General features: G+C 35.3%; 3 protein-coding genes across 3 annotated transcripts; 1 reads left to right on the top strand and 2 right to left on the bottom strand.

Moving 5' to 3' along the window:
- Positions 1-22,854: 22,854 nt before the first annotated feature.
- Positions 22,855-48,403, bottom strand: Fip1 (Factor interacting with poly(A) polymerase 1). The gene is made up of 8 exons (XM_069833255.1): positions 48,022-48,403; positions 47,820-47,940; positions 41,802-41,950; positions 41,167-41,293; positions 34,936-35,240; positions 30,970-31,203; positions 26,639-27,000; positions 22,855-23,228 (listed from the first exon to the last, which is right to left on the bottom strand). Exons 1-8 carry the CDS (start codon positions 48,175-48,177, stop codon positions 23,081-23,083), a joined length of 1,602 nt encoding a protein of 533 aa, XP_069689356.1. The 5' UTR covers positions 48,178-48,403; the 3' UTR covers positions 22,855-23,080.
- On the top strand, positions 48,380-63,818 carry RpS8 (ribosomal protein S8). Its single transcript, XM_069833256.1, has 6 exons — positions 48,380-48,526; positions 48,933-49,039; positions 49,496-49,595; positions 54,273-54,448; positions 62,013-62,142; positions 63,635-63,818. Exons 1-6 carry the CDS (start codon positions 48,523-48,525, stop codon positions 63,742-63,744), a joined length of 627 nt encoding a protein of 208 aa, XP_069689357.1. The 5' UTR covers positions 48,380-48,522; the 3' UTR covers positions 63,745-63,818.
- A 15,316-nt stretch (positions 63,819-79,134) lies between these two features.
- On the bottom strand, positions 79,135-141,078 carry LOC138704879 (uncharacterized). The gene is made up of 8 exons (XM_069833254.1): positions 140,423-141,078; positions 120,849-120,997; positions 114,884-115,063; positions 110,831-112,553; positions 106,194-106,414; positions 100,962-101,147; positions 87,456-87,597; positions 79,135-82,453 (listed from the first exon to the last, which is right to left on the bottom strand). Exons 1-8 carry the CDS (start codon positions 140,430-140,432, stop codon positions 82,317-82,319), a joined length of 2,748 nt encoding a protein of 915 aa, XP_069689355.1. The 5' UTR covers positions 140,433-141,078; the 3' UTR covers positions 79,135-82,316.
- Positions 141,079-144,179: the final 3,101 nt, after the last annotated feature.

Raw genomic sequence — 144,179 nt, 5'->3', positions numbered from 1 at the left:
TTTTCTCCCGTTCACCATTCCTTTCAGTGCATCCTTCAGTACGCAGTTTCTTTTCAGCCCGTGACCCAACCAATTCCTGAAAATAATAATAAATTATTTGCAAATGAGATATAAATATTTTGTGTCTATTTATGGAAGTATCCGATTTACATCTTGAACACATTGCAACTTTATATGCAGCATTCAGAAGCCACCAGACTGAGGATCCTGATTTATGAAGGGAGAGGAAGTGTAAGTGAAGAAAAAATGGAGGTAGTACTCAAATGGTATTAATAGAAATCAAACTACTTTTGTATATTCACTAATACAATTTTTTTTTGTTTTATTTTGTTTCTTTTGTTTCAGGCCCCGCTCATATCCTGTGCCTCATCGTGGCGAGCGGGTGAAACAAAGAATGATGCATGATGCCAGTTTTATTAATGGCTGAAAGTATTTTTCCAATTTTCCGTGACTTGCCTTATTTAGGACACTCGATATTTTAATTAATTCATGTTTAGGCCTATAACAAATTTCTAAGATGTCACTTACATAAAATTTCTTAGTAAAACTTTACCTACCAACACAATAAATACTGTAAAATGGAAAGGTTAATGCGTCCTTCTTTGGCTAAACAGGATAACTACAAGTAGTGGTACATACATAAGGCCAGGTCATGGACGCTGTTGATCGGAGACTCATTAAAGTAAGTCAGAGATTACAAATTGACTTATTTTGTTTTTAAATATAAATGCATTATAATTTGTATCACACATCATTGACTTGAAGTATTTATTTTTTTCAGTAGAAATATTCAACGAAATTCACATGAAATAGTTTCATAGTGAAGTCTTCTTTGTATTTGTTTCAATTTTCTCCTTTCGTCCATTTTCCCTGTGACTCAAGGTTTCTTCATTTCCACGCCTTCTCTGTATTCTATTGTTTCTCCTGCTGGTATCTTTATACAGCTTTTTAGGCGAGTCCAGTATTCATTGCTATTCTCAGGTGTGGTTTTTAATGTAGCAGCTTTCTCTTGAAAATTTCTTCATCACCTGTTTTCCTCTTATATTCTTCAGACGAAAATCTACTTCGATTACCAACAGGACATGGTCTGAGTTAATATGGTAAAGCCTTTGCACTTTTTAAGCAATTTCGGAATATTTCCTGCACCAGTATGTAGTCTAATCTGATATCTGATTTCGTACCTTGGGCATGCCCAGATGTATCTTCTTCGTTTATGTTGTTGGAATAGTGTATTTTCAACATTCACTGCATTTCTCTTACATATATTCACCAAAGATTCTCCTCTGTCATTTCTTTTTCCCAATCCACATTTTCCATCTGTTCGTCCATCATGCCCTTCTCCTACTGCTGCGTTCCAGTCGCCCATTAGGATTACGCAGCTCCCTTCTTCTCCTTCTCAACTACCTCTTCTATCTTGTCATAGCTTTCTTCCACTTCCTAATCTGCTAATCCACTACGTGGTATGTAAGTTTGCATAATAAATCCACAAAACCAGGGTCGTCTTATATGGCAGATAAAAGAAAAAGACACATTACAATTCTACATTAAAACCATTATAAAAAACAACAGATCACATTCGTTGTCTGAGGCAAAGAGCTCGTAAAATATATCCTGACTTTCACTGTTGACAGCGCCATCATATAGGTCCCATTCTGAATGTGACGAGTCGGTTTCTATTTCGCCATAACCAGTCCTTAACAAATCGTCCTCTGTGCTATCCATCGCTTTAGAAATTCCATATTTATTTTAAGGATTTTATCACTGTTTACACTTTCACTTTTTCCCATGACAGTTGTTAGTTTGAGGGTATTTTAAAGGACAGATCTAAGCAAAACCATAATATTGTGCTTCAAATTTATACCTCGTATTATCTGAATACTATCTTATTTGCGGAAATATACAATATGAATAACATTTGTGGACAACTGAATCCCATAGATTCAAAATCCCTATATCTAATTTCACAAACTGAAGGATGAGTAGGATGAGTAGTGAAAAATTGAGGGAGTTTTCAACCTGACAGTGATTTTTAACAAACCTTTTGCTTTAAATTTAGTGGCTTTCTTAATTCAAACTATATAAATCATTATAATTCATTCTCTGCAAGCAATATGTGGGCGTAACTCAATTATGAACAAAATGGTCTTTAGGGGGTTTTGAATCTAGAGGATTCAACTCATAGTTGTCCGGGTTTTTGGTACTGCTACAGAAAAAGTTTTTATAACTGTCATGAAAAACAGTCATGCTGTCTTCTCCTGTAAAGCTTATGATATAATAAAGACAGTGTTAATTTAATTTTCTTTTTCTCAAGAAAATGCAGTTCACCAAAACTACAGTAAATAATTTAGGGACTTCAACAAAGGTTGTGCGAAACTGCATCATAAATTATAAACAAGTGTTTTGATGGACTATTGAAAGAACTTCTAGAAATTAACACCTCGGAGAGACACCATTTGTCTCGTTTCATATTTGTTATCCACTGTTTCAACAGTTTCTTTTTTTTTCAAAGGGAATCTGCAAGAAAAGAAAAATACTGTACACACCGCATGGTATGCCGGGCGTTGTTACACATTTATGCATGAAAAGGAATGCAGCTAATTAACAAAACTATGGACTTAACTTCATAAAATTTACATGAAATATGATATATCAGTTGTCTTTTTCCTTTTGACATTGCAGTTATATGCAGCACATACAACAGGCATGTTTTTTTCTTTATTTTTTCGTAGCTCTGCCTCCGTATACACAACATTGTAAGCAGACGAATTTTTACAACGGTGGGCGCTTAGTTCATATCTGCCGTGTTTCGCGGTGGCACCGCAAAGAGCGCTGTACAGGACAACATGGCCACTCTATATTCTTCTCTTTCTAACTCGTTGGTATACAGTGTGGCCATTGGAGTTGGACACGCCCACCCGCCGCCATTAAGATTCCAAACACACTGAAGGTTCTTATGGAGCTAATAAGAAAATCGTAACCTAATACTCATATATTCACAATTATTGACAAGAAACGTCTTTAAATAAGATCTGAGGTATATAAAAACAAAAATACTACCTGTCTTACCTGCTTCCTGTATGTTGTCGTGGAATAATATAGGTCTAAACTGCAAAGTAAGGTTAGGTTAACCGCTATGGGATATCAGATGTTTTATAATGTTTATTGCATCAAAACTACATCTTGTAGGATTATATATTTTCCCAAGCTAAGATCATTGTTGAACAATAATACCCTATAATCACAGTAAAAAATCCTACATAACATTTTAAAGTCATCAATCTCTATTACATACAAATGAATAACCAGGTCAGCAGAATAGCTAGGTAGGCCTAAAAACAAACTCATGAATTTGCAGAAACTAAACAATAATATTGTAAATGCTGTGTATCTGCATAGCAACAGACATATTACCATTATTCTCTTTTCTACTTAAGCATTTAATTTTTCTTTTATCGTAATATAATGCCAGTAAGTTCTTTAATGTTATCACGTGAGACTCTCACAGTGAGAGGGCATAACAATGAAAAAAGTGCTGTGATCGCATTGTGACACTAATCATTATTAAAAAACTGACTTTTTTCTGTTGATTGCATTTGAACTAATTGTTGCCAATGTTATTCATATTCTTTTCATTGTGCGTTTACGTTTATGTACTCTTTTAAAGAGTTATTAATAAAATTTAAAAAACATAAAAGAATTAACAGTGATAGCTTAAAAACCGCCTCCTCAAATCTGCCGTCCTAGGCAGTTGTCTAGTCTGCTTAGGCCTAAATTCGCCCCTGACCTAACCTGTTACATATTTGTACGTGCAAGGCATACCAAAAGTCGCGAGTAATTGGATGACACGTCCTTCACAATATCCCAAAATTTTAAGCCATAAATCACTAGGATCTGTTAAACACAAATGAACAACTAGGTCAGCAGAATGGTTATGTGGGTCTAAACAAACAATTTGCAGGAATTGAACAAGTATATTCCAAATGCTGTGCATAGCAACAACTTATTACTCTCTCTTCTGCTTAGGCCTACGCATACCAGCTATTTTAAGCCTAAGATTGAAAACCTAGGAAGAATTTATTGTCATATTATTATGTCAGGGACAAAACGAATTGTTTTAACATTCTGCATCTTATGTAGGAAAAATGTTTTCAAGTCAATATTAAGATATTTTACAATAGCTCAATATTTACTAAAAGTTTGCTCTGATATACAGAAAAATTTGAGTTAAATGATTACAATAAATAAAAAACCAAGCAGTTCTCTCTGAAGCACTTAATACCGATACTTGTAAATTCAACATTATCTGTATTGTAATAAATGATATTTGAGACAATAATGTCTAAACACACTTCACAAGTTTTTATAGTCTTCATAATACCAGAGATTATAATATATCCACAAATATTATATAATGAACTCAATTCACTGTAACTCAGTTTGAAGGCCCGCGGTCTCTTTCAATATCTCAATTGCTCATCACGCACAGTATTACCCTTCTCTTGTAAAAAATCTCGGAAACCACTTAAAATCCTCTGTCATCCTCATTATAACTACCCTGTGACACATCATTAAGAAACTGTGATAACACATATTAGTCTTATTAATGTGTTCTCAAACTGGGACGCATTAGGAGTAACTTGTTTTGATCTCACTACCGGCAAACTAAACAAATTTTCCAATCTTGTGTGAAACGTGATGTCAGTATCCTCTATCCTCTCGGGTTTTTCCCCATGTGGATTCTTCAAACTGTAGCTATACTTCGCATTAAAGCATGACGACCTTCCCTCATCCCCTTCACCAGTTAACTGCAGGCACGCTCAAGGGATAAACCCTTAGCCGAGTTGCCAAATTCTTGAAGTCATTGTGATTTGCGAACGTTTTTCAAACTCTGTTCCGTGAAACCGCGATTTTCAGCGAGACTATATTATCTTTGTAAATATACCTTCATTTATAAATTACTAAAACAAAATTGGTATAAAAATGAACACACTTATTCTAAAAATACTTTATATTTATATTTTCACTAACACGTTTAGCCTAAACAAAGAAATGCAGAATTATATAATAAGTATTAAATTCTCATGTTATTGAAGTTCCAGAATTTTATACTTAATTAAGGATGTTACGCTGGTAAAATTTTCGGAAACTGTGATCAATGAATAGCAATTTATACTACAAGAGAGTAAAATTAGATTTTATCCGCTTCGCCTTGGGTGATAATTTCCACAAGCAATTAAAATGTTTACTCTAGTGTGCTATACAATATTTTATTCATTACTGGTATATAAATTTAATTTTAAATTGTAGGTATTTTCTTTGTAATGTGTTGTTGGCAAAGAAGTTCGTATATATTCATTTTAATTAATGCTAATATGTTGGTTGTCATATAGAGAGTGATTTAAAAACATTTAATTCACTGCTGTAAGTTAGAAAACTTTTAAGCACTGCTGTGAATAATGTCATTATTTAAGTTGCTAAGGACGGTGAAATAAAGACCAGTTTAGATACCAGTCATGGTTAAATGTATTCCTTTTAGATCATTTTTTCATAACACGAAAATCATATTAAAGCACAAAAAAGAATATATTTGTTTCTCTGCCAGTTTAATTGTTGATTCGATGCAAATTTTCTGTAGGCCTAAGGAACGTTATAAGATACGAAATATGATTGAATTAATTAAGGATGCATGTACACTTCTTATACCTTAAAATTCTGTTATGTAAAATATAGGCGCAATATAAAATTTAAATTTCTACACCAACTATTGAAGTTCATTCAGGTAAAACAACCTGTATTAGTTCTTCTAGTTATTTAATGACACTGTATCAATTAATAAGTTATTTAGTGTCGATGGGATTGGTGATAGCAAAATGGTACTTGGCGAGATGAGGTCGAGGATTCGCTATAGATTACTTGACATTCGTCTTACTGTTGAGAAAAACCTCGAAAAAACCCCAATCAGATAAATCAGTCGAAGGGGGAACTGAACCCACGCCCGAGTGCAACTTCGGATCGGTAGTCAACTCAGCCAACTGAGCTACGCCAGTGGCTCTGTATTAGTTCTGAAGTTATGATTTTTAATGTAAAGTGCGGCATTGGCTATAACAGCTGTTAAGTGGAAAACGGCATGAGCTTTTTTTTCCTCTTCGCAAACTATATTCCTTAAAAATCCTTTTCCTGGTAATTCCGAAAGTGCTGGATAGAATCGAATGAAATTTTTTCTGTATTCTTAAACATAATGTACAAATCAGGCCAGAATATTTCCGTAAGTTTATTTGCTGTCGGCGATATCTTTTTCGCGTACTGTTCACATTCTGTTCGACGAAGTAAATCACGTATAAAATCGTCTATCTTACCGAATTCTGTTTTAGTTTATTTTCTCTTCAGTTGGTGAATCGTAATTCTTAATTTCTATGCCCCATATATAATTTTTTTTACCAACTCCGCCGATTGCGTCCGATGTTGAGTGATTAAGATTTGTACTTATCAAACTGCCTTAACTTTCGATTACAATATGGATAGAATTTCTAACGTTAGAATAATTTTAACACTTTGTTTTTTTAGCTACGCTCCTCTACAAATAAGATATTCTGTTTTCTTCGACGGTGTTATTTGTTCTTGTGATGGTCCTGGATCTTCAGGTGAATCAGGAGGCCTGGCTGCGGATCATCTGCTACAACACTCATTAATCATGGCCGGAATAAATAGACATATTGAAGCGCACAACGGTATATATATATAATTTATTTCAAGAAATAGTCTGCCCAGGCATCCTGGGTTGCCAAAAACACAGAATAACACACATATAAGAATAGTAATGATTACAGTAAGATAGATGAGCCAAATTTAAATGTGAACTAGGAGCTTAAGTTTAAGAAATAACACGTCGACAAATGTCTAAAAAGATACTGAAAACGGGTGAAACCCAACAGGTAGAGGCAATGACTGCTAGATTTGGCAATGCTGGGATCTATTGTATTTCTTCCACGCGGCTAGGGGTTGAGTAGAGGATGGGGGTTTATGAGGGATTACCAATTCCAAGAAGAGAGGCCGTCATGTTTTCGAGTCAAGTATACCTCACATAGGACCATAGACAAATAACAGACATAGGACAGAGCTCTCTGTAGGAATCCATCCCTCATTGTGACTTTAGGAGTCCAGGTCTTCCTACTTCCAGGATCCTTAGTGAACTTTTTCATTACAAAGCCCTTCTCGGGTCGATTTGTACATCCATAGGCGCACATCCAACTATATCTGTAATAAAAAACCGCATGTGAAATAATTAATATATTTTTTATACAAATTTTGGACCAGGTATAGAATATAGTAGTTCCACAACAGACAGAAAATACGTTCAAATATAAGCTAAAATATGATTTGATTAGTGAAACATGGCTCGTCTATTGTGTTTTACTGAAGAACATCTTAAATAAATATTTATAGGTACAGATTAAATAAATTGTGACATGTAGGCCTACTTATAATTTAATAGTAATAGAGAGTTTTCAAATACTATTACAGTCACAATCATGCCATGGTATGAAAGAAAAATTTCACAATCTCGAGCGGGAATCGAACCTGGCATGATTGTGACTATAATAGTATTTAAAGTCATTAATATGTCACATCAACGGACGTGTATACGTCACCAAACATCGTAAGATGAAGATTACATTAGAGAGTTTTCATTGTAGGAATTGTATAAAGTTCGTTAATGCTTAAAGCATTAAAAAATTTCTGATGTATTTAATAAAGCTTAAATGTACTGAATAATAGCCAACTTATATTTCTTTCACGATTTTCTGTTTCATAACTTGTTAACTATGGATGAAAATGGAAATAAACGCTGTAAATAATGGAGTAAACGTCAGTCTAATATAATTTCTGATTTTTATCCGGACGACTGCTTACATGTTTAATTACTTAAAGGAAATAATAAAATTCGTTATCATGCTAACAACTGATGTTAGTTTTCATCTTTTGCATTGTAGCACAAATATTACGTGGATTACAGTAAGAATACTTAGGCCTATATCTATATGTTAAAGAAATGTAATTATTATCTTACCTTGAAGGTATATCCATAAAATCAGCTGAAAATCAGACGCAATTCTTTATTTTTTCACGTCTTGAAGACGAATAACACGGGTTCCAACTATTTGTTTGGAATCTTAATGGCGGTATTGTACAACGTGACCGCAACATCCAATCAGAAACGATACGTCCAATGGCCACACTGTATTCATATCGTTGCTTACGTGATTACACAAGCTGGCGCATAGCACGATCGAGAGTAGGTCTCTGTGAGTCATGACAATTTCTGCCGCTAGGTTCGCCTCTCTGCCCTATGAAATGATGAATAGTACCATTACAAAGCATTGTGCATCGTGAAAATAGTTCGATTAATTGTGCATTACTCATTGAGTACGAATATTACAAATATGCCAAGCATATTACAGTGTTATTTGAAGTTTGTTCAGCTAAGTTATATTTGAAAATTGTCTGTGTTTTGCTATGTGAAGAACTCTGTACCAACAGGTCGTATATTTATAGGTTAAGGTAAATGTCAAAGTTCTCTCATATAACAAGCAATGCTATGTTAAAAGTGGCGAATTGCATTTTCCGACTCTCGAATGATGTGACCCGAAATGTAAAATAATTTCATGCATTATTTCACTTACCAAGCATTACTGATATAGGCCTAATGAAGATGTGAACGACGTGATGTAAACATTGAAGATAATGTTGTTACTGTTTTCCCTTTCTCTTTTAGAAAATACCGACAAAAGTAATGAATTACCTTCATGCTGTACTTATTAATAATTATACTTCTCAATTATTGTGACGTTCGTATTTTTTTTAAAAGAGAGAGAAAAGTTAGCCTTCTTACAAATGCTTAATTATGAATTCAAGGAAATTAAAGATAATGAAGTACCTTAATTAGTTGCAATATCTTATTTAATAGCAATATTAATAATATTAGGTGAAAAGGGTAGGCTATAGTGCGTATATGCAAGATGTCAAGTTAATTTATTTCCGGAAATGTTTGGTGTATGAACTGAAGTACAGAGCAGACAGTCCCTCAGTTTATATGTAATATGTTTTAATATCAACAATGACAGCCTTTTATTGTAATATAATTGAGGAGTAGAAGTTTACAAATTACGTCTATTGGCCATAAAATATTGTACGAAGCATTTAATAAGCAATGGTGAGTCCTTTAAATGTCCCAAATGTCAATGTCTTTTAAGTGTTCTGCTATGAATATATAGGGCAGAACAGCGCTCCGAGCGGCGGAATTGGCATTACGAGGGAACCACTTCAGACTCGTTTTTCAAGCTCAATGCGCCAGCTTGTGTAATCTCGTAAGCAACGATTCATATAGCCACTGTACTCTCGATCGTGCTATGCGCCAGCTTGTGTAATCTCGTAAGCAACGGTTCTACCACAGTCTACTATATACAGTCACGAAGCTTGGGGTGATTTTTTGCAAATCTCGCGATAGTTGCTAGCCGCTTGGAGCGCTGTGAATACTAGGAACAATAGACTGTGCCACAGCCATCGTGATCTAATACAGGCCGTAAGGCAGACCATGTACCTCGCTTAACCCGATCACGAAGGGCGGCGTTTCAACCATATAAATTAGTTGGAATGCATAAACAGTAACACATGTTTCTCTAAAATGTAGTGTAATTCAATTAATAAAATTAAAAAACAATGATTATGAGACACTTCAGACATAATTCACTTGCGAGTTAAGATGTAATATTATTTATGGTGTGTAAATTACGTTGTTCGTATGTGTAATTTCTGGGAGTTGTCTTTATTTCGATTAAATATTGTGAAATTCTTGTACATTCATTTATGCACGATTCAATAATTTTCAATTGCACCGCAGGGATATTTAGATATGTTGAAATTATAGGTTATGTTTACTGTACCAGTTGCCCCTTTCCGTCTAAATTTAGTGATCTCCAATGCCTTGCCATTCATATGAAAATTAATAGTTATGTTTACTATATTTAACTTATATTCCTAAATTCGCAATCATACAATATAATTAAGCAGAATTTCATGTATGATACCCCGGACATTCAATTTGTCTGTATTTTAATACTACAATTGACTCAATTGAATTGAGTACTGAATTATTGTATTTATCTAGTACTTAGGAGTCGAAGTAACACAACTGTACGCACATTAATTTCATAGGAGTGGTATGGTAAATGTTTTGTCTAAAATTAAGGAAGGTAGATGTGCTAAATTGAAATCACAATATAAATTCTTTTTTATTGAACCTCAAAATAGCTTCCATTCTAAACTTGAAATGTTGACGCGAATATTTTATGTTAACATGTAAAAACACAGTTTTGTAATTATTTCTGCAACATATTATGCAACAAGAAGTAAACGGAACTTATGGACATATTACACTAAATAAAGCTTAGCAATGATAAGCAATAAAGTTATAATATTTCACTGAGTTCCATACACTGAAATAGAAAACCCGAACAAACATTACGGCCTGATCGAAAAAGCATTGACTATGCCGTATTTCGCATTTTTGTGAAAAGCTATGTAAACTGTGAAATGTTCGTTATCGATTGTAATAACTGTAAATGGCTAAAATACAATAATTTGAATAATAATATGGGACAAGGAGACGTTTGTAGTACTATAAATTGTAAGAAAAATAGGTTAGAGTATCCTTCTTCCGAAAGATCCAGGAAGGTGAGTTTATAGAATATAATATATATTTTATGAAAATAATATATAAACCTTATGTATTTCATATTTCAATAAGTAGTGGAAGGAAGATGTTAATTTTTTCAAAAGAACACGATATCGAAAGTACAATACATTTTATGGTCTGCTAGGGAAAGAGTGTGTGATGAGGCGATAGTAGCGATCCTGGTGGTGAGCAACTATCTATGGATGCGTATTTCAACTGTCTATGTTTGCATATTTAGTAAGTATTAAGCTTCGTGACTGTATATACTAGACTGTGGTTGTACTACATTTGAAATCAAAGAAATCTAGACGTAGATGATGGTGGGTTCATCCACCGAATGAGAAGGATTATTCAAGGGGATTTCCATAACCTTCTACGTGAAATGAGAGACAGCGACCCAAAACAATTCCAGCATTACATGAGATTGAACCCAGCACAGTTTGATGAAATAATCAATCTGGTATCCCCATTTTTTAATCAACGAAGTAACTGTCCGTCTTTGCCAGTAGCTCTGCGACTGTCGCTTACACTAGATAAGAAAATGTTTTATTTTTTAATAGTACACATTTTCAATTTAACCTAAAATTATGCAACATTTTCATATGGATTATAAGTTGTATGCATAGGCAGAGAGAGAACAGTTTCCTTGGGGAGGGGAGAAGCAAAGCCATAAAATCCTCATATAACGGGGTTATGGGGAACATTATTTACCTCCTCCCCCCCCATTATAGCTTGACCGTGGTACAGTATATTGGAATACATACATACGTAAGTGTCCTGCCCATGGGCAAGTCTTTCACTGCAAACCCAGTATTCTCCAATCTTTCCTATTTTTTGCCTTCCTCTTAGTCTCCGCATCTGATCCACATATTTTAATGTCGTCTATCATCTCATATCTTCTTCTGCCCCTAACTCTTCTCCCGCTCACCATTCCTTCCAGTGCATCCTTCAGTAGGCAATTTCTTCTCAGCCAGTGACCCAACTGATTCCTTTTTCTCTTTCTGATCAGATATCGGAATACGATCATTTAATAACAGTATTTACGGGGAGCATGTTTCTTACAGTGTTACATCCATATCTGCGATGTTTCAGACCCAGTTGTATAGGGCTTGATTTGTAAGGTCTACTACAAATTATAGGTCTAATAGGACACAAAACATACGGAAACACATGCAATAAAACTACGTAACATTGCTAACAGAAACTTTCTTATATGAAGCGTATCTTCCTGAAGATATATGAAATGTAAGCTCTAGTTATTTTATTTAATCACATCTTTAAGTTTAAACATTATATCGGGATCACTTTTCTTTTTTCTGCATTGTTGTGCAGTAACTTATGTTATTCATAGTCTACGTCTCCAAGTGGCGGCCTGAACACCTGCAAATTTCTAACACAGGCTGTTACAAAAGAAACATTACAGTGCTTCCATTCCTCAAATGAGGTATAGAAACTCTTATACATTCAGAAATTTAAAGTAAATATTATAGTGGAGACACATGATCTGAAGACATTAATTCGTCAATTTAAGCACAGAAACTTAATCATAAACAAAAGCAAATAAGATATTTTGAATTCAATATTTTCTAACGTTAATAGAAAAAAAAAAAAAGAGTTCAGACAAGTTTGGGGGGAGGGGGTAGTGCCACCCAATAACTCCCCTATGATTGTATGTAAGGGTGCATTTTCATAACGTCCCCTATGATTGTACATAATAAATGAAGGGTGCATTTTCATAACGTTGTATGTGCCAATACCGGGAAAAGCTATTTTTTCACTTATATAGTTGTAGGTGTCCTGTTTGACAATATTACGAAAGATTATGAAGAAAGTGCTGCTCCAAGTAATAAAGCAGTGCACTTTCAAGTTGTGCAAGTCGCAACGTATGTACCGTACCAGTGCATATGCTATAAGCTCGACCTCTGTATCCTGTGTTTCATTGCGAATTGATAGTGGTTTTAGTGTATTTGTTACTGTGGTGTGACGATTACTACAACCATGAATGTAGATCCACAAAACTCCAGAAAAAGGAAATGAAATGAAGATAATTGGAAAAAAAATCAAACAAAATGCTTAAGAAATACAGGTAAAGAATACATTTCCCCAAAAAGCAAAAACCAGTTCAGGTAAGAAACAGTATACTTCTCACATTCATTTGCTTAAACAAAAATTGCATGTCGAAAATATGAATCTGGAGGTACGAATGTTTTCATAGCTTAATTTTATTTTATCCTGTATTTGAAGTTATGTACCTAATTTACTGAGTTAACAATCAGTTTGGAATTCTAAATTAAACAGTGCTTTATTAAAGATTATTATTATTATTATTATTATTATTATTATTATTATTATTATTATTATTATAAAGAATAATATGTGACACATTTATGTGCTAAAAATGTATAATCTGTTTTACTGTATTGTAGGTGAACTGTAAGTGTAAACTATCGTGCAGCAGCCTTAGACTAGAATATCGAAAAGAACAGTTTAGGCAGTTCCAAGAAATGGAAGAATACTCCAAGCACCAGGCTTATTTGTTTCGACTCATTCATCCCCAGCTAATCAAACACGGCGAAGACATGGTAAATATGAGCACCCAGATGAAAGTAGAAGGCAGCACTGTTTTCAGTACTATCTTCTTCTTCGTGGGGAAGCAAGGTAAGAGTCTGTCTTAAAACATTTTGCAATACATTTGGTATTATTGCAAGAAGAGTTCAACTAACAGGGGAAAAAATTGTAAGAGGCGAAAAGGAATGTAAAGATAAAAGTGGTGGAGCTCACGTAACTCTTAGAAATCAAGAATAGAGATAGAAGATGATGGAACATAAAGTCTTTCCCTACATGTGATAGTCACTACTCTCGAAGCACGAATCCACAGCAGATGTTCTTAACCCCAGACTTTAATGTAGGCAGGATGTATCACTCATTTTTGGAAAAGTATTGTCATGGCGACATGAAGCCTCCAGTTAGTCGTCAGTAGTACAATGAAATTTTCTTATCACAATTTAACCTTTCCTTTTTTTTTTTTTTTTTTTTTTTAAATTGGGTTATTTTACGATGCTGTATCAACATCTAGGTTATTTAGCGTCTGAATGATATGAAAGTGATAATGCCAGTGAAATGAGTCCGGGGTCCAGCACCGAAAGTTACCCAGCATTTGCTCGTATTGGGTTGAGGGTAACCTTTCCTTTGGTCGACCATGAGTAGACAATATGTTCAACTTATGATTCCCTTACAATGCAGTTGAAAACAAAAATAAGGAAGCTTCTGTTATGAGGGAGTTCCACCATAGACATGCTGAAGCAGCCTCAAATGCCATACCAGAAAATGCAAAGTCGTCGGAACATACCATTGTGATTTCATTTTATGTGCAACAGCAGATGTATCTTTCAAGTGTGCGCACTCAGAAATGTACTATTCGAGTTAGATTGCTTGTTGTAACCTTGGTATACATGGTGGAACTACAGGCATGGGAACAATGTGTCTTTGGTTGGAAATTGTAAGGGGTAGAGAATCCCTGTAAGTAGCCCACTGTCTCCAAAAGTATTTGAGTACACTTACAACATATAAGAAAAAGCTGATTTTATGGTCTGATAACAGAATAAAAATCAGGTATTGTTTGCAATGTATTTAACTCTTCTGGCAAATGGTAAATTTAAGGAAATTATTCATAAATTTCTGGTAAGAGACCACACATTCCTGAGTTGTGACTGTGACTTTGGCCAAATACAGAAGCGAAAATGCAAATGTAAGGCGGAGACACTCATAGATCTTGTGCGTATAATTATATAAGCAACAGTTAAATAATCTTTTTGTGTAATGATTCAAGAGCGCTTTGCTGATTTCAAAGAATTAGCTTATCAAACACTTGACACAAAAATATTGTAAATTTCAACAGTTTCAAAGATAATGCTGAAAGCTGAAACTTTTGGTGAAGTTGCTGTTGTCAAAAGTCTTGGTGATTTTGAGATGTGAGAAAAACCACTTTCAGTACTGAAACCAGGAGTAACCATGGGTACATTCAAAAACTTTTCATTAGTAGAATCCAAAACAAAACATGGACTTCCTGAAAATAAGGTGACAGATATAAGGAACATGCTGCCTTATGTTTCAGAAGAAGGTAAACGATTTTTGGAAGATATCCTGACGAGTGAGTAGTAAGTGAATGATGAAGACTGTTCAGAAGTGAAAGTTGTGTTATGAAAAGTTTGTACAAAAAATACAAAGTTTGATCCGAAACATGTTGAATCTATACTAATGCTTAAAAAGGAGTTGACTACAGTTCAATTAAATGATACTTCAACATTTCTAGAAACTACCTAAACTGAATTGAAGTTATTCAAGTAAAAAATACAGTGCAAGTGTGGATGGTATTTTCAACATTTTGACTTGCAATAGTGTTAGGACATACCTACAACGTTTTGGAACAAACTCAATTTCCAAACAAATATATTTCACTTATTGTTTGACCTGCAACTTTATAGGATAATTGGTTTAAAACTTTATTATACACACTGTTCATGCAGTAATTTTGAAAACATAAATACAGAATAATTTCTTATATAAAACTATTTTTTGTTTGTAAATTGGCACTTACAACATTCTGCAAATGCACACTTCAAATATAAAAATCTTCCTTCAGGTATTTAGCTACTGGAGACTCCCATACCCACCCTGGCATGGAGTTATAGGATTGGAAAATCAACTTGCTGTCTAGTTATAAATGAAACAACCAAGGCTCTTTGGATTGCTCTTTATGAAACTCACCTTCCCATTCTCACTGTAGATGAATACAGAAATATTGCAAGTGATTTCTATGAAATGTGGAATATATTACACTTCCTTGGTGCTATAGCCGGGAAACATGTTGTTATTCAAACACCAAACATTTCAGGGTCCTAGTTTTATAACTATAAAAAATCATTTTAGTATTGTGTTATTGGGTATGTAATGCAAAATATTGTTTTACCCATGTTGACATAGGAGCATATGGGTCGCAGAGTGATGGAGGGATCTTTAAGCAGTCAAGAGTTTGGTTACCAATTAAATAACAATTTACTTCCATTACCACTTCCAGACCCTCTCCCGCAAACTAAAATTATCATACCGTATTATTTCGTTGGTGATGAGACATTTCCTTTGGGGCCGAACCTGATGAGGCCTTTTTAAAAAAATACATTGAAAAATATGAAAAGAAAAATATATAATTTCCGTCATTCTAGAGGAAATAGAATAATTGAAAATACTTTCGGTATTTTGGTGGCCCAGTGGAGAATTTACCACAGAATTATAAATGCCAAACCAGAAAATGTAGACAAAATAATAAAGGCAACTGTGTGCCTACACAACTTTCTTAGAATTCAAGAAATACATACTAACTTAGTACTGATGGAGTATACTGTCCACCAAATTTTATTGACATTGAAAACAATGGACATATACAGCAAGGTGAATGGAGAAGGTATGTTCCTGAGCAAGATGCATATAGCATATTAATAATACCAATTTAAGGGTTGGTGCAAGAAATGGAAATTCAAATGCATTACAAATTAGAGGAATTGTCAATTTTTTTTTTTTATTTCACCAATGGGTACATTTGATGGTCAATTTGAATATGTTTTTCGTGGACTGATAATCTTGTAAAGAACATTCCTATTATGTGCAGTGAATCTTGTTATAGACTTTGAAAGCTATGTAAAATGTTTGAAATAGTTTTTTTTGTACTAATTTGTTTCAGAAATGGCTAAAGTAACACTTTAACCATGTGTATGTAGGGGAGACTAGCAGACCCCTGTTCACTAGAATCAAAGAACACAAGTACAACTTTAAACAATGTCTCATAGACAAATCCAGAATAGCCCAACATAGCTTTGAATCGGGTCACAGAATAAATTGGGAAAACACCTCCATCTTACACAATGAGCGTTCTCTGGTTCAGAGGAAGTACAAGGAAGCCATACATATGAGTTTTTCAGATAACGCTATTAGCCAACCCAGTCTCATTCTTTCGGACATGGCTACCTATAGTCGAACAGAACATCAAGAAAATTCAAGAAAAATGCATTAAGTAACATCACTAGATAGCAGTAGTAGTTTGTTTCCGGCACCCTAGATGGTAATAGCAGGTTAATTTGATCCCACTGAGGTATACTCTCTTCCACCACTAGATGGCCGTAGTAGTTTGTTTCCCTGCTCATTAATTTATTTCCTATTGTTTCATCATTTCACTATTTCCACTTTGATTAGTAGTGCCTATTATTCCTTGTCTTTGGTGTTTTTATTCTATATATTAGTTTAGTTACAATCACGGACTTCTTCTTTTCATTCTCTATATTTCATGTTACAACAGCTTATGACATCATGTGTTCCGTCTTTATATTTCGCACCGACCTGATGATGGTTGATCAGTCAGACAGACTAGTTGTTTATAACCCTAGATCATATATACCCAGATTGCTCGGTCTTGTAGGCTTTGACAGTAACAACTTTTGTCAGGTTTACTATGCTGCCATCTAGTTGTTACATAAGGAGTCACGTCATAACTCCCATTTGAATTGCATTAGTGACTGTACTGCCATCTCGTGTTCGTTTACGGCGGACAGGTGGCGATCCTGGCAGTTGTTCTCTTCAAAGTGCTGCCAATTTTAACATAGGGATGAGCAATCTGTTACATATAATATATTATATCATATAATGATCTAGGTTGTAATGATCCCCACCTGACGACAAAGAGAGATCCACTCTCCGAAATGCTGTGCTACAATTTTTTAAAATTAGCAATGGAAAAAGCCCAAACAACTCAATCATTACACAAATTAAACGAGTTTAAATCTCGAATTGCAAGGGAAAGATGTTGCATCTCAAGTATGATAAGTGTAGTAAATGTGTTTCAAAGGAAACCAAAACTATGGATTGCACATTTAAACAAGAATTCCCTTTCTCACTTCCCAAATTGTGCAAACTGTCAGTGGCAATGTGTGTGATCTTCCTTGTTTCGTCCAGCATCTTGAAATCCTTGTTATGGAATCTGGTAACAGATTTAGTCAGTCTTCAACCCTTGAACCTGTGATAATGTTTATGAATAATTCATTTGCTTCTGTTGATGATAGTGAACTTTGAGGTTAGATGTGTGAAATATAGGGAAATTATAATATTAAAGAATTAGAAATTTTAAGTCTACGAACATAATCAAAAATAAAAATCGATCTTGCCTCGCAACTAGTTGTGGTGTTGTGGTTGTTGAGGGAGGATTGACAAGGTCATGCAAGAATGTAATAACTGAGAATATGACATACATAAATATTATCCAGGAGATTATTGTTATAACCCGAACTGTAAAATGTGTGCATTCAAGTTAATCCACGCAGAACACAATAAAATTAACTGTAGTATAATGGATAACTAATAAGTAAGATTAAATTATAATAATACTCTTTTTAGAAATAAACTGAGACACACTTTTATTAGAGCAAATCTAAGCATGTATGCACCACTATATATAATATTATTCATAGCAATACTGAAACAATATTTTTTTTTGCAATAAACAAAAAATAAAAATAAAATCATTAGCCTCTTGGAATTAAAATGAACATTTCTTTTCTGTTTCAAGGAAGTGTGACCATTAAACACTAATAAACCAGATGAACTTTCTTATGATTTTCTGGATTTTTTAATTCTCATTATTGTCCCTGAAGACAGGCCTCTAGCAGTTTCACTGGGTTAAAATATTAGGCAATTAACATTATTTTTTTATTTTGAAAATAGATACATTTTTTAGAATATTATTGTTGTAATATATTCCACATTAAAGAATATGTGTGTGTAGCCAATGCCTACCCACTTCACTTGCATTCGGGTTCTGCATATTGAGGATAGATGGTAGGACTACGACCAATTTTTAAGTTGCACACAATTTTGGTGGCCACGCTATGCATGAGAGTAGTATCTGTGGAGAGTTATGTCATGTACTAGGATGAGTGTATGTGTAAGTGTTCGTGTATAGTCCTGGTCAGCTTACTTCATACCCTAAGGGTGAAACCTAACCATTTTTCCCCCATTACTACATATGGGCTATTCCATATGAAATCAATCAGTGAAAAACCTCGCATTTTTTTATAGGCCTACTCTAATTTTTTTCCTATTTATACAAGGTGCTGAGGAGAGTGCATTTTCAAAAATATACTATCAAAAGTCAAACTGTTTTCATATTGTTGAGCGACAAATTTAGCGTATTTTATAAAAACAACCCTCTTTCAGTGCTCAGAACTCTGGAACCATTTACTATAGAACATTGAACGGGAGCTCATTTTGAAGCTGACATTTGGTAGGTTATGTTAAGTAATCCTTATTTTTATTGTACACAGAGAGACAGATAATCTGATTTTACTTACTTTTAGGGTTTTTGCCAATTTGTAAAAATGTAAAAAAATATTGAGAAAAAACCTTGCATTATTAAGAGGGATTCGGCATTGTTTGCTTAGTGGTATGGCAATAAGTTTCGAGGGTATTAAATAGATTATTTTCACATGCCTGGACTTGAACGGCGCAGTACCGCACACACTGGCTGAGAGCTGAAGATAAGTGAGCATTGTGTTTATGAAAACCTGTGATAAAGTTAGCACAGCCATGCACTGCTAGACGACACATCACGTGTTTATGTCTCCTGGCCGTGCTTGTCTCGGCTAGCTCCTGTCTCACAGTCAGCTGGTTACTTCATGCGTGTACTATTTATTTTCTTTATTTGATATTTTCAATACTTTCTTATCAACGTGCCATCAGTAAAAAATATGTGTTTATTTGTACTTTCAGTGCTGAATCTAACTATGTATTTTAAAAATATTTTTTCCTAGGCAAAGGCGTCTTAATGAGGAAAAATCTAAATTTCTCCATTTCCATAAAAGTAAGAAAATCTGTTTATATGTCAATATAAACTTTAATTTCTCAGCATCAAAATAAACCATGATTTTGATCATTGGGTGAAAGGGTTTCGGAGCTACAACAGTTTAAAGTTGCTAATTTTATGAAAATACGATATATTTAAATATTTTTAATTTAAACACTATGAAGTTCTGATGCCTCAAACTTTGCACAAAGCACTGTATCACAGTTCTGTACGTACAAAAAAAAGTTTCATTGTATTTAGAAATTGTAAGGTCAATTTTCTCTATATTTCGGTCGATTTGAGATGGAATAGCTGATATGCTAGTGGATTGTGGTGATTTTCTAGTTTGCAGGTTGAATTTTCTTTTGCCAACTTCGTTTCGAATTTCGATACTAACAAATACTACAAATGGTAGTGATTTTGTAACTGGTAAGTTGGCAGCTGAGACAAATATCAACAATATTTGTCAGTACTGGAGTTCCATGATATTAAAACTGTACTAGATTTCTGAGTCGGTTACTAGAAGCTAGTGAAATTTGAACATACTAGTAATTAATTAATATCAGTATTAATATTAATACATAATAGTTATTTTATGTGTTGTGGTTATAATTCAAGACTACAGTCAGGTAAGTTTTCGGAGTTAGTACTAATAATTTCATGTTATCAAAATACATTTTTAGGTTAGGTCTCGTGAGTCAATTGTTTAGTCAAACCAATGAATTTCGTATTGCCAGACAAAATACTTGACATGTTCTCTTTCTCGTAAAGTTTGCCTACGAAAATATGTTACAAATTATCGAATTATTTAGAATAACCTTCCAACATAAAGTATGGTAAGTAAATAAGTCATTTAGTACGTAGGATCGTGTGTTATCTGGTAACAGTTGGCAACAGTGACAAAACGGCAATATTTGCTGTTAAGGAACTGTTCTTATGTGACCCTCACTATAAGTATGGTGTAAGGAATGGTGAGGAGGATGATGAGGAAGGGGGGAGGCTAAACCCTGTGCCAGCATGTAGCCTACTCCTGTTGAATAGCAACAAGGGGGCCGCCAGGCTTAATGCCCCTGTCCGACAGACAAATCACTATTAATAGTGACATATGCCTTCTCTTCATATGCACTGCGGAGACATTTGGTGCAGAATCTAGTGTTTAGAAGTTGTGCACTGCCACCTCTCCTACTCCCGAGGCAGAAATTTTATACGAAAAACTCTGACCCTGCCAGGGCTGGCTAGTCTAGAGGCAGACATGCTACCACAGAGCTAGCTTAGTGGACTAGTTAGTGCACTTGGCATCAGTGTGAATGTGAGATGGAGGACGATTGAAAAGTGATGATGTTGTGCAAGTATTTGTGTTTCACTGGTTTCATGGAAATAGCTGCTTATGTGAAAAGGATTATTGTATTGTTTTAATATCATTCGTTGATTGTACATCAGGACATAGTTTTTGATAATCACTCGAAAGGTCTGATTCCCAGACTTTTTGTCACAGGTAAAAGTACCACGGACTTCTTGTCACAGGGATATTATGTCACATCGGAATTAATGTCATAAGGAGAAGAATATCACATGACTGCTTTGTCATGGGAGTTTGACGTCACGGCTTTACCTCCTAACGTCCTATGTGCAGCACTGTTATATGGCGTATACGATTTTATTGAAATTTGTACAGAAATACGTAAATCTATTGCGAGTATTAGATATTTTATAAAATATTACAAATTTTACAGTATAATTCAAAATATATCACTTTATTGAAATTTGTAAAGAAACAGGTAAATCTATTGCGAATATTAGATATTTTACAAAATAATTTAAAATATAGTGAAACCTTTCCTTACAGACATCCCCAAGATATGGACACTCCTTACATACAGACAGATTTTTATGTCCCAACCTAAATGATATGGAAATAATGATAAATTTAACTCTCGTCTACAGACACTCTCAGACACGTACACAGACAGCTGTTTCACAGTCCTAAATCTTGCTTTACCTCCTGACTGAGGACAAAACTTGGATTTCAAGACCTAATGTGTTACAAAAATGGAAAATTTAGTTTTGAGAACTGTACAGAAATTCCTTAACATGAAAGAAGATAATAAGTATCTCGTAGGCTAGTACTAGCCCAGCCGCTACTCCTTCTTAGCTGGAAGCAGGTGGATAAACAAAGTCATAAAATTTAACCTGTCTGATAGATCCAAGGTTTCAGCGATCGTGAAATTGTATTCGACACGATAGGATTAGTAGGATTAAGGCCGGTTCACAATAAACCGGGAACTGAAACGAGAACGAGAACGGAAATAATGTTAAAATACGTGTATTTAAATGTGAGCGTTCACAATAGTTAATTGTGAACGCTCACATTTAAATACATTTATTTTAACAATATTTCCGTTCTCGTTGTCATTTTCATTCCTGGTTTATTGTGAATCAGCCTTTATTCTCTTCACTTCAGTTATTCTGTTTCGAGAGACATGGCACCTGAACGTAAAGGTTAAGTTGAAAACTGTAAATTATAGTACTCCATAACTGTAGACCTAGAAAAAAATTGCATGATACAGTACTATATTTTCCTTTTTCAATCTTATCTACTGTAGTTCAAAGTTGCTAAGAATTTACTGTAGTACAGTATATTGTATTTAGAATTAAACTACAGTAATACATTTCACTTAAAGCGTGACGGGATACATAATGTATATTATAAATTTATTGTTAGATTGGGGACCCTTTCTCCCAATAAAGGACACCTCCCAGATGTGGACAGATTGTTACATCCCTTCGATGTCTGTAAATGAGAGGTTTCACTGTATATGAGTTTATTGAAACTTGTAAAGAAACAGATAAATGTATTGCGAATATTATATATTTTATAAAATATTTCGTGAAATTTATTTCATCTGCCATTTCGAAATTTAACTGCACTAATTTTTAATTTTGTTAACTTGAAGTTTGCTTTTGTTACCATAAAAGCCATTTCGTTTGTTATTATCATAGAAGCCATTCACTTTGTTGCATATTATATTGACAATATACAATATATATGACAATCTAAATTAATATCGTGACATAATGTCCATATGATATAATTTTCAGTGTGATGTACTGTACCTGTAACAATATTAATATTGTGACATAAGTTAATGTTCGCATGACATTTTAATACACTGTGACGAAAAGTTCCTGGTACGTTCTTGTTGTGACAAAAAGTCCAGAAACAGAAAGGTCTCCAATATTACAAAGAAGCACTTTTATTAATGGTTACGTAACAAAATCTACTATTTTAACTCAACTTATCACTATGTTATAGATAATGCCATTTAATTTAAACTGTTAAGGGATTTGGAGTAAATTTTCAATGAATGATATAATTTTATTGAGAGAAAAAATCATACATTATTGCAATCTTGTGTGAAAGTAAGTAGCAGTGTATCTGCATTGAAAACTGATGTTTAAATGCTTTATTCACTTTCTTCCTTGCTCTTCTCACGGTCTGATCTGCGAGACTTTTTCTTGCGGTGACTCCGATGTCCAGGACTCCTGCTACGACTCTTATGGCGACGTGAACGTCTTTCTGTGCTGCGGCTCCGAGATCGATGGCGATGAGATCTGTAATCATAGAAGTGAATGTGAATGATTGGCAAAGACCTACAGAGTTAGAGCTGATATGTGCATTGTGGAAGCAGAATGCTTGTTTACTTGATTCTTGCAATAATTCCATTTCCAAGCACAGAAATGATTTTACAAGTTTTATATTTCTGTTGCTCTTGTCCAGAGACAAAAGAGAGTTCAATTTCGGTAAAGCCAGTTTGAGTGGAGTTAATCCATAATGTTCTTTGTTTCTGAGGGCATTTTCCATTGAGAATTCTAACAATGTGTGTTTTGAAGTTTTAGCTTGATATGCTTTAATATTTCTGTTATGTGATGGAATTCTGTCACCATGTGTCCCATTCTCGCTCTTGATCCAAGTTATTATCTTCTCATTGTAAGAAGTATAAAGACACAATATGTTGCTGTTGTTCCGATGCCTAGGCACTTGACAATAAAGTAATTCTTACACTACAATATTTTTATACTACGTCATCATTTGTAGCAATGCTGTGCTCTATCTTCATCTCTTCATTTGCATCACACAATATACAGGTGGATGTATGGGAAATTCCTATTCCGTGCAGGTGGCTTACCAAGCAATCAAATCTGAACATTATAACAACAAGTTTACGTGGCCCTTGGGGGATTATTTCTGCGTTAGTCAATAAAATTTCCCAGGTTTTATCTTTTGCTCCATCCGAATTTTGTTGTTTTTGGGCAAATCTAAATTTACATTTGATTAGCTGTTTTACAGATTAAAATGGAAGTCCATTATTAGATGGTTGTAAAAATTTCAGTGCCCTTTTTAGCCAAAAGTCGGTTTTAGAAATGCCTGTATACTTTTTTTTTTGTGTAATTTAGTTAGGTAATAGATCATTTTCTTACAATCCTAAATTTTAGCCCCTTTTGTAGACTGTTATGAAATTATAGCTTGTATGGCTGCCCTTAAATCTGATATTATAATAATGTTTTGTAATTTATTTAATCTATATTCTGCAGACCTCTGGAAAAAGAACTAAGAAAGAGACTAGTTAAGTGCTTTGTGTGGAGTGTGGCATTGTATGGAGGCAGAAACATGGACTTTACGGAAAAGTGAAGAGAAGCGAATAGAAGCATTTGAAATGTGGTTATGGAGAATAATGGAGCGTGTGAAATGGACATATCTGTGTTAATGCAAGTGCGTCAGGTAAGCTCACATGTAACCATGTAAAACGGTGACTTACTGATGTATTTATTCCTGATGTAAAAGACGTTCTCCTGGATTCATGGACAGGACAGGATAGGACAGGATAGGACAAATGGATCGTGACATATTTTCTAGTGAATAAGTCCAAAATGCTCTTCATGGTAAGTCATAAGTCACTTCAGACTAAAATTATCCCGCCAAAAACCACATGATTTGAAAACGTCCAAGCTAGTCATTCGGTGACTGGAGGACTGTTTTAGATATAAATGTATTATGGAACATTCAGATACTAATCTTCACGTCAGAGTTTTTACATTAAAGTTACATTCAGTTGTTTACCATCAGTTCTGCTCTCTTCTTCTACAAGACATGTTAATATATGCTTGGTAAAAATGTGGATACAATACAGGAATAAAAATAAACTCCTTCAAAAATGTACTTGAAACACTGTTGCATGTGGGAAATAGTGTCTGTTGTGTCAATTAGTGTGAAGAAGCAGCCATTATAAGATGCCTGTATTGTGAAAAGATGCTGTGTCTGAACAGTTCTTGGTGAACCTGCATTATCACTGTGTGAACATAACAGGCGAGTTTACCCTAAATATCCATTTCGTCTTAAATGCAAATGTGAACATATTCCATTTCTAGATTTATAACAGGGATGGAAGAAAGTAGTTTTCTCGCATCTAGTGCTCTCTGCAAGCTGCGTGCAAGAACGACGTGCAGCAATCCAGATTTTTTAAATTGCTGTATTTTCACAAATATGCAATTCCGAAACGAGAGATCTTCACCACATTTTCAGCAACCTTAAATCAGACTACATTAACACTTTCAACCTGACCCATCGTACTCTACTGAAAATCCTCTCTTGTTATTGAGTCGGAAATAAGTGTAATTTTTCTATACATATTTGCATGTTTTGACCTCGGTCTTTTTAGGGACAAATTCATGCATATTACATTTTTTAGGGTTGTTGCTGTTGTTTAATCAACTGTCTGAAGACAGGTCTGAACCTCATAAGTAACACCAATAAGCCATAGTGCTGATTTAGTCAGCTGTTACGACTTCAGCTGTATGAATATGAGCATGTATGCATCTTTCATGTAAAATGCAAATTTTATCTTAAATTTAGAAAAGTTCTCAACCATACCACATGAAACTTCAAACTATTTTTTGTGCTGTTTCCATTCAATTTGCTTCATGCATAGGTGAAAAAGAGAGAGTTTGTGTAGTTTGCTGTTATTAACTAACCAAAGCAAATCATGAATTATGTTCTTAGAGGCATAAGTTGTGTAGGAAGAACAATGGTTGAAACTGCACTGGGCCAATGAGTATATATAGTATATATTTTTTTTTACTTGGTTATTTAATGATGCTTATCAACTATGAGGTTATTTAGTGTCGATGGAATTGATGATAGCGAAATGATATTTGGCGAGATGAGGCCGAGGATTCGCCATAGATTACCTGACATTTGCCTTATAGTTGGGGAAAACCTCGGAAAAAATCCAACCAGGTAATCAGCCCAAGCAGGAATCGAACCTGTGCCCGAGCACAACTCCGGATCGGCAGGCAAGTGCCTTAGCTACGCCGGTGGCTCCCAATGAGTATCTGATACTTGTTTGATGATGATAATAATCGGAAGAAATTTGGTTGAATAATTTCCAATACCTAAAAAATTAGATACACTAAATAATACACATTATCAGTTACATATAAATCGGTCAGTACACTACACATAGAAGACTGTGGTCAAGAGAGGCTTATGTAGTTACAGTTTATATTTACAAATCAGTACGTATTTAAAATTTAGTAACAGAAATATTAAAAGTATTAGAGTGCTATTCATAAACATTTTGCTAGCCTGTGCTATGAATGTGCTAAACTAGTCCCGGCTATCGACTGGTTACTTGTACAGGATTCATATCATATCACTAACACTGGTTTATGAATACGAAAAACATCTGTTCGCTGATCAACCACCGGAAGTCCGCGCTAAGAATGTCTATGAATACGGCCCTTAGTGTTTATAATAAGATTCTATTTACATTATTTATCAAGCAAATCATTCATGGGGAAGAATATTTTATTATAGAATTGAGAAAATTGTTAGTTAAAGAGAAAATAAAAATAGATAACATGCTGAGAACAACTTTTAGGTATCAGAAATGGTAAAAATGTTTATTTCAGTGAAATTTCGAAGTTTAATCTAAATTTCCTTCCAGTCAGTCTGTAATACTCACCTGTCACGATGTCGCTCAGATTTCTCAGAGCGCTCACTTCGATCCTTTGTCCGTTCTCTGGACTCTTTCTCAGAGTTTGCTGCTTGTTCCTCCTTCATTCCCGACTCATCTTTGGCAGCTGCTGACGTAATGACACTAGACACAGAAGTTCCAGATGGGCCTCCTCCTCCAGCTATGTCGTCAGAATGTTCTCTGCCTGAACCTCGAGAGCTGAACTCATCCTGCGAGTCCTGGTTTGTGTTTTCTGCACCCAATGTACTGTTTGGTGGAGGAATGACAGGTGGTAATGGTGTAACCAGTGGTCCTGGGGTGATTACTTTCACATCTGCTGATGATATTGGCATGTTTGTTGGCTGCCAAGTCTGAAAACAATTTTTTCAATTACGTTTAAAAATGTTCAAAATGAAGATATTAAGAAAATTCTAAAACAATATACTGTACATCTTGATTACACAACTTACAATATACTGCTCAAAAAATTAGTGGGATATATTTTTGTTGGCCTGCATATTCCTGGCATAAGACTATAGCTATTTTGTGATGATATTACCATATGCGATACCATCTTGTCTATTCAGGAAACAAACATTTGGTTCACATCTTCATCACAGTTCAAGCAAATGGACAGTAATTCATCCATGTCGAAAATCAGTTCGATTTAGCTTCATTTTCTTCACGTGATTATGGCCATTTTCAAACATATTGGAGGCTATATTTATTGTTTTGATTTTATTCAGATGTTATTCTAAAAGAATTACAAAATGGTTATTAGCGAAGTTGGAGTTTGCAACAACTTATTCAACAGGGATGAACTTATTATCAGACTGCTGATGACCTCCATTACTCTGTATCAGTAGTGTAAAAAAACTATCAAACATTGCAGAGAGACAGGACAGCATAAGAGGAGACGTGGTCAAGGATTCAAATGCAAAACAACAAGAAATTAAGACGTATTTTTGGTTCTTTTTATTGTGTTGGGGCACTTCCACTGCCCACATTCTGTAAAACGACCCGAGGTTAGTACACTGAGTAGCAGTAAGTGACCAGACAGTCCCTCTATGTGCAGTGTTGCTAACAGCAGTGCTTTCACTCAATGCAAATGAAAACCACAAAGAAAATTTTAATTTCAATTTACAATTAACTTTCATTATCAAATCCCATTTCTTCTATTTTACTTGTCACTATATGTCAAGAAAGACTTAAATTAAATTATTCCTCACAGCATATTTCGTTGGCTGCTATAATGGGGCAGTTTCAAACTCACCACTGATATTTGGTAGAATTTGCTGTGAAATTCGATTTCTGACCTTTACAATGTTTTCAGTATTTATATTGGGAAGCTTATCGTCACTTTTATGTTTCAGCTCTTCTAACTTCATTATTTGTTTCTTTCTTACAAAAAATCATTATAATTATTCTTGTAGAATATTCATATGAGCAGTGTAAAATGCATTTAAATTTGTTATAGGTTTAATTATAGATTTGTATGCCACACATCTGATGCTATGGTGTCTTTTCTGAACGCAAAACTTATTCTAGTTCTTATGCCTTGTGACAAATGTAGCGCCAATCAGCTTTCCATGATGAGCTTGCCTTATACAATCCGTCACTGAGCAATGGTTATCTCATTTTATGTACTCTGATCGAACCAAAACAGTAGGCCTATTATCTTAGCCAGGGAAGGTAGAGTGGAGAATTAAAGGGGTAGTTGGCAGTGACTCAATTGAGGTATTAAGGCTGGTGTAGTCTAACAACAATCATGTGTCTTTTTTATAAAATAGATACAGAAATGCGTATGACTATAATTCATACATTTACTTCCCTGAATTTTTTCCCCGTTTACCATTCCTTCCATTGCATCTTTCAGCAGGCAATGAATTCTTTCTTAGCCAGTGACCCAGCCTATTTCTTTTTCTCTTCCTGATCAGTTACAGCATTATTTTTTCTTCACCCACTCTTTCTAGCACAGCTTCATTTCTGATTTTTTCTGTCCATTTCACAGACTACATTCTTCTCCATATCCATATTTCAAATGCTTCCAGTAGCTTTTCTTCACTTCGTCCTAATGTCCATGTTTCTGCCCCCATACAATGCCACACTCCACACAAAGCACTTCACTAGTCTCCCTCGGTTTTTTCAAAGGTTTGCGGAAAATGCTCCTTTTCCTATTAAAAGTTTCTTTGCCATTGCCATCCTGCTTTTGGCTTCTTGGCAGCAATTTATGTTACTAAATATAGTACACTTCAACTATCTGAAGCTGTCTGCTTGTTTCACTGTCTCATTTCGAATTCGCATGTTTACCTTTTTATTTTTCTTCCAATAACCATTGTCTTCGTCTTATTTACATTTGTCTTCGTTCCATACTGTTCACAGATGTCATTTAGTTTTAGTAGCATATATCCCTTAGTATTCTCTCTTCTTCCTTTCTACATTAATACATTATAATAATGAAAAAAAGATAATAAGTCATATCTTCACCAGATGATGATTAATGGAACAAATACTCTAGCCATTTGACTAATGGTGTGCTCATATAATAAAAACTTCAAAATAAAAAAAATTGGGAAAATGCACTCCAGTTGTAATGAATGAGAATTCAATTAGTTAGCTTATTTAGAGTACCAGATAACACCAAACTGTAATGAGATAAGAAATTAGTAGAGAATGCTCACTGTTACCAATTTTACCTACTGACACTAAGTACCATATTTACTCATGTATAAGTCCTACCCATGTCATTTTCAAAAAATGAAGTAAAGATACTGTATTCTTGAACTAGGCATTTAAAAATCTCCATGCCACATAATAGTTAATAGTGACTGTTCACCAGTACTTTGACAATCCTTGCATAATATACTCTTCTTATCTGCATCCTGAAATTATACAATTCGTGCTCAATATCAGGAAACCTGCATGCTTTACCCTAAGAAAAGGATATTTTAAACAACATCTGTTGTAAGATTTAAAAGTTCAACAAAATACCTGTGATTCCTAAAGCAGCAAAGGGTCTTCTTCATATACGGAATTCAGAATTTGTTATTCTAAAAAAAGGTATTCCCGACTATAATGATACAATATACTGGTACCGGTAATGTAGTAGTGAGATGAAATATATGTTAATTACGCAAAAGAAATAGCCACCATCTTCACTTGTACATCATTGTAGTGGATCAATCTCAGTAAGGTACCACATTGCTGGGTCCTTCTTCTAACAGTATCTCGTGTATAAGCCCCATTCCTGTTTTTATAGCAAAATTTGGCGAAATTGTGATGCTTGTACGCGAGTAAATACAGTAAATGAAGTACAGGTCTCGACAAAGTTACATGCAGTAGAGGTGAATTATTTCCATAATTCCTAGTCTATATTATATACAGGTTTACTGCAAGTCTCACATACTATTTTCTGATGATCTACAACAGTGGTTCCCAACCTTTTTTGACTGATGACACACTTTATTGAATGCCCACAATATCGCGACACACTTATTTGATTTTATTAATAGTAATAACTAGTACATTTCTTCTGGAGAAAAAGGTGGTAGAACTCTGTGTAAAATATTTTATAGCGGACGGGAGATGATTACTGTTCACTGCATGGGAATTTTGTCGTCTTTAACCTCCTTTTCGTCCAACTAAGACTTTCAAGATCTAAGCAGAATTCAAAGGAAACTTATATTAAAAACATAGTTATTCACACATATTTCGGTTCCATGATGAAAAATGCAACAAAAAAGATGCCGGAACACCGTTCCACAGTGTTTTGCCAGAAAAAAGAACAATGATAACAACTTCTATGTAGTGTTGTAGATAGGTCGATGTTAACATGCAATCGAAAATTCTAAAAGAACAAGCAGCAACTTGAGTGGCATTACAAAGAAAACAAAGGTATGTGTCAAAAATCTCAACCTATCTATGCTGGATGTCCGATAAAAACAACCGAAAACTCGTCTATTTAAATTAATGTGAAATCTGCGGTTGATGGGTTGCACAGAGTTTCTTTATACGTGGCCTTATGGTTGAAAAACTGAACTGGGCATTGTTGCAGGTGTTCATGTTTCATTGATAAAGTCTGTCTCAAAATAAAATGTACCATATCAAATACTTTGTTGCAAATAAAAAATACGTTTTGAAGAGACTTTCTGAATGGCATAAAATGTATTTTTCAAGTTCAAAATTTCGCGACATACGCCCTGGAGCTGCGCAACACACTGGTTGGGAACCCCTGATCTACAAGAACAATACTTTTAGACAGTCATTCTACTTTCTCTTGCACAGATTCACTGAAATCAACACTATTATGTAAACAATTCATCCCTCCAGTGTTTACTCACAGGGTCATTCCATTGTGAGTCCTGTGTAGGTTCGTAAGACTGATAATAAGGATCAGTCTCAGATGCGTAGAACTCTGATCCATATGAGTCTATGTGTGGAGTGAAGGTGGGTGGGATTACACCATGTGGCGGAGGGGGCAAATCAAATGGAGGAATCCCAGCAGCTGGAGGGGGCACAGACATGTCTGGGAATGCAGGCTTGCGGCTGTACTCACGGCGATCAGCTGTCATCACCTGAAAGCAATCATCAATAAAGTTCCTTATCACGACAGTTCTGTTACTATTTGGCTCTACAATAAGAGCTATGTCGGTAAGTCAAAGACTAATGCTGTGGATTTAATCAGGTCTCCAATACACAGCTAGTCTTAACATACTGAATCACACAGATGGGTCTATTGTGTTAACTAATGTTGATAATAGGCTTACTCTTATCCATTTAATAAATTTAAATAAACACTTTCACCATATCCTTTCATTAGATATTTTGTGCACAGGCCTACAAATGAAAAACAGTTTTCTCTTTAAGAGGAAGATAGGCATACCATTAGCCAAATGCCTAGAGCAACAGGCTTTGTATTGTATTGTATTTATTTACATTCCATGGTATTTGTACATCACTTCACAGCTAGAATATGGAACATGTCAAAAAAATCTTAATAGTACTACAAAGTCTTAATTATAGTCACAGTCTAGTTCAAATATATATAAAATAGTTTTACAGTATATTAGTACAACACAAGGAGTTAGTATCAATACTCAATACAAGACAGAAATATTCATGCAGTGTTGATGAATATCATAAATTCACCTACAGAATAGAAGCCGTGAGAAATTAGGTACTTCTTTAATTTGGCCCTAAATAATCTTATGTTTTGAGTTTGATTTTTATATTCATAGGGAGGCTATTACAAATTTTTATTGCCCATATAACACACTCCTTTTTAATAGCAAAATAGACTTGCCGATGGAGTATGAAAGTCATTCTTTTGACAAGTATTTATGCCATGAACTGTTGCATTAGTTACAAAGTTTTCACGATTATATATGAGGAAGTTTATTAATGGAAAAATATATTGATAAGCCATGGGCATTATTTGTAGTTTTTTAAAATGGTCCTACACAATTCCCTAGATTTGGCAACCACTATTATTCTATACTCTTTTTTGTAGTAGGAATATACTGTTACTATTTGTAAAATTTCCCCAGAATATTAATTCCAAAACTCATTACCGAGTGAAAGTATGCAAATTACAGTGAAATGCCGCTATTACATATTTTTCAGAATAACGAAATAATTTTTTAGTCCCAGCCATTTTACTATTAATTTACATGTTAAAAATGTTAACGATTGTTGTGGTTTCAATTTATATTTAAATGAAACAGTTTTAATAAAATCTAACTTTGAAAGGCAGTTTGTTCCTAAACGTTGTTGAGGAAAGAAGTTAAAGAAGCAGGTATGGCAGAAAAAAAAAAAGACAAGAAAGCAGTTTTCGCTAGACGAGAAGAGAAAAATCACTGAAGTAGACAGAGGAGAGAAGAAAAGTGAAGTTGCAAGAAAATATGGCGTAAGTGCATCGACACTTTCAACATTTCTCAAAGAGAGTAAAAATTGAGAAAAGTATTGAATCTGACGCCACTGAACCTCAAAGAAAGAAGATAAGAAGTGCTGCCAATGAAGAAGTGAACGTCACTGGACTGTGTTTAAGTGGTTTATTCTTTACTAGGTAAATATGGTAAGTCAAACTATTAAAATAATATGTATTACTGTATCAATCTCAAAGCTAATTTTTCGAGTGATCAATTCAGACCCAATCTCGTAGATCGTAATATTTCGAGAAATCAATTCGACAAGATAGCTGTAAATGTAACAATACCTAATCTATGTAACCCTGTTCAACATACTTTTTACTCTGTAAAACTTAATTTTTGGTCCTAACAAGGCCATGATGAATGTATAATTTTGTAAAATATACAATAATAATTATTCAGTTGTCGAATATTGTAATATGCGAGAATAATTATTCGGTTGTCGAATATAGGCCTACATAATTATCATCAGGCCTATGGTACCGATTCTTATTGAAGTTGCAATATAATATGGATATACGGTATAAACTAACCCAGGTACAGTAACTGATATTTCATAATATGGGACCCAATTTGTAGGAAAATTTAATCAATTTTTGGTTTAACGAAATTTTACTATAACAAAAATAATTACAGTACCCCCTCGAGTTATACTGTCATTTCACTGTATGTTGTTTTTTAAGATATTGATATTTACTATCTCTTGCATACATCTAATAGCAAAACATGCTGAATTTAGTTTGAGATTAATTTCTTTAATATGATTTTTTTCAATTTAACATATTATCGATTTGTAAGCCAAGAAATTTGGTTGTTGTTGTTTCTAATTATTAATTACTGCTCTTGAAATTTGCGAGGTTGAATTTGAACAGGATTTAAATTGGATTATGTTACTTTTGTTACAATTTAATACTAATTTATTGGCTGAGAACCAATCATATATTTTGTGGAGAATTTCCTCTGTTGAAGATTGGAATGTGTTGGAGTTATTGGCTGTAATTACTATACTATATTATACGTTGTTGTGCAAATCCTAGGGAGTCTAGATGGAATTTGTGGCAAATAAGTACTGAAACATATTTTCTAGGGATAATCTCATTGTCCCCACCATAATGCTGCCATTCACTTATAATTCACAATCATGGTTACCACTGATCCAGTAATAGCAAAAAAAAATCATTGCACTATTTTTAAAGTGTGGAATTTCCACAGTGAATGCTCTACAGTGTACAGCATACATGAATCCTACAGTAGCCACTATACATCAAGTAAGATTAACATAATGGTATGACATACAAAAAGCTTATTTTAAATTTTAATTAGGTTATCAATACATTCTAGACACCATTCTCTCTACCTTACTGTCAGGCAAGAAATACAAAGAGAGATACTTCTATTATCCATCCAGCTCAATAAAGAAATTTCACATAAATAATGCAGTTTGTATCACTCCACAGTCAAGCTGCGTGATAGGTTCATGGCATCTATCCATCTATAGTGATTTACCTTCAGCTGAATTCTACGCACTCTTCCTGAGTGTCACATATTATAGAAATGCTGTGTTCTTATTCAACATCTAGCACAAGGGTAGATTTTAAAGAAAGTATTAAAAACATTAAAACAATAGTTTTCTCTCCACTTTACATTGCCACTTTTATGTTTGACTACAACACTTTGGCACCTTACAGACATGCTTCCGTTCTGAATGATGTCATCCTAGAGACGGCTGTTGAACGTTTTGGTTACCAAGTGGTAGCATATGAATGTGTAATCTTATGGTATATATAATTATATATATATATATCAAATTAAAATATAATTGTGTATTTAACATAGATTTTATGTGAAAGTAAACAAATAAGTGGTACAGTATAAAATATGATGTCAACTGAGACATCACAACACATATGCATTTTGTTGATTTCAGATTTCTCTCTTGAGGTCGATGGATAGTAGATCATATGTCTATTTGACAGTGAAAGAGTTGAAGGAAATACATTGCCAATAGACTCCATGAATGCAGTTTTCAAATATTCCAGAGCTACTCTGTACCACAGCTACAGAATTTCAATTACTGAAAGAAAGACTTAGAGAAGGTCTTACTTTCAAATGGAAATGAATTTAGTGAAGTATAAAAAAAATTGTTGTTCAGATATGGCGGAAGAGTGAAAATTAGCTCAGCATATTTAAATTCTTTGGTGTGATTAAAATTGCTGTATAAAGATATGTAACAGGTGAGAAATGGCTTACAGATTTCATAATCACGTCAGATTAGATAAAAAAATTAGTTATAAAGCAATTGCCTGATCAATTGCTACTAGTTAAATAATTAATTTCTTTTCGGTTAACAATAATTGTATAAGAATAATTATGAATTACCTGAATTACATTTTCTTTAGGAGGAGTTCCCTTTTCTAGATTCCTTCTGGAAGCCAGACCTCCACCTCCTATGACATCAATGGTACCACCCATCTTTCGGCCTGGAGGTGGTCCTGCCTTTTTAGGTCCCATGAAACCAGAGTACTTAGAGTTGTCATTGGTAATTGCTACTGGAATGGTACCTCTGCCAGTTCCTTGTCCTCCAATTTGAGCCAGCCCTACACCAGATTCGTGGATACGAATTCGTTTTTGTCTTTCACAATAGGCACGCCATGTTTCTTCGTTGAAGCCATAGTTGAAATAATCTGTAAGGTACCAAATTTTTTTTTTCTCTCTATGTTTTTTCTGAAAACAAAACTACTTAATAAGATGATCATGCACATGTTTTCAGTATGTACCAGAAAGTCATTCCTTAATCATTTCTATAGACTGAAACAATTTTGATCAACTTCAAGATCTAACTCTCACTCCAGTATTTTAAAAATGAATCTTGAGAAAAATAACTGAAGTTGACCAGAAGCATTACATAATATAATGGGGAAAATGGTGCACTATTTGTCAAATGTTTCGAGCATTGGCTTTCCACATCAGAGACCTGGATTAAAATCTCTGTGGGTTCAAATGGAATTCATAGTAGACAAAGATGGTGCTTGTAGCAGGTTTCCAAGGGGTAATCCTATTTCGCCTGGCAGCATCCCAGCTTCTCTTTCTTAATTATTATTTTTATATTGGTGTAACATAAATCCCCTTCCACATGCACTGCAGACAACTTCTATAATGGAAAAGTAATGCATCACTTTGGTGTGTACTTCTACAGGGTCAAAGTGAGGTCAAAGTAACCAATGTTGAGAAGTGGGGAAAAATGTGTAATTTCTTATTAACTGAAATTCCTAATACTCGTATTATGTTATTTCATTTTTGTCTAATTTTGAGAGCCCACTCACTATGTAGCCCTGGTTACACTTCAGTTTATTGTGCCCACTATCATAATTTTACTTTGTTTCGCTGTACTGTGTAGAGTCCGAAAACCTGACATATATGTCCAGGAGTTCATATCTGTTTAGGTAGTCAGGTCAGTGTGTTGTCTGTGTACTAGTCTCTCTAACGCCTTCGACAATGCAGGTAGAATGCTAATAGGTCGATAGTCGTTGGGGGTAGTAGGCATTTTAACTTTGGATATAGGGTGCACAAAGGCATATTTCCAAGCTTTAGGAAAAATGGATGTCGTCAGCAAAGCGTTGAAAATGTGTGTCAGTGTTGGTAAGATTACGTCAATAAGTTTGTTTATCCTTGCTGTACTAATGTCGTCTGAACCTGTTGCTTTGGATTTGTTGCATTTAAGAGCTTTCTTGACGTCAATAGGTGTAACATATGAAAAGTAAAATCTGTCTCTGAATGGGTCAACTACCTGAGGTTCTGCCATTGTCTGTTGCTGTATGGTATGGTCATACTGTTAGTTAGCGGAGTAGCGAAGTGTTCATTGAGGGGTTCTAATGAGATGCTGATTTGTTGTGTCTGTCCTTTTGTATTTCCAAATCCCATTGAATTAATAAATGACGCAGTATTTAGTCATAATTACAAATATGAGCCTCATGCATCTGAGCATGAATCTGTAGTTCAGTTTGTCCGGCTAAATTAGCAAAATTATTTTTGAGCAAAATCTAATCCTTCATTCAAGTCATGTTCACTAATGAGGTGTTGCAAGGTGTATCTGCTTTGCTTACTTACTTACAAATGGCTTTTAAGGAACCCGAAGGTTCATTGCCGCCCTCACATAAGCCCGCCAGCAGTCCCTATCCTGTGCAAGAGTAATCCAGTCTCTATCATCATACCCCACCTCCCTCAAATCCATTTTAATATTATCCTCCCATCTACAAAACGAAACTTCAACGTGCTCATAATTTGTGTGTACGTTTTGTAAGCAATGTTCGTAAATATGATCACATTACCCCATCCCTGGAAGCAATAGGTTGGCTTAAACTAGATAAGAAAAGAAATTTACATTCACTTCTCCTTCTCTTCGAAATCTTGAACTCTTCTATTCCTTCGTACCTGTCGTCTCGCTTCACTTACCTTTCTTCCCACCACAATCTGAACACACGCTCTCGCCATGAAACAATACTAACAATACCATCCCATCGAACCTCCTCATACTCATCCTCTTTCACAATAGCCCTGCCAAGACTCTGGAATTCGTTACCTGCTGGCATCAGGGACTGTCGAAATAAAATTGAATTCAAATGCAAACTTACTAGGCACTTGGTCAGTAATTGAGACTCGTTCAGACATGGTTTCTTGTAAATAGTTCTCTTAATCTATCACAAAATATTTCAATATCCGGTAATTTCATCACTATAGAATTTTGTTATTGTAGGTTTAATTTGTAATTTAGTAAATTCAAAAATATTCTTTGTTCTTAATTTCTATGATAAAATGTCTAGCTTTCATTAATCAGGTATTCTTGTCGTACTTTAATTTTTATTGTAATTGTAATTGTAAATTTAATATTAATTGTAATCTTATTGTTCATGTTATAGTTGTAATCCTCTGGTAGAGGGGCAGAGAAGGCCTGGCGGCCTTATCTCTACCAGGTTAAATAAATAAATACTACTAAATACATCTCGGCCTCCCTAAAGGTCTTTTTCCCTCCGGTCTCCCAACTAACACTCTATATGCATTTCTGGACTCGCCCATACGTGCTACATGCCCTGCCCATCTCAAACGTCTGGATTTAATGTTCCTAATTATGTCAGGTGAAGAATACAATGCGTGCAGTTCTGTGTTGTGCAACTTTCTCCATTCTCCTGTAACTTCATCCCGCTTAGCCCCAAATATTTTCCTAAGCACCTTATTCTCAAACACCCTGAACCTATGTTCCTCTCTCAGAGTGAGAGTCCAAGTTTCACAACCATACAGAAGAACCGGTAATATAACTGTTTTATAAATTCTAACTTTCAGATTTTTGGACAGCAGACTGGATGATAAGAGCTTCTCAACCGAATAATAACACGCATTTCCCATATTTATTCTGCGTTTAATTTCCTCCCGACTGTCATTTATATTTGCTACTGTTGCTCCACGATATTTGAATTTTTCCACCTCTTCGAAGGATAAATCTCCAATTTTTATATTTCCATTTCGTACAATATTCTGGTCACGAGACATAATCATATACTTTGTCTTTTCGGGATTTACTTCCAAACCGATCGCTCTACTTGCTTCCAGTAAAATTTCCGTGTTTTCCCTAATCGTTTGTGTATTTTCTCCTAACATATTCACGTCATCCGCATAGACAAGAAGCTGATGTAACCCATTCAATTCCAAACCCTGCCTGTTATCCTGAACTTTCCTAATGGTATATTCTAGCGCGAAGTTAAAAAGTAAAGGTGATAATGCATCCCCCTGCTTTAGCCCGCAGTGAATTGGAAAAGCATCAGATAGAAACTGACCTACACGGACTCTGCTGTATGTTTCACTGAGACACATTTTAATTAATCGAACTAGTTTCTTGGGAATACCAAATTCAATAAGAATATCATATAATACTTCCCTCTTAACCGAGTCATATGCCTTTTTGAAATCTATGAATAACTGATGTACTGTACCCTTATACTCCCATTTTTTCTCCATTATCTGTCGAATACAAAAAATCTGATCAATAGTCAATCTATTATGCCGAAAACCGCACTGATGATCCCCAATAATTTCATCTACGTACGGAGTTAATCTTCTCAAAAGAATATTGGACAAAATTTTGTACGACGTCAACAAAAGTGATATTCCTCGAAAGTTACCACAGTTGGTTTTGTCCCCCTTTTTAAAAATAGGTACAATTATAGACTCCTTCCATTGTTCTGGTACAATTTCTTTTTCCCAAATAGCAAGTACAAGTTTATAAATTTCGCTATATAATGCACTTCCACCATCTTGTATTAATTCTGCTGGAATTTGATCGATACCTGGAGACTTGTACTTTTTCAGATTTTCTATCGAAATTTCGACTTCTGAAAGCGTGGGTTCGGGTATAAATGGCTCAGCAGTTTGTATTTCAATTTCGTCCCGATCATTTCTATTTGGCCTATGTACATTTAGTAATTGCGCAAAATAGTTTTTCCATCTGTTTAGGATTGATGGAGAGTCTGCAAGCAAGTCGCCATTCTCATCCTTGATCACGTTTACCCTTGGCTGATATCCGTTCTTAAATTCCTTTATACCCTTATATAAATCTCGAATGTTTTTATTCTTACTATTTGTTTCTACCTCATTCAGTTTTTCCTTCAAGTAACCTCTCTTTTTATTCCTAAGTGTACGACATGCTTCTCGTCTTTCATTGAAATAATTATCTCTCTTCTCCTCAACTGGATCCTGTAAGAATTTCAATTTTGCCTGTTTCCTTCTTTCTACTACCATGCAACAATCTTCATCAAACCACGGTTTCTTTTTCTTAGTTTCATAATAACCTATGCTCTGCTCAGCTGCAATTTTGATACTATCTCTGATATTTTCCCACACGCTATTAACATCTAATTCTTTCTCAACTTCGTCGGAACTTTCTAAAGTGGCAAACCTATTCGAAATTTCGACCTGATAATTTTGCTTAGCTTCCTCGTCCTTTAATTTCAAAATATTGAATTTAGTAATATTAACTTGTTGCTCTACTCGCTTGGCTACTGATAATCTTTCTCTTAATTCTCCAATCACCAAATAATGGTCAGAATTACAGTCTGCACCCCTGAAAGTTCGAATATCTACTATACTAGTATGTCTCCGTTTATCTATCAAGATGTGATCTATTTGGTTGTGTGTCAATCCATCTGGAGAAGTCCAAGTATATTTATGTATATCCTTATGGGGGAATGTTGTACTTTTGACAATCAAATTTTTCGATGTGGCAAAGTTGACTAATCTAACTCCATTGTCACTACTAATTGCGTGTAGGCTCTCTTTTCCAATAGTTGGTCTAAAAATATCCTCCCGTCCTACTTTAGCATTGAAATCCCCCAATAAAATTTTCATGTGATATCTAGGGAACTGATCAAAAGTATGTTCCAATTCCTCATAGAAGCTATTCTTTATATGGTCGTCTTTCTCTTCGGTAGGGGCGTGAGCATTTATAACTATGATGTCGCACCATCTACCCTTAAGTACTAAATATGATAACCTGTCACTGATAAATTCGACCTTTTTTACTGCTGATTTTATTCTTTTATGAACAAAGAATCCTGTTCCTAATTGGTGATTATTGCAGTGGTGGAAATTCAAGAATGTGTCTTTAAAAGTGACAAGAATGTTACTGATAAACTTAGTTAATTGACAGTTGGGCCATCATCTGTCATCTTAATTGTATGTTTTCTACACTTGGTGTTGTTAATTCAAAATTGAGAAGTATACTTGGTATTGATAAAGCTTCTAAGCTTGTGTTTTTGTACAAAAACTTAAATAAAACACATCAAATGTAACTGAAAAACTTTTCAGAAAGTATTTTTTAATGTGCTACATTAATAATTCAAAACACTGTTTTATATATATATATATATATATATATATATATATATATATATATATATATATATATACTGCAGTTCTTTGATGTAGAATGTAAGTAACAAAGCCTAAACATAAAATAATACTGAAATCATTTTCAAACTTTGTTGCTGAAAATGTGTAATGAAGCATTTCATAAAAAAAAAAAATTAAATATAGTAAAAGATCACTGATCTAGATTTAAAAAAATCATTTGATTTACAGAGTAGAGTACTGAGAACAACTTGGTATCATGTCATGCTAGAGGAGTAAGGTAAATGAATATCAATCTCATCTTCCTAGCACATAACTGGATGTTTCTCCCTACCCATGTGATGTTCTGTACTGTCTCAGCACTGGTCCTTCATTGTGTTGACCAACTAAGAAGCACACAATGTAGGAATCTACTTTTGGTAGATGGAATAGCTAAGTGGCAACAGAAACGCAGCAGCAGCCCAGAAAGAATACCAACCTTATCCATTTACTTCTCAGAACATAAAACTTGTAGCTTTTCATGAATGGTTAGTTAGTGAGGTTTAAAAAGGACGCATCAGATACTATGGCTATTTGCGTCCTTATCTAAAATTCTTCAAAAAAACAAACAATACAACAAGCTGAATACGAACATGAGCTAAAAAACGTTGTCACATTAAAAAAGAAGTACACAGACAGGGATTATATGATAAACATAAAACATATCTTTTTAACCTGTTATGTCAGCTCCAGGTTTCCTCCATGGTTTGTCTTCAAGAGAATCCAAATTGAATTCATGTGCTGGAACTCCGTTGATTGTCCCAACAGCTTCAAATTCTTCTATGGAAAACTTTCCTGGTTGCTTCAAATTAAATAAACTTAAATGAATCATCCAGATTGAATAATTTCGAAGGAAAAGTTGTTCCGGGGCTGGGCTCGAACCCGGGACCTTTGGTTAAACATACCAACGCTCTACAAGCTGAGCTACCTGGGAACTCTACCAGACACCGATCCAATTTTTCCCTCTATATCCACAGACCTCAAAGTGGGCTGACAACCGTCAAGCAACCAACATTGAGTGCACACTAACTCTGTGTGACTCTTTCAGGGGCCCCGGAACAATTTTTCCCTCGAAATTATTCAAATCAACTTTACAGAGGATTATATACCTGAAAGCTTGATTTGCATTCCAGATTGATTGACATCATGAAACACTCAACTGCTAATGTTAACTTATTTTTCAGTTACCTTAACTATTAACTGGTTTAAGCATGTGCTGTGTCTTTTGTTATTTACTATATGGTGAAAATTCATTCTCCCTTGCTGCACTCATAAAGCACAATTAAACCTATCTTTAACGAACAAATTACCTTCAATTTTTCGCCACCAACAGCTGAAGTTAAAAGTCCTCCACGCTTGATATTAAGACTTGTATATGTTGGGCTGGTTTTAATGTCTCCAATAACAACATGGACATCGTCATCACTGTCTTCATCATCGTCATCTAGATTTTCATTGGCTGAAAATAAAAAATATCCAGTGTAATTACTCAGTCTATTTTTATCATGTCCACATCATATAACATACACCATGCGATCTTTATTTCGAAATTTTACTAACACCAATAAAGAATCAGTAACATCATACATTATGTGTAATAGTTGCATACATAAGAGTATTGACAGATATGGGTAAAAAGTTTGACAGAGTATGTTTTAGAGATGGTTTCCTTAGACAAATTTAATTTTACACCTTTGTAAAACATTTTAAGTTAGAAATGTTGGCAATTTCACTGGAATGTAACACAATATTAATTTATTACAACAAATATTGCTTGGAAATATGATGATGATGATAATGATGATGATGATGATGATGATGATACAGAAAGAAAGCGGGAGGTAGTCAACTGGTCACCTTTGCATTATCTAAGCTGAAAAAATTAAATTTCGAATAAAAAACATGGAGTGCGGAAAAGTTGTCATTATATCTAACAATTATGCATAAAAAAATTTGAGCTCTAGATTAAATTTCCACCGAGGTGCAAAGCCTTCCAAGATTTATAGAACTCGCCAAAAACTTGAAAAAATTACATCCTGTAATACTGAATATTAAGAATGTTCAGATGTTATAAATGTTTGTATAGATGAGTGAACAGACACTTCCAAACTGGCAATGCAATATACTTCAAATCAGGGTGCGTACTGTGTAGAGGGAGGGAGCAGATGATAATGATAAGGGGTGGTTATCGCTTCTTCTTTCTGTCACAGATTCCCTGTTTTCTGTTTGTCAGTTTCTCTCGAGCCTTTGTTTTGAGTGTTGCGTATTGTTTTTAATGGCGAAATCTACACCAGTAAAAACAAGAAAGAAGACATCTGTCAGGGTGGAGAATATTTTTGATATCCCAAAAGAATTGAATAACAGAACACTCCTGATCTAGTGAGATGTAATAAGGTATTATTTCTTCACTGGCTCAGAATTAAAAATGAAGGAAGTAAAGAACCTGCAGTGCGTCTAATGCAGAAAAAATTGTAAATAAAGTAGTGAGTAAATGGAAACGCTTCGATCCCTGTCATTTCCATGAGAACAGTAACAGATATGACATTAAATTATCATAATAAAATTAAGAATTTATTAAAAACAGGAAAAAAGCAGAAAATCTAATGAATCTAAACTGGACTGTATAGATGTAACAGCCTAAGACTTTAATATTGCAACATGCAAATGCCTTGATTTTGCGAACTGCAAATGTGAAAAGTCGTGAAAAATAGCAAAAAAAGAAAGAAAGTTTCTGGTTTATCAACGGACATGTAGAAAAATGGCGATTAGAAGTCTGGACAATATAGTAAAAAAAAGAAAAACTGCAAAAACAAGAGGGAAGAAGATCCATGAAACGTAAACGAAAAGAAGAGCTGCCATCTATTTCTGCAGAGTGTGTCATACAACAGAGCAGCTCATTGGAAGAAAATAATTATTCGGATTCGGATTTCACTTGGAAATATCGTCTGGAACTCGGGTTTTAGAAGCACGAAGAGTTTTGGCAATGAGAAGTAATTGAAAGACTGTTTGCAAGTTTCTAGTGCCAGAATTAAATTTCATGGCCAAGAAATAGGCTGCATGGACTTGATTGACTGGAACAAGTGCAGTGTCACAGAGCCACCAGTGACAGCTCATATAAAAGCTGAGAATCTTCTGAAAATACTGAGTGACGTAAATTTACAACAAATTGATGTTCCTTGTTTCCCTTGCCACACACAGGCCGTTGAAAGACTAGTAAAAGTGGTCAGTTATGCTGCTTCTTCTGTATGTGGCTATGATGCAAGAGATGCATATATTCGTTCCAAGCTTCGTGCAAGGAAAGAATTACCTAGGTATGAAAAGAAAAGTAAGTATTTTTCATCTAGGCTGGAGTAACACTGATAACAGAAAACAAGATAATGAATGGGTGGGTGGGTGGGAGGAACTCGATAGTAGCCACCTCCCCACGACAAGTTCTGTGTTGTTACAGCCTGAAGTTAAGAGTTCTCTTCAGCTATCTGGCTACTTAAGTAATATTAAAATGTTTAAAGTATCAGGAAAGAAAAAAAATATAACATTTCAGTCTTTAGCAAGTAATGAGCTGCGAAATAATAAAATATATATTTAGATAAAATTCTTAAACTTTAAAGCTAATGCGCCCTGACTATAAATCTTTGTATGAGATCCAAATTTGGTAGAGACAATAATTAACCCATAAGACAACTTCTTAGACCCCCACTCTTTTTAATTTCTTAAAAAAATTTTTAACCAACGATTTCAATATGCCCTACTGCACATGTTTACGCCACCATGTTACTAATAAAAACAGTAGCGGTAAACACGATAGTGTCATGCTTGTACTTTGTTTTGACTTGGGCGTTTTTTGTGAACACTGTGAATGTGGTGTAAATTGATGTGTTAATAGTATGAATTAGTATGACGGCCTATTATAATACGTATCTTCCATTTTAATGTGTCAATCTGTAAGGGCCATATTCATAGACAATCTTAGCGCGGGCTTCCGGTGGATGATCAGCGAACTAATGTTTTCGTATTCATAAACCAGTTTTAGCGATATGATATGATATGAATCCTGTACAAGTAATCAGTCGATAGCCGGGGCTAGTTTAGCACGCTCGTAGCGCGGGCTAGCAAAATGTCTATGCATGGCACCCTAAGTCATCATCAGGCAGCATTTACCTAAAACCATCGTTTCAAGAATCAAGAGGTATGTTATCTTTTCAAATTGGTTTGAAGTGCTTATTTAAAATTATTTTATATTTGTCAGTTGTCATAACTTTTTTATATTTTGCCAGATATATCTTATTAAAAAAGCAAGGAATGCCATCATCTTACTGATATTACATATGTGCACAAAAATTATGTATCGTCACTCTGCAAGCAATGATAATAATATATGTATTAAAAATAACAATACAATATGTAATACTAAAGCCAAAGATAAAAAATGGAGCTTTTTAATAAACAAAAACAGAAATTATTCCAGAAATCCCACGTAAATCTGCAGTAGCAAAATTCAGACTGCTTACAGAACACGATTATTTGGCCAAACACTTGAATAAAATAAGAATTTACACAAATCCAAATTGCCCTCTATGCAACAAAGAAGAAGAAATGACTGAAGATCATCTACAAACCTGTGAAGTTCTACCTGATGGCTCAACCACAGAGAAATATTGGCGAGCAAGAACGCTAATGGCTTCGTTGCCAAAGCCCAGCATTAGATAACAACAACAACAACATATGTAAAGAAATCCACTCATAAAAGTGCATAAGGTGATTATGTTAATTTTTAGATCTTCATGTTACCTATTATTTGCAATGTACTAGGTACCGGTATTTTTTATGATTGATAGCATTCTCTTTATTAATTGAAGAATGACTTATAAATGCAATGTAATTTTGCCAGGTTACTTATGTCCTGTGGTCTAAAAGTACTGGCAATATAATTTTCGATTCTCTAAAACTTAACAACAGACCTATACTGGTTACCACGTATTTATTTCATTTAAGAATTTGATTATAATAGGAACTTGTGTAATCAAGGTACATATATTTATGTCTTGTGATCTAAAGGTACTAGTAATGTATGTTAATATAATTTTCGATTCTCTGATACTGTAAAATTATACATTCTATAATGTGTATTATGTAAGCCTATTTATGGATGTATGAGCATGTTTTCTGTAACTTTGTGGGTACATTTTTCCTTTCCTTTAATGCTCTGTCGCATCAATGAAACTTTGAATATGTTCATTTCTTCCCAATTCTACGTTAAACGTCGAAAATGGCCATAATCCGTCCATTTTTTATCATCATGGCGTTAAATTGCGTCATTTATGTACTGATATTATGCATCTGCTTTCCATTAACATGGCGGCAAGTGCAGCATAAAATTTGTCCCGGTTTCCTCGTTCTGCACAGCTGGGACTGTAGGGGCTTGATCAAACATAACCTAACCTCTCTCATAATACTAGACACCTAATCAAACCTAACCTAACCTGTCACACAATACAAACCTAATCTAACCTAACCTGTCACATAATACTACACACCTATAGTAACATTCCTTACATTTAGTATAGGCTAATTTCGTTTGCAATACATGCCAGCCCTGCTTCTCGTGTTGGTAGCCATCTAATGGAAATGGATCGTAACTCGAGAAAGAAAATATGGCGACTTTCATAATAATTACAGACAGTTCGTCCAGTGTATGTTTTGTGATACGTATATTAAATGTGTTAGGGTAAATCGCAATATAATGAACACAGAAGCTCCGCCCACGACCCCTTCCACTTTTCCCCTACTAGCTCACCAGACACACTAGCGGGAAAGAGTGGAAATAGGGGTTTTGGGTGGGGTGACATCTAGTGGAGGAAAGTGGAACAAAAAGAGTGAATGCGGCATCTACGAAGCAAAAGAGGAACTTTGTACTGTCTCTCTCTTCTCTCTTCCTCGCTCCATCTCTCTCTTTTTTTTCTTCTTATGATGTTGCTGACGGTAGTATTCGATCTGTCGATATTCCTAACGAAACGCACGCACGGCTTTTGGTCACGCTTTAGACCTCTCGGCTATCGAGACCAGTTGGTGTGGAAGGGAAAATGGATCTACTTATGTTCAAGGGGAATGTCTTAATGTATTGCAGAAATGCAATGTGGGGGGAACAATGACCGATCAGCGTGGGTAGAAAGTGGCGGGCTTGTGAATTTCTCTTGGTAGCGGTTGAATGCGGGAGTGGCATAACTGTTAACGCATGCTGGTAGAGCTTCATTGTGCCCATGTTCAGATTCGAGTACAGACGGAACCACGTGTTGTGATGAGCCGTACTGAAGATGTGTACTTCTTCCTGAAATTGAGGAGGGAGAATTTAAAGGCGGATACAATAAGGTATTGTGAGGAGCATGGACTACTTGCTAGTCATTACGAGTGTCCGACCTGTGGTAAAAACATGAAATTAGCGCCAAGAAACGATGTTAGTGATGGTGTACATTGGCATTGTTTTGAGCAGGGCAAACGAGGCTCTGGTGACAGTGCTAAGTTAACAGGTGAGTGTTGTTTTATTCAAAGTTTGTGTGTGTGTGTGTTTTACTTCGAGGAAAATACGTGAGTGTTGTTGTGTTTTGTCGAATGCACATTAAATTTGAAATACGTGCGAGGCAGTAGGCGTTGATCCACCAGAGCGGGACAGATAGCAGAGAGAGAGAGAGAGAGAGAGCAGCTGCTGTGTGGCGAGGGTGGGGATAACTTCCCCTACTGGCGTTCGCTATATTGCGATTTATCCGTGTTAATGTAGTAATAATTATACAGTACAATAAGAATTGAAATGTGTTGTGGTTGTGATAAAAGTATTGAAAATTGGTTTATAGCGCCACATTGGCCGTGATAAAAGTGTGGAATATTCGTTTAGTGGCCGGTGGATACTCTATATTTAGCCTACCCAAATTACACACATATCAAATTTTCAGAATTGTGTTGTGACTGACAAATTGTCAGCCTCTTTACACTCATAGGAAAATATGTGCCCTAAATCTTTGTTATGATACGACGGCGGCCTGGCCGATGCTTACTACATAATTAGGAACCAAACTAAGGAAACTATCCGACGATACTTAAGGTGAGTGCAAAAACGGCATAAGCTAAAGACCAACGAATTGTTGGAAATTATCAAATATTTTCAAAGCAAAATGTGAAACTAATAGCAAAACGCTATACTCAAATATAAAACTTGCTAAAGGCTAAAATTAAAGTCTGCCCGCTAGATGACGGTCACAATCCTCTGAATCTAGAGCAAACTCAGCTGAGGTTAGTTAAGAAGACGTAATCATTACGGGCTATATAACCTCACTAACTTGTTTCTTCTCCTGCTACATCTTCACCGGCAGGAGTTTGAAGTTGTTCTTCGCCTCCACTTAATTGACCATCTTCTTGCTCCGTTGGAGGAGCTATAGTTGGTGGTTCCGGCACCTGTAACTGTACAACAAATAGATGCCGGTAATATTTTCTTATCAACTTTGCAACAGAGGTTACATAGGCATAATTAATATTAGGTACCTCTTCATTTTCTCCGGACGTTTCAGTCTGTTGAGTTATTTCGGTACTTTCTTCCGCTATTTCAGCTTTTTGTTCTTCTTTGTTTTCATTTTCCGGTGCTTCTTGATTGGAATCTCCATATAACCATTGATCTTCATTACCAGAATCTTCTGCCATTTTCGTTACATGAGAATTACTAATTCCTCATATTGTTATGTTTTGTAATAGTTCTAGGTAAGAAATGAAGAATACTGTTACTTATTGTAAAATATAATATTCTGCGCATAATATACCACATTTATTTATTTAGTAATAAGCATACACTGTTGTGATAGAAACGAAGACAAAATTTCGGAGATTTTGGCAGAGAAATTTTCATACCTTCCATTTTCATTGCATTCTTCATTTGTTTATTGTCAGATTTCTATTGGTTGTTACAACCAAACAGGAAATGACAGCGAGAGACCCGACGTAAACTTTACCCACAATTCCATTTCCTGTTTCTCTTGGACGGTCGTGAAGATGGGTGAGTGAAATTCTACTTGTTGTTATTAGAAATCATTAAACATCCATGATTGTAAGTGTAAATATTATTTTACAATATTGAATAAAGTCTGTTAATTATATTTATATGTCATTCAGTGACTATTTGTGCGTCGGTGATCCGTCGTTTTATTATATCGGAGACATTTAGTTTTGTGTACCACGTACAACCATGCGGTTTCTTTAATCTTTTGCATTAATATTGTAATTTATTTTGTTGCACTGCTAATTATTACCCATTGTGTCAAGAATGATGATACTTTTTATACTGAAGGATTTTGTGGACATATTTATCCCATAGCGTTCTGAACTTGACCTTTTTGAACATGTTGTAAACCTTTGGGGTTAATTTGAATTTTGAATTATGGCTTTACGATTTTTCGTTTAAGGTATTTCCCGCGACCATTGGCACAAGCGGCGTGCTACAGGTGGCAAGAGGAAGCCTCTTCGTAAGAAGAGAAAGTTCGAATTAGGAAGACCTGCAGCAAATACGAAGGTATCGATCTTGAGTAATAAATGTCATTTTCATTATTTGAACCGGAATATCGAGAAACCCCCAATGTCTAGAAAACTAACTTTTCAGAAGATACAAAAACATCTCGGGTCCTAGATTTGCGCTCTTATTATTTTTTTCCTCAACACTTTAGCAAAAAATGAATGCTAATGGAATAGGCTATGTTGAGTTTCTTTTCATAATATCATGAGTCTATATGTTTAGAATACGAAATCATATATAACACAACTTCGTAAAAAATGGACACGTGTGGTTTCTCAATATTGTGATTCATTTATAGCTAGTGATGATATTGCTAATAAGCGGTTCTTGATATTTCTGTGAAAGCTTTTTATCACCTCTAACGTCCTGAAGCTAATGTGTGTTTATTTCTATAGGATTGTTTTTTTTTTTCCATGTATGAATTCTTTTTATTACCGTAAATTATAACTGTTTCAGCTTGGTGCAAAACGGATCCATACAGTCAGAACAAGAGGCGGTAATAAGAAATACCGTGCACTTCGACTGGATCAGGGCAATTTTTCATGGGGTTCAGAATGTAAGTATATAAAGAAATCCGTTATGTATAATTAAATTAACTTTGATGAAACTTCAGTATCTCCCCATACTACATAATTCCTCGGCTTAATGTCACTAAGCTATACCGGTACCTTTATTAAACCCATAAAGAAACTTATATCAGTCCCATGTATGGTGTGGGTCGATATTGAAGATTGATCGCGTAATTATGCTTCACATTTGTGAATGATTTATTGTTTGAATAAGAGTCATATTATTTGGCTAAATCTGAAAGAACAGATCGTCAGTAGGGGAAGTAATCCCCACTCTCGCTGCATGCTCGCCACACGGCAGCTGCTCTTTCTGTCTACTCCACGCCTCAGTGGCTTACTTCCAAGCCAGCCATAATGAAATATGCATTCGACACTCACGTATTTAGCATAACACAACAAATCTAAATTACATCTATTAACTAGCTTACTTCCACAAAAATTAGGTATGCATTCGACAGCCCTCACGTGGTAACAGTTACACCAATAAATTTAAAATGACCGTACTAGCACAATACAACATACACCTCTGAAAGTAACATTAGGTTCGTTCCAATGAGCGGTTCATGATCAGTTCGTGTATGGTTTTTGTACCATCTTATGCGCATGCGCTAGTTGAGCATCTGCTATGGGATTGAAACTGGACTGGATGTTGTTGAAACACTTTCGCCGATTGTTATATATTAAATCCAGAGATGTTATATCTGTGATCAACTTTGCTAAGAACGAGATGCTTAATTATTATCGTTTTGCAGCTAATTCTAATTGCAGAAAATAGAATTTCGATCATTTTCAATAAAAAGATGACAAAAAATATGGAAGGCAAGAATTCCGATAATTCAATGTCGTGTACTGGGGGATTCTCATCTAAAAATAATTCTTTTTTTTAATTATTAATTTGTGTACGTTATTTATTATACTTTTAATCAAAGCTGCACGTTGAAATTGTAATTAACTATTTCAATACCTAAATAATTTCCATTCTCTTTCTTTTTGGCGAGAATTTAAATTGAATCTCTAATTTTATTGGGAAAATTTTAGAACATGGATTGCACCTACCAAATTATGTCTTAAAAATACTAAAAAGAGCAGATTTGTCTGCGTTTGTCGAATGCGCATCATTATATTTACGAAAAGGCACTTTTCAATACCAATAATTTATTTTGTGTGCACAAGGTTGGAATTTTGAAGTAAGAGGGAAAGGGTGCAATCCATGTTCTGGAGTTTATCCATTTTATTATTCGTCTGCACTATCACTTTTCATCTTAACCTCAATGATGTGAACAGTCGATCATGTCTTTCTTCAGTATCCAGGAGATGTTGGTGAGCTTATGCGCATGCGTGTCTCGCGTACTCTTCTGTATATGCATCATTCCACTGACTACTTCTGACTGTTCCGAACCCGTGTCAAAAGTTTGTTGGAATGCCCGTCTGCAGTACATGTTTCTGGTTCAGGACTGGTTCAGATTGTGTTGGAACGCTTTTTCTGTACTCCGCATGTTCACGATAGTTACAGACGGTTCCTGACTGTTGTTGGAACGAACCTATCTACATGTCTCAATCCACTGACTATTTCTGACCGGGCCCGTGCCAAAAGTTTGTTGGAACGCCTGACTACAGTACATGTTTCCGATTCAGAACTGGTTTGGAGTGTGTTGGAACGCTTTTTCTGTACTCTGCATGCTCACGATAGTTACAGACGATTCCTGACTGTTGTTGGAACGAATCTATTATTGGAGACCCAAACTCTCCTTCCTTGCTTCCTCACTCACAGACGTTATCTGCCCATTGAACATAAGGTCGGGATTACGATCAACGTTCGTTTCGTTACGGTGAAGTCCAGTATTGTGCATTTGTTCCAAGTTTGACAAATACAAACTTCGTGAATTTGATTACCATTAACATTAAAATGAACGAATGCATGACGGCGCTGATTCCACAAACACAAATCATGAATCAGAAGCGCGCCGCTGCAACTATACTGCGTAGCTCTCTGTAAAGTGAAAGGTTGTGGTGCAGTTGGACTTAGATTCGAACCTGGAGTTAGCTTTTTTTTTTTTTTTTTTTTTATCATTTATTTACATTATTTTAGGGGCATGCTTCCGAACAGGGGCAGTGGCATTTCCTCTAAGATTAGAGCCCAGTTTAGATGTATTAATCGAAAATTAGGGGCTAGAAAATATTGAGAATAGGGCGCATGTTTATATGACATTTTTTTCGATCAATACATACACCTAAACTGGGTTCTAACCTTAGGGGGAATGCTGCTGCCCCTGTTTGGAAGCGCGCCCTTCTGTCGTAACATATTTTTGTAATACAGGTATTTTAATTACCATAAAATTCAATTTTTATCATAAACGGCTGGCTGTCCGGTGTGTACATTTCAGTACTCATTATGGCCGGCGGACCTGACAACTAGTGGCACTTCGATCGCTAGGATCTATCAGTTGTCTGAAGTCAGACACCTCGAAAATGTATTTCTCGCGCGTTTAATGATGAAAGTTGCTACGGGTTGTTAATATGCTTTGTTGTTGAGAGGTATGTAGATGTATTCAATTTGTGCTTTGACCAGTGACAAAAGAATATTGTGTGGTGGTTTACAAAATAATTCTGTTTTGTTCCAAGTTGTAGATCGGAATACAGTAGAAATAGTGTAACACGGCATTTCTTTTCATCTCCCAAAGAAAAAGATGAGTTTGGGAAATAAGCCAGAGCGATTCCGCGGAAAAATGGCAGCTTTCGGTAAATAACCGTATTTGTGATTGCATTTTCTGAATACATGATTATAAAATCAGACTGTTTTATTATAAAAAGTCATAAGACAGAAATACTGCGAGTGCATTGAAAATTACAACCAGGAACTGTACCTCACATTTTTCCATAATTTACCGAAATGATGAAATATATGAAAATAAAAAGAGTGGATTCAACCAATTGTTTATGCTAGCAGAAACGCTACTCCAGGATATTCTCGCTAAAATTCTTATACAAGTTATACTTACATTAGAAGCAGGCATCTAATCAAGGTAGTAATTTAATTCATTTATAGACATGTAAAATATCATTCAACTCTTTATACACTAACATTTTGTACGTTTTGTTTTCTGTCCCTGAATTCGCAACTTGTTACGAAAAGATTATTTAAATACTGAACTTATAATTGCTTTCACAACATTTCAGATCCCATTGTATTTTCTGTTATGGATGTTCATAATAGTATTACCTGACAGAAGGCTATTAATTGTGAATAAGGGACTATAAAGGTATTTCTTAAATTACGAATAGCCGGGTTAAATGGAAGAAAGGACTACATTCAGTGTAAGAAATACTGTGCACTCCTTTCGAGTTACGCTCATGGCGGTAGCAACGCTGCTTGCGGAGAATCTGTGTAAACTCACAGACTGCGTACACTATTTCTTCTATTTGTCCTGATGTGAGTTACTGTTTGAGTAGGTGTGTGCATATCCTGGTATGTGATTGAGTGGCAGACCTGAAAACAGGTGCATAACTGTTACTACGCAGTATAGCAAAGAAGGTTAGTGTAACTTCGTCATATGTGACCAAAGAACAAGTGTGCACAGTTAATTAGAAAATTAAGTTTGAAGTTTCAGCAGTCTGGCAACATCGTCGCTAACACACACAACTCGTGATACAGATGTAAGAGGTCAACGAACTCTGTGTGTGTGCATGTGTGCCAAGATGTTACCACTTGCTCGCATTGCACAATGGCTTGAATTTAGAGGTTGTTAAAATTAAATTTACATGAAAACCATGCACACTATTGAAATATGCTAGAGGGATAAATTATTCCCTATTAGATTTCCTATCAATATATACAGATCGTTAAACATTTGGGGAAAACTTTTTTTTTAACTATGAACTTTCCACGGGCACGCTTCCGAACAGGGGCAGTGGCATTTCCTCTAAGGTTAGAGCCCAGTTTAGGTGTTTGTATATTAATCTAAAATTAGGGGCTAGAAAATATTGAGAATATGGCATGTTTATATGACATTTTTTCCCATTAATACACACACACACACCCCTAAACTGGGCTCTAACCTTAGAGGAAATGCCGCTGCCCCTGTTCGGAAGCGTGCCCCTTTCCACGAATATGATACTGTAGTTTTTTTCTTACATACAACATGAGCTACTTGCAGTGGAAGTCTGCAAGGCTATTTCACTTCCACCCTGTATATATATAAAGTCAAGTAATGGGATCATCATCAATCACAGAGATTAGGCCTATTGGCCTGTTCTGTCTTCGAAGTTTTTGTCGTCTATCCATCTTGTTCTTGGTGTATCTACATTTGTGTCCTCTTTGTCCATAGTCCAGTATTACCTTTGATAACTGGTTGTAGAATTTCTGGAAAAATACCCAAACATTGAAAAAAATAAAACCAGATTAGGCCTAAACTAAAAATATAATTTCCAACACTGTCCTCCGAGATTTCCTAGTAATGTATGGAATTGCTGTTGCATATTCTGAAAAACAGGATTGTAGTAAGTTTTATTAGATTTGTTTTGTAGCAGTAATGATGATTTAACCCTTACCTACACTGATTTATTGATGTAACTAATTTATCTGAATCTGCTAAACAAGAGAGCAGAAAAGTGTTTTGTTATAAATTATATTATGCTTAAGCTATATAAATACATTTTGTGTGCAGGTTGTACTCGAAAAACTCGTATTATTGACGTGGTCTACAATGCTTCAAATAATGAACTTGTACGTACAAAGACCCTTGTGAAGAATGCCATTGTGGTAATAGATGCAACACCATTCCGGCAGTGGTATGAAGCCCACTATGCCTTGCCACTTGGGAGGAAGAAGGGAGCAAAACTTGTAAGTAACGACATTTTATTTTGTGGTAAGGATACAGTTCTTTCATAATATTCCTATTTATTTTTATCTTTTATTACCTTTATCATTGAAAAGTCAAGTATAAATGAAATCATTTACTGTTAACCAAATAAGATACACTTCGTTTTCTGGATTGCACATAGGACGAATTTTTTTATACTGCCAGAAAGCAATGTATCTGACTTAACTGTATTTAAGTACATTTCTTCATATCCACAATGATTATACCAAGTGGCTTTTTCATTCTTTTACATCATCTAACTATCTTGTTCTTGGCCTTTAACTGTTATTCTTCCCTGTTGTTGTTCAGTCAACTATCCTAAGATAGGTTTGAACCTCATAAGTGACATAATAAGGCATCACTCTGAAGAAACTAAGCCAGCAGATAATGGGGTGTGGTGGCCAGTTCTTTTCCTCCTCCATTGCATATGTCGCTGATTAGTAGCAGATTAGGTAAATATAAGTACCGGTACTGGTTCCGTCCTTTCGAGAAAAATACATTCCAAAAACCCCGGATTTTTGCCCCAAAAATGAAAAGGCTAAGAAAAAGGAGTGAAAAACATTAAAATTTGAAATAACTTCAAAAAAATCTAAAAACTCCCAACTTTCGCAAGTAAATTCGAAACAAAAAATTCTCAAAAACATATAACTTCAGAGTTACATTTCAATTTATAATAACGATCAACTTAACATTGCCTAAACTAATATAGTCTAACATAATCTAACCTATATCAACGATGAAACATTTCAGTAAATAGCAAACTATGATCACTTATCTCACATTAATGAAGACGTGGATACATTTCTTTTACTTTCATGAAAAAACAATGCATGCGTTCAAGATCTGGGCATGCCCTGTTGAACATGAACTCTGCTAAATATCCAGCATCCGTAAATACAACCTCCACACAAACCACCATCACGAGACATAGAACTACATGCTCCTTCCATCACCAGAACTAATCTCAAAATGAAAACAGTCGAATATTGAATTAATGTGATGTCATCAAACATCCATTTATACACCTGCGGTTTGCAACAATCTCTTGCATGGACTTGGTTAATAAAAACCTAAACTAACCAAACCTACCTTCATATATGCAAGATAACCAGAGCATGAAGGGAACTGCTTGATTTGATTTGGAATGTATACACGCAAAAGTAAAATAAAAAAATGCCGACCTGTCACCATGGACTCTGGTTGGCTGGTTTGAGCATTTGTCATGGTGATACCTTGAAGCCGCTGAACTAAAACAATAGCCATGACAGAACAATACTTTCTGTGACACAGTAATTAAGATTAAACTCTTCCAAACAAAACAGCTGGCTGGCTACCATGTGCGAAATGTTAAAAGGGAATGAGGAAAAGCATTAAAATATGTATTTATGGAGAAAATATCACATAACTTTTTTTTTTTAATAATGTAAAATAAAATTTGGAGCTTGCATTTGTCGGACTGTGATATGGATATTAAACTTTGTTTTAGGAATGTACGCCTTAGGTGGGGGGAAAAAAACTTTTTTACATACAAATCTGGCCCTAGTTATCACATTTCAGTGCCAACATTGTGTCCAGTCCTGTCTACAAATCACATTGTATTATGATAGCCTTCATTAGTTATCCAACTTCATACTTCATATATTATGGTATTTCCTTCTCGTGTTTAAAAAATAGCAAATATCCCATTAAGACTTCAAAAAATATATATATTATTATTATTATTTGTTCCCCCCTCCCCAAAATCTGATATAATTATTTAAAGATTGGTCCTCAGTGAGCATCATAGTTGACTCCATGCTAAATTTATAGATTTTTAAATTTGCATTAAACATTTTCAGGTATTTTTTTCCTACAAAATTGCTCATTCGTCATTCGAATTTAACATTGTGGTCCAACCTCTAGAGATTATTACAAAGGACAAGTGTACAAAATTTAAATGAAATCAGACAAATGGTTCTTGAGATATCAGATTTTTTTGTTTGGAAAAATGTCACTATTGGGAAAATGAGTCTAAAGTTGGGATATACTTGTACTTACATTCTGCACTAAAAAGCAAAAGCATCTGCTGCATATATTATACCCTCCCTGTCAACATACTGAATGAATTTGGAAATATATACAGAAAAGTATACTCTATCGATTGAGAATATAAAATATTTTCAAATTTTTTTCACGATTCCTACTGTATAAACCCCCTTAAATAGGAAACTAATTAATATCCCATTCTAAGTGCCATAAAGTGTCCTGCAGCCAATAGAAAGGGCTTTGGACACGTGCATTTGATATGCAGTGTATTTTTCCTAGAAAATTGCTATTTTTCATTCAAATTTAACATTGTGATCCAACCTCTAGAGATTATTACAAAGGACAAGTGTACAAAATTTAAATGAAATCAGACAAATGGTTCTTGAGATATCAGATTTTTTTGTTTCAAAAAATATAATTATCGGGAAAATTAGTCTAAGGTTGGGACATGCTTGTACTTGCATCCTGCACTAAAAAGCAAAAACATCTGCTGTGTATGTTACACCCTTGCTCTCAATATACTGAGTGTGTTTGGAAATATATACAGGAAAGTATACTGTATCGATTGAGACTATAAAAATGTTTCAAATTTTTTCACAATTCCTACTGTATAAGCCTCCGTAGGAAACTAACTAATGTCTCATTGTAGTCGCCATAAAGTGATCTGCAGCCAATAGAAAGGGTTTCGGACATGTGCGTTTGATATGAAAAATCTTGTTGTATGGAATGGAGATCAGATCTTTCACCTCTGTAACTTTGCCCTTGGTGCAGCATGAGTGTGATCTCTGTAGAAATATGGCTTTGCAACTTTCACATTCTCATTACAGAAAATGGTAGATAGAAAGTACCTGTTGTCATGTCAAGAGAAGTAGTCAGAAGCCCCTAGAAAGGATGGAGGGGAAACAGTCGCACATGTACACCATACTGTTCATGACAATATTTTTGTTTCACAAATATTTACTACATGCAGTGGTGAAATTTGGCCGGTTCGCACTGGTTCAGACAAACTGGTTGTTAAATTATTTCTAGGTAATATTTGCAATTACCATGGACATATACCATATACAGTCAACTCCAGATATAGTGAACCTCTGCGGACTTGCATATTTCATTCACTATATCCAAAGTGTCTCACTTTAGCCTAAATGACAGAAATGAATGAAATTATGAACAAGAAAATAAAATATTTCATTTTTTTTTTTTTTTGAATGGATTACACTGTATACTGTCACTCATAGCTGATTTACTTAAATTATGCAGTTGACCTATGTCCGCTTGCGAAAGACCACGTTCATTGTCACTTATAATATTCGTCTTATCTGTCAAAGAAAACACTTTATGCTTCGACATTCTTATAGTGTACATTCACTGTGGGAACACTAGAAACAAACTGATCAGATGGAAATGATAAACACTGTTATGGTGTGACTGCGTACTCAGCCTTGGAATTTCCAGGGTCACTTAATGGAAACTGGAGGAGGGTTGATGGAGTTTGAAAGCCATCGAAATCTTACCTTCATTTATGCTCTGGATATAATGTCTGTCGCTCTTTAATAAGAGAAGGCAATTTTATTTTCTGTTTTGATGCTATCCGTCATAATGGAAATGTTTCTGAGAACAGAATGGCAACCCTTCGACATTGGAATGAGGCAAGGTCGTCATGCGTTGCCTGGATTTACAGTACAGCTCATTGTCTGGGAATCACTAATCCTACCTTTGTCCTTTGACTAAAGGAGTAAGAAACTTGGAATGTTGCTCTCAACATATTCTTTCTGACTTCAAATAAGAATTTGTCAGGATGCAAGGTTCACTCTAACCGAAGCAAGAGTTCACTATAAACGGAAATATTAATGTACTTTTTAATATATGCATGTCAGGACCAATGATTTAGGTTCACTATATCCAGAGTTGACTATGTTTAACATAGGTACACATGAGAGAACTGATTGTTAAACTTCTTGAATATCACCACTAACTACACGTGTGTGAGAGAGTTTGCGGCTTTGTGGAATAATATTGGCGTTTTTATTGTACTGCTTTAGTTATTGTTTGCTTTTTAGTGTTAATAGTGTTGATAATACAGTTAATGGAATTTGTTTTCGTATACTTTTAGTTTAGGCTTATTTAGTTAGCAGTTTTTTGTTTATTGGGTGTAAATAAATATGTCGAAAAAGAGGTAACAAGGATTGACAATCTATAGGGAAGAAAGAAACATTATTGCAAATGTAATAAAATGTGATGAAGAAAAGGAACAAGTGCCTTAGCATTCCTCTTACGAAACTTACAGCAAGGACAGAAAAGTACTGTAATCTACCTACGAGAACAATTCAGTGTATAAGGACTGACATGAAAGATTGCAGAGAAGAAAGTGTGTTGTCGACATCTGGAAATAAAAAAAAAAAACAGAAACGTCCAGACTATGGAAACACAAATGTAGATGACTTTGACTGGAGATTGATAAAAAGATGTAATGGAGAACTATTATTTGAACAAGAAAGTAGGACCACCGGCATAGCTCAGAAGGTAGCGTGCTTGTCTAGTGATCCATAGTTTTGCTTAGGCATGTGTTCTATTCCCACTTGGACTGATTACCTGGTTGGGTTTTTTCCGAGGTTTTCCCCAACTGGAAGGGGAATATCAGGTAATCTGTGGTGAATCCTTGGCCTCATAACGCCAAATACAGTCTCGCCATCACCAATTCTAATTGTAAATTGAAGGGAAGATACTGCCAGGAAATAAGAAAGCTTATGGATGAGGGTAAGCCAATTTTGTACTTGGACGAGATGTGGATAGACACCAGTTTAATGTTTCCCAAGTGCTGGCAGGGAATTTTGATTACCGTAAATGTGTCCAGAAAACTAATATTTGTCCATCTGAGTGGAGCTAATGGCTTTGTTGAAACATGGGAGTTAATATATGAGGCAGGAACAGTAACAATCGATTGTCATAGACAAATGATACTCCAGCAATTTAGAAAAAATGTGATGATAGTCATAAGTGACGACACCGAAGATGTGGAATCTTTTATGTCTGACTTCATTCCTTTGTAGCCAAGTAAGTGAATCTAAGTTTCCAGGTCAGATTGTAGTGTAAAGTTCCCCCTTCCCACCTATCCACTCCTCATGCCAGCTTGTAGCACAAAGACAGTATTGTGATTCTGGCATTTCGGAATTTCACTGGGGAACATATTATTTTCAGAATCTCTGATACTGGTAAAATAGTCTTAGGCATGCTGTTTACAGCAGTTTTTCTAAATTGTTGACATTCAGAATCTAGTATGAATTATTTTGAACGGGAATGATTTACTTATACATATTTTTAGTGAATAATGAATGTACAACTGTAGTAATATCCAATTGGAGTAAAATAGGCACATCTTTATGATTTTCTTCATGACAGGAAAGCTGGTTTCCTACGAGAAAATATGGCCAGAATTAGATATTTTTCTACTTTTCGTTTTGATCTGACTCAAAAAGTTTTATTCGTTCCAGCCAGATGATTTTATACTTAGAATTTTCCCTCTTTCTCAAAAGATAACTGACTATAAACCTCTCTTGCACGAATTTCCATGGAAGTAATAAGTGTTACAAAAAGTTCCTTTGAATTACAGTATCTGTCACATGTGCTTGGATCTTACAGTTTGTGAAGTCGGATATCCTTTAGGAATTTTGGCATCTATTTTGTGTGCAATCCTGAAAACGAAAGTAATTCTTAATTTGGTGTATAGTAATTGATTTAATTTAGTTCAAAAAATAAATTATAAATTATTAGATCATAATAAATTGTTGAGAACTTTCGTAAAATACACGACAAAAATTATTGAAAATTCAAATACATTTGTTGCTTTACACATAATTTGTAATTGAAGATGAACTTTTTATAATGACAAGATTTTTGGTAATATGATGAACTATTTATTCATGCGTGTCATCTGAATACGTGATTATATATTGATTTCTGAGCTATTGCCAGAACTTGTCTAATAGTCAGAAGTAATGATTTCTCTATAAATATTTGAATTTACATTTTATGAACACTTTTCTCGTGTGCTTGTATGTGTGATTGGGTTTGTCTTAATTTTCTACTTAAATTTGTTACAACTTGCATTTAAATAATTAAACAATTAAACTATATAGTTTCAGTATATTAAAAAAATCAAGTTGAATTACACTGCCAGAAAAAAAAATTTGCTTTAGATATAATGAAATTACATGTACTTCAGAATACTATTGCATGTTGAAATACTAAGTAAAGGAGACATACACAAATTAAATAGCTCGGTTAAGCATTTAAAACTAAAGTCTCGGTAACAGGGAAATAAATTAAATTTTCATTAGTTATTTTGATAGCTTACCTAATCTGAAAACTTGCTGGAATCACTGCCAGAATTGGACTCCTGAAGGTTTGTGATTATGAGTTCCAAGATGACATCTCGTGCTACTTCAAAAGCCCTCCTGCAATTACTCGGTGTGCCTAATACAGTTTTCCCACGCAGATTTACTGTCATATATTTCAAATATTTTAATTTTACTCTTAGCACATTCTTATTAAAATCATATGTCATACATTCGCTTCTTTCGATTGCAATTTTTTTAGTGGATGGGAACTTGACCATGCTACATTGCTTTACCTGTAATTTGCTGTACAGTATGCTGATACTACAGGCAGCTACTGAAACTTAGCAACATCAGTGATTTGCTTCTCACTTGAAAGAGTTGGTGCACCAGTGCTTGGTTTTTCAGGACTTCTCTTTGAATTTTCTTCCATATCTTTAAATCACTACACCATTGCTACAAAACTATACCACTATCACTATAATACTATAACTTAACACTAAAACGTGTAATTATTATAGGAGCAATAAAACCAAGAGAACTGCCATGAACAATTTTCTGCTGCACTTGGACATGCTCGACTGAATCTGATTGGTTCTTAGAAGCACGTGATTAAGGTTGTAAACTCACTTGCCTTTAGCATAGAAATGGAAAAAGCCCCATGTGTGTGTGTACTTTACAAAGTCATCTAAGTTTGTAATCTTCTTGGATGTACGATGTTTTCTGTGACATCATAGCGCTATTGTAGTGCCTATCCAAATTCAAGATCTTAAATTTCTCTTCCTCTTTAGGATGCTGTGCTCATTTAAATGACATTTCGGGCCTGACTTTGAACTAACAGCAATATTACTTGTGCAGTGATACTTTGTTTTGACTGGTTCGAATTCATGTTCTGTGAATGATTTTATACGTTTTTATAGGTTTTGTATTAATGTATGACAGTGATACAAGATTGTGTTAAGACAGTGCTTAGATGCTCATCATGATCAAACTGCTTCCTATTTGAAATATTGTTTACAGAAGCACTCTGATGTACGACTATTACTTGTAATGAAGTATAATTTTATGTGTGTGTGTGTATAAATTAATGCAGTTCAAAATTGGCTTTGAGGGTGTCATGACTTGCGTGTACTACTAAATATTCGTCATATATATATTTTTTTTTCCTTCCACCAAACAATGTTAGACGGAAGCTGATGAAGCTGTTTTAAACAAGAAGCGGTCCAAAAAAGTGGAGAAGAAATATAAAGCTAGGGAAAGATTGGCTAAAGTCGAAGCAGCTTTGGAGGAACAATTCCAGGCTTCTAGAGTGCTCGGTAAGTAATACAAATGTGATTTATTTTTTGTTGTTATTCATGAGGGAGAAATATTGCTATTTCTATAATTGTATGATGTCCTATTATCGCATGCATTATTTTCATTAAAAACTGTTCATCTGAATGAAATTTCAATTTGTGAATTTTGTTGTGCTTACTGTTACCAAATCTGTGTGACATGAATGGGTTTTGGTGACTTGCCCCTGTATCTTACATAAGCTCACACTTTCTGTTTGGTATCTTTTCTGTGAGCATAAGATGGTATCTTCAGTATTTTATCTCAGTTGGCATGTTTCTTAAGATTCTGTAATGCTACTCTAAAAGCACTTTAGATTTTACCTATCGACCACTTCTAGGTCGAAGGGTTAAAATTTGAATCTACTAATATAACTTAACAGGTTAATTTTTGTCATGTTTGAAAAATAACTAAGAATTAATAATCAACACAAAAGAGATTACTTTTAAATGCTTAAGCTGAAGTATTTTGACTTTCCCAGGTACACACAATGATGAAAAATTTATGCTAGATCACACAGTAGGTTTGAATCGTTCTGATTCTTACCTTTGATCAATGATGCATTTGTCATAGTTACTCTGAGTGTGTGAATACTACTTGTGCCCGATATTAAATTCACTTTTGTATACATCTCATGTCTGGGGTTTGAATTTCTGTGATCTAAAAACTTGGAAATGTACTGAAAACAAATTAAATATTGCATAAATGTTTCTTTGAACACTTTTTTATTTGCCATTCTACAAAATTGTTTTTGTGAATATTAATTTCTTGCATTCGCCATAATGGACTGTTAACCCTATAGAGTATAGAAGGGGGATTGTCAGCCAAGACTCTTGAAGGAAACCCTAGGGATTAGAGTAATCTGGGCACAGACCATAGCACAGATCCGAAGATGAGGAGGGGCCAACAGCAGGTTTAGCTATGGAAATCAAAGGTGGCAGTGCTCTCAGTTTCCAAGAGCGTGCAAATGGTATATGCATCCTTGAAAATATGATCTATGTACCCAGAAGTGAATTGACCCAAAGATGGACTGGGATCTCAGTTTTAAGGTGCAGGTTGATGGGAAGAAGAGGGGAACTGTTTTGACATCCCAGTAACTTAAAAGTACACTCGTGACTCTGTACCTTTGCAATCTCTGGAGATCAATACTGCAGCTGTCTTTTGGTTGGATGCGTAATGAAATTAGAGCAGCAAGCATTAAAGATCAGACCCTTCTACTCATCAGCCACTTCGATAGCAGTCATAATGTATTTTTCTCTGTTCAAATTTCATGTTGAAATAAACTATCTTTAATTTTGGAATGGGATTTTTTGTATTTTACTTCATTCTTTCTTTTGTTATCAACTTTTGATTGTTTCCTTGTTGTGTATTGTATGAGTTACGAAGTTTAAAATAAATTACTGGTAGGGGCTGCTAGTAAAGCAGTGATATGTGATGTAACTTGCACTTTGTTGAAAATTGGGTTTTTTGTTTCAGCTTGTATTTCTAGTCGCCCAGGTCAATGCGGGCGAGCTGATGGCTACATACTTGAAGGCAAAGAACTTGAATTCTATATGAGGAAAATTAAAGCAAAGAAAGGAAAGTAAAGCAAAGTGTATTGTTCATATATAAAAATGCTGTAAATTTTGAGTCTGAAAATAAAGACTTGTCAGACACCATGCTGGATGTATTTCATTCGTCATTAAGAATGACTTCTGATTTGTATGAAATTATGTTCAGAGCCAACTTCCGTAGATAAATTTATTTTGTTTCTGGTTAAGTGGAAGAGAAGGCCTGATGGCCTTAACTTACCAGAATAAATTATTATTAGTAGTAGTAGTAGTAGTAGTAGTGGTGGTGCAGAAATTAAAACACTAACTGGCAGGTTTAATTTGATTTTAGACCACTTAAAGGAGATTGCCTATACTCTTCTTCATTCCTTATCTTGTGAAACAAATGCATTTTTGCACCCTAGCTCATAGTAAGAACCTTATGTGTATTATGGTGCAATCCTGAGTCACGGGCAAGCGTTCTTGTGGGGGAAGATTAAAGATATGGTCTACTAGGTGCGTCCAACAACTAGAGAAGACATGAAACAAAGAATTAGAGAAGCCTGTGGGTCTCTCAACTGTGCTGAAGTGCAATCACGGATGTTAGGAGGTGATCAGAACATTGTTTAGCACAGGGTGGCATACATTTTGATCACTATGAAGAGTGTACGGACATAAACAACATACATCATTTCTCAGAAGATACCATTTTTGTTACTTTGTGAGTAAACAATAAAAGTTAGAAAAAAAAAGTTTCAGTAAAATTTGTTTCTTTTTAAAAGTAGTTTCCAATGGTATCTTCAATGACCCATGTTCTCATTTGAAATTTCGAAGTTGACCACAGGTACTCCTACTTCCGGTTTGTTACGGGAAATGGTACTACCACCAATCGATTCTTTACATAGGTTTTGGTTATCAAAATTTTTTTATGAACAACCAGTATCACATAGTTTTCGAAAAAAAAAAAGCTGATACGGGTGGTATGAAACACCTGGTGTATATATATATGTCCTAAAGAATACATCTGTTATGGTAACAATATTAGAGAAGAAAAATTCGCTCTGGCCCTGGGGATCGAACCCAGGTCCTTGGTTCTATGTACCAAGCGCTCTCACCATTGAGCTACGGCAAAGTCCAATCCACAGCACCGGATCGAACCCCTTTCCTCCAGTGTTTTTTTTTTCCCCCTTTGTGGCCTGACTCCAAGTTGGGCATGTATGTTGACATTTTATATTAAGTCAACTGCCATTATACAAGGAGCGCACTCAGGATTCCACAGTAATATGCACTGTTGCTCGAAGAATGTACATAAAGATTTATTTTTTTTGGTCCTACAGAATACATCTGTTATGGTAACAATATTAGAGGTGAAAAATTCGCTCCAGTGCTGGGGATACTAATTCTGGGCTTAGAATATGTTGTCATGTAAACAAAAGCACATGTATGAGTAAGATGCCATTGGCTGATGGAACCTTACAACTTTCGTGCTACTTGGCATAGGTGAAAATGTAGTTTGCTGTATATTTCGCAAAATCAACCTATCACTTCAATACAATCATAACAATCATTTTCTAAAACAATTTAAAACATTTAGTTATATACAGTAATTATGAAAACATGTCATAAATTCATAATTATTTAACATATTATAATTATGGCATGTCACGCATGCTCAGAAAAAGCTAAGGAAGGAAGGAGAAAAGCGGAAATTTAAATTTCAGTTTTGCAAGATGGCAGCTCGCATAGAATATGTTAAGCATTGGAAAGGCAAACTGTTCTAAATGTGTTCAGTAAATTCTGTGAAAAGTATTGAGGATATAGTGAATTTGAAGGCAGCAAATATCAACTTAAGTGGAAGGGTCATCTCGAACGAATGGATTGATGCAGAATTCCAAAAGCACTGTTTCATTACCATCTGCATGGCAAAAGATCTCTAGGCCGTCCGAAGAAGAGATGGACTAAAAATTCTAGTTTGAGACTGTAACAGGCCACTCGGCCTAATACTTGTTAGCAAGACGACGACGATGAAGGCAGAGTTTACTGGTGTTTCTTCACCAAGAGTAGTAGTATTCTACTCCTCTTGTTCTTCACTGAGCATTAACTCTGCATGCAGTGAAATGATAAAGGACATTTATCTACACTGGGTAAAATGCGTAAACGCAAAAAAAATCTGTGACAGAAGTGCAGTGTGACGAGTTTGTAAGAAGTGCAGTCCATTGTAAAGTGCATCACTTTTTTTTTTTAATAAACGAGCCACCTACAATAAATAAAGTAATAACTTTTATAAATAGTGATCCTGACTTGCCGACTTCAAAAAGACAAGTCTTCACAATATTCTGCAGGAGATCTGGTTTGAGTTTGTACAGAGAAACAGAAAGAACGTTCTTGTTGACCGCGAAGATATATCATTGTGGCATAGAAAGTATATGAGGAAAATACGAGAATATAGGCGAGAGGGACGTAAGTTATATTTTCTTGATGAGACTTGGGTCGATGAAGGTCATGCTGTTTCTGAAGTATGGGTAGAGTCTACCATAAAAACAAAAAGTAGACGTTTTTGTCAGGGCTGACTACTGGGTTGAAAAATCCACTGGGAAAGGTAGGCGTTTCATTTTACTTCACATAGGAAGTGAAGATGGTTTTGTGGAGGATGGGGAGTTCATTATGAAATCAAAGAAAGCCATGGACTGTCATGAAGAGATGGCGACGTCTTCATAAATTGGTTTAAAGGAATTTTATCTTCGCTTGCATCTAACAGTGTAATTATTATGGACAATGCATCCTACCATAGTGTAAAGTTGGATCGCATTCCCACTAAGCAGTGGCTGAAAAAAGATATCGAGTGGATGGATGCGAAAAGAATAGAATACAGCACGGACATAGTGAAGGACGAACTGATAGAACAGATAAAGATGGCTAACTTTAACAAGAAGTTCGACAAATATGTTGTGGATTCTATGGCAGAACAAGCAGGTCATACAATGTTAAGATTCCCTCATCACTGTGTATTAAATCCCATAGAAGCTGTTTGGAGCAAAGTGAAAGGGTATGTTACCCCAAATAATAAATCTTATAAACTTAATGAAGTCAGGACCTTACTAAACGAAGGGTTAAAGTTGGTAACACCTGATATGTGGCGATCGTTCATACGCCATATAGGAGAGGAGGAGAAATTCTGGAAGTCTAACAGCCTGTGCGACAACATTGTTGACCGGTTCGTTATCAACCCAGCTGTGAAGAGGACAAGGGGAGTTTACTGGAAGGAGTCCGCACCTTGTCTGGTTCTGATTAGGTAGGCAATTAAAATAGTTATTTTATGCCCTTAATACGCATTAGTAGGCCTCTGACACTCTTAACAGGTCTGTTCATGACATTGGATCGGGATTGCATTCATATTTACTTACTTTAGTCGTCATTTTTCCGATTTTCTCGTAAGAACATGACCTCTACAGAGCGATGACAGTTAGGCCTATATACAGTTAAAAGCACAAATCACACACAGAAAAGTGACAGCCACATGGTGGTTAAAGTAGTGCCGCAATTCTATCGAATCACAGCAGCTCGCTGATGGATACCTTTTGCAGCTTTGTTTACATTACAGTACAACATATTCTTAGCCCGGATATCGTTTTTTTTATACCTGGTATACAAGTGGTCAGTAGGGAATCAGGAGCTGTTCCTAGGCCAGACTGCCTACCGTGTTCTGGTGCTCGAAGCATGTTGACTGTTGGCCAACTGGGCCAGTTCCTAGCCCCGACCATGTGCTGTGCTCTGGTTGCTCAAAGCGTGTTGATGGCTGGTTTCTGCACTGCAGCTTTCCCTGTTGAAATTATTGCCATCTAGCTGGATTTCGGTGGCTTCCTTGATGACCTGCTCCCAATAACTCAGTGTCTTGTTCAAGATGGTTTATTTATTTTAGTAGGTTATTTTACGAAGCTTTATAAACATCTTAGGTTATTTAGTGTCTGAATGAGATGAAGGTGATAATGCTGGTGAAATAAGTCCGGGGTCCAGCACTGAAAGTTACCCAGTATTTGCTCATATTGGGTTGAGGGAAAACCCCGGAAAAAACCTCAACCAGGTAACTTTCCCCGACCGGAAGTCGAACCCGGACCACCTGGTTTCGCGGCTTGACACGCTAACCATTACTCCACAGGTGTGGACTCCAAGATGGTGGTGGCGTCGAAATCTATCTTGTGGCCCTTTTCAGGCCATGTTGTGCTACTGCCAACTTATCGGGGTAATATAGTCTTATGCTACAATTTTTTTTTAACTTTAAAATTACAATTTTTTTTTTTTTAATGTATTTCGTATAATTAAGCGCTTTCTATATGTATGATGTAGATTTCTCATGTGTTTGTGTTGATAGTTGTAACTGTCGTAAAATTAAGTTTACATTTCTCTTATTCATAACATCGACAGAAAAAAAAAATGTATTTATATTATATTATCTCAAGTATATAGAAAACTTTAACCCTAATATACTCATGTAAAATAGGGTTTTTTTATGTGGAAAAAAAAAACATAGGCTATAATTCACCACAATGTTAATACAAATATGCTGATTGATTAAAGTAACCTATTATTTGTTTTTGTGTGTTAACTTTTTTTTTTTTTTTTTTTTTTTTTTGCCTATTGTAGTTGTTTATAATGCCTTTCTGCTTGCCTGTTGTAAGAATTTATAATGTCTAAACTTCAGGTATCATTATTATCACTTTAATATTGCAAAACAAATCGTCGCATAGGCCTGTAGCTGCTCTCGATTCAGAGATATTAGTGAGAGAGTCTGTGCAACATAATTATTTTTATACACATACTCAATTTCAGCACCCTCGTGTCCATAGTGAGGGGAGGTGGCGTCATTGGTTTTGGCCACCTTAAATGACATTGTTTCATGACCTAACTACTAATATCAGCATTTGGCTATGGCTCATAGTGTTGTTACAGTAAACATTTGATATTCTGCCATTTTTTGTTTCACTACGAATCCCAGAACAGTGTCCATATTCATTGTGGGACAAGACATAAACTATGTTAAAGAAAGGTAGTCCACAATATTCACAGACCGTGGATACTGGATATGAAAGTGTAGACTCCATGGCTGAACATTTTTCAAATGCGATACAGGCTTTGGAATCACACATCCCTCTGTCTTCATATCGATCAAGATGCTATCTTGTCCCTTGGTGGATGGAAGCATGCCGAGATGCAATTCGTAACTGGAGATGCACCTTACGCCAATTTGAGCACCATCCTACCCATGAAAATTTTTTATAGTTTAAACGTTTTTGTGCGAAAGTCCATCACATTGCTTGTGACAACAAAGAAGACTTCTTGGATAAAATGTGTTCTTTCTTTGAACAAGAATGTTTGGGAAAAAGTCCGTTGTGTAATGGGGAGAGATATTTCTGATATTCCAGGTTTGTTCCACAAAGGAAATATCACGAATACTGCAGATGTAGCAGAGATACTTCAGAATTATTTTTGCAGTGTGAGTAGTTCAGTGAACTATGACCTGGGATTTTAAGAATTAAGAAGGCTGCAGAGTTAAGTTATGAGTAATATTTTATACTTAATGAACACTTTGTATAACTATTCAGTGTTTTTTTTTTTTTTTTAATTTTCTACTGATCCTTGAAAATGGGTCCTGTACTACCTTTGCAGCTGGTGTTGATCCAGCACTGAATGTAATACTATTACCTTGAAACTTGTGGGATAAGGAAATGTTGTAATGAAAGTAGAAAATCATCGATCATTGTAGTCTTTCAAAATATACCGAGCCTCAATACTATTTAACTTGTACAGCTGCTCAAGGGTGCCCATGTGTACTTTCCAGGGAGTGGGGGCTAATGAAGATCTCAGTTACCAAATGGTGTAAAACCTCACTGGAAAAGATGTTTAGTAATTTGACTTTGTGAAAGAAATTTTTAATTACATCATTATTGTGAGCCAGTTTTTTAAGAGGTTCAGCACAAGTTTTCAGAAAAATTATAATTAACAAAAAGAAATTGTGATAGCTGAACACGAAGGAGATTACTTGTAATATACAAGGTGGTAGGTATATTGTAATACAATATGGTTTTATCACAGTCTACTATATACAGTTGCGAAGCTTGAGGTGATTTTTTTTGCAAATCTCGTGATAAAGCGCTCCAAGTGGTTAGCAACTGGAAACAATAGACTGTCCACGGTCGACTTTGGACTGTGTCGTATTTCCATCGAGTGCTAGCTTGTTGCGTATTTCACATTGATGCTTGTGAAATGTTCGTTATTGGTTGTAATGAAAATGTTAATGGCTAAAATACAATAATTGGAATAATAATATTTTACTAGAGACGTAGAAAAATTAAGTTTGTTTTAATGAAATTTATTGATCACGTTTTATTTTCAATTCTGGTGGGATTATTTTTGCTTAGGCCTACTTTTTTTTTTCAAAGGATATGTTTTTATTTATAGCTGTTAATTTTGTTGTTATTTTTATTTGTTACTTTACTAGAGACGTAGACAAAGTCTGTTACAATAAAATTTATTGATCACATTTTATTTCCAATTCTAGTGTGATTATTATTGCTTAACCTCATCCCACTTTGTTAACTACGTAAGCCTACACTACAAGTACCAGTACACGTAAGTTACTCCATTAATTCATATTTCCATTATTATTGTTGTAAAGGTAAATGCAAATTAATATTTATTGGTTTCATAGTTAATTATCGCTATAATCTTGAATGATTGAAGCGATTATAGTAAATTTCAGTTCGTTTTGCACAAACAAAAATAATATTAACCTATTTCTTGCAGGTATCTTCGAGTTTATGGTGGAATTTAATATACTTCATTAAAATAATAAATTAACTTTATGCATTTAATATTTCAATAATGGAAGGAAGGTGTTAATTTTTCCAAAAGAACACAACGAAAGTGTAACATATTTTGTCGTCTACTAGGAGAGAGAAAGATCTGCGATGATGAGGCGATAGTAGCGACCCTAGTGGTGGGCAACTACCCATGTTTGCATTTTTACTACATATTGAGCTTCACGACTGTATATAGTAGACTGTGGTTTTATTAAGTATGTATGACGATTATAATCGATAATGGATGAGTAAGGCATTTAAATTTATGTCTATTGATGTCATGTAACTACAAGTGATATGTAATCCTCATTTGTACTTAATAAAACTATATTTTATTACTGTATACCTACTTATGCACCCTCCTGTATATTTGTAAATATAACTTAACGTAATAAAAGTAATAAAAATGAAATCTATGCATACAAAGAGTGAAAAACAGAGTAACTTTGTCAGACTTTCAAATTGAATTGAAAACATCAAAATAAAAGTAAAACTGTGGAACTATGCTGTTTAATGACTTTTTCACAGTGACGGTGCGTCCAATGGTTCATAGAACCCCCAGAAAAAACAAGGAAAAACAATTTAATTGTTTAAATACATTTATTTATAATTTACATCATCATTCTTTGTTTCTTGCTCATATTTAATAAGTTTACTTGTGGCTCTGATTTTTTTGTTGTATGAAAACCTGTGAACCGCAGAGATTGAATACCTACATGCTTGTAAGCTTCCGAGATTCAATTTCTCCTCTGAACCTTGCCAAGCCAGCTTCTGGACTTAAGTGTGGGGTGAAAGGCAAGGGGAAATATTGCATGGAAAACATGGGGTTGCGCTGGTGTTTGGACCAGCACAGCTGTAGTCACATGATCATGAGACAGCTGACACGTGAAAGACTTCGTAATGCAAACTGGAAGTTAGCTCCAATCTGTAGCTGAGATCATGCTTTTAGCATGTGTACATATGTGTTTATTAATGGTTTCTTACAATTCTTTAAATGTCCATTTAGTCTTTCTTGGTGTTTTAGTTTTAATACATTCATCTGTGAGTGTGACCAGTGTTTGTTTCCAAAGAAAATGAATAGTGTTCAATATCTTTTACAAACACATTTTTCAGTTTTAATCTTGGAAGATAAATGTAAAATAAAGAAGCTTGGAAGGCTGTTACCTCAACTCGATTTAAAGCAAGCACAAACAAGCCGAGATAAGACATTTTGCAGGGCTTTCAATGTACGAATATATGAAAGAAACAACTGGATTTGCAGTTATGAATCTACAAACAGCTTTCAGGCAGAATATTGAAAGACAGAATGATAATGTAAGGAAAAATCGCTATGTTCTTTCAAAGATAATTGATCATCATCTTCAGGTTCATTTTAAGGCAGTTATGTACTTTAAAGAACTGTAGTACTTTTTTAATTTTTCAGAAATGAAATATTGTTTAAATTGTTGGAAAACTATATAATATGATGAAAGTAGTGAACCCCTTGTTATTTTAGGCACTAACTGCCACTGCTTTTTCACAAACTCGGTTGGCAATGCTGCTGATGACATGATGAGATACTTTTAGAAGGCTCCACTCTCCAGTAGTCTGATCACTTACAATTTACTGGAATGATTTCAAGCCGAGGTGTGAGATGTTTTACACCTAAGCATTTACGTTTTCATACTTACAACAACTATATTTTATTATTTTTATCTCTACAAAACTGATATGCAGGGGCAGCTTTAGGGGTAGTGCCCTCGTGCCATGGCACTGCCTAACTAAAATTATTTTTAACTATACATTCAGAGCGCTATAAGATCACAAATATTATAAAAAATATGGATTTATCATGGAGTGATTGATTCCAGCAGAACATCAATTTGAACTCCTGCACCGTGTCGTGTCAGTAACAAATGCCATTCGCCCGCTCATGCAATGCTGTACATATCTTTGTCTTTCGAGCCAACTGCCAACCACCTCTGTATGAGGATGCGCAGAAGTGTTTTGTAATCCATTCGATGAAGCTTCACACTGGTGCAAAGGGCAAGGGGAAAGGTCTTATCTGTGCCATTTACGTGACAGTTCGATTCGAGGTGGCAGCACTAAATAACGAATATTTTTGTTCCATGCCAGGGCTGACTTTCTTCCCGGCAAATATGTCATTGAAAAGAGTGTGAGCGTAGGGAAAACAGTGCGGTATCTGGCGTCATATAATTATTATGCAGTGTTGATGAGAAACAAATTATGAATAAAATAAACTTTCTTCATCATATGAAGATAAACAGAAAGTAAATACATATGGAAAGATTAACTCTAGATTTGAACATAAATAAGTAAATAAAAGGTGCTAAAATGTTTATGCAAAAACATAGATTTGTTGATGTGATATTAAAAATTCTTTCTTCTGTTTTCTATATGTTCTTTATGATTCTATCTGGCATTGGTCTAAGAAAGATGTGATGGATTTAGTTCACTTTTGGTAGCAAGATCCCCAATTTTAGCCAAGAAAGTCACTGAACTCTTTGCTAAAAATTACAGGAAAATGGAATTCAAGTATAGAACAGTTTAGAAAACTTCAAAGTTCCGTTAATTTGTTATATTAATTTATTACTAGGTCTATTATTATTATTATGATCATTATTATTTATATAAAACATTCACGATATAAAACTATACATTATTGTTTCTTTTCGTTTCTGATTTGAATGTTCTGGCACTACTCAAAGTGGCTTCAACCACTGCTGCTGCTAAGTAAGAGAATTATGATTGAATGTTCTTGATAGTAATTTACAGGCAATTCTAAAGTACAGAACATAAATCAACCTTAAAAGTGAATATTGTAGAGCCATGGGGGCCTCAGGCTCCCCCCCCCCCCCAATGGGTGCCCATGCAGCTGCTGTAAATTAAGTAAGGCATGTCAGTTACAAATGTAACTAATTTAAATTTCTTTTGCATATATACAAACTTGAGTGAAGTAACAGTATCATTTGCGTTTTGAAAGATTATTGATTTATAATTAATATTTTTATTAAGTAGTGAGTGTGGTTTATATAATAAAATAGTTTTACAATAAGTTAAGCAATGAAGTGTGATTCTTCATACACAAGCTAGAGAAAAGGAGTACAACTCCAGTGGCTGTAGAGTTGCAGTACTTTCCTGTTTCTACTTTATAGTCTTACACTGTAACTTAATCCAGTTAAAAACGAGGTTTTTTTATATTGTGTATTGTCCTGAATATTTTCATAATAAACAACAATAGAAGCGCATTTCCCAAAGAAGAGATAAACAGTGAAGTCACTAATACACTGCGTGTTTTTAGTGTTGGAATTGTAATCTGTAGATGTGGAAATAATGGAAATAAACGATGAAAACCTTTGTACCTTAGACCTTATACCTGGAACTACAACTGTCCAGTATAAGGAACTTTCCAGTTTAATTCTGTGGTTGGCATTACGGTTTGGGAGTTGGGAGCTAGTCCCTCTATTTTTTTATCTGAACAGTCTTATTTTAATAAAGATTTGTTTAAGCTTTACAAATTGACATAAGAAGTATATTTTAAATGCCTCAGTTTATTATTTTTTTACTAAAGACAATAAATTTGCCTGCAGTTTAACATAAATATTTATATCCTATTTATTTTCAGCTATTAATGCCTCATAACAGGTTACTAACTTGATTATATTCTGAAAACAAATTATTTATGCATGGTAGAGTCTCTTATCTTAACCACTTGGGCCATATCTTGGTAATTAAAGTGGTGAGAATGAGATAGTTCAAAGCCACACTTTTAACAAAAAATTGTTTTTTGTCCGAATTCACTTCTTACACTTACAGTAACTCAACCTAATATTCGGCCAAAACTGTTACTTGAGTTTTAAAAATGTTATTGAAACATTTTTAGGAGAAATAATTTATTTTTGTTCATAAAACAAACAGGTTAAAATTCAAGTGAGACGGAGAAAATAAAAATAGCTTCTAAATATATTTTGATATTAACAAAAATAAAAAACTCTTTATTTTATGAAAACATAAACACAGACAAATATATCACTTTAGAATCCGGCCATAACAGAAACATAAGTATGTACTTCTCAATAAACAAAACAAACCATTAATACTTTGTTGGATATCCATTTTTTTAATGACCTGCTGATTGCCTGGGCTTACTAGCTACTATTTTCTTCCTGTATTCAGGACTTACTTGACCCCATTCCTCCTCAAATCTTTTTTGTAATTCTGTTTTGCAACTAACTGGCATTGTCCTTATCTTATGGTTAAGTTGGTCCCACAGATTTTCAATTATGATTTAAATCTGGCGATTGTGAAGAATTTCTATCACCTTAGGACGATTGTATAGCAACCATTCGCGCACAAGATACAATATATGTTTGGGATCGTTGTCTTTAAGAAATTTGAAATTCTCTAATATCCCCAATTTTTCTGTACTCTTATGTAGACTTGTCTTCAGTATGTTTAAATGTTGTTCTTTATTCATTGTATTTTCAATGTATTTTCCAACTCCAGTTGCCTACATAGTGCCCCAAACCATAACACCTCCTCTCCAGTGTTTTACAGTTGACAATAAGTTTTCTTTTTTAAACACTTCATTTGGCTTATGCCATCTGAGCCAAAAATATTAAATTTCTTTTCATCTACGAAAATTATGTTTTCCCACCATTTTTCATCTTTGTCATTGTGATGTTTTGCATAACGGTACTTAAGCCTCTTCTTATTTACTGGGTTAACATGTAGCTTTCTCCTTGCATTCTGATAAATTTTCGTATTGTTTCTGAATTCACATTCTTACTATATTCCTTTGCATGCTCTGCTGCAAGTTTCAGAATTTTTCTTAATTTTTCTCATTATTGAAAGAACATCTCTGTCACCCAGTTTTCTTGATGCTCTTTTTGCGGAATTGATTCTATTATATCCTCTCTTTCAAACCTCCTTATAATGTCCTCTACTGTACTTCTCTTTATGCTCAATAATTCAGCAATTTCTCTGTGTATGCACCACTTGGCATAATGAAATATGATAAGTTGTCGTTGTTGAAAAGTATAATTCTTCCCTTTGTGCCCCATTCGCTTAGAAACAGTCCACAGTATGTCTGAACAAAACTGCATTGAGGGTAGTAACTGAATCATACTTCCCCATTGTATGTACATTCTTGCATACAAGGTCAACATAACAGAAGTGAAGCCTATGCAAGCTGACCACATATTAATGTGGATGTGTAGTCTGTCATTTTATGTTCAAAGTGCCAAATTATGTAATCTGTACTGTTTTACAACTCGTGATTTGCATTTCAATTGTATAAGTACATTTGATATTTAAGATATTTAAACAGTCCTTTCCTTATGTTATATCAAAGGTGTTGAAAAGTCCGAAAATGAACAAAATTAAGGGTTGGCCGAATATTAAGTTGAGTCACTGTATGAGGAAGCTGCTAGAGTTGACGGCAATTCAGAAGGCGGTAGTCTACTAGCATTTGCGTTGAGAGAGACAGATAGAGAGGGCAAGGCAGCGTACAACATTGCCAGCCACATCCTACTTCACGAGCACGTGCAATACAAATACTGCAGGAGAGAATTTAAATTATCAAAAGACAATAATGACCTTAGCCGTAGATTACTGTAAGCATGAACCAAACAAACCCTGTTTCCTTCACTAACAATATTCTTTGCATGGTTCTACAGTCATTTCTTGCGTGTTGGCAACGTTGCAGTCAGTATCAAGATGGCCGGCAGCATTCTGCTCGTCAACGTTTTTAAAATAATTATACACTTTAAACACTATTTTCCGCGCCTGCCTGTGCAATACAGGGCATATCAAAAGTCCGGTAACACTTTCAATATTTTATTACACAAAAACTACTAATGATAGCACTTTCAAACACACGTCAGTTTAAAGTCAAACTCTCAAAGTTATTCAGCCGTTTAATTTTCAGCGACAAAGTGACATTCCATATGAGTGGAAAAATTAACAAGCACAACTGTCGTGTTTGGGGTACACAAAAACCTCACAAAATCATTGAACATGAGCGTGATTCACCAAAGGTGAATGTTTTCTGTGCGTTGTCACAACGAAAACTGTACAGACCTTTCTTCTTCATTGAGGCTACTGTGACTGGACATTCATATCTGGACATGCTGGAGCAATGGTTGGTGCCTCAACTTAGACAAGATCTCGATGACGATTTCATCTTTCAGCAAGATGGGGCTCCGCCACATTTCCACAATGCAGTTCGTGCTTACCTCAATACAGAGATATCTGATCATTGGATAGGATGTGCTGGAGTAAGGGACAGATGTTTCATGACATGGCCACCAAGGTCACCTGATATGACTGCATGTGACTTTTTTCTATGGGGGTGACTAAAGGACCGTGTGTTTGTACCGCCTTTGCCACGTGATTTAGAGGAACTAAAAACCAGAATTCGAGAAGCTGCCACCACGGTCACAGAGGATATGTTGAAAAGGGTATGGGAAGAGTTTGATTATCGTTTGGCCATCTGCCGAGTCACTCGTGGTTCACACATTGAATCTCTGTAAGGTGTAAACAGAACTTTGAGAATTTGACTTTAAACTGACGTGTGTTTGAAATTGCTATCATTTGTAGTTTTTGTGTAATAAAATATTGAAAGTGTTACCGGAGTTTTGATATGCCCTGTATTTGTCTTTTTACAGTCTCTTCTTCCATTTATTTGTCTTACACACACAGTAAATGTTAGTTTTACTTATTCAATGTATTGAAACACTCACACGTGAACAAACGAACTCTGGAAGTACTTGTTATAGATTGATTCTGATTGGTTCTACTGTACAGGTTTGTGACGTCACATACCAGAAATGCTACGGCGCATGTAACAGCTGACCACCTTCCGAAATACCGTCTAGTCTAGTACAGTATTATAAAAATTACTTAGCAAATGACGTAAGTATACGCCGAAGAAATTATGACACCGCATCTAATAGCATTGGACTCTAAACCTTCAATATGCTTTCCTGTAAAATCTTGTCTGTGTGGCTTAAGACTATATCATTCTCACCCCTTCAATTATGGTATAAATATTTAGGTTCACATGTAACTTACAGGCTGGATTGTACAACAGCTTCTCAAAATCATATCAGCTTCAACAATTAACAAACAGATTATTAATTCAATGCTCTCAACAATTAAAATCTCACTAATTCCTCCTGACCTCAAACTGCTGATTCACTATCTGTGTACAAGCAAAATAAGTGCAGTAAGAACACTTCAAGGTCTCTGGAACAGCTCAGGCAATTTATTAAAGCAAAGCCTAAAGTACAGAACAAAAATGGACGGAAACCTGATAAGACAAGAGTTTTAACAAACATATTTGAAAAATAATTAAATTCAAGCTTTACAGTCATAGAAAAGATTAAATGTGCAACAGCTGAACAGAAGCAGGTTTCAGGGAGGATGAATATTATGAAAAGAGGACCAGATCAAAAACATTCAGATGTTGAGGCACTCAGTCATACTTCACAGCATATACAACTTATCGGCATTATCACTGGTTGCAGTGCGTGCCTTTAGTCCCTGATCAAATATATATCACATTGGTCATTCCCATGTTATAAAATGAGAACAACCGTCAGGACCTCCACCATCGAAAAGGCATTTTTGCTAATGACCACTAGATGGAAATACAGTTGCTCTATGCAATTCTGTAAGGGTTATAACGTGACTTCTTTTGCAGTTGCTAGATGCTAACATAGCTAAATTGATAAGAGTGGTTGCCTTGAAAGTACATTAAGTTGTTCAATCTGTTATATGTGATCAGGGCTTTAGTGAGGAGTTCCAACTGCTCTCTCAAACAGGAGGAAAACGAATCGGTGGTGATTCAGGTCAATAGTCCTGTACAAATAATGCACCAGATGAAGGTCATAAGAAAACGTTATACTGATCTCACCTTTTATCAAACCATGTGTTGAAAATAATGTCCACTTTTCTGGGTATAAGAATGACATGGGAGAAACTTGCAGATATTCAGGCAAGAATACAGCTAAGATTTAAGAAATCTTCATGCTGATTAGCACAAGAAACGACTTATTACAAAGATCAGCATTAAGAGGACTGAAAATGCTGCACTTTCATTCTTACAAAGTGACAGTGTTTCGATTGTAGCAAAGGGATCCAGCCACTTATGTGAATTTTGTTAGTGGATGTTGCACTCTATTCATGGCGGTACTGTTGATCCATCACAATTAATGACATCTGAAACTTGGTACCATTTAAGTGATTATAAGTCCACTCTCAGAATAAAAGGTACTGAAATACTAAAAATCCTCATTTAATGCATTGTATGAAGTTCCTCTTCACGATCAGGAAGTAGATGTGTGGTGTGGCATTATTGCACACAGGGTAATTGGCCTCGTTTTCTTTTAAGATACAGACAACTCACAAAATTATGTGCGAGATATTCTGTTGTCTTTTGTTTTACAATACTGACTGAAGTTGAAGAACAATATGCTTACTTCCAGCAGGATAACTTTACTGCACATACACCTACTACCAGTATATCGCTAGAAGCATTAGAAACAGTGTTTGATGATCGCATAATTAGTCACAAACTTTCGCCAGCCTGTTTCCTGAATTTAAATGTTTATGGTCTTTATCTGTGGGTGATTTTAAAACAGAAAGTGTATGTAAACAATTCACACACTCTTGAAGAGTTGAAGAATATAATCAGGCGAGTGCTCTGTGAAATTACAAATAGTGAGTTGCAGAAGGTGTTTCAGAATTTTCTTGCATCCAGAAGGGTGGACATTATTTTCAACATATGCTTTGATAAAAGGGAAGAACAACACAACGTTTTACCTCTTACTGGTGCATTATTTGTACAGGACTACAAGCCTAAATCACTGCTGATTCATTTTCCTGCTATGCAAGAGAGTGGTCAGATCTCCCCACTGAACACCCGTGCTGATAATGCTGGTAAGTTGTATATGCCGTGCAATGTATCATGATGGAAGTTATATTAGTATGGCAGAATGAATGTGTGGGCATGAGAAAGAGGAATATATAACTGCATTACTTCAATCAGGTCTTCGTTACTAGTCAGAAGAAATGGATTTTAGCGGAATTTACTACAAAGAGAGCAAAAAGTATCTCAATGAAACAAAATGTGAATGAAGAAAAACCAACTGTTAAATTTACAAAAAGGTATAGAGATTTGTGCATTTGAAATTTTATTTGAGCAGAAGTTGATGACTTCTCTGAAATAATGTTAGAGGATATTGAGACAAATCTTCTTGAACCTGTGAAAGTCAGAAGAATTGGTTTGATATTCCCTGAGTCTTTCTCGAGACTTCTATATGTGCCAAAAGTGTCATTTTCATTCATAGTTTTCTGCCCAATGGCAGGTCTTTCACTGCAAACCCAGCTTTCTCCAATCTTTCCTATTTTCCACCTTCCTCTTAATTTCTGCATATGATCCATATATATTAATGTCGTCTATCATCTGATGTTTTCTTCTGCTCCGAACTCTTCTTCCGTTCATCATTTCTTCCAGTGCATCCTTCAGTAGGCAGTTTCTTCTCAGCTAATGACCCAGCCAATTTCTTTTTCTCTTCCTGATCAGTTTCAGCATCAGTCTTTTTTCACCCACTCTTTGTAACACGCTCCATTTCTTATACTGTCTGTCCATTTCGCACACTCCATTCTTCTTCATATCCACATTTCAAATGCTTCTAATCATTTCTCTTCATTTCATTGTAATGTCCATGTTTATGCCTCATATATTATCATTATATTATATTACTTACTGTACAGTATATTGAGTTCCAAACTTGCTGGTCAATTATTTCTTTAATAACATTGATATTTTATGTTTGTCAAATGAAAGAAGTAATTTTTCTTTCCTTTCGTGAGTGAAAATTCAATAACACAAGAATTTTAAACACTATGAAAATCAATAATAATAAAATTAAAAATATTGTCAGTTATTCCATTTTGAGCATTGTTACTGAGTGCCCCAAGATACAGAGTATGATGATGTAAGGTAACAAACCTAGTTTGTACCCCGGACCATTCTGCACATTTTAATAAATTATATTTTATTATAATATTACTACTGATATTTCTATTTTCCCACATTTAAAATAACACATTAATATAACGAGTACTCTTCAGGTTTTACACCAGGCATGTCAAACTCAAAATCTCAACTGGGCCAAATAATCTGGGTGTAAGATCACATGGGCCACAAGTAAAAGAAATAGTCATATTATGTAATCTGTAATGTATTAGCAATATTTATTTATAGAAATACATATTGGTTGCTAGTAAGGAAAACCAATGATAACACAGATTAATGTTTCCTTTTCCATATCTGACATCTCTTCTGTCTCCAACCAACATGTAATATCAAAATCGCAATGCTGTGCTCCATTTTCACGTTTAATTTACGAACACCCTGAATGTTGGCCGTATTCTACTTGTCATCCCCATAATAAGTTCGGGCTGCACAGGTGTGATTCAGGAGCCGCGAGTTTGACATGTAACATAGTATAATATTAATGTAGTTAATGAATAATTGAGGGGGTCCTGGCAAGAAAGTTTCAAGCCACATTTTTGGTCAAATTGAACTAATCATCCATCTCATGGGAAATAATATATTGTATTTAAAATTATGGTGTCAAGAGTTTCTGCAGAAAACCTAACAGATGGCTCTGTAATCCGTTCATCAGTAGGCACTTTCCGACAATGCAGCCTCCGCGATCTCCAGATTTAAATCCGGCCGACTTTTGGTTGTGGGGTTACCTTAAAGAATGAGTTTTCTTGACACATGCAACAACCCTACTGCAACTGAAAGATGCCATCTCGCAAGAAATTGCCAATATTCCAAGATATTATCTGCAAAATGCTGTGCATGGTGTCGCAGACAGAATGCTGTGCGTTGAACAAGAGAACAACGGACATCTTCCCAATGTTTTGTAAACCCCGTTGTTTGCCCAACACTGTGATGTTTTTGTTTTTTTCCCTATCTCAAATATTATAATATTTATAGTGGTTTAATGTTTGAACTGACTTTTGAAATTCCCTATATTTTAGGTTATTGTTTGTCTTTTGTGAAATAACGAAATTAATATAAAGTTTCTTTGTCTTAAAAATAATAAATAATAGTTGAAAATATAACATTTCTAATGTCAATAAAACTTCACATCATATAATTAGTAATTCTTTCGGCCAAGATTGTGTCAAGCTCAAGCCACAGAACAGTATACATATAAATATAAATTTTTAATATAAAATAATAAAAAATATGTACAATATATTTCACATTTTAATTAAACATATATCAAGGAAATCATTATACATGTAGAATCAAAATTTAACTTTTTCTGTGATTTGAGAATTTGATCAAACATTCAACTTGCTTTGTATCAAAAGTGCAAAAATGTGGCTTGGCACTTTCTTGCTGGGACCCCCTCAATTACAGCATTAGAAAAAGTACCCCAGGTACAAGGATTTTCATTTATTTCTACAGTTTATGTTATTACCGGTACTGACAATTTTCTCCCATCTACTGTTATGTAAAAAAGGAGAGTGCGAGAGCAATTCAGTTTATATCATAAACAAATAAATACTAAAATTATTCCATTATTACCAGCACGAGGAAAATTATTAATACGATCTTTGTACTTGGTAAGATGTGTCTTGAATTGATTGACTTTGTCATCTTCTCTGGAGTAGTTATGTGGAGATCTTTCTTGTGAACGAATTTTCTTTGGAACTTGTATTACTTGGTGTGGAATTCTTTCTTCAGTATATCCTGGAATTAAGTGGATCAACTATCTTTCCGGCCATGAGGGCTACGTGAGTATCTGTGTCCAAGACAAAATACAGGAAAGGATGTGTAACCACAAATCGTTCGATGGTTGCTCTAGCTGCCATTGTTCCTGCAAAAGAAATTATTTATCATCTTGTGTCTTGTGCTATATATTTTATTATATTTAAGTCTTCAATGTAGTTGTCATTGTTCATTGGTATATTAATTAATCTGTGTGTCATTGTGCGGAAAAAGCTCCATGTTTATGTTGTATGGAATGGTTTGATGAACTGTGGTTTCCTGTTTACAGGGTGCGAATTAAGATTTCTGATGGGGGGAAGATAGAAGCCTTGATAGAAAATACCATGCATAAAATTATTATTATTATTATTATTATTATTATTATTATTATTACTATTATTATTATTATTATTATTATTATTATTATTATTATTATTATTATTATGGCTCAACACTTGGTCCCCTGAGTTCCTTGTTTTGCATTTTGATAACAATAGGCCCTAATAATTATAACCATGAGCAGGCTTAAGATAAGATGTGTAATTCCGAAGTTATATTGATTGTTGTCAGCTTGTTGGTGATAATATATCAATATTATTTTCTTTGCTTACTTCTACTTTATAAAGTATACTAGTATTAAAACAATTATATTTTGTGAGGGGGATAGAAATTATCCCTAGCAGGGATATTAATATGAATTTATGAGAGGGGGATAACTTTCCAACAGGGAGGGAATCCCCCCCCCCCATCCTCCCCGTTAATTCGCACCCTGCCTGTATATGGTATCTTAAATTAGTGTTTGTTGTTTGTTTTGGTTATTGTGATTACAAATTAAAATGCAATAGCTGTTCAGATTTTTACATAGGACAGATTGGAAGATCATTCCAAATAAGATAGAATGAGCACATTAAAGCAATAACTAAACCATATATCACATCAAATTACACAGAACTTATTACTAACAACAATCACGATTACAGTAACATAGAGACAGATATGGAAATACTATACATCACACCAAGAAGTCCACAATTTAATATTAGAACAATACGAAATATACAAGCACACAATAATATATCCACAGTATATACTTAATACACAATTGCAATTCAATACAAATAGACCTACATTATTCGATATACACGACATACAAACAATCCTCTCCCACCATAAGAGCAACACACCCCCACCACTAACTAAGAAATCAAGACCAGCTGGAGCCGCAGTAGTTCAAAAGACACTAGTGATGACACCACACAGGTATTGAAAGGAGAGCGTCTATCATTAAGATATATTACCTTTAAGAAAAAACATTTAACACTTTTAACGTTTTAACGTAAGAAAGTTTTATAGTTTTAAATAAATGTTACAATGAAGAACAAAGAGCAATGAATCGTTATGATGTTAATCTTGCATGAATGAATTCCTAGTCAATTGGTCACAATTCCGGCTACTCCCTCAATGAAATCTTGTCAGAATAATCATTAACAGGTAAACGAACATAATTAAAAAAATTAAAATACTATGTTCGAAACTCAGGCATTCGAAAATACCACAAATTATTAAATTAGTAAAATCTTATGACAATTACTGTTTTAGTTACATTCTACTATCTGATTATGCTTGGAAAATAAACCTATGACATCGTGAATGTAAAAACAAGTACTGGAAACTCCCATTCAAAATTGAACAAGGGGTACAAATTTCAAGTGATATTATTGCACATGGTATTGATTATCATGTCACGTACAGAGCATGAAAGCAGAACGATTTTATCCAATTTGCTTTATGGATTTTAGTGGGGGGGGGGAGGAAACATGTATTGTGGGTCCTTATCACCACGACATGGCGTGTCCTCAGGTTGCAGATAGAGGAGACGGCCTCCAGATATGGAGGGTAGCTGCGAATATATTGAATAACCAGTCATAGACAGCCGATAAGGAGTGGTCCTCTAGCTTGGGGGTTGGGCGAAGGGCTAACAACCCATCACCTTAAAAACAGCTTGTTACGAAACCTTACAATAAGACGTTTGAGATGGGCAGGGCATGTAGCACGTATGGGCGAATCCAGAAATACATATAGAGTGTTAGTTGGGAGGCCAGAGGGAAAAAGACCTTTGGGAAGACCGAGACGTAGATGGGAGGATAATATTAAAATGGATTTGAGGGAGGTGGAATATGATGATAGAGACTGGATTAATCTTGCACAGGATAGGGATCAATGTGAGAGCGGCAATGAACTCCCGGGTTCCTTAAAAGCCATTTGTAAGTAAGTGAATAAAAAATGGTGAAATTGTAATTATTAGAAGTGAGAGTTTGCAGAGAAAATGTGCTCTATTAACGTCTTTTTCACCAACAATTCCGTTTCACTGGGATTTTAACCCAAGTCTCTGGCATAAGTAGCTGTTGCATCAGTTAGGTCCACTTAACTTACTTTTGATCAATACCGGTAACAGTTTTGATGTCTGTGATTAAAGAACAGTTACAGACTAATATGGTCAGTTTCATACAGGAATGATGATAATGAGTGTGATTGTGAATATGAATGTTATTATCAGGGCCTTTGTTTGCATTTGCGAAATTTATCCCTTTCTCGTGACATTTTAGTGACATTAACACAAACACACGTTCGATTTAGTAAAAATACTTGCTTTATTAAAGTTCTAACACTTCAAAATATAGACAATGTTTACAGTATAAAAACAATGTAATACTAGCATCAGTATCACTATCATTGCTTTGAGGAGAGACGTAAATATTTTACAACAATAATTTCATTGGTGCAAAAAAAAAAAAAACCATAGGCCTATCCTATTAAAACGGAAATTAGCAGATACATTTTATGGGAAACAGAATAACAATAATAAAATTAAGATAGGGTAGTAATGAAATGTCACATTTTACAAATGGGGAGCAATAAGATTTTCAAGCAAGTTATGAATAGAATGCACAGGAAAAGGAAAGCACAGTAGCCTGTCAGCATATAAGCAGATGGAGTAACAGAAAGTATGAGATTTATATATTAGTAGTTAAAATATGAATAATAAATGAACCAAATACATAGTGAATGAGATTAATATCCTTAGGGTAAGAAACACTACGTATACATAAAAATGTTCCCAATAAAGATAATAATAATAATAATAATAATAATAATAATAATAATAATAATAATAATAATAATACCGGTAATAGAAAAAGAAACAGGCTGGGTCACTAAGAAGAAACTGTGTAATGAAGGCTGCACTGGAAGGAATGGTTGAAGAAAATATCAGATGATAGACAATATTAAGATACATGGATACAGAGACTAATAGGAAGGCAGAAAATGGAAAAGATTGGAGAATGCTGAGTTTACAGTGCCCTTGGGCAGAACACTATGAATGAATGAATACATAATAATAATAATAATAATAATAATAATAATAAAAAGGTAATGATAATGATGATAATAATCAGCGTTTTTTTAATATGCAGTCATATAAAATTCGTGCAGTGATAAAACCAATATGTGCAATACTAAAACAAATTTTGTGCAGTAATGAAAAATACAACAGAATACGTGAAAGCAATAGTCTAATATTCTCAAAAATATATTTTATATACTTTACAATTTATTATAAAGTAAAAGTAATATAAACAATTATAGCAAAATTGTATTGAAGTAACGTGAAAAATTATCTTTTAAGAGTCAGTAATATGTGTATTTTATGTCATAAGTATGTATATATTTTATGTAACTATTTGTACAGGGCTATAATATGTATGATTTAATTACAGCCCTAATATGCCTTCGGGTAAAATAGGGTTCTATAACCTTGGAAATTTAATAATAATAATAATAATAATAATAATAATAATAATAATAATAATAATAATAATAAATCTTTTAAGAGTCATCAGTATCTTAGAACCTCTTATTCTTTGTTGTTGAGACATTGGCTCCTGCATGCAAGACATTTCTCGGCATGGCTGAATGTGCCAGTGAAGTAGGTACTCAATCAGAATCACCAGACTTTAAAAATTAATTCTACAGATACTAACTTACCAAACTGGCAACCATGACCATTGTTAACAACTCGATTTTTAAATAATTGTGTAGTTCAAATGTACAACTGTTACAAAACGGTTACAGTACCCCTATTATTATTTCTGGAGTCTGGTATTCTGTTTAATAATAATAATAATAATAATAATAATAATAATAATAATAATAATAATAAAATCGGTAAATAGCAATAATAACAATAATAGTAGTAACAATAATGAGAATGACAATAATAAAAGTAGCAATAATAATAATAATAATAATAATAATAATAGCAATAATAACAATAATAGTAACAATAATGAGAATAACAATAGTGAAAGTAGCAATAATAATAATAATAATAATAATAATAATAATAATAATAATAGTAATAATAGTAATAATCAGCCTTGGAAGGAGCTTCAGTGCTTCACACTGTAGACTTTCTTAGATTTTCTTCTCTGACATTGTTTACGCCCACTCTGAGTAATTGGGTTTAGCTGTAAGCTAATAGACAGCGGCTTACAGTTGTTCTAATGCCTACTCTGACATCACTCCATTGTTCCATTAACTCACACCCATCTGTATACCGAAGTGTAATGCTTGTTTACAAACGACAGGTTGTGGTGCAGGAGACCCTAGTTCCTGTCTCAGATTCCCACAAAACAAAACAAAAGCTCTGCTAAATACACTAATTGCAGATGAGTTGAGTCATTTGTGCGACCTTGAAAATGTCAACGCCTGTAGCAGCAAGTTCTGCCTTTAACCTTGGAACTGGACTGAGTATCTAGGAGTCACGGGCTTATGAAGTGACCATTGTCATTCAAGTGGACATTAATTTCATGGTTGTCATCTTATCACCGTAACTAAACATTTTCATTAATTGAAAGTGTACATCCATGATTGTTAGTTGCATTCAATTTAATTTTATTTTAAGTACTGTGCTGTTTAAAAGCCCAAGGCTACTTCTCTTACACACTTAAAACATTTCATTATAATTATATTGCTAATGGGAAATAGAATTTGTGATTTACAGCAATAAGAAACATTTCTTCTGTTAAACAATTTTGTTGTCTACTTACGGGTTTGAATGTCCAAGATTTTAACATAATTTCTGATGACGACAGTAACTGCTTGTTCAATATTTCTCACATATAGGTCTGGATCGTTGGACATTCCTGACAGATCAGATCGACGAGGATCAAAGACATCCCATATTCCAAGCTAAAACATAGAATAAATTTTTAATTGACTGACTCCATTTTTTGTGTAATTGAATTACTTTGATCTAAGAATGTAAGAACAAACTTCATCAAATGTTTCATTTTTCAACTTCATCTGCTTTAATCTCAGTGGAGTTAATCAGTTTGGCCTCTGAATATTTCATATATTATCTTTGTGATGTTATGACATAAGCTGATATGTATGTACATTTTCCTTGTTTTACGGGAGTACATTTTAAAGTTTCCTCTTTTAGGAAGAATGAGGGATACATTAAAAGGAATACTTTTTTTTTATTAGTATTAGGTACTGATGGAAGTAGATATACCATGTTTTGTCATAATGTTAAAATCAACATTTGCAACATATTTAAACAGTAAAATATTTTTGACAAAATTGTACATATGAGCTTCTGTCATAATACCACAGATTTAATCATACTAGTCAATCTAAAAAATAAACGATTGAACTATAATTATGGAATATTGCTAATAACTTATTAAATTTTAATTTTACAAAAAAAAGTTTTATACAAAAGCTCTTGATGATAAACCATACAATACGATATCAGTGTTTAAAAAAAATGAGTTAGTCATGCATACAGGGTGTTACAGTAAATTTTATTTTTTAAATGGCATCATATATATATATATATATATATATATATATATATATATATATATATATATTCCAAATCTCAATTAAATTTTACATATGAATGTATATAAATTTTACCCATTCACCAATTTCATGTCTTTTAACTATTTATTAAACTTGTTTCGTGAACTTCAAACTTGAGACAAATACGAGTAAGTATGTAAAATCAAGTTGAGTAGGTAATAAAAGTAAATAAAACACTATGACTAACCAAACTATGCTACAGATGTTCAAAATGAGAACCATTCACAGTCAATGTCCCAGTCTATCACGAAAACAGCCTATTGTAGATATGAGATGGAACAAAGCAGTCATATAACTGTGAGAAAGACAATGGACTGTTTCCATGATAGACTGGGTGAGACATTGTTTGGCTGTGAATGATTCTCATTTTCAGCATCTGTTGTCAAGTTTGGTTAGTGATAGTGTTTTGTTTAGTTTTATGGCCTCCTCAACATGATTTTACATCCTTATTTGTTTCAAGTTTGAAGTCCACGAAAGAAGTTTAATAAATAGTTAAAAGACACGAAATGGGTGAATGGGTAAAATTTCTACATATTCATATGTAAAATGTAATGGACAATCGGAATATGTAAGTTTTAATATAGGGTTCCATTAAAAAAAAAAAGCTTACTCTCACACCTATATGCCTGAATAACTAACTTCATTAGAACACTGATATCGTATTATATGTCTTATCTCCAACAGCTTTTGTATAAAACTTTTTTTTTTTTGTAAAATGAAAATTTATGAAATTATTAGCGATGCATTATTCCATACCTACTTATTGTCCACTCTGTATACATTATATTAATTACTGGTATGTTGATTTTACTTTTCAATTACGGTATTATATTGTTGAAGTGTATTCCGTATAGTAGGTTCTATATACTCAATTATTAAAAAAATATTTGTCCAATATAATTTCCTTCTTCAGAAATTTCATCTTCACAAAGAATTTGTAATCAATTTCTTGACTTCTCTAGTTTGCTTGCTGTCAATTTGATAGAATCAATTATTATAATTTTTGAAATGAACATTTATTTAATATCCTGTTGATTCATTACAGAATTACAATAATTTTTTAACGTGATCAATATGGCAAATGACACACTGATAAAAGAAACTAATGGTATGGTAGCTTTCTCTTTTCCTCATGAAAAAATGACATTTGAAAAGAACATTGAATTGATTTCCAGTTTCTGAAAATTCTTTAAGTATGGCTTACTTTTTCTTAAGTTTAAGTTTAATAACAGCTTTATCAATTTTTACTTTTGATTCCTTTCTTAGGTAGGCTATGAAACACTGAATCATGAAAAAATTAATTCATATAACCTGTGCAATCATGTTACAAAGTTCTGGAGCGTTATTTTAGATTTTTCTTAACAATCTGATGTCATCTTCACAGAAACACGGCAGTTTTTAAGTATATTTTAAAAGGGTAAAAAAAATCTTTAAAGTAAAACTGGGAGGCCCATTCCATAATAATTATAGATTCAGGGCATGCAAAAGAATCCTTTCCTTGATAGAGGCCTGTAGGAAAAATTGGCGTCCAACTCTCACCCATGTTGAACAATGATGCTGAATAACATCTATAGTTGAATGCAACACTAAATGAAATATTACAGCTTACTACTACTACTACTACTACTACTACTACTACTACTACTACTCCTGCTACTACTATTGCTATTGCTGTCATGACTACTACTAGTGCTACTACTAATGTGCTACTACTGCTGCTAATACTCCTGGTCCTGTTACCACTACTGTTACCAGTGGCGAAGTTGAAATCAAGACCAAGGCATGCATTATGCAATTATTTTATACACCTTGATTACACAACTTTTAACACTATATCACTTCGGAATATGTATTATATGACTTTCTCGTGTTAAATTTTTTAAATTTACACGAGAAAGTCATATAATACATATTCCAATTATTTTAATTTCTCTGAAGAAAGTGGGCGTGGCTAGACATTTATTATTATTATTATTATTATTATTATTATTATTATTATTATTATTATTATTATTATTATGCAGAATAAAGTTCCATTGTTTAACTTTCAAAATGTAATTCTAGGACTTAACAGTATATCTAACTTGTATTTGAAATCCAGCCGCTGATAATTTAGGCACTGGTCTGTTCCGAGAAAGTAGGCTATAATTTGCTTTTCCTCGAAGCTCATATGTCGGAAAGATTTTAATTTATGTTTTCCAACGTAATAATGACACACCTCGTTAAAGTCACTCATTTTAGCATTAAATAAAACAGCAAAATACAAGTTTACCTTGACCTCAGTAGCGCCTCGTGAGATTTGATGTTGGGGGTTCACATATTGAATATCTGTGCTCATAAATAAGTTACGACATTATTTTTTTGTTTTCGTGTACATGAACTCGTTTTCAGAAAAAATAAACATAAAATCAAACTGTAAGAATCAAATACTCACCTAACCCAGTAATTCGGAAGAGGATGGTGTTGCTGTTGAACGTTTGTTGAAAATATGTTGATCATTCTCTCGTTGAAATCCACACATTCCGTAACCATCGATTTTTCAATGGATAGCATTGCTAAGGCCGTTAGACGTTCTTCCTTCATCGTATTTCGAAGAAACGTTTTCACCCGCTTTAATGTAGAAAAACATCTTTCTGCTTCCGAGGTAGACAAAGGTCCTTTGGTATTATTTTCAGGCGTTTCGACACTTCACTGAATGACACTACCACGTTATTTTCGATAAGGAATTGCAAAAGATCGACACCGGACACATTTCTGAAGTCATTTCTCATGTAGATCACTTGCAACTCAGATTTCAGTTCTTATAATTTAAGAAATGGATATGTTTCTATTACAGATTTCAGATTTTTCTCGGGGAACATGTTGTTATAATTTGGAAAGTGTTTTGAGTCGAAAAGATTTGCTGCTAACATGTGATTTGTAACGCAGATGTGAAATTGATGAAAAACCTCTAAAGATCCCCGAGTTTGATGATGATGTTTTTCCATCATGTCCTCGCAGTGCTAATTCAAATTCACCACAAAAAATGAAACAATCGATAATTTTCGATAACATACCGATTTTTTTCTCACCACGTCATTATGTCTTTCAATATTTCGCCTGAACGCAGTGTCGAGTTGTTGCCTGATATCTGTTTTCCCAAGCATTGACAGATCCAATGTTGCATTCTTATGAACCACATATTCTTCGTGTTTTTTAATTTTTTGAGTCAGATGACTTAAATCACACACTCCTGTTTTAACCCAACTAGCATCACTTTCTTTAGCAAAGAGCAAACACGGGAAACAGAACAATTTGTTTGTGACATCACATGCACAGATCCAGTTATTTCGTTCATAAATTTGAGGCCTGAACACTCTACGAAATGATTAACGCCTTACATGATCGATCCTGAGAAATTGATAAAAGTGGAAGTGGTCCTCCCAGAGCCTTTATTTCAAGTTTCTTTTCTAATGGAAGAGTTGAAAAGTTGGTTGTCTGGAGAACATTACACTATTTTCCGCCATTACAAATCACAAGTTTTATTATAGGCCTAGTTAAAAACGCACAACGTCCTTACGTAAAACGTATAACGCTATTTTCCACCATTACAAATCACACGTTTTATTATTGCTAGAAACACACTTTCTTAAGTAAAGCGTATTTACAATAACATTAGTTTCACTATTAGTATCGGTCAAAGACGTTTTATAGTTTAACCGGTATCGGTAGGTATTTATACAGAAGTCCGCGCCGCGGGAACACAATGTTCTATAACTTTCAGTGCTTCGCTAAAAACAACATTTCTTACAAATTCATGAGCTAGTCGTCCCCCACACTCATCCCCTCTGAAGTATTAACAGAAGAGAAACCTGTTCTATTTAGGCAGCTTAAAAGCAAGCTGGATAGCCCTCTTGCTTTAGAGAGAGAAGTGTGAATGACAGACGAGGGTAGTGTGAGTGACAGAGTTGGAGCCACAGATTTCGTTGGCGACAACACTTTTCCTCTACTTCTTAGCGTGTTCCCACTGCCGCAGGCTGTTTTAAAAGCTCTAGCTGGTTCACGTCTGAGCATGAACCCCCCCCCCCCAGATGCAACTATTTCGCCCGACTTTACTGGCTATAACTCACTTATGCTCTAATCAAAAGAAGCCGAACACCCAGCAGTTTCTTTCTATAGTTACTCTTAATTATGAAGAGAATGAGTGGCTTCAAGAGACAGGGGGTTCAGTGAACCACTGAACCTAAAGACGAGCCGCGCCTGCTTGATCTGAACGAAACTGAACGAAACTTAAGTCACTTCACGTATCACGAAATCATGTTATACTGAAAGGTGAATTGTGAAAGGAGAGGATCTTTGAATAGTGAATAAACGGTGTTGATTTGGCTGTCGTGGTAAAAAATATCATTGTCGGAATAACCATAAAAATAAGCAGTCAAGCAGGCAGAAAACTGTGCGTCAGAATGCAGCCTTACACTGTGCTTTTATGGCACCCAAACTGACTAGTATTTTACCCTAACACCCTTTCTCTGCTCGGCGCTTTTCTGAGTTCTGAGTTCTATGAACAGTAATACACCCCAAGACTTCAGAAGGCATTTTTGTCGAACATTGCATAAAGTGCAGTTGCATGCAGTTTAACCTGGTTATATTGAAGCTGAATATTTAACATTTGCGCGAAAAAGTAAAACGAGGAAAATAAATACAAATAGCCACAGGGGGCCTTGGGTTATATAGTGAGGGTCAGGGCCGCCGACAGAATTTATGGGCACCTATGCAATACTGTACTCGGACCCCCGTTGAAGATAGTAACAATTACAAGTTACCAGAGTTATTCTAACCATAATAATTTTTTGCAAAATAAATAAAAGATAACCCCATACACAGATACGAACCTAAAAAATACACTTTTATTACATCGAAAACTTTTAGAAAAACTTCACATTAACACAATATATTATATTCATAAAAAATTATTCCTAAACATCTGTAATAGAAGATCTCCCTCAAAGAAGGTTGTATATCATATACTTTTTCATGTGATATACAACCTTCTTTGAGGGAGGTCTTCAATTATTTCTAACTTGCAGTCCATCCTCATTTGTTTGGAGGAACAACTGGTTTAGGAGTATATTAATACCACGCCAGGGACCAATTGTCCGGTTGGGTTAGGCTACAGCGCAGCGGTCTGACCCGCCAACGCCGTAATTTCTATTATGCGCAGATTGTGTGTATATAGTTAATGTTACATACAATTATTTCTTTCTTATAGGTACCTAATATATATATATATATATATATATATATATATATATATATATATATATATTTCTCTACTAAATGAGACTGTCACATGATCTATCCACATAATCGAATTATATCTACGTGTACTATGCCCTAGCGATAAAAGTTGCATAAGTGTTGCACATTTTCTGTTATATATACAATTTTTTCGTTCTTATGGATACCTCATTTAACTATTTCTCTACTAAATGAGACTGTGTCAAATGATCTATCTACATAATCGAATTTGGCCGAAAATAGTGTGCTGGACAGTTGCAGTTACGTAAGGGATATGCAGGTCTTATTTTACAAGATAGCCTAAATTTCAAAATAACATTTTTATAACTTCAAAATGCTCATGTATTCAAATTTGGAACACATACCCTTTAAAAAATTTAAAAAATCATGTTTTATTTAACGACGCTCGCAACTGCCGAGATTATATCAGCGTCGCCAGGGCCGCCGACAGAATTTATGGGCACCTATGCAATACTGTACTCGGACCCCCGTTGAAGAAAGTAACAATTACAAGTTACCAGTTATTCTAACCATAATACTTTTTTGCAAAATAAATAAAAGATAACCCCATACACAGATACGAGCCTAAAAAATAAACTTTTATTACATCGAAAACTTTTAGAAAAACTTCACATTAACACAATATATTATATTCATAAAACATTATTCCTAAACATCTGTAATTATTTCTAACTTGCAGTCCAACATCAACAAACAACTCTCTTTGATATCATAGATGCAAAATCTTTAATTATATCATCAAAATTTAAAGACCTAGCAAGATCGCTCTCCAGACTAAGGAGGCCAAGATTACTCAGTCGTTCTTGGTACATTGTTTATCTGAATATATTTTTTTATTTCCTTCATTTTGCTAAAGTTCTTTCAAAATCAGCAACTGTCACAGGAATTGTATAGAATATTCTAATGGCTATACAAATATTTGGAAATAAACGTCCAGCGTTAATTTCCTCAGACTATTTAGGAGATTCATAGGTTTCAGTGGGGTTGGTCCTAAATTAATGGTACGAATTGGTTTTAAATATTTCGGCTCATCACTGATCTCTTTGTTAATGTCTTCATAATATTTTGACGCAGTCTAGCATCCATATTAATATCTTCCAATTTTTCCTGTCTCTCCTTGTGCTTCTCATCTCCCGATTTATGCCTGTACTTGTCCATTGTGCAGTTAAACTACTGTTGTCACGCCAGGAGAAGGCGGCTGAAGTACTTAGACGGGGCGGAGGGGAAACAGTCGCGCATGCGCACCGCGCTGTTCACTGCAATATTCCTGTTTCACAAACATCTACTGCACGTGTCTATGAATCTTTGCGACTTTGTGAAAATAATAGTGGGGTTTTTACTGTAGTGTTTTATTAGTTTCAACAAGACAATTGTTTTCAGTATACCACAAATCTTGTATTGCTTTAGTTATCCTTTGCTTTTCGTGCTAATAGTGTTGATAATAATATAGTTGAAAGAATTTGTGTTATTGTATACTGTTATTTAGGTTCATAGCAGTTTTTTGTTTATTGTAAATATGTCGACAAAGAGGAAACAAGGATTGACAATCTATAGCGAAGAAAGGAATATTATTAGAAGTGCAAAATAATTCTGTGATGAAGAAAAAGAACAACAGTGCCTTTGCATTCCTCTTACGAAACCTACAGCAAAGGTAGAAAAGAACTCTAATCTATCCACAAGAACAATACAGCGTATAAGGAATGAAATGAAAGACTGCACAGAAGAAAGTGCGTTGTCAACACCTGAGGGAGAAAAAAAATGTAAACATCCAGACTACCGAAACGCAAATGTAGATGACTTCAACGGGAGATTGACAAAAAAGATATAATTGAAAATTCTTATTTGAAAAAGAAAGAGGGCCACCGGCGTAGCTCAGGAGGTAGCGCGTTTGCCTGCTGATCTGCAGTTGTGCTCGGGAGTGAGTTCGATTCCCGTTTGCGCTGACTACCTGGTTGGGTTTTTTTCCGAGGTTTTCCCAAGCGGAAGGCGAATGTCAGGTAATCTATGGCGAATCCTTGGTTTCATTTCGCCAAATACCATCTCGCCATCATCAATTAAATCGACACTGAAGAAGCTAGTAGTTATTACAGTATCGTTAAATAACAAGTAAAAAAATAGTACCAAGCTGCAACAAACGTCTACCCTTTTATAAGAGAAAATTGATTTGAAATTAAAGACAACATTAAGACGAATACTGAAGAAAAGGGATTTCAGGTGGAAGAAGTGTGCAGCAAAAAAATCGAGGAAAACACTGTAAATTAGAATACGTGAAGATATCTACAGCAAATAAGAAAGCTTAGGAAAGTAGAAAAACCGATTTTGCATCTGGACGAAATGCGGATAGATAGGCCTACCAATTTAACGTTTCCCAAGTTCTGGCACGATAAAAATGTTACGGGAGTTTTGACTACCGTAAATGTGTCCAGAACACTCATTGTTGTTCATCAGGATGGGGGCGGTGGGGCTAATGGCTTTGTTGAGAGATTCGAATTAATATACACGGCTGGAACATAAACAGACGATTATCATGGACAGATCATACTCCAGAAATTTTGAATAATGTGATAATGATAGTCATAGCGACAGCACCGAAGATGCGGAATCTTTTATGTCTGACTCCGTTCCCGTGTAGCCAAGTAAGTGGACGAAGTTTTCAGGTCAGAGTGTAGCTTAAAGTTCCCCCGTCCCGCCTATCTACTCCCCGCGCCAACTCGTAGCGCGAAGACAGTATAACCAGTAACACTAATGAACAGAATTTACTAGACAAACGACAACGAAAAGACGAAAAGGAAACGTGATCCTGCGACTTCGGTTTGGGAGAGTCCGCTAGCATACTGTGGTGAGCCATCGGGGGGTTGGTAGTTACAAAGGACAAGCCAATAAATATTTGAACGTGTTCAGTACAAGCGATGGGAACATAGTGCAGGCAAATACCGGGGCCCTCAAGTGACATGTCAGTGAACGTTAATGCGGGAAACGGATATTCTACAGTATTATGTAAAAGTCATATATTTACATATGAAGTGGTAATTTCTATTAATTCTACTATTGTTGAGTTAATATGTAGCAAATATTCTTACAAAATTTTATAGTACCCATATGTATCTACGAATAATTATTCATGTTAATAGAAAGTAATCAGACTCACTTAATCTGACGGGCCCTTATTGCTCACGGGCCCATATGCACTCGCCCCCTCTGCCCCCCCCCCTTCTCCGCGGCCCTGGTGAGGGTCACATAAGAATAGTTCCTAAACAGCAAATATTGCCGTCTTGTCAGTGTTGCCACTGTTACCAAATATCACACGATCCTACGTATTAAATGACTTATTTACTTACCATACTTTATGTTGGAAGGTTATTCTAAATAATTCAATAATTTGTAACATATTTTCGTAGGCAAACTATACGGGAAAGGGATCAATATGTCAAGTATTTTGTCTGGCAATACGAAATTCATTGGTTTGACTAAACAATTGACTCATGAGACTTAACCTAAAAATGTATTTTGTTTGACCACATGAAATTATTAGTACTAACTCCGAAAACTTACCTGACTACAGTCTTGAATTCTAACCACAACGCAACACATAAAATAACTATTATGTATCAATATCAATACTGATATTAATTAATTATTAGTATGTTCAAATTTCACTAGCTTCCAGTAACCGGCTCAGAAATCTAGTACAATTTTAATTTCACGGAACTCCAGTACCGACAAATATTACCGATATTTGTCTCAGCTGCCAACATACCAGTTACAAATTCACTATAATTTGTAGTATCTGTCAGTATTGAAATTCGAAACGAAGTTGGCAAAAGAAAATTCAACCTGCAAACTAAAAAATCACCACAATCCACTAGCATATGTAGTAATGGGGGAAAAATGGTTAGGTTTTAACCTTAGGGTATGAAGTAAGCTGACCCGGACTATACAATTGACTTAACAGAGCCATTCAAATAATTTAGATATTTTATACATTATATTAGCCTTTAAATAACAGAAGGTGGTGTGAACATCTACAAAGGATGCCGAACTACAGACTGCCAGCTTTAGCAATGGGATATAAACCGAAAGGAAGACGAGATGTAGGAAGACCAAGAGCGAAATGGGCGCCGTAACAGGTTCAACATGAACCTAATCCTTGAAGTGAAGAAGAAGAAGAAGAAGAAGAAGAAGAAGATATTAGCCTTTACCAAAAATACCAATTTCCTTTATTAATTTATTGTATATATCGGAATATTGTTATACAATTTATATTAACATTTATTTTAAAATTGTTACAACAATGGAATATCACTAGCAGATTGTTTGTGCTACACAGTATCCGACAGTATTCATTCGATTTTCGAAAGTATGTGATTATGTCAGTGGGTATACAAGTTACTACATTTTATTTTCTATTTTAACATTCTTTTCCCTTAACTTATCATTAGAAATGAGGCATTTTGAAAGTGGTTGTGCTCAATAAATGAAAGCTAAAGAACGAGAAGAAAGAATAAAGAAATTTCCAAAACTAATTAACTGTTTCAGTTAAGATGATATTACAAATGATAATATAATATAAATGACATTCCTAGCCTCTCATCTTCGGGTAGAAAATTTCTATGAGAATTTTTCTTATATTGTTTGTGGCCAGTGCATGTGCAGAATGTTAATTTTCCAAGCTGAAATGAAAAAGAGATGAATTTGATTAAGAAATTGCATAGCACAACCGCACTTAATTAATTTAAGTTTGATATGATGATTGATGTGTATTGAATGTGAAATTTAGGAGGATTTTGATTCCGAAGACATTCACGATTTTTCCTCCTCAAAGTGCCGAAGAGTTCCTCTCTAGAGACTAACATATAAAGGATGAGTGTTAATAAAAGTGTGACTGTGAAAGAAATTTGTCCCTATGTTCAAAATCAAAGAGGTTATTATTATTATTATTATTATTATTATTATTATTATTATTATTCAAAGGACCCAATTATTTATTACTTTCGCCGAGGGGCTTTACCATTCTTGATTCGTCTCTGACTGCTACCACTGCTGCTACTACTAGTACTACCACTACTACTACTACTACTACTACCGCCACCACCAGTATCACCCTCGTCAAAATTCACACCTGTGGAGTAACGGTCAGCGCGTCTGGCCGCGAAACCAGGTGGCCCGGGTTCGAATCCCGGTCGGGGCAAGTTACCTGGTTGAGGTTTTTTCCGGGGTTTTCCCTCAACCCAATACGAGCAAATGCTGGGTAACTTTCGGTGCTGCACCTTCATTTCATTCAGACGCTAGATAACCTAAGATGTTGATACAGCGTCGTAAAATAACCCAATAAAATAAAAATCACCCTCGTCAAGGTTTAGGCCTATAGTCAGAACCTCGGATGCAGTTCTAACCACTCTACCGCTGGGGACGACTGCTGTAGACCTATAACTGATCATTGATGAGGATAATAATGGCAGTCTTTTCGCTATAATGTATTTTTTAATTATTATTTTTGTGTCTTATATTTAAATACAGTATGTTTTATTTGACATGGATTCTCATTTATACCGATATTTAATTTTGCTAATTTTTAACAAGAGTAGATACATTCTGTGATTTCTTCAATTTCCGTCAATCAGTAATCTCGTATACGTTTTCTCCTCTTCCATTTTATTTTTTCATCTTTTGTCTGTCTGTTGTCCTATTCATTTGTCAGTATATAGCGTTTCCTCCTAAACTATCTGAGTAAATTTTGCTCATATGTTCAATGTCTACGAATCAATTCATTTGGCATTATAAACATAATACATACGTACTGTATTATTAGGAAAGTACAGTAGTGGCAAAAAAAAAAACCGGACCGACCCTTGTAGCTGATTTCAGAGCCTTGTTCACTCCAAAGCACGATAGATTGGTAACTAAGACTTTCGTGGTTCGAATCCTGCCTGGGAAGGAAACTTTTTTTTGTTCCTTATTCAAATTTATTCCCAATACTTTTCGATTGCAGCGATATTTTACTACTTAATTAACTTATTATTCCCAGAACATGAATTTTACGAGCTTATTTTCTAATGACTTTCGAAATGGGCTACGTCAGCAGTCGCAACTACAACAATTTCAATAGATTACTCCTATCTTGTGAATACGGGCGTAGCATGCGCAGTGGCTCATTTCGGGGACTTCGATTATTCCGTCGGTCCGGTTTCTTTTTTTGCCACTACTGTACACAATACCGGAGCTGCCTGCTTTTCACATATGCCAGTTATGAATAAAATTAATTCAACTGTCTTACATGATTGTGGAACTACAGGGGTGGGGAATAAAAACTCTTCTTCATTCTCTCTCTTTTTCTCCTCTTCCTTCTCACATTACACTTTTTCATTAACACATAAATTTTAATTTTACTTATCATATTGGAAACACCGGAAATCGATTGTATTTTTTTATTTTAGGTGGTTATTTTACGACGCTTTATCAACATCTTAGGTTATTTAGCTTCTGAATGATATGAAGGTGATAATGCCGCTGAAATGAGTCCGGGATCCAGCACGGATAGTTACCCAGCATTTGCTCATATTGGGTCGAGGGAAAACTCCGGAAAAAACCTCAACCAAGTAACTTGCCCCAACCTGGTTTCACGGCCAAACGCGCTAACCGTTACTCCACAGGTGTGGACCCGGAAATCGATCCAGAAACCTTTTGCCTAGCAGTCTCTTGTCTCAACCATTAGATCAACCCCCCCCCCCACAGCTACATATTATACTTTCGCCATTATGCCTAAATCGTTAAGAACCGGCATAATGCATAACACAATAGACCTAGAAACGAGTATCAGTGTTTTTTTGTAGGTTATTTTACGATGCTTTATCAATATCTAGGTTATTTAGCGTCTGAATGAGATGAAGGTGATAATGCCGGTGAAATGAGTCCGGGGTCCAACACCGAAAGTTACCCAGCATTTGCTCATATTGGGTTGAGGGAAAACCCCGGAAATAACCTCAACCTGGTAACTTGCCCCGGCCGGGAATCGAACCCGGGCCACCTGGTTTCACGACCAGACGCGCTAGCCAGTATCAGTGTTAAGAGTAATACCGGCGAAATGTAAGAGTAGTCTAAAAGTGATATAGCCTAAGTAGAAAGCAGGAGACTTCTACAGAATTATCCTATGCCTACTCCGGTATTGTGCACTTAAGACAGACTTGAAATTGCATTTTACTCGAACTTTTTTTTTTTTTCAGAAGTATTGTCAAATGAGAAAAGTGACCTCTTCCTTCTTTAATTATTCCTTTTCCAAAATTAATCTCCACATCTTTAATTCTTAATGGGTTACTTCATTTTATTTATAATCGCAAAATACTTTTTTTTCTATTCCAATTCATATAATCGTTTAGAAAATCGCAACAGACCTGCTGCAGAGTAGGCGTGAGAATGACGAAACCTTCCACCATGAAACTAGGGATGATGGCCTGCACTCTGGTAGGACGCAGTGCCTGATATATTTCACGCAATGGACAAGAGCTCAGGTCGTATATGAGTTGTCGTAGACCCCTTCTTTCCATAGGTAGCAGCAACAGCAGCTTGTATCGCACATCCTGTGTATGCAAAATGATACAACACATTCAATGATTTATCAGACAGTGGCCTTTCAAGAAGGAACTGAAATGTATAAAATAATAATTAAAACAAATTGAACAACTTAATTCCTAATACCGGACAGATGTGGTATGAAAAGTTATCTTCATATAAATTATACTTAATCCAACCGTCTAGAAATTGGAAAGGTGGAGCTTCATTCCTGGACGCATTGTTTAGTTAAATGGCAGCGCCTCAGAAAATATAATTGATGTTGGATTCCGGACGAATTCTATGAGATTTATGAACAAAGACGTTGTGGAACAGGTTTTCTGCGAGTGCTTCGGCACCTCTTATTCTACCGTTACTCTGTCAGCGTATCTCCATATGAAAAGGAATGAACTAAAACAATGTCTTACCTTTTTAAGATATCACTTCAGTCCTCGCCTGTAAAATTGCTTAGACGTTCCTCACAATAATGGGGCAACATCAGTTTGGACTGAGCTAGGTTAAGTAACTTAATTTGGATGAATAAAAGAAAGAGAGAGTGTGCGTGTGGGTGGGAAGGGATACATATAATTAAATATAAACTAGAGCCCGGATTTTTATGCAAGTACGTATTCATCCTTAGATTTAAGCAGCATAAATTCTTACGAATTAGGATATCACCTTTGACGGCTTTGATATAGGGCTATTAATATTTTACATTAAATATTTTTACATATTTGACACTAATTACAACCTTCTATCTTCTCATTTTATATACTATATAGAGTGTCAACTAATACGTAGGTGACTTTTGGGAAATGGATAAGGACCAAAAGGATTAAAAATTGTATGAGAAATTTATAGACCCAGCAGAAGTTGTCATAACTCGCGCTGATGAGCACTGAGAAGTCTGCTGCGTAACTTCTACTCAGGCCCTCTTGTCAGGATGATGTAATTGACTTGTTTACGGTGAAAAAACCGGGGGATCGAACTGAAGTAATACTACCACAGTCTAGTATATGCAGTCACGAAGCTCAATACGTAGTAAATATGCATCCATAGATAGTTGCTAACCACTAGGATCGCTACTATCGCCTCATTACATATAATGCGAAATAGTTCCTGCACAGTCTATTTTTCCTAGTACCCTCATAAACTCAAGCTTCGTGAGTGTGTATACTAGGCTGTGGTACTACTGCATAAAATTATAAATGCGTCATGTGAAGCTCGGCCATTGGTGGCAGCTGCCACAGGTTTGCCACGAGCTCGGGCCCAGGGCATCTCGTGGCCCGAGCTGCTAGCACAGTGCTTTGGCAGGCGAAGACGTAAGAAATTAGAAGTCCATGAATAAAGTGTATCTAAATCCATAGATAAGGTCCGCGCAGAATCCCCTACTTTGCGCAGATTTTTTAATATATGTAGAATGGGAGAATGTTTTCTTATGTAGGGTTGTAGCAAATTACTTTATATAGGCCTACAGTGCTTAGTAAGCAAACGTTACTTCTTTATAAGAAAGTACAATATAAAACGACATTACGAGTTGAAACACCAAGCAGACTATGAAAGATTTCATGGAAAAGAAAGAGTTGTTCTAGTAAAATGTCTAAAAGTGGATAATTGTGATGTAAGTAGTTCACTGACCTGTGCGATATTACAATTATTTGTCTAACAAATTAAATGTCATTTAACGTAGTTGCACAGTTTTAAAGCTCATGGAATTTGCTGATAGTACATGTAGGCCTATTTACTGTCGTACAATCCTTAGAGGAAACTAAAACTATTTCATAGAATCATAGTTAATATGTAAAAAAAAAAAAGTCGTATCAGTAGTAAATAATATTAATGACCGAGACTTGCATTTCGATGACCCAAGGAAACATAAAACTGATCATTAAATTTATACTAGAGTTTGAAGGAAATTACCACAAATTTAAAGAGAGTAATGTAAATAAACATTAATTATTTCGTCAGGTACACATTTTTTATTATCATTACTTATATGTTAAATGTTATGTTTTATTTAACGACGCTCGCAACTGCCGAGGTTATATCAGCGTCGCAGGTGTGCCGGAATTTTGTCCCGCAGGAGTTCTTTTACATACCAGTAAATCTACTGACATGAGCCTGTCGCATTTAAGCACACTTAAATGCCATCAACCTGGCCCGGGATCGAACCAACAACCTCGGGCATAGAAGGCCTGCGCTATATCAACTGCGCCAACCAGATCGACTCATTACTTGTATATTCTATTAATGTTTAACGTTTATATATTCATTCCCCGCTATGTACTGTGTTTTCCGAGGCATAAGACGCGCTTTTTCTTTGAAAATAGGTCTGGAAAGCATGGCGCATCTTATGCGTAGACTAACTTTGTGAATAAGTGAAAACTTCATAGGATTCTGTGAAAAGTGACTGAGATAATAATCTGTCGGTTGGCGCACTGTTCTATATACAGGGTGGAAGTTAACTTTTTACAATCCTTCTGAGATATGATATCTCGAATTATGACAAACAAGAAAGTCTAATAATATTTTGTTCCCAGAAGGGAAGTTTTCGAAAAAAATGGTATTTTGTAACTTGAAATTATGATTAAGTTTTTCATGAAACTGCTGAAAATTGGATTTTATCTCATGTAGGATGATAGAGTAAGCTATGTATGGCCATGTTACAGTACTATTTGCATGGAAAATAACACAGATTTCGAATAAATCGCGTTAATAATCGTGTAAACATTGTATGGGAACAGGGCTGTGATACGCTGGCAACACTGTTTCTTACGTACGCAAACCATGTGGCCGAGCTAGGTGTACGGAGCGGACGATATGCTTACATTCACATCGTCATTAGTTGCACGCTACGTGCAGTTCGAAGCAGTTGAAACACAACGAGATGCCACAGTTTTCTGATCGTGAGTATCTGGACATATTAATTTATGGCGAAACTGGTATGCCGCTACAGCTGCTCGCTTATACTGTGACAGATAACTGGATCAGGAGTGTGAAAGTTGTAGACGCGCAAATGGTGGACACTGTAGAAAATGGTGTACAAAATTTAAGTGTACCTCACATTAATGTGTATCATTTTCATTTAGTTTCAAAGTTGTTTATTTATTCCAAACATTGTATTGTAATTGAGTTGGAGTGACATTAACTGTATGTATTTAAAGGATTCATTTTATTTTATGCATTATTGATGAAATTGCCTTAAAATGTAACGGAAACTACTTGTTTGTTCGTAATAAATTTAGTGCTGAAACGATACAATAACGAATGTTTCATCATAGATATCGAATAATATAGTTCATGTAATTAACATGTTCCGATTACATAAATTTTGATTTGACTGCATTCTCAACAAAAGATGTTTTTGTTTACAAAACGGTATGTGTGTACATCCTCTCAAAACCCTGCCAAGTAGATGATTGAAACGGCATTCAGTATGCTGGGATGCAATGATCTCACGAAGTAAACACTGCTAATTGCAACATTAGTTTTCTCGAAATATTACAAAAATTATTGGTCGTATGAAAAAAATATTATTTGACAAAACGTTCCCAAATGACATGATCTGTTATGTGTGTGTAAAGAACTGTAAAAGGTTACCTTACACCCGTATACACCAGGTGAGTCACTTAAAACTTGCACCGCAAATATTTCTGAAATGGAAGGTGATTTTGATGTACGGTTTTCATAGAGTTGAATTATAGACAAGGGCTCGTATTTGTAGCCCATACACAGATTTTAATAAGTATGAGAAAGTGTACTTTTTTACACAACATACATTTTTTTTAAATGGAACAATGCCCATTGACATGAAAAAAATAAAACTAGAGTAAATTAGAAAGTCAATGTTTTTTTTTTTTTTGCAGGATTCTAACTCAAATAGTTTACAAGAAATTGTATTTTGAAAATTGTAAACACCAACAGTTTGCTGTTCCATTCAACTGCTGCTAGGCTACGATGTTGTTATGTTTGTTGACATTGTGTTCCTCTTCATCCTACCAAGCTCTTTATGTAACCCCAAAAGAAAAAAAATCAAGAGGTGTTAAATCTGGAGACCTGGCCGGCCATTCTACTGGTCCACATCGACCAATCCAATGTCCAGGGAACTGTTCATCCAGTCTGCTGCAACATTTCTGTGTATTAATCTACTAGAATGAAAAATATATCAATTCTTTCCTCTTTCGATAATGTCACCACGAAAATCAAGAAATTTGTTATAGGAAAGCTTCAAATAATCACAAAAATGCATTGAAACTGTCACAGGTTAACCAAATAGTAAAGCAGGAAAAGTTAATTACCAGAATTGCATAAAAACATCTTTTTCAAAGCCTCCTTAGTACTGTACCATGTTCCAAATATCTGTAGATGCAGTAACTAATGTTTGTGTCATTATGACAGTTATCTTTAAATAACTTGAAAATGATTAGAGATATCTCAAAACGGATTGCACCATTGTTTTTCTCAGAAAATTTCACATGATTGTGAGTACCTACATGGCTCTCTTTTCATTTAAAATTTCAAAGTTGCATTCAAAATGGCGGCTTTTGAGATAGCTGAGGTCTAGAATCGAATGTGTCACTGGTAGAGCATTTGGTCTTACAAATACTGGTAACACCTATAGTAATCGAAAATCAAGCATATGGAAGATATTTATATGGTTCCAGACTTTTGATTCACCTTGTAATAGTAATAGTACTAGAACTAGTAGTAGAAAGATATTTAAAATCTACTACGGTAAAAAAGTTATGAATTTTGTATTTATAGATCTATGAATATAGTGGTAGGAAGTAGAATATGAACCCAATGCCACAATAGTAATATCTGGTCGTGAAAAATTATGCTTTCTTAACTTGATTTGTTTGACCGCTTTCAGAAACTCATAATCTGAAATATTACGTATTTGATAAAAATAAAGCTGTAAAGCTAAAGTAATTATTTGAAGTGCATAATTAGAATTAAACTTTAATGTTACAATGTAATTACAAATTTTGAGGGAATTTTATAACGACATTTCGCAATATGATACTGCATGAAAATCTGGGCTCTATGATGAGTAGGTCCTTGATATTACTCACGTCCAGTGGAAACTCGAGGGCTTGTGCATGCAGGCGGCGAATGTAGGCAAAGGGGAACATGGCGGTGTAGCTCATGACTGGCACTAGCTCCTCGCTCACGCCGTCTACCAGGAAGGGTCTCTTGGGCAGTTGGGTGTAGAGCTCGTAGCCTCGGGACACCTGGCTGTCGAACATGCCGTTCTGCAACTGCAGGCTGATGTCTGGGAATACCACCACTGCGTCTGCAAGTGCCAGAAACATTTCCGTAGGACCTCAGTGGCTGAAGAGATAACTGGGAGAGTATGCTTCGTGGTCTTGTGTTCAGCTACAGACTATTTCCCTTCCCTTTAAATTTACCCAAGGCCTCTCTAAAGAGACATACAGAACTGAGACAAGTGACTAACGGGCTTGGAGCTCTCACTACTATTCCTTCAATACCCAGATCTCTTATAAAGACGCGAGATCGTGCAGACTCTTTTAGATTTTTCTTCCTCCCACTCTCTCCCTTTGCTTTTGTGCATTGACTTTTTTTTATCTCTATCGGCTTTATAATGCGGAGTTAGACTTTGTTTAGTCTTAATCCGTATTTTTTTTCTTGTTAGGAGGGAGGTAACATCCCACGCACTACGACCTGAGGTCTATTGTACACCTCCCGCCCCCTCCCATATGGGATGAGTTGCGTGCCCACCGATCCTCTACGCGCACCGACCTAACCACTTAACTTCCTTAACAACAGGTCCCTACAGTCAACAGAGTCCATGTACAACTCCTGCATCGGCAACCCCCGCCAAGGCTCCCTTAACGGTCCGAGGCGGAAGTCCTCTCCCGAGAAGATCTACCCAGCGTTTCGTTGCAGAAGCTATCCATCATCACAAGAATACAATCCACGGAGGCCGATCGAGGAGCCAGCAGCTTCGGAGGGCCGCCTGTAGAGCGATCTGAAAACCAGAAGAAGTAACGGGATGATGAATGAAAGGATGATAGGGGAGGAAAGGAAGTGGAGAAGATGAGTGGGGTTCCAACCGCCTGATAAAGTTACCTGATATTCATCCATAGAAGTGAGGAAAAAACCCCGAAAAAACTTCAACCAGGCAACTCGTCCCGGCCGGGAATCAAACCCGGGCCCGCTGGGTTCGAAGTTAGACTCGCTAACCTCTCAGCCACAACGATGGACTTAATCCATATTAAGACGTTTCCTCGACCTAACCACGAGTGTCGTGCGCATTGCATACTTAGGCTTATACGGTCTCTCTTTGTTGATTGCCAAAGATTGTCTCTCCCCTTCTCTATTGATGACTGATCTTCATGCGATGGAAACACGAGGAAATTAAAAAAAAAAGTTGCTGAGAAAGAAACATACAGTGCAACACATGCCGGCATGGGAATCGGTTGAATACCGTATTTATTCACGTAATTCAATCACATTTTTTACCATAATTTTGCACCTTAAATAAAGGGTGAATGATATAAGTGTGGAAATTAAAAAATATAATTCTTAACTTGAATTCGCGTTCAGCTGCTTTGTTGCCATGTTTTCCAGCATGTGCTCTTAATCAACTGAGCTATACCGGTATCCGATCCACAGCGCCGGAACGAATTTTTCTCCATTAATAGTATTTGCGTAATGACTACACAAAGTCATGGTATACACAATATTCGACAGAGGACAGGGAGGTCCTCAAATGAGAGCACACATAAAGGGGGTGTTTTAAAAGTGATGGTAAAAATATAGGGATAAAGAGTAAAAACGAAAAGAAGCAAAATTGTTTAAGTCCACAAATTAACCGTTTACGAGATAATGCCATTTTTTTGCTCGTTGGGGGCCGCCAATGAACCCGAGCGCCTGTATACGGTAAAGCGGCAACATTCATGCTTCGTATGTATGCCGCACTCTCCCCATCCCATTTCCTTTAAAGTGTGAGACGATATCTAGACAGACGATAAGGTGAACGATGGATAGGTAAAGGAGGATCTGTACCTAGATCACCGGATTTAAATCCCTTGGATTTTTGTGTATAGGGTTAAGCAAAAAGCATAGTTTACACAACAGACATCACCGTACCTGAAGAATTGCAGCATCGGATTGTAGATACCTTCCAGCAAATGAAGAATGATTCAGGATTGCTCGAGCACTTTCTTGGTTCTTTGCGGGAGTGCATGGTCAGCATTTTGAAGACCTGCTGTAAAATTTTTCAGTTAACGTGTTCATACTGTACTGCAGGGGTTCCCAACTGGTGTGTCGCGCAACTTCATGGAGTAGCCTATGTTGCGAAATTTTGGATTTGAAAAATAAATTTCATGCTATCCAGAAAGTCTCTTTACAACGCATTTTTTATTTGCAATGAAGTCTTTCATATGGTACATTTTATTTTGAGACAGACTTTACCAATGAAACGTGAACACCTGCATCAAAGCTCAGTTCAGTTTTTCAACCATAAATCCACGTATAGAGAAACTGTGTGCAACACACCAAGAGCAGGCTTCACATTAATTTAAATAGGCGAGTTTTAAAAAAGGATAATTTTTGATTGGACATCTTGTATCGGACTTCCAACATAGATAGATTGGGATTTTTGACACATACCTTTGTTTTTTTTTTTTTTTTTTTTTTTCTATTTTTTGTTATTTTAGAATTTTCGATTGTGTGTTAACATTGACCTATTTACAATACTACACAGAAGTTAGCAATGTTTTTTTTCTGGCGGAACGCGCTGTAACGGCGTTCCGGCACCATTTTGTTGCATTTTTCATAATGGAACCGAAATATGTGTGAATAATTATGTTTTTAATATAATTTTTCTTTGAATTACGCTTAGACCTTGAAACTCTTAGTTGCACGAAAAGGAGGTTAAAAACGACACAATTCCCGTGCAGTGAACAGTATTCATCTCTCCCCTTCCGCTATAAAATATTCTACACAGAGTTCCACCACCTTTTTCTCCAGAAGAAATGTACTAGTTATTACTATTATATTACTACTACTACTACTACTACTACTACTACTACTACTACTACTACTACTACTACTACTACTACTATTATTAATAAAATCAAATAAGTGTGTCGCGATATCGTGGGCGTTCAGTAAAGTGTGTCGTCAGTCAAAAAAAGTTGGGAACCACTGCTGTACTGTAGCTTGTTTATCCACAAACTTTACTGTTGTTCAAACTAAAAAGTTTTTTTTGTGTGTGTTTAATCATATTTCTGTCGTGTTGAAGACGAAGTCATGAATTTTACTGTCTGTGATTGCAAGTGAACAGCTTCAAATACTTGGGGTGTACTATAAGCAGTAACATGAACTGCTGCCAGGAAGTCGAAAGGAAACTTTTAATAGAAAAAGGAGCATCTTCTGCGGAGCTCTGAAAACATAACTAAGATACTAGTGAAGTGCTTTGTGTGGAGTGTGGCATTGTATGGAGCAGAAATATGGACATTACGACGAAGTGAAGAGAAACGACTAGAAGGATTTGAAATATGGATACGGAGAAGAATGGAACGTGTGAAATGGACAGACAGAATAAGAAATGAAGCAGTGTTGGAAAGAGTGAGTGAAGAAAGAATGATGCTGAAACTGATCAGGAAGAGAAAAAGGAATTGGTTGGGTCAGTGACCCAACCAATTACTGAAGGTTGCACTGAAAGAAATGGTGAATGGGAAAAGAGTTCGGGGCAGAAGAAGATATCAGATGATAGACGACGTTCAGAACTTAACTTGGGAAATCGAGTATTTGTAATGAAAATGCACTCTGTTATTCATAACCAGGTGTCTGCTCCAGTATACCGCCCTATGCTTCAGTATTCCTAGCAGTCAGCTGGTTACGTAAATCCTGAACAAGTCTTGGACTTCAAAAATGCAATTCAGGTAGCATTTGATTTTTCAGCACTGGAGTGTGGTTCAGAAGAATGTTCAGGTGTTGCTTCTGCGTTTGTGCTTATTGCTCTGCTCCATACTGTTTCATGCATTTTATAGAGAATCCTCATATACATTTTTAAAGAAGTGTATTGACCAATACCAATGAAACGGAGAGTTACACAAAAGAATGCTTTTACGGACTTCATCACCATTGTGAGGTAAGCCTCTGTACAAATTTTTAACCGAAAATTTCTGTTCCTGTTCGAGCCGAAACCCTTCCCTTGTTAGTATTCAGTGGACCCCAACCATCACAGAATGACATTATCTCGTAAACGGTTAATTTGCGGACTCATGTTTACTGGAACTTTTTTACTTCTCTTCTTTTTACTTCTCATCCCTAAAGTTTTGACCATTACTTCTGAAACACTGTATATATAGACACACATAGAGTGCCCACTTAACTCTCTCACCTCCGATAACGTGTGAAATATTTCAGTTATACACAAACCTACAATTAGAAGTTAAATTACATCGAAGGCGACATCTGATACACGTAATGTATTTTTGTACATGAAATAATTTTCAAGATATTAGAGACAATTTTCTTTTTTTAAATGGGAACCAACTATGTTTTGTATTGCAAATGTTGCGTTAACTCTGTCTAATAACAAATGACTACTTTACTGACTGTTTGTCACCGGTAAGAGTAAACGTAAGCAATGTCTGAGAAAGGATCGAACAGAGGGAGGACAATTCTGGTTACAGTTGTGCGTCAATTAAACCACAATGTAAAATCCTTAACTTACCTGATATTGATCTTCTTGTTCTGTTTCCGGTACCTGATGTAGTATTTTGAGCGAGACGAGAACTGGAAATATTGTATGCAATGGGAATCGGCGTTTTAAAATCAATTATGGTTTCACTTATTTTGCTCATTGATTCGGTGAGCATCTCGTCAACATTTACGGAATTTCCCGTAGGATAAATTTCTGTCGTTTCGGCCACTGAATCATTGGTAATAGTAGTATCGGATATGTTTACTGCAGTGTTCGTCACTGTAGTTGCCGACATGCTGTCTATTGTGGACTCTGCCATTGACGTAATTTCTTCTGACATCTCTATTGATGTTGATGTCTGCATTGTTGTATGGGCTGCCGGTACCGATGTCTGCATTGTTGGTTGTTCTGTAAGTTCTGAAGTCTGCATTGTTGACTGTTCTGTTAATGCTGATGTCTGCATTGTTGACTGTTCTGTTGATGCTGATGTCTGCATTGTTGACTGTTCTGTTGATGCTGATATCGGCATTGTTGACTGTTCTGTTGGTGCTGATGTCTGCATTGTTGACTGTTCTGTTGATGCTGTTATCGGCATTGTTGACTGTTCTGTTGGTGCTGATGTCTGCATTGTTGACTGTTCTGTTGATGCTGATGTCTGCATTGTTGACTGTTCTGTTGATGCTGATGTCTGCATTGTTGACTGTTCTGTTGGTGCTGATGTCTGCATTGTTGACTGTTCTGTTGGTGCTGATGTCTGCATTGTTGACTGTTCTGTTGGTGTTGATGTCTGCTTTGTTGGTTGTTGCGTTGACGGCATTGTCTCTGTGTGTGTTGTTGGTTGTACTGTCGACGCCACAGTGTCTGCCATAGTTTCTGTCGCTTGCTCATTTGTCTCTGACTGTGTTGAAAGTATTGAGTCATCCGTCGATTGTTTTTCTGTCTGCAGAGAGGATGAAATTGTAGACGCTTCTTCAGGCGCGTCTCCCAACACTGCCGTGAATGTAACTTCTGCCGGAGAAGTTGAGGATTCACCTTCAGAAAAGGCAGATGTGGATTCCATCAGAGACGTTGAATGTTCTCCTATCGATGGTGTGGTACTCTTCCCCGCTTGCTCATCGTTCATCGGTTCGTCATTTAAAGAAGTGGATGTAGTGCTTTCTCGTGGGATGTTCAGTGTGATAAGAGTCAAGTTGACATTCGATGGGGTTGTTGTTGGTAGAATTATATTCTCTGTGGTGGTCTCAACGGGCAAAGGTGGCTCTTCTGTACTTTCCACTTCCGTCTCAACGGGCAAAGGTGGTTCTTCTGTACTTTCCACTTCCGTCTCAACGGGCAAAGGTGGTTCTTCTGTACTTTCCACTTCCGTCTCATCGATACCTTGCGCCAAAGCAGTTGTTCTGGTGGTATCCGTGCTCTCTGTCGAAGTCTCAATCGTTGTTGCTTCATTTTCTTTCGGCTCTATTGTCATTAAGGTTGTTTCTGTACTTTCAGGTGTAGAGCTGACAACTTCGGTGGGTTTTGGGGTACTCGTTGTTTCTTCTGTAGTAGTTGAAGTTATTGTAGTTGTGGTGGTGGTAGTAGTAGTAGTAGTAGTTGTTGTTGGTTTTCTGGTGCTCGTGGGGGGGAAGTCTCCAGCAGCCAGTCCGACGTCATACCCGTAGAATCGGAGTACTCGTCGGTACTCTGGTATCAGTGAGGTATAGTTTTTGTTGAGAGTCAGTCCGCTTAGATAGCCTTCGTGACTGAAGTAACTCTGTAACAAAATAATTTTCAGTGAGTGTTTTTGGAAGCCTCTCCTTGAAATGTAATGCAATTCCAATATTTATTCATTTAATTTCGGATAGAGAGCGATATGATTTCAGTTTCCTATATTCGTCTAATGATGGAAGGAGGAGCTACTGTTAGTTTATTGTTATTTTGCATATGCACTACATTTATGACGAATGAGCTGACATGGGATATGGGCAAGAGCGAGCACAAGTTGGAAAAAGGTGGAAAATTAAATTGGTTTTCGCACGTGTTGGTGTCTTGACAAACTGTGTAGAGCGGCAAGACAAAAATTCATTATGAAGTCTCTATATTTCAACGTTGGTTTTTTCGTTGTCAATTTATGAATATTTCTGCTGTTGTTCATTTATTTATTTTGTCTTACAGGAAAGTACACAGGTTAGATGTCCACCAAATACCTTCTTCACTTTAATTTAAATGAAAAATTTAACTTATAATTATTCACATGAACGACAAATAAGCTTTGTATCTGGACCGGGCTTTATGAACGTGAAAGAAATGCCTGTAGGAAGAATAGAGAAGAATGAAGAATATAAAGACGCTACGGAAATGATCAAAGAATGCCTGAAGAAACATTGCTAAAACATGGTTTCCTCTAGAGCTAACAGTCAGAAAGAGAAGAATCACGAACACTTCGGAAATACAATACTTACCAAATGATAAGAAATGAAATGATGGAAGTTTATAAGAATGGAGAATGGAAATCAGCAATTGATTAAAGTTAACACACTTATCTATTTAATTCTTTAAGATTCATATTATTATTATTATTATTATTATTATTATTATTATTATTATTATTATTATTATTATCATTATCATTATTATTAAATGTAGGGCCCATGTTCACATGAAATTCTTTTACTAAAATTGAACTCAGGAATCATTTACGTAAGTGCCAGTGTACTTCATGAGTAACCTTTATATGAATTTTTTAGTGGGTTATTTTACGACGCTTTATCAACAGCTTAGATTATTTAGCATCTGAATGAGATGAAGGTGATAATGCCGGTGAAATGAGTCCGAGGTCCAGCATCGAAAGTTGCCCAGCATTTGCTCGCATTGGGTTGAGGGAAAACCCCGGAAAAAACCTCAACCAGGTAACTTTCCCCGACCGGGAATCGAACCCGGGCCACCTGGTTTCGCGGCAAGACACGCTAACCGTTACTCCACAGATGTGGACCCTTTATATGAAAATCTTCTTGTTGAGTAATATATTTTTATAAAGGTTTGTTGGAGTATTATGTCACAGAATCCTCAGCTGGAGTTTGGCAAGAATCTTGTAAATTTTCATTCTAGTACCTCAGTACAGTATGTCTGCGGAATAAATAAATCCTGATTTTTATATCTGTTATTTTTAAGATATTGTAAACTTTATATCAAATATTTTCATACAACATAAAAGCTGTGACATCTCAAAAAATCTAAAGTGTTTATTGCTTATTTAATAACTATTATATTGTTATTATAACTCACAAATCGCAGAAGAATATTAACTAGATATCTTCATTCAAGCATTTCAATTTATTTGTTTTTTTTTTTATTAATTTCCGTGAAGAAGTCTGTATCAACTATATTTTTGTTTAGGGTTGATTATCATATGGCCATGTCCACAGCTGTAGAGTAACGGTTAGCACGTCTGGCCGTGAAACGAGCGGGCCCGTGTTCAAATCCTGGTTTGGGCAAGTTACTTGGTTGAGGTTTTTTTCAGATTGTCCTTCAACCAATTGAAGCAGAGTTTCTGGGTAACTTTCGGCGTTGGACGTCTGATTCATTTCGTCTTATTACACTTCCCCTCTTTCATTATCTCCGTTTCTTCCCTAGATTTCAGGCTTGCTCCTATATACAGGAGTCGCCTGCGGGCCGCCGCCGAACTTAGACCCCATGGAAACGTAGTCAGTCGTTGTTGGTGGTAGCGCTATGCACCGTGGGCTCACGGTAACTCGTGAGACCGTGGTTGAGGGACAGCGGTGAGGGCTACGTGGAATGGTAAAGGGATCAATTAGACTGTAGGGGAGTTCGGAGGCGGCGCGCGGGGGACCTTCGGGCATGCACACCATTCTATCCCAGGTAGTACAATGGGCCCACCCGAGCGGCCTGCGTGCGAGAGCAGTGCCCTCCCCTAAAGGGGAAATGATAGAATAATAGAATCATCTAGCCATGTGTAGTAAAGTGGAATTAGAAAAAAAAAATTCTTTGCATGAAGTTTGGTTCACGTCGACATTTATTTTATGTATCAATAAAATTAATAGTTGGAAAAAAAGTTTATGTAGGTGTTGAGCGAATGGCACTGACCCGCAGGTGTCTGTGGATGTCCCGGAAGCCGATGCGGGTGATGTCCCTGTTCCAGGGCAGGCGCAGCGTGTTGTGGATCTGGCGTGCGGACTCGCCCCGTGCGCCCTCGTACAGCACCACCAGCACAGACGCTACTCCGTATGGAGAAAAGGCGAAGTTGCTGCGAGTGTAAGCGTAGTCCTGCAACACAATATCCGTAAATGTATGCAAACAAGCAGAATAGCTTTCAACTGCTTTACTTTCGCCCTAGATCATATATGTAAGATATAGGTCATCGCTATGTTAAAATCGTTTGCACTTTGAAGAGAAGAACCGCCAGGATTGCCACCCGTCCGCCGTAAACGAACATAACATGGCAGAACAATCGCTAATGCAATTCAAATGGGAATTATGACGTGACTCCTTATGTAACAACTAGATGGCAGCGTAGTAAACCTGACAAAAGTTGTTAACGTCAAAGCCTATAAGGCCAACCTATCTGGGCTTTCGCCTGGTTAGTCTTGCTGGTAAATTTTGTCTGGTTCCTTAAGAATACATCGTTATCCACCAGGTTTGAACTGGGAATCCAATGATAATGGCAGCTTTTAGGTCAACCCATGACAAAACGATGAAGTGAAACGGAACTCAGAAACCCCTGCTCATGTCCTTTTCTATTACACTGCCTTATAAACAAAAGCACAGTAGGCACTGTGCATCAGTGATGAATTTCAGGCGACGATCGAGAGCCGAAAGTTCGTAAAAGCCTTAGGCTTCGGCCACAGTGCGAGCGACAAGCGGCGCGGCGCGTTGAGTGGCGGCGTGGATGACTCACACACGCATGTTAGCAAATGCAGCTGGCCATAGTGCGAGCGGAGCGGCATTTTGGAGGAGAAGTTGGTTCAAGACAACGCTACACGCCGCTGGCCGCTCGCTCTTGTTTGAGATTTTAGCGGCGCCGCTCACAATTGCAAGTATGAATTGTCAAGAAATGAGAAAGAAGTTATCATTTAAGAAGTGAAAACCCGAATATTCCTGTGGAATAATTGGGAGAACTTCAAAAACCTCTCCATGACGAGGAATATGTAGAAAGACATTTTACTGAACGCGAATAATATTTTTATAATATGTCGTATGATTATGATTATGATTATTATTATTATTATTATTATTATTATTATTATTATTATTAATCATACTTCGTAGAATATTGCCGGGATAAACATTCAGTACTGCGTACAATATTAAACATATTCCAACTCCGAAATAAAGGTACAATTATATGATTTAAATATTTCTGTTGTTACGATTAACCGTCATTAAAGCAAAGAAATACCGGTACGATTAAAACTATTAGGTCAAAAGTAATTATTTATAATCTCATACAAGAATACTGACACTTTTGTTATGAAAAAGCACAATCTATTAAGTACAAATTATAATGTTATATTAACATCTGCGACTGATTGAAATAATCAGTGAAGTTATTCTTATTTGTCTAGCAAATTCACTGCAACTATTATTCCTGCGATCTGAGTTCTAATGAGTTTACACATATCAGTTCTGTTAATTTGTAAAGTTGTTTCATGATAATGCAGATCATTCTTTGTCGCAATCTTTTTCTCAAATGTAAGATTATAATATGTGCTGGCTCTTTTCACATTTTTGTCAATATTTCTATTCGTGAATCGCCACTTAGCACGCAGTATTCCGAAAGCACATTCCACATATTATTTTTCGAACACTAAGTAAACGTTGATTAAAATTTTCCCTTCTAGGCGTTAGTTCTCTCACTAGATATTGCCTCATAAGATAAAGTTTTAGAGGATAGGCTTCATTTCCAATAAGTAGAAGTGATACTTTTACATGTGATTTTGATAGTTCAGGCACATTGAACCTGTTGGTCTCCAACAAATTGAGAAGTGTAAAGTTGTGAAAGTGCCTCCATCACTGTGTTTTCCTCTTCTCACCAAATCAATGGTTAAAATGTTTTGTCTTCGCAAGCAATACTCTGTAATAATACTACGTAAATTAAAATATCTGCAACCGAATTTATCAGGACCTTTTACCTAACCTATGCTTTTCGTCGTTCGTTACGAAGCATTTAGGGAACCACAACGTTCGTAGTAATCACTGACTACTCTGTTTAATTTTTCTTTATTTGGTTATGGTATAAATTCTTTAATCGATTCATTCTGGATTACCTCACACGTTTTTCTTGCCATTACAATTGCTGTAAATTTTCCTACCCTGAAGGAAAATGGCAGTGATCGCAATGATGTCCCTGTGGTTATAAACCTACAAGAAAGAGTAATGTTAGAAATTTACCTTAAATTTTTCTTAATTTTAACGTAGTAGAAGATTTAATATTAGAATATATTCATATTTTAGTCACTAATTCATTAAATATTCATTATTGCATTCAATTTCAGAAGACGTGGCAAAAATTAGTGGTAGAATTTTAAAGATAAATTTGAGAACGAACTCCAGAAGCTCCCAAAGATACGAAGCGGTTCCGAAGCTCTTGAACCGCTACATCGTTATGGACGTTTTTCGACCTGACGATGTTTACGAAGGACGTCGTCCTTTCTGATAGGACTGTAGGAAATCTTTCCTTTCAGGAGATCCCATCGACTCCAAACAGTCCTGATTTGGGGGAAAATAAAGACAATTGTCAGCAATGATAACATATCACTTCAGACGAATATGTCTTCGAATGCCTCAACACCAAAGCCAAGGGCTCGAATATAAATCTATATTATTTAAATATATATTACTTATTTAAAATATATTTATGTTAAATCTATTTATCAATAATTGGTTATATAATATAGGGTCATATATACATAAATATATACTAATATAACAAATAATTGATGCTGAAACTAGAGTAGTTCGATATCCTGTTAATAAAGCAATGGCAAGAGAGCATTTCAGTGGTCCGGAGCACAATTTTTAATGTCTCTTTTGCCGTATATGAAAAGCAATAATTATAAGTGCTGTGGAAAAATTAAAATTGCACAGCACACAATTGTAATACGTTTTAAATGCAATAAACCAAAATGAAAGAAATGAAAAATATTGAAAACTGCTCATTTCTAATGTTACATTTTCGTAAGTATAAACATGTTTTTTGCCAAGTAAGATGCAGCCCATGCAATTATTCGTAATGAATGAGACTTAATTCCATCAACACAAAAATTTAAGGATTCGTAGGACTATTCTTATTTAGTTTAATTTATATGCAGTATAGCCTACCTGATCCTGCATGATCCTGTGTCTTTAACTTAAAATAATTTTATCTTAATATAATGATTAGCCATTGTACAATAGTAATAGATCTCCGAAATTTGATGGCTTGCTTCTGTAGTCGCTCCTTATTTTTATTTAGAAAATAGTCAAAAGTTGTGATAGGCATGCGAGAAATTCTCAGAGTTTCACATCTCTTAATAAATGGATGAACATAAAATTGTCTTCCATTCCTATTTTAAGCTGTTCCTTCTAGATAAGAATTGCCTAAAAGCAAACACTGTCATGATCTCATCTCCACGCCACGCCGCGCCGCTCACCAACTCTGCGCTGTATGGCCACACCAACGCTCTTTCCTCCCCACTCCTCAATTTTTCGAGAGCGGTACCGCGCCGCTCGACGCTTCCACTGTGGCCGCAGCCTTATGCAATCCGTTACTGAGCAATGCTTACCTTCCTGGGTAGGTAGAATGGGTAGTTAAGGGGAAATCTGCAGTGACTCGATGAGTTATTAGTGTCCAGGTCTGTTTTAGATCATCGATGATGATAATACAAAGCGATGCTGATGAATTGATGACATAATGTTTAACTGACCTGCCAGCGACCATCAAGAATTCATGTTGTTCCCCGAACCAGATTATCCTATTTTAATTATTTGCATATAATAACAATTGCCTGACGGCCTTATCTCTACCAGGTTAAATAAATAAATCTAATCTAATCTAATTAAGAAACATGTTAAAGGTATTAGCCTTGCACCAATTGAGTGCTCTCTGGACCAAAATGATCGTATTTTAATCATTTAAATACAATTTCAATTAAGTAACATATTAAACGATTTATCCTTCTATCAAACACGGATATTCCCTGGACCAAATGTTATATTTTAATTATGTAATTACTTTATATTTATTTATAACAAGTGAAACGAAGCACACAGGTATGACTAGTATCAAATACCCATCATTACAAATTTAATACGTTGTTTCTTTATTAGTTGTTTTACAATGCTGTCGTACAAAAATAGCGTATGAAACACGTTCAAAATAGTATACAGTTATTGCAGTCGTTAAAATTAGAAAACTCGCTGACTCCTGCAATAAAGTATACCATTTTAAGCTTGTTTCATAATATACTATTTCGCACTCTACCGTATAATAGTAAATTTTTAACACTCTTGCCTAGAGTCAAAAGATCTACCTTTAGGAATATCTGTCAAAGAAAATAGTTAAGTATTCTTATGAACTGCATTGGCAACTTTATTCATTAGACCTACTGTAATCTAATATAATTACTGAGTAGTACTTAAATTTTACGTATTCTTTATAAAAAATAAGTAACTTAATTTGGTCTGTTGAACCTGTTTTGAACATTTCTTTAAAGCATATTGCTTAATGGCGGCAAGACGTAATATATGCACGTGTTCACAATCTGACTGACGTTCCATTCATGCCATCACTTCACTTAAATTTTCTAGAACTTCGTGCTTAACCACTCAACTGATACTGTTGGGTCAAATTAAAACCTCCCAAGTGAGTACACCTACTATGTTTACCTGGTCTCCCAGTGGGTAATACTACAATACTAATTTCACTAACGCATCTGTGCCGCAGACCCATTCCCTAATTAAGAACACACGAAGACACATGAGATGGAATGGAATTGGAATTTACAGGAGGGGGTACGACCTGTTACGATCTATTGCGCTAACCCTCAAACTAGACGCATTCCCAAACCCACACCGCACAGTGTGCAATTTTCCCAATTTAGGTGGACAAAAATCAAATTTCGACTTGTTTATTTAGGCATAGATGAATGTGAATTAGTGTCTTTAACATTTGGAGAATGTTGTGGGGGATAACGTTTACTGTTTTATTAGCAGAAAGTTATTTTTAGAAGGGTATGAACGAGTTCTTTCTAACAGTTCTCGCTCCTGTTCAGTCGTAGAAACAGAGGCTTACTATGTGGGTGAAAAAGAGTCAATTAATTGTTGGTGATTTATTATGTTGTTGTTGTGAGACATAGAATCTGTTCAGATAGGTATGTTCTTACCAGAGACCTATACAACGGCCCAGCCCATGGACTGCTTCCGCACTGCACCGCACTGGGCTTCACAGTCTCGCACGGAACAAGCCCGTGACGTCACCGCACTCGCCGGGCCGGGTTGCTTGCGTAGCGGTGGGCTGATATCAATGCATCGAGCCCAAGTCTCCTCTTCTATCACTTACTTATTAATTGAGTTTGCGCGGGTTTGTGCTTGCGTGTGCGGTTCGATCAACGATCAGCTACTGTTTCAAACATTTTTGTTTTAGTTTTTGATTTCTGCACTTAATGGTGTATCGCAAAGAAAATACAGTCTTTGTAATGAATATTTTCCGGGCTGAGATGCCGTGGTCAACTGATAGAATGGTAGAACACGGCATCTCATCCGGAAAAACCTTCATCACAGACACCGTCCGTGGAAGCACAATTCTAAAATACAGTCTCTCTAGAGAAAAAGTAGTGAAGGAAAATTTTGGTAAGACCAAACATTTTATAACAATTGAAGTGCCATGAATTGTAAATGAAATTGTAGTCATTTACTTTTCGTGAAACAGTAGTATCAGCTTCTCCCTACACAGTCTTCTTGTTCAAGTTAAAAGCTGTAGGCCTATTACTTGTGTGACTGCGAAGTCGAGAATTTTTCCGACCCTGTTACAGACACAAGCAAGGGTTTTCCTGGAACACGAGTTCTTTATTACCTGCAAGACAGCTACGCCCAAGTCGTTTGTGACGTCCACCATGGCATCGATGGGACGTTCGTAGACTAACACGGGTCCCGGAATGCCCCAGAAGGGCGAGGGATTGCCTCCTCTGACGATTACAGCTGTTGCCAAGAGCAGAGTGGAAACTGAAAACATAAAATGTGAAATCATCACACATTTCATCATGATGCGCTTATTGATCTATCTTAGCCAACGGCGTGGCTCAGTCGGTTAAGGCGCTTGCCTGCCGGTCTGAAGTTGTGCTCGGGCGCGGGTTCGACCCCCGCTTGGGCTGATTTCCTGGTTGGGTTTTTCCGAGGTTTTCCCCAACCGTAAAGTGAATGCCAGATAATCTATGGCGAATCCTCGGCCTCATCTCGCCAAATACCATCTCGCTATCACCAATCTCATCGACGCTAAATAACCTCGTAGTTATATAGCATCGTTAAATAACTAAAAAAATTATCTATCTTTGTGCAGACAATGCGACTAGTCGACTGGAAATATGTTAAGTCAAATTCAGTGAATCTGAGTTCGATTCCCAGAGGAAAAATGGAAAATTACTGCCTTCCCATGGCTACTCAGTATGTTCCTCATCTTGTGTTGATACTGGTTTGGCTCATGCAGAGGTGTTGTGTTATATTTATTACAAGGCCAGGAAATTCCGGTAATTGTGAGATCTTTTTGATCGGTTGAAAAAGTCATGAGCAGACAGTGTATGCGGGATGACTTAAGGAAAAGTGAAGTTGTTTCTTATCAGAGTACATGGCACGTGCCGCGTCGTCCGTCTTTTGTGTACCTGGCGAGTACAGCAGCGTACAGAACGAAGGAACCCCGGTCCGTTCATAGTAACATTGCAACGCAATATGTGCAGTTATGTTATCCTGCTCAAGTATTTAGTACGAGTTGAATAGTATTGTGCTGATCCATTCATAATGTCATAGGCAAAACGTTCAATTCGCTCAGAGATACGAAATGCAATTAAGAAGTATGGGAGTGACATTTTATGCATTAACGAAGACAATATCATGTGTAATGTATGTAAAATTTAAATAAAAACCGGAACAACTCAGGCTATAGTACATGGCACAGGAAATGCGTTGAAATGAAATCTGAGGAACCATCTACATCATCATCATCATCATCATCATCATCATCATCATCATCATCATCATTTAGTTGTGCGGGTCTAAACGAAACCTTTTGCAAAGACATGTGCAACATGATGCTCAGTGCAAATATGCCTCTATAGAAATTAAGTGATCCCCATTTTAGAGGTTTTCTTCAGAAATTCTCTCGAATACAAAATCTGTTTAAGCGATAGGCGAGAACGATTCAGCTTCGACAACTTACGAGAATATATCGTCGTTTACAACAACGCTAGTAATTCCATCAATGATGACGAGGTATGTGCTACAGTACGTAATTTTTCTTTTCCTTCTGACTGTACGGAGATACAGTAGCATGTTGACGTCGTCTGTTTGCGTTTAAAACCTGTTGAGCCAATGGTCTGAATGAAAAAATGTAACGTATAGTAAATGTGCACCTACATTCAACGATAAGTCATCCCGCAGCCATTGTGTTGTCATGAGATACGTTATCTTAAGAGGAGCCTTCAGAAACAAGAAGCCCCGATATTTGTGACCGCCTTCGTGCAGGAGTGAAAATCCTCACAAAAGATCTTACAAAGGCATTGTGCGTTTTATATTGAGTAGTAGCCTTGCGATGTTGACAAACAACCAATGAAGAATAATGTTCCTCGCAATTTGCGTGTTATATGTCCATATTTGTGTTGATTCAATTGATGACTTTGCATACTGTTCAAGAAATGGTCATGGGGGAGCAATTATTTCAATCTTCTTCTTGGATGCTTGAAAAGCTTCAAAAGAGGTCTTAAAGGCCTTGCATGATGAGTAGACTATTATCACGAGTGTACCCTTGCGCGTAATGTTAAACCAGGCCTGCAGAACCCGTAAGTAGGGAAAATATGACGTCAGCCTCACTCCACTTCTATTGGGGAGATCCACTTCCGCATAGAGTTGTTTATATTCTCTGCCCGTGCAAAGGTCCATCAGTGGCGGCATGTAATTTTCAAAAAGGATTGTCATAAATTCATTGTATTTATAATGCGTTATCTCCTTTCAAGGTTTACAATTATGCTAGATTTCCTGTTGGTAGTTTCTTTGAGATTTCTTTGCACCTAACCTGCTTTAGATTTTCGAAAACTTTTCTCTCCTATCATCACCTATGAAAACAAACTTTATAGCATTTAAGTAATGAACCATGAAAGTCAATATCAATTTCAATTCAAAATGAACACAACGAGTGACGTTCTTAATTTAACAGTACATAAATAATCAATATACAGTTCGTAATAATGAACTTACCCGAAAGTTTGTGCATTCCGTAATTCTTAATATGGGCTTTGTTGAAATCTGGTTTAATATTGAAATGACAAGTAGAAATAAATTGGATGGGACACAGTAAACAAGCAATTCTTTCGTCTTCAACAACATAATAATCATATTCCCATTTCCTTTGGAAGTAGTATTTCTTCACGGGTTTAGATTGTGCCATGTTCCAGTTCTCTTTAAACTGCAGTACGCGTATTGTGTATTTATTTATATATATTTATTTTTATCATTTATTTTTTATTTATTTATTTATTTATTTGGCTGGAATTCGTTACAATGTTGAATGACAGCATTGGCATCCGGTCATATAGCTATCACTCACTTATCAACGTGAATTTATTTATCGTCCTATTACTAGTGAAATCAGTTAAAACCAGTAATGCAAGTTTTGTAAAAACAGGAATTAAAACTTTATTAATGCACGAAAAATCATAATATCTTCTTCAAATAAAGTAATTGATTTGTTGCCTGCATGCAACATTTCGGACTTATTTCATTTTAGTAGAATACAGAGCACGGAAAGACAAGTCGGGGACTGCACTTAACTTATTTTACACAAAAAGCGGACTGAGTCGACTTTACTAGTAATAGGACGATATATACATAGGTAGACCTTCTTACATCGTATGCACACATACATTTTAAAATTTATTTTACATGTCTTTTAACTTATTTCCCTCATTCATTTTTCTGTTACTTTCTAAAGGTATATTCCTAAGGATTTTATTATCTGTTCATTTGTAATTCTTGATAGGGTATTATATACCTGCCGCCGCGAGAATGAATGTTGATGCAGCCGAGCGTAACTAGAACGCCATGATCGCACTGGTAGAAAAGGTGGGTGGGATAAGAAGGGGTAGTAAGGCATTCGCTCTGAGGAGCTACAGTTCTGCAGGTCTGTATTAAACAAACGATCAAGAAGAAGCACTGCTTACGATAATTTTTTACGATGCTTAAAAATCCTCAGAAGTCTTCTACATGCATTGATTTCTCTTGCGAAGTACTGTTAATTGTGAATGTCTAATGTTATTTGATTATCAGAACAGGTCCTAAATGCGCGATTGGAATATGTTGTCTTAAGTGGTGGATATGGTCCGTGTTCCTCACATGATAAGGAAGTCCCACAATGTGCAAATGTTCTCACATGAGGTTTTATGTCTTCATAAGAAATTGAAATGCTTAAGAAGGAAAAAAGGAGACTTTACGAGATTTTATTTCAGAAGGCTTACACGTATAATCCATAGGAAGTTAGTGACAAATAAGAATTGGAGAAGAAATATTCTGAGGAAAAATTGTCACATAGGGCTAACCATTTTTCACTATAAATCTCACGGACATTTAGAAAAATCTAACCATGACCCTCTTTGGTAAGAATTATCCATCTGACTGAGTTACTGTTGTATTAATCTTAGGATGTGTCCATATCACAGGATTTTAATGCTAACTGAGAATATGTACGTACAGTTTTGCATGAAAAACACCTAAGTCGCTATACTCCATATTACTGTCAAACAGTTAAGCATAGTGTCAATGAAATGGATGAAAATCTAAAGGAACCCCTTGATGGAATAAGGCACCACAGTACATTTTAAAAAATGACAGTATTGACGTAAACATTTCACATCTAATTACTTTTATATATTACAAATTTGAGAGGCCATTATATGAGGATTTTGTCTTTTGTGTGTGGAATTAACAGAAGGAGAAGAACAACAGTTTTATGATCAGGAAAATTTTTGAATAAATATGTATTAGTCTCTACTGTCAAATCAAGAGTCACGTGTGGTAAGAATAGTTGACTATAAGAAAACTTAAAGCGGTGGCATTATCAGTTGAGTGATTTCATTGCTCCATTCGTAGGCATAAAAGAAAATTTCCACGAGTTGAGCACTATTCCTAATGAAGTAATAAATACTGTATATTAATTTTATAAAATCATGGCAGTTAGATTTCAAGCACTCCTTGCGAAAAAATGACAAATTATCAGAAACACCTTTTATAATACTATGAATAAATATGGGAAATGCGTATTATTATTCGGTTGAGAAGCTTTTAACATTCAGTCTGCTATCAAAAAAGCTGAAAGTTAGAATTTATAAAACAATTAGGTATATTATCGGTTCTTGTTTATGGTTGTGAAACTTGGACTCTCACTTTGAGAGAGGAACAGAGGTTAAGAGTGTTTGAGGATAAGGTACTAAGGAAAATATTTGGAGATAAGAGGGATAAAGTTACAAGAGAATGGAGAAAGTTACATAACGCAGAAGTGCATACATTTTATTCTTCACCTGACATAATTAGGAACATTAAATCCAGACGTTTGAGGTGGGCAGGGCATGTAGCACGTAAGGGCGAATCCAGAAATGCATATAGAATGTTAGTTGGGAGGCCGGAGGGAATAAGATAATAGATAGTAAATAGATAAGACGTAAGCGTGAAAACCATTTCTGACGACTCCCGATTGTTGCTCTGAGCGCCACTCATGGGGTCGTGGCTGAATGCGAAAACATCCATGGAGTAAAATACGTATTCAAGCATTAACTTATACCGGTATGCAATTTATTTACACTGATGTATAATTAATGTGTCACCTACAAACATTTCCTATATGATGTTTATTGATATATGATTAATGTGTCACCTACCTACTTCTTTGAAGACAAAACTAATTCTATAATTTATTTTATTACAACATTTTCACAATCGTCGAATAATAACAAATGAATAACACCTATCGACAAATACGAATAATAACAAATGGATGACACCTATCGACAAATAAACGGTGATCACACATGAAAATGTTAGCGTCCAAAAACAAACTAGGCTTATTTATTTATATTAAAATTATTAATAATAATTTATTTTTATTAAGACCGGTCTCGTCTTCTCTAACTTTTCCTCGATTCTGTTGTAATGCACTTACCACGCTTGTATCGCAATATACGTACTATTACAGAATGAGTTTATGAACTATTTAAATACCACAGTTTGGAAAAAAACCTACTTTATCTTCTTTACGCATTCTCAACAGTTTGAAAAAGGCCCACTTTACGTTAGGGTAATATAGAAAGATGTACTTCTTCAGTTACGGAAAAACATTCTCTCAAAGAAATTCAATATAAAAATATTGTTACATAATCATTAAGGAAAGGAAGAGCATTCTGCAAAAAGAAAGTTCAATTTATCAAACTCTGGAGACACACTTTTAATGAGAAAACTGTTGTCGAATCTTAGTGGTGAACTATTGAACATTGAGTCATTGGTGGTAATCCAAAATTTTAATCAAGATCAACACTAAGCCAATAACTGTTTTTTTTTATTTCTAGCGCAAATAAGTTGTCTGTAATGAAGTTAAATATTTAACCGTTTTTGTTGCCATGTCCTTAATAATAATAATAATAATAATAATAATAATAATAATAATAATAATAAAATCCACATGTCATAACAGGTGACCATATAGGTCCGGAAAGCAATTTAAGAAATGCATATATGGAATAGAGAGAAAAATCAATACAGTGGCTAGCAATCGTAGTACAATATGCAATTTAGAAAGTTTAAAAGATTAAACACTATATAAATGATTATGTAAAATGCCTATGGATTTCTTTAAGATATTTAAACAACTATTTTTAATATCTTGGGATGTCACTTATTTGAATCCAGAAATATCGTAATATCAGCAGTTTTAAGAGTAGTTCAAAGCTCTTTCTCTTCTGTAAAATTTCTGCTATATTAGAAAATTATTCATAAAGGAATTCATGACTTAGTTATTCTGATCTCTGATTGAAATATAATTCCTTAGACAAATAACGATATAGCTCCAAATGAGTAACAACAGCGAGGACCTGAGCTGGTACTTCTTCTCCAACGATCTAGAACAAATCGATCAAGCTAGAGAGCTAACAAAAGAATTTCCCTGACCACCCTTGTATCGACAAGTACAATTTTATCATGCCCCTCAAATCTGTTCCTATCTTTAAAAATAATGGTATCTGAGTCTTACATATTTAATTTCAGCCCATTCAGATAACTTCAAATGTCAGTCAATTACGATAATTTCAAAATACATTCAAGGCTACGAAACCTGTCTTCCAGTTTAAACTTGGAGTCGGTCAGAAAGAAAGTTACGAGATTTTTCAATTCTGAAATTCGGGTTAAAACCGTACTTCATATTATTTATTTATGGCTTTTAAGGAACCCGGAGGTTTATTGCCGCCCTCACATAAGCCCACATTTTTCTTACAAATCTCCACTCCAATAAATTAATTTAGAAAGAGTACATCAAACATCGAATGTGGTCATCGTCTTCACAACAAAAAAATTGATCTTGCCATTCTTTGTCAAAGTAACATCTTTTCTGTTTCTTCGCTTCCTTAGCTCCATGTTTGTTACGTTAAACGTTATCTGTTCTACGAGACGCTACTGAGAATACGAAGAATACAACATTGAGTATGCAGTACGGTAAACATGTCAATCATCCCGTAGGGAGAGGTGGTTTCCAAGACTCGAACTGTGACGAGCGGTACTTGTGCGACTTTTGGCCATAACTGTGGTACAGTATAAGCAAAAAAATGGCTCGAGTCTTAATGAAAGTTCACCTGCATGTAGGCAAGAAGTTTCACACGACTGTCCAGAAGTAGAATATAATCAGGATCAGCTTACTTAATATCCTAAGGGAAAAACCTAACCATTTTTCCCTATTACTACATATGCTAGTGGATTGTATTGATTTTCTAGTTGTCAGGTTGAATTTTCTTTTACCAACTTTGTTCCGAAAGGATACAGTACCGGTATATCAGTTATGTATAGATTTCAAAAAGGCATATGATTCGGTTAAGAGAAAAGTTTTATATAGTATTCTTATTGAACTTGGTATTACCAAGAAACTAGTTCGATTAATTAAAATGTGCCTCAGTGAAACGCAGCAGAGTCCGTATAGGCTAGTTTCTGTCGGATGATTTTTTTTCAATTCTTTTTCAATTGCTTCGATACAATCACAATATACTTTTAGAGAAAATGGATAGATTGGGAATTAATAGATTGGCTTTAAAATTATTTAAATCTTACTTAAAAACAGAACTCAATCAACTAAAATCAATGATCACCTTGACTTAGTGAATCACGTAATATTGATATAGGTGTACCTCAAGGGACGATTTTAGGTCCTGTTTTGTTTTTAATATATGTCAATGATTTACTTAAAATTGACATTGAGAAATATTCTGGTACTCTGTAGACCTATTCTTATGCTGATGTTACAGTGGTTTTATTTAGCGGTTCTTGCTGGAATGAAACATATAAAAATTCTAATAGTGGTATTAACATTATTAAAGAATGGCTGGATGCTCACTTATTACTTTGAACGTTTCTAAAACAAAATTAGTACCATTTTCATTAACAGCACATGGCCTTGAACAACTAAAAATAATTAATAATAGAAATATAACAATACATGATTGTAACCTACCTACTTGCTCATGTCACGCCTTGATTATATCCTCACAAGTTAAATATTTAGGTATTATTATTGACCAACATTTAAAATGGGACAAGCATATCTCCTTCCCGTGTATCAGATTGCGTAAAACAACTGACAAATTTTCCATTCTACGTTCTTATTTACCTACTTATGTTCTGCGTACCGTGTACTTAGCTCTGTTTCAATCAATAATTCAGTATGGTATATTAGGTTGGGGAGGAATGGCAAAATCGACACTCCACCCTTCAAATTTGCTCCAAACAATTATCAAAATTGATCTATATAATCCTTTAGATTATCAACAAAATTAATTTTTCAGGAATTTGGTGTATCAAATCTAGAACAAATTTATAAACAAACATTGCTGATTTATTTCCATAAAAATCACAATAAATTTAAATTTAATCCTCTTGAATACTGTAAGAGACAAAAATACAGTTTCTTTCTAAACACCGTCAAATGCCACACAACTGCTGGATTAAAACACAGCAGAATTTTTGGACCCAGAATATATAATGCATTAATTAGAGTTTAGCCTGGACTAATTACATTTAACACACATGGATTTAGGAAACAAATTAGATTAATTATTTAATTGTTTTGTATTTCTTTTAAGCCAATTGAGTTAAAAATTGATACTCTAATATTCATGTACTTTTGTATTTTCTACTTGTATATATTATTACATGCTGTATGTATTTTACTATATATTAATGTTATTGTGCTCAATGAAGTCTCTTGATTTTGTGATATATTTTGTATAACCGATCTGAACTGCGACCGAGCACGAGCTTCTGCTCTTTCGAGCTCCAATGCCTTATGTAGCTCAAGTGTAATGTATTAAATGAATAAATTTGAAATTTGAATTCACTACGGGCTAAAGCAAAGAGATGCATTATCACCTTTACTCTTTAACTTTGCTCTAGAATGTGCCATTAGGAACGTCCAGGATAACAGAGAGGGTTTGGAATTGATTGGGTTACATCAACTGCTTGTTTATACGGATGACGTGAATATGTTAGGAAAAAATCCATAAACGATTAGGGAAAACATGGAAATTTTACTTGAAGCAAGTAAAGAGATAGGTTTGGAAATAAATCCCGAAAAGACAAAGTATATGATTATGTCTCGTGACCAGAACATAGTACGAAATGGAAATATAAAAATCGGAAATTTATTCTTTAAGAGAGAAACAGAGGTTAAGAATGTTCGAGAATAAGGTGCTTAGAAAAATATTTGGGGCTAAGAAGGATGAAGTTACAGGAGAATGGAGAAAGTTACACAACGCACAACTGCACTCATAGTATTCTTCACCTGACATAATTAGGAACATTAAATCCAGACGTTTGATATGGGTAGGGCATGTAGCACGTATGGGCGAATCCAGAAATGCATATAAAGTGTTAGTTGGCAGGACAGAGGGAAAAGATCTTTGGGGAGGCCAAGACGTAGATGAGAGGATAATATTAAAATACATGAGGGAGGTGGGATATGATGGTAAAGACTGGATTAATCGATGGAATCGATGACGAGCTTATGTGAGGGCGGCAATGAACCTCTGGATTCTCTAAAAGTCATAAGTAAGCAAGCAAGTAAGTAAGTAAGTAACTTGTTCCGAATTTCGGGTACTGACAAATACTATAACTGGCAGTTATTTTCTAACTGTTACGTTGGCAGCAATAATTTCGGTTTGCAGTACAAGAAAAGTGATGAAATGTAAGTAACTGAGCTTGCGAAATTTGAACGTAATTAATAATAATTAGTAATACCGGTATTAGTATTAATATCAATACATAATTCAGTTGTGTTGCGTTGTGATTCCAATTCAACTCTTTATTCAGGTAAGTGTAATTAAAGAAGATATAACTTACAGACCTACAGTACTTGGTATGAAACATGCACGTAGTTAATGGACAAAAGTATATTTCACATTTGAATGATTTTTTTTCGTGTTTAGATTTTTATTAAACTATGAAAGATAGGAAATAGCTTGTTGGTAGCGACTTCTCCAAGAAAGAAAATGCTTGCCATTCAAAGTACTTACACTTCATGGAGTTATAGTTACTATGTAGGCCTATATTGTACCGAAGAAAGACGACATTGAAAAGGACATTATGCGTACAGAGACGGCAATTATAACTAGAATAGCAGCATTATTAAGAGTAAGTATTTGAGTAGGCTATACATTTCAAAGTGGTGTTCTGTTTTCGGAATTCGTACTAATCATTTCCAGTGATCAAACAAAATACATGTTAAGGTTATGTCTCATGAATCATAAATTATTTAGTCAGAGCAATGAATTTCATGTTGTCGTACGAAATACATTTTAATATTAGGTCATACTAGTCTGCTAATTACCAACATAATATGCGAGAGGTTCAGGAAGAGAATATAAAATTTCACAGATTATTGAACCATTTAGAAAATATCTCTCAAAATAAAAATGCGATGTGGTAAATAAACAAGACATTCTTATTGTTAATGCGGTATTATTATTATTATTATTATTATTATTATTAATATTATTATTATTATTTCAGTACCTGGCATTGTGATTTTACCTTCTTTTGGTGATGTCTGGTATTAGTTGGCAACACTGAAGAGACGAGCAAAATAGCCTTTTAGGAACTACTCTTACGTGGTCCTCAATATACACACACACACACACACACACACACACACACACACACATACACACACACACAAGCGAAATGTGTTGTATCTGGAACTCATAAAATTAGCAGACTTTTTTTTTTCTGGAACTGTACATTCATATATAATTATATTGTATGTACATGATATTAATGAAAATTGTAGACTATAATAACTTTTTTCTCTGAAGTTAAAAAGGCATTCTTTAATTCTTGTTTACAATACCAATATATTTTATTAAATTGTTAAAAGTGAGACATATTGATAATTATTTTCAGGGACTTTATACTCATAGTTGTTTAATGTAATTTTTATCTTTGTCGGTTTAAAATTTTAATTTGTTTTCATATCCATTTTATTGTTCGGCTTGTACCCATAATTAGATTCTTTAGCATTCAGACGTACAGTATGTACTGTATAGGCTTATATCCATTATAGGCCTACATACATACATACATACATATATACATACATACATGCATACATACATACAACCAGCCACCGGCGTGGCTCAGTCGGTTAAAGCGCTTGCCTGCGCTCGGAAGCGGGTTCGATTCCCGCTTGGGCTCATTACCTGGTTTTGTTTTTTCCGAGGTTTTCCCCAACCATAAGGTGAATGCCAAGTAATCTATGGCGAATCCTCGGCCTCATCTCGCCAAATATCATCTCGCTATCAACAATCTCATCGACACTAAATAACTTTGTAGTTGATACAGCGTCGTTAAATAACAACTACATACATACATACATACATACATACATACATACATACAATTTATGTTATACACTGTACGCGCAAATGCGCGTTTTGTAAGCATTCCTTTCCATGGGAGGGCAGCATAACACTTGCTAGAATTGATTATAATGCAGTTATATAGGCCTACACGTGGAATAGCTGGAACAGACGTGTACAGTTTTAGGATCGAGAATCAGATGGGGCAATTGCGTGGGCGTCAACGGTTTATTTGTTCTGGCCTAGCCCTGTAAATTAACCATTGTTTCTCAAGTTGTAATGTTCCGTGGACACTAATTACATTATTAACAGCAACTCACCGGATGCTGGACAGGACAGTTCTTGCGGCTGTTTACCCACACTTTTTCATTCTCAAATTGCTTACTTGCGAAATGTCTGTTACTATTGCCTTCAGTTGACAATCAATTATTTCAGAACTATTTATTATTGTTTTGAAGAGACGAAGCAATGATTATGTCACTGAAGAACTTTTTTGATTATTTTCCTCTGAATTTAATGTGTATACCTAGTAGAAGGTAGCGGACCCCTGCGGTGGCTGAGTTGTCAGACGTCCGGCGTGTTACGCCTGCCCAGGTCTGGGATTTTTCAACACTTGTGGCGGACAAGGTCGCAGTTGGTGGTTTTCTCGGGGTTCTTCCGTTTATCCCCATATTCGGTATCTAAATCATTCCATCACCATTTCTCCATTTCGTCATCATTCCATAGCATACCCCGATCGCCGGTTGTCTTCGCACGGAGGTTGCCTGCTCGAAACCTGGGTACATAGCGAACCTTAGTATTGTCAGCCGGTATGGGTTTGGGAATGCGCCTAGCTTGAGGGTTAGCGCAATACATCGTAAGAGGTCGCAGTGCTGGGCCATAATGCTCCCCTCCCTTAAATTCCATTCAATTTCATGATAGTGATTGAGGTTGGAAATATAACGATCTCGAGTTCGATTTCTGAAGGGATATGCAGGTATTAGTAAAAATGTAGAATAATTTAGTTTGTGTCACTTTGTCATTAACTGAAACACCCTTATTACTCGAGCAACAAGTAGGCCCATTAATAATCGTATGTTTATAATTAATTAATTAATTAATTCGTAATTAGTGATAATGTCCACCGCTGTGGAGTATGGTCAGCACGTTTGGCTATGAAACGAGCGGGCCAGGGTTCATATCCTGGTTGGGACGAATTACCTGGTTGGGGTTGTTTCCGAGGTTTTCCCTCAACCAATTGAAGCAGAATTGTTGGGTAATTTTCGGCGTTGGACCTCGGACTCATTTCGCCATCTTTAATTCACATATCATCATCATCATCATCCATACAATAGCTCGGGTTAAGTTCACGGTGCGGCGTGCTGTACTTGTACAAGAGCGCGGCCGTTCGGCTACCCAATCATTCACAAGAATAGGGGTGGTAAGCACAATAAGCCTCAGGCTGCAGTGTAAGCCTTCGGATCCCTCCTCCGTACAAAAAGAGAAAAGAAAAGTAGTGATAATGAAGGAAACTATTCACTATTTTATAATTAAAGGCTGAAAACGACAGCACAACGAAATAATAATCCTGATATTATAGATTTTGATACCTCTGATTGAGGTTCTGGCTGCTATGTACCTACATCTATTATTAGGCAGCAATCTCACTTGACGATATGTGTCAGAGAAAGAACAATAGGCCTAATTGTTTGTCTACATCTGAAGTCTGACTAGTGTAATATGTATCTAGTCAGTGATGTATGCAATGGAGGGTGAAAGGAACTGGTCGCTCTACTCCATTATCTCCTGGCTTGGTTGCCTCATGAGTGATGTCTTATTGGTGTTATGAGATTCAGACCTGTCGTCGGACAGTTGACTAAACAAACATAGATTTTGAAAACAGGAAATAGATTTTTTTACACGGTCGTGTTTTTTTGTTGTATTTACAGCTATTGTTGTTAGGCCTTGGAAGTTAGAATTTCCACACAGAAACTTATTGCTAGGGAAACCATTCGTCATAACTTAAAACTATAATATAGTTTACATATACTGTGTGTGTATATATATATATATATATATATATATATATATATATTTATTTATTTATTTATTTATTTATTTATTTATTTATTTATTTATTTATTTATTTATTTATAATGAAATAGACCCATTGCAATGCATTTACTGTTACTTAGTTACCATTACAGTGCAGTTTTGCGTAGGCTTTGAAATAATATTGCTCCAAATTTTCAATGCAAAATAGATTGTATTTGCAATTTTGAAAATATGATCGTGCAAAAAATGTTATACAATATAATTATGTTTGTGAATTGCATTATAAAATCTCGGAAATTGAAAAACTTGCTCTGCTCATTTTTCAAACTTATTCCCGCTTGTATTATTTTATTTCTATTTCTCTTGTTTGTTTGTAATTATATTCTTAATTCTGTATATTTAAATTTAAATAAATAAATAAATAAATAAATAAATAAATAAATAAATAAATAAATAAATAAATAAATTTTGTAAAACCACTTCCCAACGTTGTAACGTATTATACTATTGCAGCCTAAGATCAGGATACTGTCTTCTCCAAATTACACGATATATTTATTTGTGTTGTGTTGTATTCCTTCCTATTATCCTTTCCATCCTTATATTCTGAGAATTTCTGAACTAACTAATAACAAGATTCTATGTTTATGTGATAAATTTGCGGAATGCCACATTTTAGCACAACAAATCAAATGACGAAACGGGGCTAGCTTTTCGAGAGCCGGACCCGGGATGGATCCATGTACAGAGAGACTTACAGTAGACTCTTGTGGCATTCGTTAATCCGATGCTGACAGGCGGGCCATCCTGCTTCAACTCTGACAAAGCCAGGTCCGATCCCCAGACGAGTAGTTGCTGAATCTCAGGGTTTAGAGCTCCAAGACCTTAAAACTAATACGGATCGTTAATAGGCCCTATATAAGGCAATGTAACGCAACGATGAGAAGGCTGCAAAATCTGAAAGCTCCTACTGCATACTTATTACACAGGGACATCATTTTATTTTTACTAACATTTTTAATATTTACTTGGCTATACCTCTGGATCAACGCCGTTTGCTACCCCCTTCCACGACTGGAGTTCGATGATACTGGCGTAAAACACAAACAAATCACTTTACTAGGTATAGGAGGGAAGAAAAGTAGTTCATCCATTTACGTAAACTAGGAAATATCACGATTTTGAGTTTGATCATTTTCATTAGGTTTTTGTTTAATCAAAATACAGCACAGTATTAACAATGAGTGTTTTTACTCACAAACTGAGCTGTCCATGTGGACGTATTCATTATGCAGTGTATATTATACTGCCTACAGCACATTAGCGTACAATAGGCCTATAGAGAATGAAGTTAAATTGAAAAATAATCATAATATGGATATTTACTCACATTTTTTAAAATGGTGACCATTCATTTCGATACAGGCTTCAGTTCTAATGTGCATATTATCGCACTATAGACTATTGTACCTAATCCCAATTACCAGTTTCGTCCTTCGTACTAGTAACTCATGTTGAAATAATTCTGTACCTTCTCTATAAAAGAGTACCTTACGTACTGTAAATTCAGTCTTCACTTCTGCTCCATCCGAAAAGATAGAATTACTCAGACATACTATCTACTGTCCGTCCAAGTGGTTATGTCGTAGGGTCGTAGAAAGGGAGGAAATAACGTGGTAGTTAATTACTTAACGGGGCCCTTTTATTTAAGTTATTTTAAACAATTGTATAATATTACGTAGACGTCCAATTCCCAACAGAAATTAATGTTCTCAGAAAAGAGCTAAGATAGCCCAGCTACTAGCTGGCGAATAAAAGCTGGTGGTGGAAACCGGGATGCGACATAGGCAAACGGATGACAGTACCTGTGCGAAAATGATTCAATATTGAAAGCTCTTTCGTCACTGAAAAATGCAAACACATTTTTGGAACGTACTGTTTACTATGACCGTAAGGGTACTATGACTGTATATGCGGTCTCGGATCTGTGTGGAGGACGATTGACGGTTAGTAGAAGGGGTAGGAGTGAAGTACATTCAAAAACTCAGGTACAATACAAATTGAAGTAAAAATAAAATGATGTCCCTGTATTAATGCCATTCATTGCTGCGAGAGACTGGGAAAATACAATATTATATCCACTCCTCATAGAATTCACCATGTTGAACATTGTATCACAAATGGACATAATATGACATCTGAGTCTCCAGTCTATTTTAAACAATTTTAATTTTTAAACACTGGCATACAAATTGCTATATTTGATGCAACAAATAATTATTGTAGCCTTACTCATTTGATTGTTTATTTTATCTGATTGCTTTAATCCAACACTATGTATGATGCTATAACTCATAACCACTTTGCTTTAAAATGAGCATGCATGGTTTAAATTACTTACGTATATGTTTTACCACTGTACTGCTTTCACCTATATTCAAGTGTATTTGTCAGCTAACTATATCACCTGAAGATGACATATGAAAAGTCGAAAATATTCGTGATACTTAATGTAATTTTTAATTGATGTGACAGAATTTATTTCTGCTTTCACACTTAGATAAGTGATTGACTGAAAATTGTACAAAACTATTTTATATTACAATTTGAACTTATCTGAATTTTCAACATGACATTTAAATTTAAATTTTCAATTGTTCCCTTTTGAACTGGGCCATCAATATAATGCTTTAAAAATACGAGTATATATTATAAACAGTAACATCATTAGCAAAGTGATAAAATAATTAAATTTTTACGTAACGCATAAAACGCAGGCCTATAAGCCTAATCAAGAAGCAGGCTATGTGTCATCTACGTCTTCGAAATGGTAACTCGGACCTTTCCGTGGTGTATTATTGCGCCGATATGAATTGTATTTTGAAGGATCCACGGAAAGTACATGCTAAGTCACTTTCTTAAATTTTACAAGAGAGCATTTCTTAACTTTAATACACTGATAAGACATCATTAGTTTACATCTCATTTAGTTTACGTTACCATGTTGCAACGCAGGCTTTTTGCCATTCTGATTTAGTAAGAAGATAGTTCACTTTATGAGCTAACAGATGGAACCAAAAAACAAAAATAAACAAAAAGTAAACAAAACCTTGTTCTTTCCGTGGACCTTTCATTTATTCTCTTTAGAATGGGATTAGTAAAAAATTATTTCCATGGTAGGATGATGTCCCGCGTCGAAAGATATCGTGTCTACGACTCACGTTACGGAATGAGCGCTGGTTCGATCCCTCGTGAGGAAGGAATTTTCTCATGAAATTTGAGCCAGTGCATGGGACCGGTGTCCATCCAGCGTCATGATGAATTTGGGGAGATATGCTAGGTCGTGAAATGCGGTTATAATCAGCATTAATGACAGGGTGGATCATCTATCTAACCACACGATACTTCCGTTCTGATTAGATGATCGTTTACCTCTGTTGAGACAAGTGGACGTGAGGCCAGCAGCCGGCTAGTCGATTTGACACTTCAAGGGCTATCGCGCCAAGGGAATATTATGGTACTAAGCAAGGTTGATGACTAGCAGAGTTTAATTTTGACATGGGTTGCAAATTGTCTAGACATAACATATTTTGAGTTCGACCCTCTTTACGAGTCTAAAATCTACTACAGGCAAATACTAAGCTTTTTCTTATTTTCAGGATAAAGTTGTGCTAAGACATTTTGTCATCATCATCATCATCATCATCATCATCATCATCGTCGTCGTCGTCGTCGTCGTCGTCGCCGCAGCCGCCGCCACCGCCACCACCACCGCCACCACCACCACGACCACTACCACCACCACCAACGAATAAAATGGTTTCATTTTTATTAATTATTCCATTTTTTCATTTTTAATTATTCATTTTTTTATATTCCATAAAATAAACTGACAGAGAAAATGATAGTCCTACAGTTCGTAAAGAAGGGAAATTTATTTTATAAAATAAATTAAATGATATCGTAAATATAATTTTTTACATAGTTTGTTTCGGTTTTATTCTGACTTTTTTATATCTTCCTGCCAGATGACAGCACTCGCGATTGAGGATCTTTATTTTTAAAGGTTTAAGGGATTATAGTTGGAAACCTCCTTTTTTATATTTGGGCTAATTACCACTGAGGCAATTTAACTTCAGTATTTCGGAATATGAAAAGAAAGGAAAATAGTTAGAATATCATTATAATTCACTTACATTTATATCACTTTAATACAGATTTTCATGAATAGGAAATTGATGCTATAAATGATTACTAGATACGGGTAGTAATTTTATGTGAATTTGTGCATAATTAATGACATACTGTAGTTAAAGGGATACGGAATTTTCTATCTTGACAATGTTAAATTATCTGTTACATAAGGAACTTTTTCTCGAAAACTGTTGAAGCTAGACTGCTGATTTTTTTACAAACCATGAACACATAATTTGATTTTATGCTGGAATAGTAGTTTTTCTTTAAGTTTTTTCTTTACTGAGAAATAATTTTTTCCCCATTCATATATTTTTCAACGATTTTTCAGTGCATTACCCTCTATAATATCTCCAAAAATTATAAAAAATTCAACAACGTTGTTTCAGTACATGTAAAACATACAAATAAACAATTCCTGAAATTTTTATCTTCCTAGATTAAATAGAAACTAAGAAAAGGTCTCTTTTGTGTAAAAAAACACAAAATCAAGAAAAAAGGCGTTAAAATAACGCATGTCTACTTATAGTTATAGGCCTACATGTATTGCGTCCCCTTCTCAGAAAAACGAAAAATTAACATGCATATAATGTTAGTATAATCATAGGCTTATGTGATCATTTTAAAAAGGGAAAATCAAAGAATAAATTGGTAAAATAAAAAATACATAATTTTCCGTCCAATATCCGTAAATTTTTGGAAAATGTGGGATAAAATTATAACTTCTACATCCTTTCTAAAAAAATCGAAAAATTAAAATGGATATAATTTTACTATAGCCATATGTGCTATATCATTTTAAAGCGGGGAAACCAAATAATAATTTGGAAAAATAAAAAGTAAAAGTAAAAATTTTCACCAAAGTCAAATTCTATTTCCTCTTAAACTGTTCAGTTTATAAATTAAGTGAAATGTATTATTTCTTGGTATTTCAAAAATTCCTTTCATATATAATTCATAATACTAATGTATCTTCTTATTCGGTGTACAGTGAATTATTTCATTTACAATTTTTAAATTGTAACTCAGGAAAATAAACCATAAATTATAAAAATCCAGACAATTGTGGTGTAGCTTCTTGTGTGTAGCGATTTCAGTTGATTTTCATAATATGATACTTCTAGAAATAAGCTATAAAGAGTAATATGAGTTTACAACATCTTAAAGGATTTGAATTGTAGCGAAATGAGTAAAACATATAATACTAATAATAATAATAATAATAATAATAATAATAATAATAATAATGATAATAATAATAATAATAATAATAATAATAATAATAATACTTTATTGCCAGAACAAATATTCATATTGATTTTTTTTATATAAGAACTCTCTAGCACCCCCAGAAAGAGTAAGTTACATACTCGTGCTCAGGGGACATTCCACATAAGTTAATGTTAAGACATTTTATTGAATAACAGAATAAAAAGTAATAAAAGAAAAAAAAGAAGAAAAAACACATATCACAATAATTGAATTTTAAATTTTCTCTTTTAACAGCAATTTTTAATAGTTTTTTTTAAATAAGGAGCATAAGCAAATTGTATGTTTGGGAATTTATCTATTATCATGTAATAAAGCCTTGGATCGAAGTTGCTACTGTGATTATATGCTACAGTTGTAGTACATTTAGGAACTGTCAAGCACATGTTGTCTGATCTTTTGGTTTTGTATTTATGTGAATATAAATTAAATATGTTTCGATTTTCATGTACGAAATTCAGTAATAATACGTTGTTATAAATTGATGGAAATCAAATACTTTAAATTCTGAGAAATATGAGAAAGTATGTGTCACCTGGGTGACATTCATTCTAAATTTTAATTTCTGAATATAAATTACTGCAATAAAACGGAAGTTAATTTCTAACAATATGTAAATCAGTCAGATAATACCTTGATTAAAATTTCTAGTCACGCCTTGTTAGCACCAAGAAACAATAACAACCTTTAAATTAAAAAATGCGAAATCACTTCCTCGATTATGTGGTCGGATTGTTCGCTTCTTACTTGCAACAATGGCACAGTGCACGTTAAAGCGTGTCGTACTCACCTGTGATCATGATCGTGGCGGATGTGATCGTCACCTTGCAGAGTCGCTGATCCGAGACTTGTACGTCTGCACGAATTAATTCTGTTACAGCCTTCACAACTCAAGTGCGAATACTTTTTATTGCACAATTCTCTCGATTACTTTGTGTTAGTGGTTCAAATCTCTCGAGAATTTGTGTGACTATTTTAAATTTAAGATAAATAATAGAATTTTATGTTTGTGCTGTAGCTGACTTCGTCTCGAAAGTGAAATTTTAAACATGTAAAAGAAGCTACGACAATGTAACACGTTGGAGTGATAAAATTCCAAGAAGTAGTTTATGATTTTAAAGTAGTTTGAAAATCACACATCGAGATTACAAATCTGTTATTTTTAATATATCAAAATAAAACACCGAAAATTTTTATACCTAATATAACTAACGAAATGCCACTCGTTTTCAATAAAACACGCACAGTCTTTACCACAAACTAGCTTATTTTGCGTCAGTATCGTTCTTAACAAAGCCCTGTTCAAAATGGACCGCCACTCAACACTCAATCGTAACACGTCTGGCACCACAAGACGTCAGGCCCAAGTTGTGACTCGCGGTCATCTCGCTCTGTCCGCGATGGCCCGACTTTTCTTATGACTGGTTGACCTGTGAGAATCTCTTGTATGCACTCCCCGCCACTCTCACATGTTGCCCCCTCGCGGCTCTTGGCGCAACTAACCGCAGGAAATCATCACACAGGTTCATTGCTACTGGTTGCCATAACAACAAAACATTATCCGAACAAAATTCAACTAGTTGCCGGAAAAATTGTTGAAACGACGCTCTCTGCGTTTGATGACAATGCCAATGACTGAATAAATAGCGGACCTCGCTGAATTGACCCCGGCACGTAACATATTGTTCTGTTATCTGTTATTTCATCACCCAAGTTCGCACGCACTCCAGCGACCATAAAGCATTCAGCAGGTGTTCGAATTGGAAAGCGATTGCTTTTTGTTTAGTCTCAAAAGTAATAAAAATTACAACTATTCCAAAGGGACATATTATTGCAAATAGGTAATCGAATGAAATAATACCAATTATATTTTTATTTAACATTACCAACCAATTTTATGCAAATTAAAATACTTTCATTCGCTTTTGTTACGCAATGTCAAAGTTTATGACATTCATTAAAAAGTCGTAAGAAGATACTTCACCACAGTAGTGTGGTAAAGTGAAACGCACGTTAAAATATAATATATGAAAAATGATTTATTGCACCTATATATTAACTATTTCTTTTTCACAATTTGTCAAGGCGAGTCCCGATGTCGAAGCTTTACAGTTAATACTCTCTTCGACATTTTTGAAATATTTTATACTTATAATTAAGGGGCGGATGTTGATGACCTAAAAATCTACTTAAAATGATCATTTAAATGTTCTTAAACTAATGGAAAAATGACATAAAATTAAAAGAAAATGACATTTAAATATTATTCAAAGCACTCACACCACAACTTCTAAAAAATTAGTCACCTTGTTTCAATGACTGCCCTGCAAATCTTGGAGAGAGGAGGCAACTTCCTGGAATTTGGATAAGATAAAGGAAAAGGGAATGCAACAAAATGATGGTTTAAAGGGAAAACTATAGATTTAAATTAGGGTTTACAATGTGTTTCAAACAGGGGTGGTCCATGTCAGTGCCTTCATTCTCCGTCTCCTCCTTCCGCTATTCACTTTTGTTACCAGATCTTCCAAATGAGGGAGTGTGAATGACAAAACAAATTGTGGGCGCAGCGTGCATTCTTGCAATCTTTGTGTTAAAAGTACTGTCTACTACAGTTGACATCCCTTCCAAACCATGTTGGAGACACAAAGTCCTGTCCAGGACACGGTGAAAGTTTCTTTCCTTCCAAATTTAAATTGAAAGACACCCTCGTACCGACAAAAGAAAAGTAGCGGTCAAAGCCCTCACTTAAACTAAGCTGTTGTCAAGCATTTTATATTACTTCCGTTGTGTGAAGTGAAGTCTTCAGTGGAATGAGGGATGGACTTTAAAGTTTGTTCCAAACTATAAAACTCACTGATATTCACTTAATCAGTAGGTAATTACTACTGACCTATTTGCTTAGATAAAGATTTAACAGATCTATCGGTAAAGAAGAAAGTAAAATGCATTCCAAATGATCTAAAAGTTCTTCAAAGTATTAAAAATGACCAAAAAGTGCCGAAAAAAATATAAAAATGACCAACTAGTTAAAAAACGTCAGAAATACAATATAAGAAATGATTTTTTTACGTTGATATTAACATATAAATACTTTCTATATTGATAGGAATCGCCTTAATGTGAAAAATAAGATGACTTTTCATCAATATTCGCCTCCTATTATAATGATGCAAAAATTATGAGCGAAAACTTAATAGTATATTACAAAACAAGTTTATAATGTTACACTTAATGGCACAACTCAATGTTTAGGAAACAAGTGAAGTGAGTTTCCTAATTTTGGCGAGCGCTATAACTGTATAATATTATAAACGTGTTTCATACGTTATTTCCCCCACAAGAAGGTTTGCCATTTGATTCAGGATTGCACCATAATACAGTATTTCGAATTCTGAAAGACAACAAATTTCATTCATACCCTATTCATCTCCATCAGGAACTTGGGGGACATGACTTCCAGACTCGTGTTGATTTCTGCAACTGGTTTCTAAACATAGACCGTGATTTAGAGCTCAGAATTCTGTGGATTGATGAGGAAACTTTCAAAAGTAATGGTCAGGTAAATGTCTATGATGCCCATTACTGGTCTCCGGTTAATCCACACTTGCTAAGGAAAGTGGATTACCAGCACGTGTGGAGCCTCAACACAAAGTGTGGTCTCCTCGGACACCGAGTCATAGGACCATACTTTTTTGAGGAGAACTTGAATGATAGGACGCACGCTTTCTCCGAGACATTATGCACCAGTTGCTAAATGATGTTCTCCTTGCGCTTCGGTTAATGATGTGGCTTCAGCAGGACGGCTGTATCGCTCACTTTTCACGTAGGACTCGACGAGTTATTAACCAGTTATTTCCCCTACGGTGGATTGGACGAGGAGGACCAGTACCTTGGCCACCCCGATCTTCTGACTTCGCTCCAAATGACTTCTTCTTGTGGGAGAGAATTAAATATATGTTCTACCACAGGGTGGCGTACATTTTGAACACTTACTATGAAGAGTGTGCCTACATAAACAACATACAGTATTTCTCATACCATATCATTTTTGTTGCTTTGTGAGTATATAATAAAAGTTAGAAAAAAAAGTTTCAGTAAAAGTTGTTTCTTTTTAAAAGTAGTTTCCAATGATACATTCAATAACCCATGTCCTCATTTGAAATTTAGAAGTTGACCACAAGTACCCCTACTTCCAGTTTGTTACGTGAAATGGTACTACCATCAATCGATTCTTTACACGCTTTTAAGGAACCCGGAGGTTCATTACCGTCCTCACATAAGCCCGCCATCGGTCCGTGTCCTGTGCAAGATTAATCCAGTCTCTATCATCATATCCCACCTCCCTCAAATCCATTTTAATATTATCCTCCCATCTACGTCTCGGCCTCCCCAAAGGTATTTTTCCCTCCGGCCTCCCAACTAACACTCTATATGCATGTCTGGATCCCCATACGTGCTACATGCCTTGCCCATCTCAAACGCCTGGATTTAATGTTCCTAATTATGTCAGTTGAAGCATACAATACATGCATTTCTGCGTTATGTAA

This window comes from Periplaneta americana, chromosome 8, assembly GCF_040183065.1.
Source record: "Periplaneta americana isolate PAMFEO1 chromosome 8, P.americana_PAMFEO1_priV1, whole genome shotgun sequence".
In the NCBI taxonomy this organism is placed as follows: domain Eukaryota; kingdom Metazoa; phylum Arthropoda; class Insecta; order Blattodea; family Blattidae; genus Periplaneta; species Periplaneta americana.
The sequence above is the reverse complement of the archived record's forward strand: the minus strand, read 5'-3'. Positions and strand labels throughout refer to the sequence as shown.

Bases quoted from the DNA above. Each gene is read 5' to 3' on its own strand.
- LOC138704879 (XM_069833254.1), bottom strand. The intron at 115,064-120,848 runs GTAATAAAGAAC...ATTGTGTTGCAG, and splicing joins TGGGCGTAGCTGTCTTGCAG to GACTACGCTTACACTCGCAG. The intron at 112,554-114,883 runs GTCAGTGCCATT...ATTTTGTTACAG, and splicing joins ACATCCACAGACACCTGCGG to AGTTACTTCAGTCACGAAGG.
- Fip1 (XM_069833255.1), bottom strand. From the start codon at position 48,177: ATGGCAGAAGATTCTGGTAATGAAGATCAATGGTTATATGGAGATTCC. The intron at 31,204-34,935 runs GTAATTCATAAT...GATTGCTTTCAG, and splicing joins CTAAAGAAAATGTAATTCAG to GTGATGACAGCTGATCGCCG. The intron at 23,229-26,638 runs GTGAGTATTACA...CTATGATTACAG, and splicing joins TCTGAGCGACATCGTGACAG to ATCTCATCGCCATCGATCTC.
- RpS8 (XM_069833256.1), top strand. The intron at 49,596-54,272 runs GTAAGTATATAA...TTTTGTGTGCAG, and splicing joins TTTTTCATGGGGTTCAGAAT to GTTGTACTCGAAAAACTCGT. The intron at 54,449-62,012 runs GTAAGTAACGAC...AAACAATGTTAG, and splicing joins GGAAGAAGGGAGCAAAACTT to ACGGAAGCTGATGAAGCTGT.